At 33.6% G+C, this 144179-nt stretch overlaps 5 protein-coding genes across 5 annotated transcripts; 2 read left to right on the plus strand and 3 right to left on the minus strand.

Moving 5' to 3' along the window:
- The first annotated feature begins 15910 nt into the window (after positions 1 to 15910).
- On the plus strand, positions 15911 to 19528 carry LOC141486661 (uncharacterized). The gene is made up of 2 exons (XM_074185041.1): positions 15911 to 17859; positions 19232 to 19528. Exons 1-2 carry the CDS (start codon positions 16253 to 16255, stop codon positions 19278 to 19280), a joined length of 1656 nt encoding a protein of 551 aa, XP_074041142.1. The 5' UTR covers positions 15911 to 16252; the 3' UTR covers positions 19281 to 19528.
- Positions 19529 to 27157: 7629 nt separating this feature from the next.
- LOC111507807 (RAD50 interactor 1) lies at positions 27158 to 55339 on the minus strand. The gene is made up of 11 exons (XM_023163166.2): positions 55004 to 55339; positions 54782 to 54950; positions 53901 to 54136; positions 50390 to 50563; positions 49118 to 49405; positions 48951 to 49056; positions 45595 to 45820; positions 44029 to 44363; positions 43618 to 43847; positions 32015 to 32314; positions 27158 to 27489 (listed from the first exon to the last, which is right to left on the minus strand). Exons 2-11 carry the CDS (start codon positions 54917 to 54919, stop codon positions 27276 to 27278), a joined length of 2247 nt encoding a protein of 748 aa, XP_023018934.2. The 5' UTR covers positions 54920 to 54950; positions 55004 to 55339; the 3' UTR covers positions 27158 to 27275.
- A 6287-nt stretch (positions 55340 to 61626) lies between these two features.
- On the minus strand, positions 61627 to 87103 carry drk (growth factor receptor-bound protein 2 drk). Its single transcript, XM_023163165.2, has 5 exons — positions 86483 to 87103; positions 84491 to 84588; positions 80291 to 80410; positions 76585 to 76750; positions 61627 to 63092 (listed from the first exon to the last, which is right to left on the minus strand). The coding sequence occupies exons 1-5, from the start codon at positions 86558 to 86560 to the stop codon at positions 62919 to 62921; spliced, it is 636 nt and encodes a 211-aa protein (XP_023018933.1). The 5' UTR covers positions 86561 to 87103; the 3' UTR covers positions 61627 to 62918.
- Positions 87104 to 90787: 3684 nt separating this feature from the next.
- Positions 90788 to 111303, plus strand: LOC111507803 (dnaJ homolog subfamily C member 28). Its single transcript, XM_023163159.2, has 6 exons — positions 90788 to 90844; positions 90895 to 91026; positions 96730 to 96822; positions 99779 to 100005; positions 106261 to 106408; positions 110817 to 111303. The coding sequence occupies exons 1-6, from the start codon at positions 90788 to 90790 to the stop codon at positions 111231 to 111233; spliced, it is 1074 nt and encodes a 357-aa protein (XP_023018927.2). The 3' UTR covers positions 111234 to 111303.
- Positions 111304 to 118273: 6970 nt separating this feature from the next.
- On the minus strand, positions 118274 to 140154 carry Egm (acyl-CoA dehydrogenase family member enigma). Its single transcript, XM_023163158.2, has 8 exons — positions 139169 to 140154; positions 132919 to 133141; positions 132670 to 132866; positions 132184 to 132288; positions 131735 to 131920; positions 127538 to 127707; positions 119486 to 119622; positions 118274 to 118548 (listed from the first exon to the last, which is right to left on the minus strand). Exons 1-8 carry the CDS (start codon positions 139850 to 139852, stop codon positions 118325 to 118327), a joined length of 1926 nt encoding a protein of 641 aa, XP_023018926.2. The 5' UTR covers positions 139853 to 140154; the 3' UTR covers positions 118274 to 118324.
- Positions 140155 to 144179: the final 4025 nt, after the last annotated feature.

Consider the following 144179-nt stretch of genomic DNA (forward strand, 5'->3'; position numbering starts at 1 on the left):
ACTTCAAATACATACCCATACGGACTATCAGTACTCACATCCATCACATCAAGATTAAGAATTTCATTTGGTGTCAACCATGTAAATTCACTTGTTGGTAGAGGTTGTGACATACTGTGACCGTATAGATTTGTTGCATCTAAATATGTAATGAATGTGGAAGGTTCATTGGGATTATAATTCGGTAAAAATCTATTATTTGCTATATGTTTCCTCTCGCTACATTGACTAATTCCACCTCATATACCTTTTTGAAAAAGTGAATCATATCAATGTCAGTTAGTAATTCCAATTCAACATTAGTGAACTTCAACATGGCATCCCATGATAATCCAGGTGCAGTGTAATATTGTGCCGGATCTAAGTTATATATCTCTAAACTTGTGGTGCGGAAGTTTTCAAAAATATCACATAGTAGCAATACATCCGACTTCAAATACAAATCAGAGTATTCCCCCAAATTCTGACACTCGAATAAATTCCAAACATTTCTAGCCCTATCATAATCAGTTTCCGATATATGTTCACAATTGAGTGTGTCATAAAACTGATTTTTTGTCGGAAGTAATGGATAATTCAATTTGTCAATGTCATCAACAAAACTATATGGAAATACACCTTTCTGTCTCATCAAATTGAATTTCTCAATTTGTGAGAAATGTTTGTGCATCTCCAAACATTGATCGGAGGTCAAGTTTGCACCCAACTTCTCCAACGAATTAGTCATAAATTTATAACTATCGATAAATCTCATTTTGAGATAATTCTTCCTAACCACACCATCTTTATCGGTATAGCTGTGTGTAAAGAGATGCTTCGTGAAAGATATATATTTCTCTTTAGTTTGCGGGATAACATCAACTTTCTCTTTATTCCTATACAATTCTTTTATGAATAAATGATAATCATAACCACTTAAATTATGAAAAATGATAGGTATGAAGTTTGGTATTTTGAAATTTAAATTACATTTCGAGTGAGCGGCATGTGATCTTTTCTTTCCTGTGACATGACAATGATCTCTTACTTTGACTTCACCATCAGTAAATGCTTTATTACATATACCACAAGTTCTGGCTGCAACAAACTGTTCTTCTTCTTCGACAGTTTGTGTATCCATTGGTTTAGGGTTTCTGAGATGATTTTCATGTATCTCTTTCAAATCATCTTCAATGCTACTCACAAATTTCTGAGCTGCATCTACACCCCTATATGTAACAAATTTTGACAAATCATCATTATATGAACACTTTATCAAATAAGCAAATGAATATGGGGCATGTTTGAATGTTTTAATCGTGTATGAACTTCCAGGATTTGGCTCATTCACATGAATCGGTTTAAGCACTGATTCAAAATCAGCATACACTACAAATGGCACCCTCATTTGCCTCTCAACCATTCTACCATATTTATTGATCTTTAAATTAGTAGTTGGTGTTGTGGTACTAATGTGATTACAATCATACATATTATGACGTAAAAGCAATCTCTCATCAGAAAAATATATCAAACATCCGTCACAAAAATATTTTTTCTGTCTATGAGCTGATAGTTGATTAGAAACTAATCTTGAAAGATCTTTGATCCAACAATAGTGACCATTACCGGAGTCATCACTTATAAACAACAAATTGACATGTCTCCGGAGTCTTCTCTGTGAGTATCGCAATGGACCAATCACTTCATACTTCATTTTACCCTTCTCAAATGTACTCTCTAAACCGTAAACATTAATTGAAATATCATTCCTATCTTCGAATATTTCGATACTCTTATTATTAACTTTAACCGGAAAATCCATACCTGTGACATCTAAAACAGTGGAAAAATGTGGATATGACGTAAGTTCGGACACTCGACTATCTGCAGGATATAATGCTGATGTTATAGCCCAAGCAAAACAATATTGATCTTCATTACGAACATTCACAACAGCTTTCTTCCATTGAATACATTGAGGCAGCTTCACATATGAACGTCCTTCCAGTGGACTGTATTTATTAATGTTGACCTCGAGAAACAATATTTTTTCACAAGTCCAACCTGAATTATAAAAAAAAAATACTATTCAATCTTATTGAAATTTTTAAAAAATAAATACCTGAGTCACGATCCTGGAATTACATCACGGAATCCATCAAAAACAGCATTCAAATCTGAAGATTGGTCCACTATTTTATTTTGGGAATTAAATGACCCTCGAATCATCAGTCTGAAGAATATAATTCCCAAAAACTTCCATATTCACCTTGATGCTTTTATGGATCCTGATGGCTGATTCCAGTAATTCAATGACCTTCTGCCTAATCTCATTGAAAAATGACATGTAGTCACTGGTTACAATCGAACTCTCCACCCTGTATGTAGCAATGCGGCAATTGAATGCATTCGTTATAATTTGAACACCGTCAGACAATTGAACACATGCATTATTTTTATGACTCATGGTTCTTCGGTGAGAATTCACTTGGGTCATAGGAATTGTCACATTACAACAATTGCACGTATACATAGGTGTTGCATTATCCACTCTCACCCGTTTCACTGCAGGCCCTCCTTGGCAACTCTGGAGCTGATGCCGACGAAGATTATCACTACGAGTGAAAGATTTACCACAATCACAGGAATACATTTTATATAATAGTTCTCACTAACTCACTTGATGTAAACTGACATAGCCAACACTCGTACGTTTCTTAAATACACTCTGATAGGACCCGTCAAGACGTCATAGCCAACCCCACTTCTCAACTACATGCGCCAAGATTACCTCCCAACTGAATGCGATAACAGATGTCGATATACGAGCAAGCAGTGGTCGTTGCGGTCTCGGAGAGGGTAGACGTTAGGCAGACGGTCCTCGGCTGCCGTGGTGTCACCATCGATAGCGGGGCTAGAGCAATGCGTTACATCACAACCTTCATCGCTTCGGGAGAGGTGAGGGCAGACCGATGAATACGCATTACTCTGCCACACGTCGTGGAGTGAACATGTCGCTCTCTAGCCGTTGAACGGTTATTGCTGTGACGTCACTCCACTACTAACTTGGTGCCCTAACACCGATGGAGCATTTATTACTTGGAGGATCTTCGAAGTATGCAGACGTATGTTTGTACATAGACAAACAAGCACATGATGAAACCCTGTACCGTGCATTCTCCTACACACACACACACATAAACACACAAAATCTCATATGAAAAAAAAATCTGAATGATCCATGCACCAGACACTTCAAGGTCACAACGCCTTGACTTCACTGCACAACAAAAAAAGCAAATAACACATCATATTGGTGGGGGGAGGATTAGAACCGGGAAAAAAATTCTGAACGATCCATACACCACACCCTTCAAGGTCACATCACCTTGACTTCACCAAACAACAACCAATAAAAAAAGCAATTAATACGTCATAGTGGTGGGGGGATGCCGAGAATCAGCTGTAAACAACTACTTACCTCATATTATGGTTAAATGTCTATGTATTCAGGCAATTATTGAAAGTTCCGCCATTTTGTAGTAGTTGAAGATATTGACTTTATATTCTAGGGCTGTGAAGTATTCTTCAGGAGCTTCAAAAAAATGTGCCACAAGACCCCCCTTTCCATTTAACTTTTTTTTCAGATGGCGCCCAGTCGCCATTTCATAAGTTTTATCTGTCAAGTTCACTTCAAAAATAAAGTATTCATGCATTAATTTCATTATCCCAAAATTCAATTTTTTGAGTTAACCTGTTCAAAAAATAAAAGAGGAGGGGGACATTAAAGAAATGCACTGTATGTTTGCATGTAAGTATTATTGAATATACCTATGCATGTTTGTATCTATAACATGGATCAATAAATCCCGAGACTAACAATGAAAACAAAATTTTTTTTACAAAATTTTTTTTATTCATCAACATAATCTCCTTTTAGGGTGATACAATGGTTCCAACGCTTTTCCAATTTTTCAATACCATGTTTATAAAAAAATGTATCTTTCGCTTCAAAATAAGTTTCAGTTTCAGCGATGACCTCCTCATTTGAGCCAAATCTTTTTCCCTGGAGCATTTTTTTAAGATCAGCAAAGAGCCAGTAGTCACTGGGGGCTAAATCTGGTGAGTATGGGGGGTGGGGAAGCAGATCAAAGCCCAATTCGTTTAATTTTGCCATTGTTTTCATCGACCTGTGGCAAGGTGCATTGTCTTGGTGAAAAAGGATTTTTTTTCTCTGCATGTGCGGTCGTTTTTTTGCGATTTCCTCCTTCAAACGTACCAGTAAGTCAATATAATAATCACTGTTGATCGATTTACCTTTTTCGAGGTAGTCAATGAAAATCACGCCATGCGCATCCCAAAAAACTGACGCCATCACTTTGCCAGCTGACTGCTGCGTTTTCGGACGTTTCGGACGGCTTTCGCCAGCTGTGCGCCAGTCAGATGACTGCCGCTTTGACTCTGGAGTGTAGTGATGTATCCATGTTTCGTCCATGGTCACGTAACGACGCAAGAAATCTTTTTTGTTGCGAGTAAATAGCGATAAACAGCTTTCTGAATCATCGACTCGTTGCTGTTTTTGTTCCATCGAAAGCAATCGCGGTACCCACTTAGAAAAAACCTTTTTCATGCTCAATTTTTCATGAAGGATAGTAAATACACTTCCATATGATATCTGTGTCATCTCAGCAATCTCACGGAGCTTCACTTTACGATCTTTCATTACAATTTTTGTCACTTCACTCACATTTTCCGGTGTAACAGCTTCCACAGGTCTACCCGAGCGTTCTGCGTCATTTGTGTCGGTACGACCACGTTTAAACTCGGCAAACCACCGACAAATCGTTGCTTTTGATGGACAAGAGTCCGGGTAACATTTTTCAATCCATTCTTTCGCTTGCACGGTGTTTTTACCCATTAAAAAACAATGTTTTATCAGAACACGAAACTCGGTTTTTTCCATTTTTTAAACAAACTACAAAACGACTTTACTCTAACCTCGATAACTCAGCTGTTTCTGGTCCGATCGACTTAAAATTTCGACACGTTTCAAGCAAAGGTTAGTACTCTAGAAAGACGTGGTTACTGGTATACTAAGAGCGCCATCTCTGGGTTAGTCTCGGGACTTATTGATCCATGTAGTACTTATAAATGTGAAAGTCACTCACTTAACACTCATTCATCTCTGTTTTTTGTACCGGTAAGTCCTGAAATTTGGTATGTAGGTGCTTCTTAGGTCTTAGATGTGCACTAAGAAATTATTTTTAAATATTCTAACTGAGGCCCCCCCGTGAGGGTAGAAGGAGCTCGTTTACATATGAAAATTACTTTTTCATTACTGTTTCTCCGTACCATTGTATTTTCGGAGGCTGAAATTTTGTATGTAGGTTCGTTTTTTGTTGTAGATGTGCACCTTTAAAGTGTTAGGAATCACACGTTAAAAGGTAAGACCTCGTTAGTCCTTAGCTCGCACAAGTTTCTCGACTTCTGAGAGTTGTCGTTCGTATGGGGGCGACAGCTGATTAACGGAAAAACATTTTAAACAGACAGAATAAGAAATAATTTTTAAATATTCCAACTGAGGACTGACGAGTCCACTGGGGATAAAAGGGGCACGTTCACATATGAAAATTACCTTTTCATCACGGTTTCTCTGTACCGCTATATTTTCGGAGACTGAAATTTTGTTTGTAGGTTCGTTTTATGTTGTAGATGAGCAATAGTGAATGATTTTTAAATATTCCAACCGAGGCGCCAGCTGCGGGGAAAATGCGTATTTTGATTTGACTTATTGTTTTTATGTGTGATTTGTTAGTATGGAAAAGAAGCGAAAAATCGACAGTGAATGCAGAACGTTCCAAGAAAAATGGAACTTTCAGTATTTTGTGATTGAGTCCAGTAATAAGGAGCTATGTTTAATTTGTAATGAAACCATAGCTGTTCTCAAAGACTATAACATTAAACGACACTATGAATCGAAATATCTTCATAGTTACTCCAAGTACACAGGAAGTTTGCGGAAGGAAAACTTTGAAGCTTTGAAACGCGGACTCAAATCGCAGCAATCTTTGTTTACCAAAGCTAATGCTGAACAAGAGTCTGCAACTTTCGTGTGGCTCTTGAAATCGGAAAACGTGGCAAACCATTCACCGATGGAGAAATGATAAAAGAATGCTTGATTGCAGTAGCCGAAGAAATATGCCCTGAAAAGGTAAATTTATTTAAAAGTGTCAGTTTGTCAGCAAACACCGTGGCTCGGAGGGTGCAACGCAGAAAATATATCATCTCAACTATCTGACAAAAATGGACATCATAAGTGGTTTTCTCTAGCATTGGATGAGTCAACGGATGTGTCAGATACTGCTCAGGTGTTGATTTTTATTCGCGGAGTAGATAAAAGCTATGAAGTGTATGAAGAACTTCTTGATATTGATAGTATTCACGGCACGACAACTGGGGCAGATATTTTTAAGGGAGTTGAAAATGCCATTAATAAAAAGAACCTTCGATGGAGAAATTTGAAATCTATAACAACTGATGGAGGCAAAAATATGTATGGTAAAAATAAAGGAGTGGTTGCACTTGTGTCAAAGGCTGTAGAAAATGATTTTGGTTCAAAACCATTAGTCTTACATTGTATCATTCATCAACAGTCCTTGTGCAGAAAATGTTTGGATACCTATGTCTGAAGTTCTAAAACCAGTCATATCAGTTGTTAACTTCATCAGATCCACTGGGCTGAATCACCGACAATTCCGCGAGTTTATTCAACAGATTGAAGAAAATGATTTACCATATCATACTGCCGTACGCTGGCTTAGTTGCGGAAAAGTCCTTAAGAGCTTTTTTGAACTTCGAGCAGAGATCGATTTTTTTTTAAATGAGAAGCAGCGCCCTTTTGCCGATTTAGAAAATAGTGAATGGATGTGGAAGTTAGCCTTCTATGCCGATTTGACAAATCATATGAACGAACTGAATTTGAGATTGCAAGGAGAAAATCAGCTTCTCCCTGATTTATACACCAATATCAAATCCTTCAGGCAGAAAATAATACTATTTCAATCGCATTTACGTAAAAAATCTTGAAACATGTGAAATATTCAGCCACACTACTGAGACTGAATTTCCCGTCAATTTTGCAATCGAAACTTTCAGTGCTTTGAAGATAAATTTTCATACTCGTTTTTCAGATTTTGATGTCATTGCGAATGAAATTAAGCTTTTTCAAAATCCTTTTGATTCTGACATTTAAACCCTGGCTCCGGAAGTCCAAATGGAAATTATTGATTTACGGTGCAGTGATATGCTTAAGAACAAATATCAAAATTCATCTTTGTTGGAATTTTATAAGAGTCTTCCACTGGAACAATAATTTGCATAAATTTGCTCGTGGGTTGTTTTCTGTTTTTGGTACTACTTACTTGTGTGAGAAAACGTTTTCCAAGATGAAGTACACAAAGAATGTTTACAGATCTCAATTAACCGATGATCATCTTAAATCTCTTTTGATAATTGGTACAAGTAAAATTGATCCACAACTACAAAGTATTGTCGGTGGAAAATCACAATTACATAAATCTCATTAGTGTTTTTGTTTTACTGTGATTCATTTCAATTATTTGTTAGTTATTACTATGCTTAAACTAGTTAAGTTTTCTTTGTCATAATTTCTGTCGTTAAGTTTTTCCTTGCAAGTAAATAAAACCGAGTAATTATCATTCTGTGTTTTCTTCTTCAACTTATCATAGCAATAGTAACAACAATTAGGTAATCATTGGCTGTCGCGGACCAGATTGATGACAGTAAATCATTGGCTGTCGCGGGCCGGATTGATGACACTGGCGGGCCGGATTTGGCCCCCGCGGGCCGTAGTTTGGAGACCCCTGTTGTAGATGTTCAATGAGAAAGGATTTTTGAATATTATTAGCGCGCCAGCCGCGGAGAAAAAGATGCGTCCATTAAACAATATTATCTTTTCATCACTGTTTCTCCATGTCCTTAAATTTCCGGTGGGCGAATTTATATTTAGTATCAGCATTGCACCCATGCGGAACCGGGGCGGCTCGCTACGGCCCTAACAGCTTGGCTGATTTTAGCAAACGACGTGTCGTTAGATGCGTGAAAACCGTGCGAGGGGCATAAGCTATATCATTTTTATGAAAAATCAAAGTCAATTTTATATGGCAAAAAGATTATAGATTTATTGATGTATTGAGTTACGTTTTGAATAATAACTGAAAGGGTCTAGGTTGCTGTCCAGATTTGTTCATCACCTTGTCAATAAATTCCTTCTCAACTATTTTCCTGTGAACACTGAGCATGCACCAGGCCGCTTAGCCCATCGTCCACGTGCAGTTGTTATGTAACTCTGCAAGTCTGCACCATCATTTACCACAGTTGAATTTTGGGCAGCTGAATTTGAACGTGGCCGTAAGAGCTTGGGAGACGATGAACGTTCGAGACGTTCAAAAACTGCAACCACTGACAAAAATATCGCCAAATTTCACCAAATGATGCTAGACGACATCCGAATTGAGGTGATCGAGATAGCAGAGAGGTTATGAACATGTCAAAAAAACGTGTTTGTCATATATTAAATAAACATTTAGGCATGAGAAAGCTGACCACGCGTTGGGTACCGCATTTGCTCACTTAGAACAAAAACATGTTCGAATGAACATTTCCAACGCTCTGTTGGAGCAGTCCAGGCGCAATGAATCCGAGTTTTGGCGCCGATTAATTATTGTAGATGAAATTTGGATATACCATTATACGCCTGGAACAAAAATAGTTCAAACAGTGGACTGCAAAGAGGGTATTGCTCCAAAAAAGCAAAAACGGTTTTTTCGACTGGAAAAGTGATGACGACTGTTTTTTGAAATGGTCATGGAGTTATTTTAATCGATTATCTTCGAAAGGGAAAACTCATTACAGGAGTATACTGACAGAACTTGCGAATTGCAGAACTAGAACTTGAAAATTGCAAAGTGTGGCGGCACAAGAACTTTGAACAGTAAATAAGGTCCTATTTCAAACAGCACAGTGTTTATCTTTTTATGAATCACTTCGTTAAAATTAGCGGAAATATTCACGAGAGAACTTCCCGCAAAGTTCTACACTAAATCATGTATATCGGAAAGGGAAAGTGTATCCTGGTATTAATAATTAGTTTTCTTCATCTTGGTTGGCGAATCGCACGTCGAGAAGAATATTGAAGTTCTGGTTATTGGAAAAAGTGCTTGTTTTTATATTTATTCTACGTCAGAGGTACCAGGTTTACCTTTCATTTTAAGAAGACTACTACACAAGAGAACATTAACATAGCATACTCAGTAACTACTTGGGTAGACATATTCTTGAAAAAAACAAGTCAAATATGGACAAAGATAATGAATTCGGGATCTACAAACTGATATGTGGATCATCCCCAAAAATTTATATAGAAATGACTTCAAGAAATTTCAAAACGAGAATCTCCAATCATCAGAGAACAATCACGATTTCAACATGGCTCACAATACGAAAATGAAGGACAGAAATTAAACAAACTGGTTTCTGGAAATCATACTCCAACATTCAAAATTTTGTAAATGACTAACACGAAGTTATTCACTCATCATTATCAATAAATACCAGTTAATGCCTCATAAAATGTAAATAACTAACATATTTATGAATTACGTTTTCCTAGAAGAAATACTTATTGTAGGTATTTTGTTTTTTTTAATCTACATGTTTTGCCAGAATTAATCATCAATCTAATTAACATATTTATAAATTACCTGTTTCACCAGAATTAATCGTTTATCTAATCACTTTCTGTAATTGCCCCCTGTAAGAAAATTCTAATTTTCAAATAGGCATAAGACTTGAATATTCAATAATATTTATATTTCAGTAGTTGAAAAGTAAGGAATAATATAAAACGGACGTGTAATCGAATATTTCAAAGAACGCGTCAATTTTTATTTCTAATAAGGGGACTTACTCTGATATGGAAATCATACCCGAAACTTTACTTTTCTGCGGTCAGCAACTACCCCTCCCCTATTTTTTTCAATGGCATGGGGGGTCGAGTGATATCATTTGAAAGGTATTTTGTCCCTTTATTACCTCATTAATTTTTTTTCGAAATTGATTCATTCGTTATTGAGAAATTGAATGTTGAACATATTATTTTAGAAAAAACAGAATAAATTGTTCAAAATGACCTCCACCTAGTTCCATATTATAATAATGTCTACTCTCGAAAGCGTTCAGTACATTATTCAAGATGTCCGGAGTCAGTAATCGGCATTCCCGAACAATTCTCTGCCGCAGGTCTTCTAGATTTGTAGGCTGAGTAGAGTACACTTTCGACTTAAGTGTCCCCACAGAAAGAAGTCCATCGGTCTAAGATCAGGTGATCTAAGTGGCCACTCCACTCCATCAAAATGTGGAGGTGCACCATCCTGCTGGAATGTTATTTCATTTTCTACTAAATTGTAATCATTTTCCAAAATTTGTGTAAACATAGGATCTGGGCAGTCTTGTAAAAGATTTAAGTATGTGTCTCCATTGAGATTACCTTCAGTGAAGAATGGTCCAACAATATAATTAACAAGAATGCCGGTCCAGAAATTCAATTTTTATAGAATTTATGAATGTGTTTCCATTAACAAATGAGGATTCACATCGCTCCAGTAACGACAATTATGTTTAATTCCTGAACTAGCCTTATTTTGAAAGGATGGAATTTTTAGGCTTTCAAAATCCGAAAAACACTAGTAGCTGATACACCAGACGCTCTAGCTACTTGTCTGATAGATTGTCGATTATCTATTTATACATATCCTAAAACTGCAACTTCAACTCCGTAATTTCTGACAGGACGGGATACTTCATGTTTTCTGTTGTGAACAGAACCTGAAGTTCGAAACTTATTCATTAACTGTTCAACGTGGTGATGGCTCACGTTGTGGTCTGGATGATTCGTATTATAAATTCTTGCAGCAGCTTTAGCCCATTCATTATTTCGATAAAGGGTTGCAACAATTTCTATTCTTTTTTCTGTAGAATGAACAATGTTGGAACACAATGAACAAATATGACTGAATAATAATTCGTGAAGAAGTGATAGTGACCAACTATCTACTTTTTGTTCTGCGACAACTAGATTCAATAAAAACTACCAGTGCAGAAATAAACTTACAGTGTCATCCATTTCAAAACGTTTACTACTAATTAAATACATTCTACAAATCTAGAAGACCTGCGATAGAGAATTGTTCGGGAATGCCGATTTCTGACTACGGATATCTTCAATAATGTAAGACACTTTCGAAATTAGACTGTATTATTGTATAGAACTAGATGGAGGTCATTTTGAACACTTCATCCGTTGATTGTGTTGCCATTAATATTACTTTTGTTGATTTCCTCAATAAAATGAGCGACAGCGAATTTTCTGTTTTTTCTTAAATAAAATGTTCAACATTTCATTTCTCAATAACGAATAAACCAATTTCGAAAAACATTATAGAAGTAATAGACGGACAAAAGACCTTTCAAATGATGTATCACTCGACCCCCCATGCCATTGAAAAAAAAGCGGGGTAGTTGCTGACCGCAGAAGGTGCGAAGTTTCGGGTATGATTTTCATATCAGAATTATAGTCCCCCTAGAGATAATAATTGACGCGTTCTTTGAAATTTTCGATTACACGTCTGTTTCTGACTTACAGGGGGGTGAAGTTTTCGGTGGAACGTCCTGTATAATGCACAATTGAGATCCCATTTTCGCTAGAAGATATTCAATCAATATATTATTGCGATTTGAAATTTTTGTAATTTGACAATTTTAACCGAAATGCATTTTAAATGAAAAATATCATTTAACGTTCAATTTGTATCATAGATATTCACAATCTCCAATTTCGTACTACTTTTCACTGAGAGTTAATGCTAAAATTTATTGTTTATCAAAGATCGAAAACATTGTTTTATAAGAAGCAAGATGTCAAAGACAGACACTTTGTATATGCTTGCAAAATAAAATCCCTCCAGTATTTATTGAAACCGCCCTTTCCCAGTTTTCTTACTGAATAATTTCAATAGTGTACCAAGAAACATGCAATTTGCGAGCAGCTGCATGGTGGCCTGCTGATAAGGGCTGTTTATTATTAAATTACGGATTCACACATGCGACTCGCGCGACGTCCGATATCCATTTCCCATTTATTACAAATTGGGTTTGAATCGACTGGTGAATGTGGAGGCGTAAAAGGATTCACAGCCCTCGTTTATTCGAAGGAATAGGTTATAAAATAAATAGTCCTCTGTTTTTTTGTAGTCACTATGGAGTGAAAAAATTAGACGCTTATTTGATAGACCGTTTTAAGTAGATGATAATTATTTCAGATCTAGAAATTATCTCATGAAAGTTAATAATACAGAAGCAATAAAAATATTGAAATCATACCCAAGAGATATTTTTTGTCAGTCATGATTTTGATTGTTAAATACATAGGTACTTATTTTGATACGACTAATGGATTTTTTATACTTTCCTAAATGAAAAATATCATTTAATGTTCAATTTGTATTATAGATATTCACCAACCAATTTCCTGAAGTCTTTGAAGACTACTAGATATACCTACTCGTTAGGACAACAAGAGGATTTCTCCGAATTCTTGGGGTTCTTGTTGAATACTGTTCGTGAGCAAAAAAGAGGCAGAATCAATACTGCCACTCTGGAGATTCAATGATTCCGTACAGTCTATCTCGTCTTGTGTTTTTAAATATTTTGCTGGAAAAATCCTCACTTGTTTACTTTGTGACGTATGCGATTTTCTGGAACTTCAACTACCGTTTCCTAATATGATTGATAATCATCTGAAAATAGAATTTTTAACGTGTGATGATCAACTGTATTGCCAAACATGCGCCAAACTAACTGACTATTATAAGAAAACAAGTATATCTGAGGCACCAGTCAATTTAATAATAACACTGATAATCTTCAAACATGACTCAACCGCTGACGAAAGCACCAAACTCTTACAAAGGTTTGAAATAGATGAACACTTCAATCTAGCAGATCACTATTATAATCTTCATGCAGTCATTGTTCACTGTTGGTTCTGGCGTTGAATTTGGTCATTATTACGCATTGGTCAAATACGAAACGGACTGGTTCAAGTTTGACGTGTCACTAAGTGTTCTAACGATGTCTTGTATTTATTGGAGCCTCTGGAGACACCCAACATTTTGTTTTATAAAAGAGAGGACATTGGCAGATCAAGATCTTCAGATGTTGTGGTGCTGCAGGCAAATGCGACACTGGAATCAATGAAGTCGCCCCGGAGCGCCAATAAATTTTTGTTGTTTCCTGATTTCATGATTTGATTACCTACTTTCTTCTTCAAATAATAAAATGTATATTCATCTTTCCTAAATGTATTTTCACGCTTACCGTCGAGGCTGTATTAATATCTAGTTAGCCTTTTATAACTGCCTATAAATAAGTTGAAAAAAAAAGAAAAAAGTAATTGTGTACGAATCTGAATAACTACAAAAGTGCTATATTTAGTCATAGAAAAACCTTTCTCTCAGAGAAGTGACCGGATCGTCTGTTGCAAAATTAATTACATCTATACTATCGAGTGGAAAGTCGATTACAACATTTAATTTGTCTCTAAAGAAAGTTTTCCTCTGTGAAGGACTTCAAGCATTGTGGCAAACTTATTAGGCCAGTCATTTTTTGTATCGGGGGAAACTAATCCCAGAATGGATAGAAGGTTGCCGATAACTGTCCACAGTATGTACACAGTATGTATGGAGTTGTCTATCTACAAATATTCCAAACAGTTCTCATTTTCAATTATTTTGTTGATGAACTCATTCTCGGAGAAACTGGCATAATGTAACAACCTGCCAATTTTCCGAAAGGCATGTCTAATTATCGGTTAAAAATAATGTCTCTGACACACCGCAGTTTTAAATGAAACGTCAGAAATAATTTACAGATTGCTGTCAATAAACCATGAAAAATAATATAGGTTTGATACATGTTGATAGTAATGTAAGCACTTCAGGTTGCAGCCAAACAGTTCTTTACAAATCTTCAGTTATAGTCTTTCTCAAATGCTGAAGGCCTAGAATGATAACATCTCGTAAACGGTTGATTTTTGATATAGTAAATGTTTCATGAAAATGAGTCAAAATCATCTCAGAATTTCAAAACTATCCTATAATATATTATGTTCCATTAGAAAACACATACACACATATTATTATTTTTATTGTATTTATTACTAACTGCAAATTTGTCTTAAAATCTCCTCCGAATACTACACGACGCGCTCTACAAAGCTAATACGACATCGTGACCTGTTTCAGATTCAACATTATGAATGATTATTATGAAGACTATTGAAAGCACCTAAAGAAAGGGTCGAAATTAAAATCAAGTTAATTTGTCTTTTCATTTATATAGGTTAGTGGGAAAGTAGGGATTCAAATAACAGGGTGACAATCGAAAATACTTCAGAATACTACTTACTCACATATATAAACAATCGATCGCTTTAAAAACACTTCACTAACTTTCTTCGAAAGCTTCTGATAATTCCTCTTCCATATTCTCTGTTTCACTATCACTGTCGTCATTTAAATCAGTAATGAATTGAATTCCACCATTAATATGGAAGGGTCCAATCTGCATATAGTCTTTTTTAACTAAAATAACGTTTTTAATCTTTTTCTGCCAGTCTTCTTCTTCTTTAATTAGCTCTATTACCTTATTATCAAATTTTGGAAAATTATTTTTACGCCTGATGATTTCCCCAAATCAACTCGATGGGATTGAAAACAAAAAATAGGGTGGAAGTCTCGGTATGGTGTGTCCATACGTTTCAGCAATACACTCAAGGGAATACATATTTTCAAATGTTTTTGTCTGTAAAACTTGAAGTAGTTGGTTTTTGGTATAGTAATCTTCAAAATACGAATTGATATCCATTGAAAAACTTTGTATTTCATCTTTCCTCGAATTTTTGTTCGGTACTTTGATGAGCTGTCACGAATGATAGGAAGCATTGTTAAGAACTATTACACTATTCGCATCCAAATTTGGGATCAATGTGTTTTCAAACCATTTCTCAAAAATATTAGCTTTCATGTTCTTACGATAGTCATTATTGCAGTCCTCAATAGTCCTATATTTTTTTTCAATGATTTTATTAGATGAACATCCAAAGGTTTTGGTAATCCCGTATAACATCGCATCTTGCGTTCATAAGGTTTGTTTTTGACTATTTTACGTACAGTTGCTTGTACTAGTTTGTTTCCCTCGAAACCAAACTTGAGATGTAAGGAGATTCTTATATACATTGAGACATACTCTCTATGTTTCAATATTCAAATGCATCCGAATCTAATTCACTACCTAGTATATCTTTTTCGCATTGTTCACCATTGCTATTGGAATCACTACACTGGAAAAATTCTGCGTTGTTATCACACCCGTAATTACTATTAGTACTTGTCCAAGGACGCCACATTTTAAACAGATAACAAAAATTTTAAGTAATTATAACTGCACCAATATCGAATTTCAACACTCAAATCGCGATCAGTTCCTGAACTGAACATTGACAACACGACGGCTCACATTCTATTCGTCACCGTAACATGACTTCAAATTTAATTTTATGACTCTTCAGCCAATCATAAAACTCAGTTAGTAAAATTCATCCAATACGAGCCGCCAATTCTTCAATCCACGTGGACTGAAGAATTGGCGGCTGAAGTATTATTCACTAACATTCAATACATTTCAAATGAGTATTATAATAAATAATTTAATAATTTATAATAATACACATATTTCCATACATAAATTACTCAATCCATTTTGAATGCCAATTCATTTGTTTTTCATCAAATGATGTACAAAAACTAATTATAAAATTTATGAACATTTTTTTCCAAAAATCTCGCCCACATTTTCAATAGTGTAACGAAGTGTACATCAACTGCAGTAAATCTTACCTATATCTCATCCTCAAAATTGAATCAAACCACACACACTTTGGGACAAATTGATTTTAAACGAGCTGAAGCCTGACCAGCCGTGAAATTGAAATCTGAAGGAAGGTATAAATACGAAGTTCCCGAAGGATGAACTTCAGACAGTCGCGAAGTATTATCAAGTAACATTCTCTTTATAAACCGAATCAACCATACAAGCCATCAAATTTTACGAAAGATTTTTGTTTCTATCCAACATGATACAGTTTGAAAAAATAATTACCAGTAAGTCCGTTATACTACTTTTAATCTTTTCAACGACGACTTCGTATGGCTTCATAAAAAACGACCATCGTGTTACCTCTAGGAGATATAACATTCGTGAAAGTCGCAACTTACCCGACAGAAGACAACAGATTGAAAGAAATCTAAATATTCGAAACGGGCCCCACAAAATCGACGAAAAGGACAGGGTTTATGAAAATTTGTACGACAGGCGAAGTTTCAGAACAGGAACTCTAGAACGAAATGAATCAACCGAACGGCGTTCTACCCAATTCTCTATTGCTGATCGGAGAGAGGTGAGAAATGATTTTAGTCAAAGAAACGACAACAGAGTAAGCGTTAACAACAGGCAACGCTTCTCAAATTATAAACACCAAAGTGCAGAAAGCTCCAGGTATCACAACCTTTTTGATAATAGAAGATTCGTTAATAAAATTGAACTCAATCGTGAGAATCGAAAGCAGGTTCCTATGGATAGGAGAACGAATTATCAAAGTACAAAAAGAGAGTTTGAAAACCGTAGGCAATTTGGTGTTGATAGAACAAATGTTCGATCTGCCTCGTTCGAATACCAAAGAATAACTGTGCCAAATAAGGAAATTACTGAAATTCCTTCTGTATACAGAAGATTTAGGGTATGTTCGTCTAGAAGTGACTCCACTAGACAGATTCAACGAAATGCCCGAACAAATAATTATGAGAAAAAAACTGATTCTACTGTTAGGTTTTCGGTTGACAACGCGAGAAACTTCGAAAGGAAGGAAAGCCGAATTGTTTTGAGTAAGGATAGGTCAAATCAACAAGTCAGAAACGAACAGTTTAGATCGAATAGGAACCGGCACATGCCAGACTTCGAACAAAGACTAAATACCTTAACAAGTAGGTTACCTCACGAGTACCGCAGAGACACAGCTAGAAATCAACTTGACAGAGTCATGCCAGACTTCGAACAAAGACTAAATACCTTAACAAATAGGTTACCTCACGAGTACCGGAGAGACACAGTTAGAAATCAACTTGACAGAGTCATGCCAAACTTCGAACAAAGACTAAATACCTTAACAAATAGGTTACCTCACGAGTACCGGAGAGACACAGTTAGAAATCAACTTGACAGAGTCTCTTCCAGTAATATAAGAAATGAGCCGAGGACGAGGAACACTCGGCGTGATTTCCGACTGAATTCCAAGAAAGAAAACCATTTCAGAGAAGAGATATCTAGAGAAACAGAGAGACGAAATCAGAGAAACAGTTTCGGAAATTCAGAGAAAAGAACAGTTTCAATAAGATACAATTCTCCCGCACTGGAAGCAAGACGTCTTGAAACAACTACAAATGTTATACCACAAGCCCGCGTTTCAAATTCATATTCAGTGAGACATTTACCAGAAAAGCAATTTTCATTGGTATCCACAGAGCTTGAAGGAAAATCTGTTGATCTTCAAAATTCTCCAGAACGCTTCGAATATCTGAAACCTAACTTGGACATTAACTCGTGGGTAAATGCAGCACAAGTTATATTGGGCATTTATTTGCTAGGGCAAATATTTTTGAATTCGTCGACTAAAAGCAAACCAAGGTAAGGACTGTGCATTGAAAATATATCATTTTTCCTTTTATTTTATGTTTTTTCATAGTGAGACACAACTTAAGTTTCATAAACATTTTTATTACCATCCAAATGTTAACTACTTCTTATTTTGCATTTGGCGTTTTTTAAAATTTCTTCAGAAATACAAATTATATAAAAATTAAATGAAAGATTTCACTATAACATCAAAACAAAAATATATCCTTCTTACAGATAGTTACTATTTAATTCAGTTCCGACGAGAATTATAGTGTTCAATGTATAAGTTTGAAAATGTCCTTATAGGACGAAACTGCATTAACGTTAGTTACAAAAAAAAGTGGTAAAAACATAGAAAGTTTCGAATCTCTTTTTTTCATTATGACTTCCTACCACGTAGTAACGGTTACGTCCATCAATTTATTATAGTGTTTCTCTGAAAAATGTTTCTTTTAGGTACTTTGATTAGGTTGACAAAGTTTCGAGTGAAGTAGAAACTCCCAAACAGGTCTATTTACACTTCCAAAAAGTGCAGAAAGAACATTTTTTTCAGAAAATATCCTTGAAGCGATACTCAAAATCATTTTAAATATATTATTTTCTTCCAATTTGTGTCTGAAGGTTACTTCATTGCATGGATCTACACATCTTTGTATGAAATTACTTTTTTGAAATTTTCGCTTCCTTCCTTTCTTTGGAAGATTCCCACATATTTTTGTTTCAAGATGGAGAACTAGAAGATCAAAAACGTTATTTCCCAAATAATTTTTTATGTATTCCTAGATTTAATTTATAAGCCTTGAAAAGTCTTAATTTTTTAGCCCGCTTTTATTTCATTCAATTAAATACCCAACCAAGATTGAATTCACCAGAATTTCCAAATAATTTACATAGTTTGATAGGTAGGAGTCGTTATCATCTCCTGATGATGCTAACTTGGACATCGAAACGTGCTTCAAGAGTCAGTGTTTTTGTAGGAAAGGTGGTTTTTACCAAAATTTTAGAAAACTGAATATAATTTCTATTGAATGATTAACATATTTGAATTAATTTTCAGTGAAAAATGTTTAGTTTTTCACTTTCACATCATTATGGTTATGGGGTAGAATGATACTGTAGAAATGTTTATGAAATGTTTTTCATAAACGATATTATATAATCATAGTAAAACACCAGGGTCTTGGGCGGATCGAATAGTATATTGCCATATGGATAGTACTTATATATACTATTTCATAAATACATATTTATATTATCTAACTAATATTTCTGGAAATTAAATTTAAAAAAAACTGTTATTGAAAAAATTAAAACGAAAACTCGATTTGCTATAAACGGCATTCCAGTTCTACCTTTCAACTTAAACTGATTTGTTTTTCAGATTCAACATGTTGTCTACTGTAGGTGCCGTGAAAAACAAGATACATTAGGAAGTTGAGAATTAAAGTACTTTTTCCCCAAAATAAATCTTGATGACAACCGCTATTCCCTAAGGTAGCCTCTATTAGATTATAATGTTAATAGTAGTTAACTTTAAGTAATTGAAAGTAAACAAATGTAGGCAACTTCATCGATACAAAGTCTATCAAAATCTCGAAAAAGGAATATTTATGAACGAAGCACTTACTGTGTATTATTATATTGTAGTAGGTTTAAAAGAATAAATGTTATAAATCTAGTTTGTATCTCATTCATCTCTCTACAATAAAAGTCAGAATTACAAAAATTAAAATAATTGTAGTTATAAAAATTGAATATGTCATGCCAAAGCGGCATGAACCCATTCAGTCGAGATGGTCCGAGAGAAATTCACCAATACTATAGTAGGCCTTAGAAAGAAGCAATGTCTTAACTTTTTTAAATGCTACAGTGTTCATCTGTTTGAAATGGTCTGGTAACCGATTGAATAATTTCATTCCCATATATTTGGGAGAATGTTCGAATTTTATAGTTTTATGTTTAGGAATGCTCAACTCCTCTGCATATCTATAGTTGGGTAGCTATGATATAATGAGTTCTTAGTACAGTCTGTTATACATTCGCGAACATATGAAAGTATTTTAAAGATGTATATGCAGGGAAAGGTTAAAATTTGATGACTAATGAAAAATGTCTTGCATGATTCCCTCCAAGGGATGCCTAGTAATTTCCTAATAACTTTTTTTTGAGTAATGAAAACCCTATCTTTGTCAACACTGTTTCCCCATAGGATCACATTATAATTTAGATGGCTATAGACCAGACTGTAATATACATCTAAAATGGCGCGTAAAGGCATACAATTCTTAATTCTTGAGATTGCATAATACAACTGTGATATGGTCAGACCACTTCAAACAGTTGTCTACATGAACGCCAAGGAATTTTGTAGAGCTTGTGCATGCCAGTGCCATTCCATTGATTAGTAAGGCAAGCGATTGCTTTTTCAGATCGTTTTTTAAATTAAAATAGATATATTTTGTTTTGGTCAAGTTCACAATCAGATTGTTCATTTCACACCAATTTAAGAACAGTGATAATAATTCCTCTGTTTTTGATTTTAATTCCTCCTTACTCTCTGCTGATACAGCTAAAGACGTGTCATCTGTGAAAAGAGTGAGCATATTCATTACAGGTGAAATAAGTAGGCAGATCATTTACAAACAACAGAAATATCAGCGGACCTAACACAAAGCCTTGAGGAACTCCGGAACATATATCATGATAGTCTGATTTCATATCTTTAATCTTGACGAACATCCTACGATCTGTAAGAAAGTCAATGATCCATTCTAGGAAGTCCCCTCTAAATGCTAGATTATATAATTTGCTCTCGATGAATTTAAAATTTAAACAATCGAACGCACATGACAGATCGAAGAATACTCCTGCAACATGCTTACCATTATCTAAAGAAGCGTATATGATTTTTAAGAATCTGCAAGTAGCTGATTGAGTGGACTTGCCTTTGCAAAAACCATGTTGAGAATCGGACAGGATCTTAAACCTTGATAAAAATCTTAATATTATCTCACTCATAGTATAGTTTCATTCGTTTTCAACCAGACACAATTTAACTTTTTGAAATGGAACACCCTGTATTTTTTCATTTATATGAAATTTTTCAACATTTCACTACATTTTCATCAGAGGTATACTATACGAAAAACATATTTTATAAATCCAATTTGTAAAATATATACAATTTGTATAGATAAATTCTAATCCATAATTACTATGAAATCAAAATATACCTACTAAAATTCAAATTTTCGCGCGTATTTTAATTTTCGAACTTCTAGTTTTACTCGAACTAGCGTCAGTATATTTGGGAAATCGCGATTCTTCATCCAAAACACCGTTTCACAAAACTTCTAATCGAAAGCTATCACATAAAATTTGGACAACAGGGACAGGAAATTATTATGAATGACCTGCGTCAGAAATTTTGGATTTCAAGAATCGGGGTTGCTGTCCAAAAATACAGAAGTTCTTGCACCTTCTGCTAGAAAAGGAAAATACAACCCGGATACAATACCGGAGTGTCGACTTCAAAGTTTTGTGAGGTCATATACTATCACCGGGATAGACTACTTTGGTCCAATTTCTGTGAGAGTTGGCAGGAAACATGAAAAACGGTATGTAGTACTATTTACCTGTATGAGCGTACAAGCCATCTAGAAATGGCAAACTTATTAAATACAGACTCTGCTATCATGGAGATCAGAAGATTCATAAAACGACGTGTATGTTCGAGATAAATTCACTCGGATTATGGTGTGAACATGCATTCTGCCAATAGAGGATTGAGATAAGCTGCCAAAGACATGGACGAAACTGAAATTTTGGGGTTTTCCACCAGCATCTCTACATATGGGAGGAAGCTGGGAAAAACTATTGAGGTCGGTAAAAAATGTTCTGAGCATAATACTGAAAGAGAGACACCCTGAAGAAGTGCTTATTACTCTGATTGCGGAGAATATGACAAATTTCAAATGACCCTTTGAAGCCTTCAGCTAAATCATTTTTTATGCACTGTTCAAATGAAGCTGCACATGAGAAAACAGTGAAGAGTATATCAAGCCTTAACCGATATATTTTGGAGAAGATGGCAAAAGGAATATTTACTTAAAAATGAATTGATGGATGTAGCAATTACTACGTGGTAGAAAATCATAATGAAGAAAAGAGAATTGAAACTTTCTATGGACTATAGGACGAAACTGCCGTAACGTTAGTTATAAATAAAAGTGGATAAAAACATAGAAAGTTTCAATTCTCTTTTCTTCAATATTTACTTACACTGGAAAAACAAATGCAGTGATATGAGAAGGGGGACGACTTATCAGAGGACGATGTGGTACTCGTAATTAATAACATATTACAAAGAAATATGGCCACTTGGGAAATAGATGTTAAGATTAGAGTTGTGTTGTAATTCTGTAATAATGTTGATCAATTGATTAAATGTAATCGAAATAAAAAACAAAATCGAGAACCTATAAAAGGCCAGTTACGGAAATATGTAAATTGATCAATGGTACAAATTCTAAACAAAATTGGATTGAAGAATACGTCAAATGCAGTGATTTCATCACGAGGGGGGAATGTTGTTGCTTTTAGTTAATTTTTATAAGTATGTTTAAATAATTTTTCTGTTTATAAAAAAAGACGACTGTGACACGGTTGAGGTTATAAAATAAAAAATATTGTTACTTGAAAAGTTTGATTCCTGGTTTCTTTCGCTTTTAAATCAGAGGAATTGACAGTAGGACCAAACAAGCATGATAGGAATTCGTTTCATGAATCTCATCTGATGATCCTCATTACCTGAGGAAGCAATATATAAACATGCCTAAGGTAGATGCAAAATTCAGTTTTTGTTCTGTGTTTTTCTTTAGATTGAAATCTCCACAAATCACAATTTTGTCGAGGGGGTTCTATATACTGTTAAGACTATAATGACAGTTATTTTTCAATTATACAATGAATATGAGTACATGCTGAGCGAATTTGTTCTTTTTCTTTACAAATGCTCAGTTACACGAAATATATGGGCGTTTTTTCAATATGTGCTATTTTGTTTGAAGGTGGTTGACAATGTTACGTGGTGTATTTCATCAGTTCGGACTTCCATTGTCTAATATAATATAAATTGATTTGGAATCCGGAAATAAAAATTTTATTAAAATAAAAGACTGAAATTACAAAGAAATAACATACAAGCAACAACAAAAAAAAATGAAAAAATTGAAATATTAATAAAACTGGAAATTAAAAAATAGTATTAACAAAAAATGAAAAATAAAAATTAAAAGATTCAAAACCAAGTAACGTCACGACGTTTCGATTGTTAGTATCCAAAATCGTCTTCGGGTGATAACTGGATTTTTTCCTTCGAGATCTGACTATTTATAGGTCATTCGAGTGCTTTCACCTATCCCCTCTTTCCTCTCTCAGCTTCATTGATTTAAGCAGGAAATGACCGTTTGGCGGGAGTTGGTCGTTTTTCGCTTGATTGGAGGTTTCCATATGTTACGTATATCTACGCTAGCTTGACTAAATGCGTTGTTAGACAACATATACGCGGTTTCCTCTAAACCAGTGTTCCTCTTTGTGGATGATTTCAGCTTGAGCCCGCTTGATGTTATGTTGGTGAGTCCAAACATGCTCTGCTATTCCGGATTTGCTGGTTTCTCCTCGCTGTGTGTGTTTCTTGTGCTCAGCAATGCGAACTTTCAATGGCTCTTAGTTTCACCGATGTATGATTATCCGCAGTCGCAGGGTATTCGGTAAATGCAATTCTTGGAATCGCAGTCCACGTTTGGTGGCCTGGTTTTTGTGAGGCTAATAGGGATAGTGTTCCCAGATCTGAAGCAGGTCCTGATGTTATACTTGGACCTAATCCTTCTTATTCTTTCCGATAATCCTCTGATGTAGGGAAGTACAAGTACTGGTTGTGGCGGCTTCTCTTCCTTGTGAGGCTCTTGCTTGATGGTGGTTGGATTTCTGGTTCAGATATTGTCCTGTGTGAGTGGGTTTTCGATATACAGATGTGTCCCATTTAGTGTCGGTCCTCTTCACTAATATGTCTAAGAAAGGCAATTCGTTGTGGACTTCCTTCTCCATTGTGAAAGTGATGAAAGGTCTTACGTTGTTGATGTGCTTCAGGAAAGTGTCTAGTTCTGCTTTCCCATGGTTTCATATTATGCAGGTGTCGTCTACGTATCTCAACCATACTCAGGGCTTCTTCAATAGCCAGAGTTTCAAACCACTCCATATATATATTGGCTATAACCGGTGAAAATGGCGATCCCATTGGCAGTCCCTCATCTTGCGTAAAGAATTCGTCCTTCAGTTGGAAATAGCAGTTTCGTACACAGCATGCTAGTAATTCCATGATTACTTGTATCGGTAAGTTTGTTCTATCTTCGGATAGTTTCTTCTGTATGATTTGAAGTGCTTCTTCGACAGGAACGTTGGTGTAGAGGCTTTCCACGTCGAAACTGATTAGTTTGTCCTGCTCTTTGACTTCGATTTCCCCTAGAAGTTCAACGAAATGCCTTGAATTTTTCACAAAAGATGATGTTTTACCTTGCAATGGTTCAATTACTGGTAATAAAAATCTGGACAAGTTCTGAGAGGCTGAATCTCTGGAGCTAATTATCGGTCTGAGCGGAACATCCTTTTTGTGGATTTTGGGTAGCCCATACAAGTGAGGGGGCTGTGATGCGGTGTTAGCGGTTTCCGAAAAATAGACATGGTGTTTTTTCAAAGTCTGGTACACCTTCCTTTCAATTGATGCAGTAGGGTCTCTTACGATCTTCGTGTATTTTCCTTTTCAAAGCACCTCTTCGATCTTCTGTTCGTAGAGATCAGTATCCATCACAACAAGTAAGATCTTAATGGTGTTGTCCTGGTGATGGTGTTGGTGTAGCCCTGAACGGGCTACGTAAAGTCCGATCTGATGAAATACATGTGCTATTTTGTTTGATATACTTTTGAATATTCTGATGTACAATAATAAATGACCATTTGACAACCATTCAACCATGACAATTATATATCTAAAATATACAGCTAAAATACGAAAAATTCGCTTTTGGGCAATGAAAACAGTTGATGAATGTTCAAAACTAGTAAAACTAGTTTGAGATTTCTGAATTGATATGAGTAGCTATTCAGTTTGGACTGCAGCATCTGACAGTGATTACTCCATGTAAAACACTCATACATGCGGAGACCTAAGAACTTGACTCACAGTGTTTCTGACGATTGTGGAATCGAAGTGAATTTGTTTTCTCGAGGTTCAAATTTAAGTGATTAGCTCATCAGATTTATCTGAAATAATGATTGAAGTGTCACCAGCGTAAATAGTAAAACAGGACTGAACTAGTGATTTGTCCAAATCATTCATATATAAAATGAACAAAATCGGTCCTAAAACTGACCGTTGGGTAACTCCAATGGTGACCTTCTGTATCAAGGAATTTATGTCATCAAGAATAACGTCTTGGTCTTTCGAACTGAAGAAACTACACAGCCACCGGTGTATGATACCTCTTATTCCATATTTCTGGAACTTATTCATTAGAATGGTTAGATCGACACAGTCGAATGCCCTGCTGAGATCACAAAAGATCCTAACTGAACACTCACCCCAGTCCATCAAATCAATAACTTCTTTCATAATGAGAGTGTACAGCTGTTATTGTTGATCTTTTCGTTAGGAATCCATATTGATTTTGAGATAATATTCGATTCTTTTTGCAGAATGATAGTAATCGGTCAAGGAATGAGTATTCAAAAATCTTCAAGAAACTAGAAGGTACTGTAATGGGCCTATAATTCTTCACATGAGTTACCTTTTTTAAGAATTGGTACTACTTTGCCGGTTTTGAGCACATCTGGGAATGGACCTGTTGTTAAGGATAAATTAACAAACTATTTTCGTGAAAATGAGAAATGCCAAGAATTTTTTCAGAATGAAACCTCGTCATTTCCTGATGATAATCTATTTTTTAATTTTGTATGTAATATATTATATAACTGCATCTGAAAAGGAAACAAGAAATAGTGATTTCACCGTGTTACTGTAGTGTTCAAATATTTACTGAAATCAGAGTTACTCAAAGGTATATTGGATACAATATCATGGGGTATAGACTGAAAGTAGAGATAGAAAAGTTCCATAACATTTTTTGGGTCCTAAACGAAATTGTCTCAATTTTTTCTTTATATGAGCTTGTGTCTTTATTACTTAATGTGTTTGTTATCTGACATGCTGTTTTTGCTGGAAATTTGATTTTGATAAAATTGTTTTTTAGTTGAAATACAAAGTTTTTCTTGTTTTTGTTTGGAAAGTTTAAAGAATTCTTTCAAAGATGGATTACTAGATGTCAGCCGATGTAGATCTTTGAGGTTTCGACTGGACCTCATCAATCTATTTGAGACTCAGTTATTTTTTTTTATAATTTAAATAATTTTTTAGAGAGTTGATGATTTCGAAATGATAAGAGAATATTTCCTAGAAGTGAGCAAAAGAAGCGTCAACATCTCGAGAATAAGGAATGTCATTCCATTTCTCGTTTTTCATGTCACGACAAAAGTTTCCAATGGTATTTTCATTAAATGATCTTTTAGGTTTATGCTCACTGTGATTATAAGATTTTTGGCACTGGAATTGAAAGAAGATTGAATGATGGTTTGAGATGTCATTATCAACTATACAAGTAGTGAAGCTTTATAAACTAAGGTTACTTCGAAATTTCATTATAATTCGAGAGTTTGTCAATATGTCTATTATACAATGTTGTTGTAGGTAAACTTCTACACAAGAAAAATATTTTATATCAGTAACGTTATAGATATAAGGAAAGGGGAAAATTCAAGAAACATTGTTTATAGTAAGGTATAAAGTAATATATTCTTCATCACATTCCTGAATACTCTTAATATGTATAAAAATGCTTTTGAAATAAATTATGACATGTATTTATAAAAACATCTCATTTCATAGACTAAAAATGCCATCAGTCCTTGGTTACAATTCACCGTGAAAATTAATCATATTAAAACTGGTCTTATTTTTAATAGGCAGAATATGACTGAGAATATAAAATCTAGCCCATTTAAGATATTACAATGTAATGTAGTTGCAAAAGTGTTCCCATTTCCCTCAGAATCAAAGTAATTTTAGAGCTTGATTGCTTAGTTACTTGGAGATGTGGGGTATTTGATAATTAAAGTGAAAATGAACATTTTCACTCCAACTTTCAACACTCCGTATCTTTAAGTATAAGGAGTAGCACTCTGAAATAATTGGCACTACCTAAGAAACATATATTATGTAGAATTTGTATGGCAATAATTCATTATCGTAATCTCACAACTGATGGAATGATTGAAGAAAGACATTTTCATAATCTCTGGAATTAATTCAACTATTAATCTATCGAAACCCTATTTATGGTGATATCAGTTCTTTGGTTCAATATCCTCACAGCCATTTTTGGAGTGAAATAGCTAACTCCTATCTCCTTTAGAGCTTTACCTCTAGTATCTTCTACTCCAGTTGCTCCTTCCAAAGCCAAAATGGTTTCTCTTAGCAATAATGCACTACCTTTACTAAGATTTAATAGATTGCATGATTCGATGATCCTGTAATTTGAAGAAAAAATCTATGAAGATCTCGATGTTTTTTTCAATATTAAAGAAGTTTTTAGGAGGATGTATTCATGTTCTGTTGAGAGGCTGTTCTGCCCTGAGTCAAAACAATACAAAACACGAATCCAAAATATTTGGCCAACACATGTTTCACCCATTTCGGGTTTTCACCCTAATTTAGTAAAATATGCATTGTACCATGTACCATGATATAATAGACTGAATTTTTGTTTTTCAAATCCAATATTTTTTGCTGTTTCATCCATATATCTCAGGCGGCGACTTATCCATGAAATATTTGATTTTACCTTAATTAATAGCAGGATTTAACCTGTGGTGTTCGGTAGATGAAAGCATTACAAATATCATGTTAAGATAGTTTCCATTTTCAACCCTAAGAACATTTGATAGTTCGTTCACTGAGAACATTGTTGGAACATGGAAAAACATTCTCGGATCTAAAAAAAACGAGTTTTTAATGCTCTTTCGGCCCCTTAACAAAATTTGAGAGTTTAGTCTTCTTTACTCACAAAAACTGTGCAAAAATTAATTTTTTACGAAACATTGTGAATGTTTGTAAATAGCGAGAACAATGTATCATTAACTAAACTACATAACTAGTTAACTAAACTCCATAACTGCTTCGATATAAAAAAGGATTATTGTGAGATTTTCACTACACAACGATTCTATACTGAGTAACGGCATGTCTATACTGAGCAAAGGCATGTCTATACTGAGTATAGAAACGCTTGAAGAAACACGACACACGTGTTGCCCTTTTGCAAAGTAAACTGTGTATAATAAAGTGTTTCTTGAATACGTGTGAAGGATTTTCATCAAATATCGGCCGATTCCATCACATATTTTATTATTACAAAATTATCGGTCAGCTAATTACCAGTGTATACCAGTATAACATACTTTTTTGGCGCCATTTTGGGGGCGAAAAAATGAAAAATCGATTGTTCCATTTAGAAATTTTTTTTGATAAAAAAATTCATCCCTGGGATGCATTCAAAATGTCAATTTTAAAGATACAGTTTTCTCATTATTTGCAAATATTCACAATATCTCTAATGGTAAGAATTTGGCAGAATAAAAATATTTGAAATTTTCGCCTTTTTGAATTTCTATTTGCTAATATCTGATCGTTTTGATGAGATTCGGATTTGACATATCACAAAATGACCATTTCAAATAGTTCTACAAACCCTGGAATGTTGGTAATGCTAGCTAATAGGGATTGAAACAGCATAAAAAAAGGTTTTTCATTATATCCGAACATGTTTTCTATGTTTGAATAATGTTCCCAGTGTTGAATAAAATGAAAACTATTTCAAAATGTTATTTGTGATACTTTTATCTACTGCATCTCATAGGTTTAATCCTGCTGAGAATCATTTTAAAAACAAATAGACATTCACCTATTGTTAATATGCTTAATATGTTGAAATGGTTTTGTCTCACAAAGAATCTATCTTTCTTCTATTATTTTTGTTTACATGATGCTGAATGATTTAGCATCAACCTATTTCCAAAACTACTTGATTCTCCATAAAGATGTACATACCCACTTCACCAGAAACCGGAATAATTTATACACCCCTAGAACAAATTATAAAAGCACAATGAAATCTTTGTTTTTCAAATGATTCCATGATTTAACCAGTTGCCTGCTTCATTGAAAATAGTTCTTAATTACTACTCGATTCATGTATGAATATATATATGTAGTGCATGTGTGGGCAAATATAAATCTATGTTTGTTTTGTGAATATACTCACTATTAATTACTATGGAAATGTCAGTAATGTATAGTATCTTTTTTCAAAAATTGTACTACATATGCTTCCTATTTATGCTTAAATTGTTTTCAATTGAATTTGTATATTAGGTAAGGTATACAGAGTATTTCATATTCGATGGTCTATTGGACGTATCTAGAGAACAAAAAAAGATGAGAGTTTTAAATTTTGGTTACCAATGTAAATGGTTGTGATCTATCCTTCGAAAATATTTTCGTCACCGCAATGTTGCCACATCTACATGTAACATACATCAACTTGGAAATTTCAAATGGAACACCCTATATATTATATAATTTTTGAATTCTGCATCAAAATCCAAATTACTTTTGTTGAATATGTTCTATACTCATCTCTCATCGTTTTTAAAATATTATTTTATAATTTTTTTGGCGAAAACATGGTATTTTTAATATTTAATATCGCATGAATTACCTGATACATCGAACTCAACTTCTGGCAACATTGAGATAAGATATGGTGGTTCTTATTTCAGAATGGATTTCAAATCTTATTTTATACAGAGTGTCTCAAAAATACGTCTCAATTTGTATCTTCGATAAACGACCATAACTAAATTTTTCAAATGGAACACCCTGTATATTATTAAATTTTCTAATTCAGTCAACTAATGTGAACAACTTTTATCAACTATGTTCTATAGCTATCTCTGACCGTTTATGAGATATGAATTCTTCTATAATTTCAAATACAAAATTCGGGGAAAAATGTATTATTGAAGATATTGAATAATGAATAATGACTTTAAATTAGTTCAGAAAGGTTTAATGAAATACATGATTGAATTTTCATAGTGGGTGTATGACAAACATTACTATTTCGACACAAGAACGAACGCTTTTCAAAATTAAATTGATAACAAAAATAATTCTACACTAGAAAACAAGAGATAATATTGTGAAACTAGCTTTGCAATTATTTGACAATTGCAAAGCTAGTTGACAATTGTGTAAACATTGATGGATTGATGTTATTACGTGATCAGTCATCGTGGCTCTTCGGATTTCCGACGCCTTGATTTCCTCGAAGACACATCTAACCCGATCTTTCAGTTCCTGTTCCGTATTGATAGGTATTCTATATGCCTTTTCTTTGATTTTTCCCTAGAGGTGAAAATCTAGGGGAGTCAGATCCGGTGATCAAAATATTTTTCGGATTTCAACTTTTCTTCGTAAATGCAAATAGAAACTTTATCATCCATGAGCATACAAAAAACATTAAAACTGAATTTTTGTTGGAATCCCCGTTGCTCAGAAGTGATTATTTCGACAAATTAATATTCCCTCACGTGAAAATTGTGATTCATCAGTCCATATAATTTTTTTCAAAAAGTTTGGATCTTCGTTTGTCCATGTTAGTGCCTTTTCGCATAATTTTACCCGTTTTGGTGAATCATCTCTATGCAAAGCTTGCAGCCTAATTAATTTATAATCGTGCATATTATGTTTTTGTAAAATTCTCCATATAGAAATTCGAGATATTCCCAAATCAACCGCAGCACTAGATACTGATGCATGAGGATAAGCATAAAAATATCCTAATATGTTCATTTAATTGTCCATATCACCAGTCACCGGACTCTCTACTTCAATACGACAGTCGGACAGTTTATGCTTGAGTAAGTTATTGTATAGCGAAACGCGTGTCGCGGTTTTTGTAAAACCCTTTATAGTGAAAATCATACAACAAACTATATTAATTAGTTTTGAACAAGTTATTGTCAAATCTATTATTTTGTTTTTTAAATCAGACTCAGATCATGACACACCGTTATTCTTGCCGAAATTTGGTTGTGAAATTAAAAATTAATGTTTAAAACTCTTTTGATATCCGAGTAGATGATTGTAAATAGAAAAAGTTTCACCATAATATGTATTGAAGGAGTAAATTTTCCAAGGCCCGAGACCTACGCTGAAATTTTGAGAATGTGTATTATGCACTTGATTTTTGATTTTATTGGAAATATTATGCTTGTGTAGGAGCAATTTTTTTTAAAATAGTTCATATCTCATCTTAGAGATAGGTATAGGACATAGTTGATCAAAGTTGTTCACATTGGTTGGCTAAATTCAAAAATTGAATAATATACAGGGTGTTCCATTTGAAAAAAAATTAGTTATGGTCGTTTATCAAAGATACAAATTGAGATGTATTTTTTCAGACACTCTGTAACTTTTTTTCGCCAAAAAAAAGTTACAAAATAATTAATATTTTGAAAACGATGAGAGATAAGTATAGAACATGCTCAACAAAAGTGATTTGGATTTTGATGCAGAATTCAAAAATGATATAATATATAGAATGTTCCATTTGAAATTTCCAAGTTGATGTCTGTTACATGTAGATGTGGCAACATTGCGGTAATGAAAATATTTTCAAACGATAGATCACAACCATTTTCATCGGTAACCAAAATTTGAAACTCTTATCTTTTGTTGTTCTCTAGATACGTCTAATAGTCCATCGAATATGGAATACCCTGTATATGGTAATAGTTTCTCATGCTCTAACACACTTTATGTAGGAATCTTAAGGTTTTTGCAGATATTCTTTTGCTGTTTATTTTAGAATTTTTGCTTCATATTATAAAAAAACAACAAAGGTTGCCTTCATTTCATCTATAGCCTATCTCTCCATATTAATATCAGAAACACTTCTTAATGTACACTGTCTCTTACTGAAGGACTTACTGTGTGAAGTAATTATGTGGTCTCTCACTGAACTGGGAAAACAGAGGAATTAGATTCCTGGTGATGTCAAATTTGAATTGTAAAGCACCTCCTTCGCTGAACCTATTGTCAAGCACCAAATCATCAAACAAATATGTGTCTAGTTGTTTTGCAATTGAACGCCAGACGAATGTAAATAATTTACTTTGCAAACCCTTCTGCAGCTGATGGAGACGTTTTGATAAAATTTCGAACATCGGACATGCTGTGGGTGTTAGGGACAGACTACGAAACTCTTTCTCCAGCTTGATAGCTGACCACCTGAAAAATTAATAGCATGAAATTTTTAACGAACAAATTATTCAGTACCGTGATTTCCTAATTATGTACATATGAGAATAATTGATAAGAATCTAATCAGAAAACTGGCAGAGCAGAATTATAATTTTTGGTTTTCATACCCAACTTTTCTTTTATGACTGCGGTAGACATTATCAATGGTGATGAGGTAACGAATGAAGTGCTCTGGTTGTCCCCACAGCGGACACTACATTATTGGTGTCTGCTGTGGTGTCCGGTTTTATACTATCAACGGTCGGAATGCTTTGATTTCTATTGGTTGGATTAAACGATTTGATTTGTGTGCAATGGGGAATGTTCCTCAATTTGGGTTATTACAGCAAATGTAAGTTTGTACAAAATAAAGTTGAGTTTAATTCACGAGTTTTTCAAATTCACTTTGAAAAGTATTCAAATTGATGTTTATAATGTTGGGTTTTAATTTTTAAAAGGATTTGTTTCTAATTCACATATTGGCAACAGCGCCTATATCAAGTTGAAATAATTTATATGTACCTAGATATTCTACTTTAAAAAAGGAAAATTATCTTTATAAATCAACAATTAAGGCAAAATATAAATTATAGTTCAATACCACCTCCACAAGCCACACAAACAACAGTTGTTTTGTTATTTATTTATATAGAGGAAGATAGGTTAGGTGCACAAAATGTCATATGCCACAGAATGTCTCGGAACTCGGAACATAAGTAAACAGAACAGCACGGCTCTGAAATATGTCGTCTTTGTTTGTCTCATACAGGTAACAGATTCATTGTCCTTTATTAGCTATAACCGATGTTGCCAAATGGTGAAATAGAAACGAATCCCTTTAAATGTTATCTCATTCTTCTTTTTTAAGTATTTAAATAATTATTTAAAGAAAAATGTTGAAATGATAAGTTTAAAATGCGTTGTTTTAGAGTTCTTTTATGAAAAATACTTGATTTTCGTCAGGAGGAACATTCCCCATTTAAAACAGGTAGTCAGATTTAGTTTATGGTAATTCCCTCTTCAATCCAATTGAAATCTCCCGTGTTTTTGTATTCCATTCTGGATAAACACAACGAGAAACTTAAATTCAGGACAACAAAAACAATCAGAAATGTCTAAGGTCAGCTAAGGACCGCAAAGAGCCTTAATCAACAACGGGGATATGCTAGATCCCTTTTGGCTCTTTGAACATAAGAGAAATTGTCGCCTCAGTCAAACCAACAAGTCAACTGTAGCCAATTACGCACTGAAAGGAGGCACCTACCTACATTATCTGGTTCAATGAAACATAAATTCTTGACAAAACTCAGAATTACTTTCTGAAACAATATAGAGACATTTTCAATTGAAAGGAAGAGAAAATCAACATAAAATAAAATATGGTTATCTGTTCGAAATTGCATACAAATCAAGTCATTCAGTTCAACCAATAGAAACGAAACAACGCTCACCACCAATGGTATAAAAGCAGAGAAAGACACAAAAAAATGTCTGCTGTAAGGACATCCAGAGCACTTGTCGTAAATGTAATGTCAGACATATGATGGAATTGGCCGATACTTGATAAAAATCCATAACTAACGTATCCAAAAACACTTTTACAAAAAAGCCGTGTTTCGCCGTGCAATGGCAAACCGAGTTTGTAATGAATTAAATTACCTGAGCTTATTTCCCCGTTTCCACATTTAAAAAAATATTTAGTACCAGGGAGTTATTTTATTTTAATTGATCATTCAGTAAATTACCCAAAATCTTGAATCTATTATTAATAATAATAATAGCATTTATTACCCAACAGTTAAAAACCATTTATAGGGTTAACTAAGTATGTAAAAAAATTATATCGATCCTTATAATTACAAAGTTACAATTTGAGAAAATGAATGAATATTATAATATAATAAAATAAAATAGAAAAAAAAAACTATACCAGAAAACTAAAAATTCTTCATGAAATACTGAAATGCAGTGTCAACAATATATTCTAAGGAATCATAATTGATATCACACAAATTTAAAATTAAATTGAAATTATTGCAAATGCTAAAGATAGGTGACTTGAGATACAAATTAGTTCTGGCCAGTCGGCTGTAAAAAGTTTCTGTAATTTTAGTTCTGAAATGAAGCACACAGAAAGTTATAAAAGATAACACCTCCATAGCATCCACATTGTTGTGCAGTAATTTATACAGAAAAATTATTCCAGGAAGTTTTCTGCGTAATTCAAGACTTTCAATACTGAATGTTATGGTAAGAGATTCATATGGAATACCTCTATCAGGATAGATACCATAAGATTTGAAGTAAATAAACTTCAGGAAACGACGTTGAACTTTTTCAATTAATGTATTATAGCAATTGTAGAATGGAGACCATAGAACAGAGCCATATTCTAATTTTGACCTTACGTAGGCTACATAAAGAGTCAATAGAGCAGATATGTTTGAAAAAGATCTACAATTGCGAACTATGAAGCCATAAACTCTCAAAGCTTCATTTACTTTCGATCTAATATGGTTGGAAAAAGACCAATTTTGATCAAAATATACACCAAGATGTTTAATTGAGTTACTTCGTGACAGTGAAATGGTATCTACTCGATAATTGTACTCGATGACTGACATTTTTCTACTATAAGACACTACTTTACATTTGGATGCATTGAGACATAGTTTGTTTACTTCACACCAAGTCTGTATATTTTCTAACTGTCGTTGTAATATATTACAGTCTTCAACAGTTTCGGCAGGTAAATATATTTTCAAATCATCTGCAAAAAATAACTTATTACAATAGACATAATTACTGAGGTCATTAATAAATAATGAGAACAGAAGTGGTCCGAGATTCGACGTCTGAGGTACTCCAGATGACGGATTGTAATAAAAAGAATCATAGCCGTTATAAGATACAAACTGTTCGCGTTGAAGTAAGTAGGATTTAATGAAAAGTACTGCTGAATTATGGAAATCAAATTGGTGGAGTTTTTGTAAAAGGATCATGTGATCAAGTCGATCAAATGCTTTAGCAAAATCAGTATATATCACATCAACTTGACCACGATTATCTAAGACATCACTAATATTTTGGGTCAAAATCAAATTGGTGGAGTTTTTGTAAAAGGATCATGTGATCAAGTTGATCAAATGCTTTAGCAAAATCAGTATATATCACATCAACTTGACCACGATTATCTAAGACATCACTAATATTTTGGGTCAATACAATTAAATTTGTTATGGTGAATCTGTTTGACATAAATCCATGTTGTTGCGGAGATATGTTATTACGAACTGAGGAATGTACGCGATTGTAGATGACAATTTGGAGAAGTTTTGCAAAGTTCGATAGGATTGAGATAGGGCGATAATACCGAATATCAGATGGATCTCCAGACTTAAAAATGGGACAAACTCGTGATATCTTCCATAATTCAGGAAAATTATTATTTTTAACTGCAAGATTGAAAAGTGTCAGTAAGGGATGGACCATTACACCGATGCAATCTTTTACAAAAAAGGACGGTATCTTATCAGGACCAGAAGTGAACTCATTTTTTAGTTTACGTGCCGCAATCAAGATTTCCTCTTCACTGATGTTTTCAAAGTTTATATTATTATAAAAACAATTTGAATTTGATAATCATGAATGCAAAGTATTTTCATCAACTGCAGAGTGTGAATATGTAGTGTGAAAATATTTGCAAAACTATTTACAATTTCATCTGGAGAATCAATAGTGAAGCCATCATATTTCATCCTACCTGGAATACGGGAGGTTCTATTCTTGGAATGTACGTATGACCACAATGATTGAGGATTAGATACTACAGATTCTTGTATAGAATTTAAATAAATATCATATGCAGCTTTGATTTGGTTTTTGATGACAAGTCTAAGGTTCTTGAATTCATAATTGTACTGCATATTACCAGTTTTCTTGTACTTCTCGCGTAGTTTAGCTTTCTTTTTGATATTGCAAATAATCTCGGATGTATATCATTTGGGATATTTATGTTTGAACATTTTTAATATTATATATTATAATAATATTATATAAGACATCATAGAAATTATTAACAGCTAAATTCACATCATCACAATTCCGAAGGAAAGACCAGTTCGTGGAAAGTAGCGCATTATATAATGCAGAATAATTGGCTCGTTTGAAATTATAATTTTTTTTGGTTTGGGTTATCATTTGAGTTGTAACTAGTTTCGCTAATCAAAAAATTATTAAAATCAATAATTCAAGCTGGATGATGAGGCACATCTTCAGGAACCATTGGAGCTCTGTCTCTTGTCACCTCACATCTCATATTGGAAATGATCAGGTCCAAGAGCCTATTCGAGTCATTCAAGATATTATTCCATTGGTTCATATTCAACAAGTTGATCATATTATAGGGAGCGTGGGACTTGTTATCAAGAGCGGAGACACATACAAAGTTAGGAGCATTGAAGTCACCAATCAAAGCTACATTTTTGGTCTGCAAAGTTTTTAGCTGTTCTAATGATTCATAAAATAGTTCGTAAGTCTCTGTACTTACAGATGGTGAAATATAAATAACACACATAAAATGTAGTGTGCTTTAAAAAGCATCTACATATAAGCAAATCAATAATGGAAAAATTATTATCAAATAAATCTACATTTACTATTTCACTCTGAATACTGTTTTTTATAGCTAGTAAAACACCACCGCCACTTTCTCGAGATACAACATTTAATTTATGGTCTTTTCTGAACACTGTGAACCTTTCAGAAAAATATTCACTATTGGTTTCTAAACATTCTAGAAGATTGAGTTTCAAACATTTCTAAATGTAACACGTATTCATGATTGAACTCATGACTTTCTGCTAAAAGGTGGTTTGCAAATGTGGAATTGGTCTTGCTATTTATAAAACTACTTCTATTCTCTCTAATTCTTTGGGAAATGTTTGGCCAACATACAGTTTTGGGCAAGAGCCACAAGTCAGCTTATACAGGCTGATTCACGGTGGATGGCACATTAGACGTTTCTGGTGAACCAGACAACGGATCACTTTGAAAATTTAATGGAGGGCATATTCGGACATTCTCTAGCCAACTAAAATATTTTCGACAATGCGGTGTTGCCGCTTCTATTAGAAAGCAGTAGCAACTTTGATTTTTCAAATGGAACACTCTGTATATAATATTATTTTTGGAATCTCCAACAATTGCCCGACAACTTTTCTTGATATTTCCCTATACCTATCTGTTACCGTTTTCGAAATAAAAATTAATTTCAATTTTTTTCTTCGAAAATCATGACTTCTAAAAATGCCGATATCTTTTAGTTAAGAAGTACTATGATATCGAAATTTGGTTTGGAGTTAGGTGATACTTGGACACTTCCCACACGTCAGCCTAATCTCCGTTACTTCAATACAGGGTGGTAAAAAAATACAGTTTTTTCGTTTGCTTGAAAAAGTTGCTGAAATTTGATTATTTTAAATGGAACACCCTGTATATTATTGAAAATTCGGAAAGCTGCTGAAATTTGCTTTTTTTCTATGTATATCATACCTATACCTAAACTAGTCAAGTTTCGGACTTATGAACATTTATTTGTGAAAATGTCCCTTCAGAATGGTATTTCCATTCGGTATTTGGTAAGCAGGCCATGATTACTATTTGACAGTAGCGTTGTGACATTCTCCTAATAATATCGACATTTTCGTCACTTCAGAAGTTGCAAATACCTTCAAAACGATGGAATAAAACTATTCAAACGAAGTTCTTATGAATTTGTTTATTATTTTTGGACAGTGTGACAAAATTATCAGCAGAACATGTAGAAAGTTCAATGAAATGTATCCGAATCTACCGCCAATGAACTTCAAGAAATTTATACGAATTCAGAACAATTTCAATGCATTTGGATCAACTTTAAAAGCATCAAGAAACTTGCCTCGACCCGTAACTTTCGAAGACAACCAGATTAATGTCTTAGCATATTTTCACGCATTTCCCGAGTCATCGATAAGAAGTGCTGAAGAAGATTTGGGTATAAAATATTCATCGGTTCAAAGAATCTTGCGAAGACATAAAATGCATGATTATAAATTCACCAAAATTCAAGCAATGAAGCCTCAAGATCCTCAACAGAGAGTAGAATTTTGTGAAATGTTGTTGACACCAATTCAAGAAGATCCACTTTTTTTAAATAAAATTATTTGGACTGATGAATCGAAATTTTCGAGAGAAGGGATTTTCAATAGAAAAAATCGTCATTATTGGTCCAGTGAAAATCCTCACGTCACAAAAGAAGCCGGATTTCAAGAAAAATTTAGTTTTAATGTCTTCTGCATGTTGATGGACAACAAATTGAGGTACGTGATATACGAGGAGTCATTAACATCCAGAAGCTACCTGAATATTTTGGAGAATACTGTAGACAGTTTCGTGGATAATCTGCCACTCGAAGATTATCGAAACTGTTGGTACCAACTAGACGGAGCTCCTGCACATTGCACAAGAGAAGTGAGCGCAGAACTGGATAGACTATTTGACGATCGGTGGATGAGGCGCTTGGGACCATGGAATTGGCCAGCGAAATCACCCGATCTTAATCCATTAGATTTTTATTTGTGGGGAATGTTTAAAGAAAAAGTTTACAAAATACCCGTGCGTTCGAGAGATGAATTGTTAGAAAGGATTGCCCAAACATTTGAAGATTTGGATCCCAATGAAATCAGATCTGCCACCACGAAAGCAGTCAACACCCGCATTTTAAAGTGCTTGGAAGTGAACGGCCAGCGATTCGAACATATTTTGAAATATTCCACATGATTGTTTTACTTTTTTATAATTATTCATATCAATATTTCCAATTTCAAGTTTCTTGGTGCTTTTTTAAAGTTTATCCAAACATATTGAAATTGTTCTGAATTCGTATAAATTTCTTGAGGTTCATTGGCGGTAGATTCGGATACATTTCATTGAACTTTCTACATGTTCTGCTGATAATTTTGTCACACTGTCCAAAAATAATAAACAAATTCATAAGAACTTCGTTTGAATAGTTTTGTTCCATCGTTTTGAAGGTATTTGCAACTTCTGAAGTGACGAAAATGTTGATATTATTAGGAGAATGTCACAACGCTACTGTCAAATAGTAATCATGGCCTGCTTACCAAATACCGAATGGAAATACCATTCTGAAGGGACATTTTCACAAATAAATGTTCATAAGTCCGAAACTTGACTAGTTAGGTATAGGTATGATATACATAGAAAAAAAGCAAATTTCAGCAGCTTTCCGAATTTTCAATAATATACAGGGTGTTCCATTTAAAATAATCAAATTTCAGCAACTTTTTCAAGCAAACGAAAAAACTGTATTTTTTTACCACCCTGTATTGAAGTAACGGAGATTAGGCTGACGTGTGGGAAGTGTCCAAGTATCACCTAACTCCAAACCAAATTTCGATATCATAGTACTTCTTAACTAAAAGATATCGGCATTTTTAGAAGTCATGATTTTCGAAGAAAAAAATTGAAATTAATTTTTATTTCGAAAACGGTAACAGATAGGTATAGGGAAATATCAAGAAAAGTTGTCGGGCAATTGTTGGAGATTCCAAAAATAATATTATATACAGAGTGTTCCATTTGAAAAATCAAAGTTGCTACTGCTTTCTAATAGAAGCGGCAACACCGCATTGTCGAAAATATTTTAGTTGGCTAGAGAATGTCCGAATATGCCCTCCATTAAATTTTCAAAGTGATCCGTTGCCTGGTTCACCAGAAACGTCTAATGTGCCATCCACCGTGAATCAGCCTGTATACTATTTGGTGAAAATCTCGCAAAGTGTTTTCGAAACGTCAGACATAAAACCTGCAAACCACGGCCAACAAACCAGGAAAATAGCTTTGACAGAATAGTGGTCTGAAAAGTTTCCGACCTAACAAAGATACAAAACCTTTTTTTCATTTTTTTTTAATTTTTCAAAATAGTCTCTTTTTAAGCCTACACAGTTGTCCTAGCGATGATCCCATATCTTTAAGCCGTCCAAATAGTACTCGGCGTTTATATCTGCAAAATAATTGTTCGCGAAGGTGATTGCCTCTTCATTTGATAGAAATATCTGTTCTTCGAGCGCAATTTTTAGATGAGGGAACAAAAAGTTGCTTGGGGCTAGATCTGGCGACTACAGCAGATATTCAAGCAGTTCAAACCGTAACTCGTAGATTTTCGCAATGGCAACCGCTGAGGTTTGAGACAGTGCGTTGTCTTGGGGAAACAGGATTTTCTTTTTCTGCAAATGTGGCCGTTTTTCCGCATGTTCTGCCTTCAGCTTGTCAAGTAATGATGCGTAGTATGCTCCTTTTTGAAGATAATCGATTGAAATAACTCCATGACTATCCCAAAAAACAGTCGCTATCACTTTCCCAGCAAAAAAACAGTTTTTGCTTTTTTTGGAGCCGGTTTCCCTTTTGCAGTCCACTGTTTGGGCTGTATTTTTGTTTTGGGCGTATAATGATGTATCCAATATTCATCCACAGTGGTTAATCGGCGCCAACAGAGCGTTGGAAATGTTGATTTGAACACGTTTTTGACCTAACGTAGGCAGAATGCCAGTATAGATTCCGAAAAGGTAGAAACACTGAAATGGCGATACTAGATCATAACAACAAAATAACAACTTTTGAAAAACTAGAGTGTACAGAAATAACTTTTTGTGATCTAAGCAAAGCATTTGATTGTGTATCACATATAATTCTCTTCAATAAATTAAAACTATATAATTTTTCTGACAACAGTATACAGTTGATCAACTCATACTTGGAAAATCGATTTCAAACTGTAAAAGTGGGCAATTCTCTATCAACAACAAAAAAAAATACTACTGGTGTACCGCAAGGATCTATTTTGGGACCTCTATTATTCATAATTTTCATTTATGACCTACCATATCGGGAGAAACCGATATCATATATTTTATATGTAGACGATACTACAATCCAAACAAACGCTAAAACAGCATATTTTTTCTTGTATGAATCCATTATTTCTTATGGTATTGTCGCCTGGGGATATGCTACAGACTGTGATAGAATATTCCGACACCAACCGAAAGAAATTAGAATATTAGACAATATCGACTACAGAGATAAATGTCGAAATTCATTCATTACATTAAAAATACCAACCTTTCCTTCTCTCTATATCACGGAAAATTTAATATACTTGAAAATTAATCTATCTCAATATGAAAGTTTTGAAAATGTACACGACCACAACACTAGGCATAAAAATGATTTGAGTACAAACTACTGCCGCTTAAAAAGATGTCAAAATGGACCAAATTTTTGGGCTGTGAAACTTCACAAAAAATTACCACAAAAAATAAGATATGCTAATAAAAAACGCCTTCTTCAGCCCCAAAGGATTCCTGCACTGTGATATAAGTTCTTTAACCATATAGATATCTGTCGTTGTTTTATAATACCGAATTTTAAATTTTACTGCTTTGTTTTTAAATGTGCTCGTCGACATAACTTAGATATACTTATAAGATATAAATATGTTTTATTAAAAAACCTTTTTCTTTGAATTGTAAGCATCTATTGTTTATGTGAATATTATTAGATGCCTGACATATGCTAATTTTATTAATATATATGTATTGACTTGTGTAAATACTAATGAATGTATAAAACCCAATAAATTATCTATCTAAATGCGGCACCCAACGCGCGGACCGCTTTCTCATGCCTAAATATTGATGTAATATGTGACGTCTATTTGACATGTTTATAACCTCTGCGGTCGTCTAGTATCATTTGCTGAACTTTGGCGATATTTTCGTCAGTAGTTGCAGTTTTTGGACGTCAAAAATGTTCATATTCTCCCAAACTCTTACCGCCACGTTCAAATTCAGTTGCCCAAAAATTTCACTGTGGTAAATGATGCTGCAGACTCCTCATATACAAAATCCAACTCATCTTTGATTTGCGTAGGTATATTGCTTTTCAAAAACAAATATTTAATGACAGCTTGATACTCGAGTTTGTTCATAATAATTTATTGAACAAAATTACAATTTTGTTCAACTGGCTATCGACCGAAGTCCTTCCGCACGTGTAGTAAAATTGCTTTGAAATAACATGGCTTATTTTACAATAAAAAAAAAATTATATGGATATAAAAAAAAAGAAAATATTATTTGGATATAAAAATGAACAAACAAAACTATTTCATTGATAAAGTTGTGTTAATTTTTCTAACAGTGTTTCTGTTGGGTGTCGATGTCGTACTCTTGCATGGGGGTTTCTTGTCACAGCATACTTTCTAATGATTTCTACATTGTCATCTTTTCTAGCAAACTTCTGAGTAAGTGACGGTAGTCTGTCCTCGATAGGGATAATACCAGTGAGTTGGTGCAGCAGAGGGTTTGGAGGGTTGTGTTTGAGGTTATTGGAATGCCTTTATCTTGTTATTTTCCTTATAGCCGTTGTTTCAGATACTTTAAGTGTTTTCAAGGCCCTTTGTTTGATATTGAGAAACAGTGGGTGCGAGTATTCAATAAGTGGACGACAGATTAATTTATATATTCGGCTTGCTGTTGATATGTTTGCACCAGCTCTCGGGTTTGTCAAACTTGTGAAATATGCGGCTCTTGCAATCACTTTCTTTTTTTTGTTATTGACATGGCTGTTGAAATTTAGTCTGGAATCAAGCGTAACACCTAGGTAATCAACTGTCGATTTGGCATGTAAGATATGTTGGAAAACGTTGATTGTTGGAGAAGTTGCGGAATTTCGATGATTAAATATGATGAACTGAGACTTAGATGGGTTTGGCTGGAGCCTCCATTTATTGTTATTTGTTATCGTTGCAAGATGTTCCAAATTGTTAATAACTTTGTCTAGCTTTTAGAGCAGTGTCATCTGCATACTGGAGAATATATGCTTCATGCCTGAAGTGGTTGATATTCCCTTGTTGGTGATGATAAATATCAGAGCTGTATAAGTTATATAACAATGGTGAGAGCGGTGAACCCTGTGGAACTCCCTGTTCTGGGATAAATTCGTCTGAAAAACGAGTTTGCCCATTTTCATAAAAACACTCACATCAAATCACTCAAAAGACTGTTACATAATAACTGCGCGTCCAAAATGAGTGAAACTTTGGTAACAGTCATCAGATGAACAACGAAAATCACTAGCTTCTATCTTCATGTTGAGGTCGGAAACTTTTCAGACCACACAAGTATTATCAAAATGTGTTATTTGATAAGCAGTTTAGAAGTCTTTACCTTTCTCTTCGATAGCTTTTACTCCTACTTTTAACCTCAGCAATAACTGTTTCAGCTAACGTATGGAGAAGATCCTTTCTCATATGCCTATAGAGAGACAGGGTTTCTGCAAATACTGTGTCCGTGTCTACATCGGTAAAGGGACTCTCATCAAAATCAGCTAAAGTAGGACTAGGAGGGTGTTTCGCTGTCTCTAGTTGGCTTTTGTAGTAATACAAATTCAAATAATGCTGAAAAAAATATTAACTTTTTGCCTGATAGTTAACTAGCATGAAACCAGTATACTAGTATTTGTGCCCATTACAAAGAAAGGTAAGCAAAGAGAAAATTGATAAAAAAGTCTTGTAGTTTTTATCCTTACCCTTGTTTATAAAAAATAAATCAGGCAAATTTGTTTTAATAAATACTTACTAACATAGTTCCCCAATCAACTAAGACTTTTTCTATGTAGTAAATACTATTAGTGATACTTGGTATCTTAGATTCAATAATGCTTCCCTCTTCTGCATTAACTAGTTGCAATAATCTAACCCTGAAATCGTCCAATAGTTCCAGCTGCAGCTCTAAAAATTGCAGTCTATGACCTGGCTGAGATAAAGATTCATATCTTTCCGTTATAGTTTGCAACAAAGTTATGAAGGCATCAGCGCAGGTGGTTATCTTCAAATCTTCAACATCAGACGTGAGAGGTTCAAATGCATCTAAGGAATTTGGGGGAAGCATGGCATCCATTTTATCGATTGCATCTAAAAAAAATGATTCTCTATTTTTCGATTTGAATTTTTTATCCTTTCTATAGTGGATAGTCTAACTTAATATAATTATGTTTTCATTCTCCAAAGTTATTCTAGAAACTGTTAATTCTGCAAGTACTAGTTATTTGTTAATCCATTTGAATTTCTACCATATGAATTTGTGCAATGTGTGTGAAGCAAAATTTTAGATTCAAGTTTTATGGAAAAATATTTCCAATGAACTGACTGCAGAATGCAAAAAATAAGTCCTCCAATCCTGTTCAAAAATGCATCACAACTATAATAAGTCACCTTTGACTTATTTTTGAAGTGGAAGTATCCCTGAGTTCTTTAGGTGTGAACTGGGGAATGAAATCGTGCTTCACAGAAATACTGAAATCTGCATGAATACCAAATGTTTTGAAGATTGTATAGACTATAACTTGAAATTTGAAAACTATATATTGCAAATAAATAAAAAGTTGACTTCTGAGTGTTCCGCTGTTAGGCTGGTACCTAGTGAACTGAGATCCTCAGCTGCAAAAGCTGTTTATCATGCCTCGATAGAGTCCCATCTGAGATATGACATTCTAGTCTGAGGATTTGCAAACAAAAGCGTCATGTTTAAAAAATCTGTTTAAAATCTGTTTTTCCGTTAACCAGCTGTCGCACCCCTACGAACGACAACCCTCAGAAGTCGAAACTTGTGCGAGCCAAGGATTAACGAGGTCTTACCTTTAAACGTGTGATTCCTAACACATTCCTAACATCATTTACCTGATAACGTAAGAGATATAAATAATTATAAGGATTTTGAGAAGGCTGCTCAATTTATATTATATGAATAACCTTATTATGGTAAGGAGGAGTTCCACACCGATCATTTCAATTGAACAATTTGTGACATAATTGACCAATACTTGATGAAAATCTATAATTTACTAAGTAAAACTCAACAATTTGTAATATCCCTCAGTTCCACTTTCAAATTTCGACCTGTTAATTCAGAACTTATTGTATACATTTTCAACATTTTCATTTATTTATCTGCAATGTGTATTGTCCTTATACTTACACTACACTTTTACTAATACCTATCATATTTTTTAAGGACAAAACACAAGCAGTACAGGAAAATCCTTAAGGCGCTCTAAGAGCGGTACCTGTGCGAAAGTAGCGATTCACATTGGATTTGAATCGCTGGAAGTTAAATCCATTCGAAAAACGCTATCATTGTACTCACATTTTTTTTCCATGGCAATCCATTTAACAAACACTGGTGCCTGTGTGAGTACAGCTAGAATACTTGGCTGATTTGAAGGATACTCATATGTTTCTCTCAATTCTCTGTCAAAACCAAGCGCTTCATCAATTGAATGAGAAAATGTAAAATCATCAAACTGTAAATTAGGTAAATCAGAATGTAATTTTTCTACCGCCAGTTGTACAAGCCCTCTGATCAACTCTAACTGAAAAATAAAGAATTTGTATATTTTTTTTGCTCAATTCCATTGTGATTTCGAAAATTTCTCAAATGGAAATTAACAGGTGATTTTTTTTGTATTTCACCCGTATCTGAAATGATTTTATTGAGAAATACTGATTGCTGCACCCAATGTTTACAACATCTGAAGTTCCTTGAGGATCGCATATAGGCCTAATAATCTTCATTATGGTTATTAACGATGTGGCAGACATACACAGTTATCATTTAATGTTCAGGTGATCATAGGGTAGTTGACGAGTTTGTGATGCAGAATTATTACAGCTAGACTTGAGCAACTTATCTCGTTGGTGTGTTACTGAATAACATTCCCAAGAATTGTGAATCCTATTGAATATTCTCATGAAATCAAAAATATTAATGTGCCTCAGACCAATTACGTTAAGAACTTGGGAGTGTAGTTTAACATTAAGGTAACCTTTAAAGGTCATATTGATCACAACTGAGATTTGTTCCAACGATCTAAATAGAAGTTTTCTGTATTTACTATATTGTTCTTTGGTACGCTCAGTTTTAGAATGTAATCGTGGAATATGGGAGTCCTCTACATCAGACAGAAATTACGAGCAATGAGAAAGTGCAAAACAAGTTTCTGAGGTCATATGCATTTGACCTAGGGCATCAGAGGACTGACTATGAGTACACTGATATTCTACTCTTTTTGAATACACCTACTTCAAAGCAACTTGAAATTTTTGAATAAAACCATAAACGGTAACATTCCATGGTACTAGTTATCATTAAAATGATATTTAATATTTAATATAATCATATTATACAAAAGCACTGTAACAATAGGATTCTCAAAATCAATATACAATTTTTATACAATTTATACAATTGAAGATGATAACAATACAATAAATATGATAAATATGATATATATACATATATACACGTATATATACATACACATATATACCATACATTTTTACTAGGAAATATACTATACATATTATAGTTCAGCAAGTTAATCGAGGATTTGGTTAGCTATACTTATTTCTGATTACATTACTGAGTTTGGCACCTAAGTGATTGAACACTTGTATTGTGCAACTCTATTATATATGCGGATTTCAAATAAGTCTTGTAATAAAATGGCTTAGGAATAATATTAAAACATAATGAAAACTTCATAAGCGTATGTCAGCAATGAAGTGTAAATGTTGCATTAATTTATTTATTCAGTATTTTTAGAAAGGTGTAATAATTATGAAAAATATATTTTTTTGATAGAACACTGAATTTCTTGAATTTTTTTTTCTTTTATACTGGATGGAAGAAGGTTGAATGCTTTAGGTAAAGTATATATTAAACATCTATGAACAATATTTTTGTTGTAGTTGGGAATTCTTAAGTGATGGTTTGTAGTACTTCTGGTTGTATAGTTATGTGAAGGATAGTTCTGATATTGCTTGTATTTGTAGGCATATATACATAGGCTATGAAAATATAGAGATCTTATGTCACCAACGTCTTCATTATAAAGTAGTGTTGTCTGATAACGTTTTGTTTTCCTATATATTATTTTTAATATATAATTTTGAGTGACATTTAGTTTTTGTAGAGCATTTTTGTACATTCCTCCCCATACTAGAATACCATAACGAAAGAGTGATTCGGCCAGTGATTTGTAAATTAATAAAAGGAGATTTTTAGAGAGGATATCTCGTAGTTGATAAAATTTATATATAAGCTTCCTCACTTTATTTGTTAGATAGTCAATATGGTTACTCCATTTTAAGTTTTTATCTATTTAACCCCTAAGTACTTGATTTCTTTCAACTCTGTGATTTCCTCCTTGATGTTCTTAATTTTTATACTACTGAAGGAGGGTCTATTAACATCTGTTGTTGAGAATGCAATATAGTGTGTTTTCTTGACATTCAGGGATAATTGGTACTTATCCAACCAGTTTTTGGCAATTTCCATATCTCTTTGCAGAAAATCTTTTGTCTCAGTCCATGTATTGCCATTAAACAACATGACGGTATCATCCGCATACGATATTACTTTTGCATTTGTTGATGAAGATAAGAATGCGTTGATATATGTTAAAAAGAGAATAGGTCCAAGTACTGTGCCCTGAGGTACTCCTATTTTTATCGTTCTTGGATCACTTAAGGTGTCATTCAGTTTAACTATTTGTGTTCTATCTGAGAGATAACTGCGAAAGACATTCAATACTGTCCCTTGTACTCCATAACATTCCAGTATATGGAGGAGCTTTTCATGATTCACGGTATCAAATGCTTTCGCTAAGTCAAGAAACACTGCGATACATTTCTTATTAGCATCTAATTTTTCAGTTACTTCTGTTATGACCGAGCACATTGCATCAGTGGTAGACTTACCATTTCTAAATCCAAACTGCTGTCGGTGGATTATATCGTTTGAGTCTAGAAAGTGTATTAACCGATCTTTCAAACATTTTTCCAAAATTATTGATAACACTAATGGGTCTGTAGTTACATATATCAGTTTTATCCCCAGATTTATATATGGGTGATACAACTGATGATTTAAATTGCACTGGAACGATGTTTGTTTGGAATATGAGATTGAATATGAATCCATTTATTTGATTCATCCATGTTCTCTTTCAGAAGATAGAAGAAACATATCACCCTACTTTAAAGAAACTGCTGATTATTATCAATAATTAATCAATATTCATGTATTTTAGGATTTCTAGATGGTATTCAATTGTATTTTTTTTCTGACATTATTTTTACAATGATAGTATCTGTCCATTTTCCTATTATATATAAACGACATACCAATAAAGACTACCGAGGTTATTCTGATCATTTTGTAGACCTACTAGAAGCCGTTAAAGACTTTGTCGATGTGACAAAATATAAAATGTAGATCAATAACACTGGAGTTTTTTCCCAACACCAAACCGTTATTTTAACACCTCGACACCAAGTAATCATCTTCAAGAGGAAGATTAAACTAAACAATGTTATCCTTATTTATACCATAGATACATCTTCTAGGTACCTGTGTCTCGAGTGTCTTAAATTAATTTCACAATATGCCTTATATACTAGCCTTGAATAAATTTTACAATGTGTCCTTATGTAATTTACCTTGGCGTTGGTATAATGAAGTCCCAGCTTCTCTAGCACAGGTTGTATATACTTATCTACAAAATCTCTATGATCTCTTACCCAAGTCAAGATTTGTGTAAAATACCTTAAAAAGAGATGAACTTGAATAAATGTGTCGAATGAAATTGACATAACAGTGATATTACCATTCCGGCTTATCCAACCTATTGGTCTGTCTTGCTCCATAAAAATGGTAAATGAACCTCTTCCTCAAAGGTTGGACCAAAAAATGTATAGGTAAACATAAAGGAGGAAAGTCTGATAGTAATCCCGATGTTACAATCGGTGTGCTACTCTCACTTGGTAATTCTATTTGTAGCAAATATTCTGTTAATGTTTGTAGTTTCTGAATAAGATGTGGTAAGGGAATGACAAGGGAAAAATTCGCACTCACAAATGGCCACTTTATTGCAGCTAAAACCTCTCCAAAATCTCTAAAATAAAATCGTTGAGAACCATTAATATCTTCAGACGTAAAATTTAACTGGATCATTTGAGTGATTTATTTGTTAGGTTACTACAACATTTTTTATTCTTTGCTCAACATGTAGAAGAATAACATTGCATGTATGAAAGAACTATTGGATATTATGAAAAAACCTATATTATCTCAAGGAGTTTTTTTCAAGAACACATTAAGTTGTAAGAACAAATTTCACTGGTACTGTTGATTTGCTTGAGCTCAGTAATATACTTTTCTAATGTGTACTATGCATTGGAAGGCATACTCTCCATTCATAACAATGGTTTATTATTTCGAAAATGAAAATCTCTGGGACAAAATAAAGTTTGAAAGGAGAGATATATACCATGCAAAAAGACTATTAAAAAGAAATTTTGATGAAATATAAGAACTACCTTATTAGATTGATGAACTTTGTACTTAAAAATAATAATTACTTGAAAATGATCTAATGAACAGAAACCGATCGTAACAAATAATTAATGTACTATAAATTAGATAAAAGTTATTTTCTTTATTCTATATTTATAAGAATTACAACACATTTATTTTTTGAAACTGATGCCATCAGCAGAATCACTACATAAATTCAGAGTAGTGGCACCGGGGAAGGGGGCTTTCTAAACAAGAAAAGAATGTCAGGGGTGCAAACGCGTTAACCAAAAATAATATCAGTCATTCATTAATTTTTAGTCATGACTAAATAGATCATCCTACAGATTCAAAGAATAATTTTAACATCTGGTTATTTCTTCATATATATTTGTTTTTGTAAATTTAGTAATCTTAAGCTCTGCAGCAGGAATCACATTGTACCTATGACCTAAGACGCTATAGCAAAATCCTTATTAACATTTATTCAATTGAAAAAAAAAAATAATGCAGTCAAAAGAACCCTATAAAAATTAATAATACAGAGTGAAATTTTAAATTTATACACTATTGCAATACTTACTTAGCGAGTTTTTCTTTTAGAATATCATGCCAATAATGTATGTTTTCTTTTAAATGATCTTTCAAGTGGACACCGTCAAATTTTGTTAAGTTTCTACTTATTTCAGTTAAATTTGCAAAAAGTGTTGCACATTTTTCATCATCAGCTCTTCCTGCTTCTCTCTGTAGAGCTTCGCTGAAAATTGAAAACACGAAGCATTCTTTTATAGCAGCTAGAATGTATTAGGCGGGAGAAATTTATATTGCAGCAACCTGCTTGGTTAAAACACATCCCTATGAGCGTACACTGGTGCAAAGAATATCAATTTGAAGCCTCAACATACTGGCCTTGAACCGACTGTGGAAGGTACTAAAATCTTTAGTATGGAGCTATAAAGAGTATTAGAAACACAAATGGGAAAATCTTCACTAGGGTTACTTACTGGATACTGTCCATTTAGAGGACATCAGAACATATGGAGCTGTATACTGGAGACCTTAGCTACTGGCAGTTCAACAAAGAGACAGAAACATTTCGTCAACTTTAAGCAAGTGAGAGGCACCGAATCACAGGTCAGCAATTTATGTGCAATCCAAATAATTTTCGAAAGAATATCATGACAGACATTTAGTAAAGAACATGCACAAACTAGATAGATAGACGTATCTGATCATGTTATGAGTAAATTACATTTATGTGTTCTAAAACAAAAACTCATTAATACCGTTTATTGTATGATTTTCACTATAGTGAAAGTCATATATTAAACGGTATTAATGAGTTTTAACCCATTAACGCCTAGCGTTAAGGTATGGTCACAAGTGTTTAAGCTTCCTGTAAAGGGTGCTGCGACTCTATTTTTTGGCCAGGTGGAGAGATGGCGCTGTGAGTCTCTTAAAAATAGTTCAACGTGTTGATTAGTTCATAACAGGTATAGACGACATTTGTACTAGGTGTTTTTGCTATTGTGTAAAAGTGCTATGGAGACAACCTTTGTGTAAGTATATACTTCGAGTTTTTTTATAAAACCGTTTCTAACTTTATTAGCTAATGAAAATTAATATCAAATATTGTATTAAGTTATTTTTCCATCAAAAATTGAGTTATGTTATATTAGCTACAGATGTATACATCAGCCTGTTACTGTATGGTAACGCTAGGCAGTTACACTAGCGATTTTTTTCAAATTGTTTTTTTTTGTTATAGAAAGGGTTTCTCAGTTCAAGATGCCCTACAGATAGCTTATAGTGATAATATAGACGAAATATTTATTGAACCACCCGATCCGGACGTTTTGACAGACGTAGACTCAGGGGATGAAGATGGTAGTGGATTTATTGACAATTTATTTGGCAGACAACTTAGAGCTCAATGCGAAATAAAACTCCTGGACAACACCAGAGTTGGTGGGTGCAGTTCTGATGATGTGTCGCGAAGTTTTGGATCACTTCATGCTTCACCAAAACATAGGTCTCCTTCGTCATCACAAAACAAAGTACCTTCGATAACACAAATTACTGTTGATGTAGAGGATTTTGACTGGGTCCAAGGCGATTTGCAATCAAATCACCAAATTTTTCCAACATGTGACTTCAAGCCATATCAACATTTAAGTCCTGTGGAATTATTAGAATTGTTTATCGATGACGACATAATACAAATGATGATCGAGGAAACGTCTAGGTATGCCTTATTCAAAAACTTTCCCGATCCTAAAGTATCTGTAGAAGAAATGAAATGCTACATTGGCATACTTATTATTAGTGAGTATAATGATTTACCAGGAAAAAGGTTTTACTGGGACTCGAATAATGACATGAGAAATGAACTGGTTTACATGTCTATGTGCAGGGACCGATTTTTGCAAATTTCACGTTTTATTCATTTCGCTGATAATAATAAACCAGAGCTGTCTGAAAAAAGTGTGGAAAATGCGTCCACTAATGGACAAGATTAAGGAAAAATGTTTAGCTTATTTTGAGCCTGAAGAGCATCTATGTTATGACGAATCAATGATTCGATATTTTGGAAAACACAGCTGCAAGCAGTTTATCCGAGGTAAACCAGTTCGTTTCGGCTATAAAATGTGGTGTATGAATACGGCTTCTGGTTACCTCATCAACTTTGAAATGTATCAGGGAAATAACCCCCGCCGCTCTCCTGAATATGAATTATTATTCGGTAAAGCATCAGCGCCCATGGTGAAAATGCTAGAAGAAATAGAAAGAGTAAAAGGTTTCCAACCATAAAAACTCTATTTTGACAACTTATTTACAGGTGTAAAGCTCCTTAAATATTTACGAGATAAACGGTATCAAGGTACTGGAACTGTGCGTGAAAATAGATTGCCTAAGGGATGCTCTCTTACAGGAAAGAAGACCTTTAAGAAAAAACCGAGAGGTACTATCGAATCTATTCTTGATAAGGGAAATGGGATTTCATATGTTCACTGGGCTGATAATGTAGTTGTCACTTTGGCATCAACATGTTTTGGAGTACAACCAATGGGATCTGTGCGCCGATATTCAAGCGCCGAGAAAAAATTAGTTTAAATGCCTCAGCCATTTGTGATTGGAACTTATTATTCTTATATGGGTGGCGTTTGACCTTATGGATGAGAATATATCAAGATACCGCATTGGTATGAGGGGTAAAAAGTGGTGGTGGAGCATATTTACGTGGCTAATGGATGCATGTGTGCAGAATGCTTGGCAACTCCACAAGAAATCTGGAGGGACTCTTCCGCAACTGGAGTTTAGAAGGGAAATTGCGAAATATTATTTGAACTTTTTCGGAGATCCACCAAAAGGTCCTGGTAAAGTTTCCACATGTTCAAGCTCAGTTTCCTTGAACAGGGTATCGGATGATATGCGTTATGATAAAAGGGATCATTTGGTTATTCGAGTTCGACAAAACAAACGGCGACGTTGTGCCGAAAGGGCTGTTCCGCAGTGTGGAGAACAATGTGCAAAAAATGCGAAGTGGGTGTTTGTATTGATTGTTTTTCTATATTTCATAAGAAGTAGATGTTAGGCTAAAATAACAGTTTTTGTTTTTTACTTAAAATAAATGACACTTAATAATTGTTCGTATTTTTTCTTCAAGTATTATAAATAGGTAGTTAAACCGCCCAGTGTTACCATATGGTCACATCTAATTTTGGCTACAGTAATAAAAATAAAAATTGCTGTTAATTCCTTACATTGCATCCTGAAAACCTAAAAATACTTCAGTTTACTTGAAAATGGTTTAAAAATTTGTAGTAGAAATCAGACGAAAGATATTTTTTTATTCTATATTCGAAAATGGGAGCAAGAAACATTCGGTTAAATCATTTGGAACTCATTCCAAAAACAATTAAATTTTCCAAAATATCAAAAGTACTTCAAATTCAAGATAAATGAAAGTTTATCTATTCTGATGATTACAAATATATATACCTTGCATCACACAAACATACCTTGTAACATTAGATATAGTAACTACAAAATAAAATAGAAATTTTTCTCAAAATTACCCTACTATAGCTTACCTTAGGCCTTCAATATGTTGTAGGACTCTCATATATTGTAAAGTACATTGCAATCTGGTTAATTTGTCAAAGTATCTTTTAATATTTCTTCTAACTTCTTCAACAGCTTCCAAATCTTCCTTTATTAACAACATTATATCTTTAGATCTAGTTATGACATCTTCAGCTTTTTCAACAACTTTCTCAGCATCCTTAATTGTTTTACCAATTATACATTCAGTATTGGAAATTTCAATCTAAAATTGAAAGTTTACTAGCTTGTTTCACTTAAGGTATGTTCTATTCTGTTGTTGACAAAAACTCATACAACCACTAAATCATTTTTAATGAAGGTCACTAATTGAAATAGAAATTCAACTTTGAGAATTGCTCTTTTTTATGGTTTTTCATGAATATCTAGTTGAAATGAAAAAAAAAAGATAGCAAGTGCTCATGAATATGTTGATTTTAACTATTGAACCAGCAGTTGGATGATTTTCAATAGTATGGAACCAATTATGGGACAGGTTTCATTTGAAAGTATGGATCTTGATATTTATTAGAAGAATTGTTTAAAAATCAATATGGATTCAGGAGAGAAAAACAACATAACAATTTGTGAAATTTAAAAGAGCTGAAGATGGTGTTTATTCCTCAACATCTTGAAGGTGTTTACTAAAATATTGCATTGTTTGTTTTTTCTCTTTAATTTTACAATATATTATTTAATGACGAGATGTCCTAATCTATTAAATTATGCTTTTTTGTTACCCAGCTATTTCACTCCTATGAATGACAACTCTCAGAGGTCGAAACATGTGCGAGCTACGGATTCATGAGGTCTTATCTTTCACCGTGCGATTCCTATTAAGTAAATAGACTCAAATATTTTTGGTTCCTACCTGGTTCTGAATTGAATTTTTTTCTCTAAAAAAATCATTTCGTAACTTGGTACATTTTTGAATATCCAATAACTCATCTCCATATTTTTCGTTCAACTCTTCAATAACTTTTCGTTTAATCTCAGTTGAAAATAACATTTTTTTTGGTATAGTAGTGAGTTGGCATAACCTGTAATAGAATGAAAAATTAATGTGATAATATTTGTTACAATTAGTACGTACCACTCATTGGGACACCAAATTTTTCAATATTTTTTTTCTAGAAAATACTGAAAAAGCGACAACCTCCTAAAATATTTAGTTTGTACCTAATGACATTTATTTGAACCTTAAATTATTTGTGAGGTTAGAGCAGTGACGTCATAATGAATATGGATTGACCATTGAAAAGAGAACTTTGACTCCAACAACAAAAAAAGATGAAAAAATTCACGTCCTGGTATTTACGTCACTCTAACATTTAACGTCAGATATGTCACGATGTTTTACGTGTTGCATATTTCCATGTGAAAATTTTGGGGTTGGATTCGTCACATTCTGTAACGCAGTAATCAAGAAGTTGTATGATCAAAGAGTACACAACTACAGAGAGGCGAATGCATTGTCGGAACCTTTGATGTTCGTTGTACAAGATATACGTCACAGCACTGACAGAAATACTAGTTGATACACTGAGAAAAAAACCCAGGTAGTGATTCAAATGTGTACACTATGCACTACACTAAGAAAAATAATATTGTTAATTAATATCCGTTTTCGTTATGATAATAATATATTTTTGATAGACTGAATTGTTGACAAACTTTTACTATTGAATTTTGTAGGTATAATTTTTATTCAAATTCACTGATATTTCATCAGAAAACTTTCACTTTCATACAAAATCTTGATGTTTCCATTTATAGGATTCGAATCTCTGAATTATAACACGAAGAAAATAGATTCAGACACAAATATGCTTTGCTATCAGAATTGCTATGAATTTAGTTGAAATAGCCACAATTAATTGATGAACAAAATATCAAACAAATGAAATTGAATTGAACAAAAAACGTTTTTCGATTTGTTTTTCAATCAAGTACATATATCAGAGGAACTTAAGTATTATATGAAGTTTGATGAAATATAATATCTTTTATTTTGATTGGTAATACTCTGTAGCCATTCGTTTAGTGTATTCATTGCCAAGTAGTCTAGCCTCACTGTTGATAGGCTGAAAAACATTTAAATGATGCTTCACCACTTCATTAGTTACGAATAATAAAGTAGCTTATTATTTATAATATACTCATAAGGTGATTGTCGATCAACACTAAAAAATTAAGCTGAACTTCGTTAAAGATCGGCCGGTGGTCTAACGGTCTACGGCGTTGTTATATATCCAATTAGGCTATTTCATTGCTGGTTCGAACCTGAAACGTAACGAATTATGGGAATATAAGTGTATTATTATAGAAGGGTGTAGGAAAAAACAAAGGAAACCTGTAAATAATTGAAAAAAACCAACATGTTTCTTGTATAATTTGTTTATTCATTAAATTGAAACAAGGCCATCCAACAGGTAGAAATCCAACGGCAAGACGGCAATTTCTGAGATTACGTTGACAATAATATTTTGGCTTGTACCAATTACATATACAATTTTTATTTCAAGAATTTTGGCTTATATAATATCTGGTAGTATAATCGATTCACGGTAAACACCAGAATAATAATTTAATGTACTCTCTGAGGCACAGAACACTCAAAAGTTCAGTATCGAAGTTCCGATATTTTCATAAAAGCTACTTCTTTGCCAGAGTCCGACATAGCCCTTCAATATCCATTTTTCAGTGTAAAATAAAGCGATGAATGAATGCGGATTTTTTCATAACAAAATTTATTTGGAACTATCTTTGCCCAAAATATTATCAGGTAATTAAATGTTACCCTGTATATTAATATTTCATGAAATGAAAACATTTTCAGATAATTATGTTATTTATTGCAAAAATCTAAATTGAATGACAGTAATTTTTCGTACAACAAAAAACAACTTCTACTTGTAATTGACGGTAGAATAAATAATGAATTTCTAACTTTTAAATCAGTATTCCAAATAGATGGTCTAGCTAGTATTTCAGTAATAAAAGTCTCTGTGTTAATTTTTCGCGGCGAAAACAACTAAACTCGTTTGATCACTGCAGTATTCGCCGCGACTGCCGCTCGACTCCGTGGCTCTGATTCATGTATTTGTTTTACTCGCCGGTCGCGCCCCAAGTCGCCTACGCGGTTCGCTTGGTACATTTCGCCGGTCGCCGTGGCTTCATAAGTACATTGCTATGCGTTTGTTTCAGTCGCTTCGCCGTTCGCACCGCGCGAATATTCGCATCGGCGAGTGTCCCGTGGTCAGGCTGTTAAAGTGAATACGGTGGCTGACGCATGATTAGGGTGTTTTTGGCTAAAAAATAACGAACAAGCAATGAGGTGCATAATTGATGCAAAAGTCATGAATTGTCCACAATACCGGTTGTTTTCTTCGTATTGCTTCACGCAAGCGGCGCATAACTTCAAGAAAATACCTACTCCTTATTGACCGTACGACCATGAGGCAAAAACTCTTGATATACTACGCCATGGTACTTAAAGAAAACAGTGAGCAAAACTTTGACATTTCATCAAACTTGAAGTGCTTTTTTGGTCTTGGCTCTTCCATTGTCATAACCATATACCTATGATACGATCACCAGTTATGACCCTTTCAAGCAAATCTGGATCGCGTTTACGTCATGAGTATCGTGAGCGATACTCATGCGATGGTTTTTTGATATGGCACGAGCCAACTGATATGCCGATTTTCTCAGTCATTTCTCTAATAGTGATTCGACAATGGGACGTTCAGTGTGAGCGACGTCATTCACATCTTCTCAACTTTTTGTTGAAAAGCTTGTACAACTTGTAATCATTTTTCTCACTCAGAGTACAATCACCGTATGCCATTGTCATCATTTCAAGTGTATTTGAACACTTAATTCCATTTTTCACACAAAATTTCATGCAAATTAATTGATAAATTTTTTTCGATAACAGAAAATCGCCGAAAACGCAGAACACTTCTAACTTTAAACATATGTTCGAGACGAGTATAACAACATAAAAAAACAATCTCTAATCAAATGTAAATAATCCGCGAAATTTGAAAATTCAGGTTATTTTTTGAACAGACCTAGTAAGACTTGAAACCATGATGACTGTATTGAAGCTCAAACTATTGCTCCACGAAGCTGCTTACAAATTAGTGTAATGAAGCTTACTAAAGAATTTTTGAAAAATATCAATTTCTTGTTTGAAGGTGATTGACAATGTTTCGTGATGAATTTCACTAGTTCGGACTTCCATTGTCTATTATATAAAATGATTTGAAATCCCTGAAACAAGTAAAAAAGAATAATTAAAAAAGAATAGTTGAAAATAACAATTATATTAAGCAACAATAAACCTAAAATGAAATGATAGTAAAATAACCTACAAGTAAAAATATAATAATTGAATAAATAAAAATTAAAGGAATGCAAAAAGAAAATAATAAAAATAATAAAAATAAAAATAAAAAAGTGTAGAGATTCCAAGTCACGTTAGTTCACGACGTTTCGATTGTTGGTATCTACAATCGTCTTCGGGTGATGACTGGACTGATTCCTCCGAGAGATGACTATTTTATAGGTCGTTGAAATACTTTCACTTTCTCTACTTTCCATTTTCCGCTTCACTGATTCCGTGAGAGATGACCGATTTGGCGGGAGTTGGTCATTTCTCGTTTGATGATGGGTTTCCATATGTTTCGTATATCTACGCTGGCCTGGCTGAATACGTTGTTGGACAACATGTATGCGGCTTCCTTAAATTTTCTCCTGAACCAATGTTCCTCTCTGTGCAAGATCTCAGCTTGGGACCACTCGATGTTGTGTTGATGGGTCCAAACATGGTCTGCTATTCCTGATTTGCTGGTTTCTCCTCGCTGTGTGTGCTTCTTGTGCTCGGCAATGCGAATATTCAATGGCCTCTTAGTTTCACCAATATAGGATTTTCCGCACTCACAGGGTATCCGGTAAATGCAATTCTTGGAATCGCAGTCCGCGTTTGGGGGCCTGGTTTTCGTGAGGCTGCTACGGATAGTGTTACCGGATCTAAAACAGGTTCTAATGTTGTACTTGGAACCAATTCTTCTTATCCTCTCCGATAATCCTCTGATGTAGGGAAGTGAAAGCACTGGTTGTGACGGCTTCTCTTCCTTGCGAGGCTCCTGCTGTCTTTTGGCCAAAGTCTTTTCTACCATCGCTTTGGAGTATCCATTCCGCTGAAGATCACTTTTGATGATGTCTAGTTCCTTCTCGAGACCTTCCTTTGTATTACAAAGCCCAAAAGCACGGTCTAATAGAGTCTTGATGATTCCTCTTTTTGTCGATTGATGGTGGTTGGATTCGTGGTTCAGATACTGTCCCGTATGAGTGGGTTTTCGGTATACAGATGTTTCCCACTTAGTGTCGGTCCTCTTCACCAAAACGTCTAAGAATGGCAATTCATTGTGGATTTCCTTCTCCATTGTGAAAGTGATGGAAGGTCTCACGCTGTTGATGTGTTTCAGAAAGGCGTCTAGTTCAGTATTCCCATGGTTCCATATTATGAAGGTGTCGTCAACATATCTCAACCAGACTCGAGGTTTCTTGTGGGCTTCTTCAATGGCCAGAGTTTCAAACCACTCCATATATATGTTGGCTATGACTGGTGAAAGTGGCGATCCCATTGGCAGTCCCTCATCTTGTGTAAAGAATTCGTCCTTCAGTTGGAAATAACAGTTTCGTACACAGCATCCTAGTAATTCCATAATTACTTCTATAGGTAGATTCGTTCTCTCTTTCAGGTTCCCGTCTTCGGATAGCTTTCTCTGTATGATTTGGAGTGCTTCTTCGACCGGAACGTTGGTGTAAAGGCTTTCCACGTCGAAACTAATTAGTTGATCTTCCTGTGTGACTTCAATTGACCCTAGTAGTTCGGTTATTTCCAACTGAAGGACGAATTCTTTACACAAGATGAGGGACTGCCAATGGGATCGCCACTTTCACCAGTCATAGCCAACATATATATGGAGTGGTTTGAAACTCTGGCCATTGAAGAAGCCCACAAGAAACCTCGAGTCTGGTTGAGATATGTTGACGACACCTTCATAATATGGAACCATGGGAATACTGAACTAGACGCCTTTCTGAAACACATCAACAGCGTGAGACCTTCCATCACTTTCACAATGGAGAAGGAAATCCACAATGAATTGCCATTCTTAGACGTTTTGGTGAAGAGGACCGACACTAAGTGGGAAACATCTGTATACCGAAAACCCACTCATACGGGACAGTATCTGAACCACGAATCCAACCACCATCAATCGACAAAAAGAGGAATCATCAAGACTCTATTAGACCGTGCTTTTGGGCTTTGTAATACAAAGGAAGGTCTCGAGAAGGAACTAGACATCATCAAAAGTGATCTTCAGCGGAATGGATACTCCAAAGCGATGGTAGAAAAGACTTTGGCCAAAAGACAGCAGGAGCCTCGCAAGGAAGAGAAGCCGTCACAACCAGTGCTTTCACTTCCCTACATCAGAGGATTATCGGAGAGGATAAGAAGAATTGGTTCCAAGTACAACATTAGAACCTGTTTTAGATCCGGTAACACTATCCGTAGCAGCCTCACGAAAACCAGGCCCCCAAACGCGGACTGCGATTCCAAGAATTGCATTTACCGGATACCCTGTGAGTGCGGAAAATCCTATATTGGTGAAACTAAGAGGCCATTGAATATTCGCATTGCCGAGCACAAGAAGCACACACAGCGAGGAGAAACCAGCAAATCAGGAATAGCAGACCATGTTTGGACCCATCAACACAACATCGAGTGGTCCCAAGCTGAGATCTTGCACAGAGAGGAACATTGGTTCAGGAGAAAATTTAAGGAAGCCGCATACATGTTGTCCAACAACGTATTCAGCCAGGCCAGCGTAGATATACGAAACATATGGAAACCCATCATCAAACGAGAAATGACCAACTCCCGCCAAATCGGTCATCTCTCACGGAATCAGTGAAGCGGAAAATGGAAAGTAGAGAAAGTGAAAGTATTTCAACGACCTATAAAATAGTCATCTCTCGGAGGAATCAGTCCAGTCATCACCCGAAGACGATTGTAGATACCAACAATCGAAACGTCGTGAACTAACGTGACTTGGAATCTCTACACTTTTTTATTTTTATTTTTATTATTTTTATTATTTTCTTTTTGCATTCCTTTAATTTTTATTTATTCAATTATTATATTTTTACTTGTAGGTTATTTTACTATCATTTCATTTTAGGTTTATTGTTGCTTAATATAATTGTTATTTTCAACTATTCTTTTTTAATTATTCTTTTTTACTTGTTTCAGGGATTTCAAATCATTTTATATAATAGACAATGGAAGTCCGAACTAGTGAAATTTATCAATTTCTTCTTCTAGTGATTTATGTATTTGGTCAACTGTGATTTGATGGAAGGTGTGAGTAATATTTTACATGTAGTACCGAGTTGTTGCTTCTTATACGACTTGAATTTTATTTATAGTTTTGTAATGTTATCTCAAAACAATGAACTACCTTTTGACATGAGCCACTTGTACTATACATTACATTCAATTTAACAATAAAACCTCCAACCTAGGTTCTCCATAAAGGAGTCATTATTCCCACTGGAATAAACTTGTTCAAAATGCAAAAACACAAAAGAATTTGTTGCAATCCTCCTATAACCCCAGAATTTAATAAAACTTTCAAATATATTTGTATAACATATATTTACTAAATATGTTTCACTTACATCTTTCAGTAATAAACCTAAGTTAGTATTTACATGAAAAAAATAACTGACCAAGCTAGCTAATGCCAGAATATCTAAAAGAAAATATTCGATAGATCCAGCTTTGGCAGACTTTTTATATTATATACAAAAAATTGAAGATAATAAAATATGCATAATATATCAACTATGATAAACAATAATAATAATAATCTAGAGAAATTCTAAAATGGCATCTTGTGGAAAAAGAATAACTAAAACACAGAAAAAACAACAATTATCATATTTTTTCATTTTATAAGTTATATTAAGGTCTAAAAATTTGTTTTCCAAACCTATTTTTCGAAGTTCTCTTGTTTATATAAAGGTGTATATTTACTATTGTAAGAGCAAACTAAAAACTATAAATCTGGACACGTTTCTATTCAGCAAGGACTCAAAATTGCAATTATCATAATAGATATTATTTAATAGTATATATTGCATTCAAAATATTCGATATACTCATCAAAGAAATTGTAGAAGGAATATCAAATGTTTTTTCAATATACATAATCATTGGAAATATATTAAATAATAGTAGGAATAACTTAAATATATAGGTATAGGTAAATTATAGAGAAAGTAATAATGTAATATTGTTTCGAATTGGAAAAACAATAATACAATTACTCTGTTAATATGAGCGATTAACTTATAGGCTACATGACAAAGTCATTCTTGAAAGTTTTCTGAAATTTAAAAATTTCAGCAACACAAAAAATTGATTTATTATGGTATTGCATTACATGATTGATTGAGATACAATAATATTTGACACAAATAAGTTGAGATAAAAAAACATTCAAAAATGACCTGTCATAGTGCCTTTTAGGAAAAACTTCATCACAAAATATTTCAAATAAAAGAGGAAGGAATTTTGACAAAAAAAACATGCACATTTTGGGTGAATGCTTCATCTCAAAAAACCTACATCTATTTTTGTTTACACATGCACAAGTATATCAAATCAAAAAATAAGCTTCTCATCGAATATATCACTTTGCAGAAACTGTAAATTATTTATTAGTATTAATCTCAGACTCAATGTTAAGACTTTTTTTTATGAAAGGAAAAATTTTATTATATTAGTCTTGCACCAAAAACTCAATAAAATAAAATCACACTTTTTTTCTTCTTTTTTAAGGTAACTCGTTAAAATCAAATTCAGTAAAATTCGATACCTTCCAAAATATTGGCGAAATTTTAAAATTTTCATTGTATACTTCGATTTATGAATGATAAGGCGTAACATAAGTAGCAGGAAAGAGTCCCTTACGATGTCCTATTTCTCCTTGCCACCAATGTTGATCTGAACTGTCTGTTACAGTTATTACATCTCCTCTTTTGAACTCAAGCTCTCCCACTTCTTGAGGTGTGAAATCATATAGAGCTTGTACTAAACACTGAAACAGAAAAGTGAATAACTCAGGATATCATACGCAATGCACTATAGAGATTTTTCTTGGGGCCATTACTTTCTTCTATTTAGACAAATGGTCAGCCTACAGTATTATGAATCGCATGGAAAACTAAATCCCGTTAGAGGTACCTTTAATTCACACTTATTTCGACATGTGAGGATTACTTTTAGTAGTGAACAATAGTTTGTTGATATAAGGACCTAATGTCCTTATATAAGTAAAATTCTGTCTCAGAAGCAGTTCATCAGATCAAAAAAAGCTTCAAGGTTTCATTGGTTTATTTGTATCCGACACATTTGAGGAATTTTATTCAATGGCAATTTTCTATCCCTGAAATATCAAATATTTGCCTATAATACCTGTCAATTAAGAAATATTGTTATTGTGGTATTTACTTGTTTAAATAATTTAGTTGATACATATTCTTTTCAAGACTATTTACTGTGTACATGAAGAACTTTTAACAATCTTTGACAATTGATTATAATTTTGCTTTAATAAAGTTATCTGAAAGTACTTATTAATAGTCATTACAAATGACAATCTAATCGGAAATATTAAAGAACAAAGTAATACAAATCATGAAATTATGAAACAACAAAAATTAATTGGCGCTCCGGGGCGACATCGATTCCTGTGGAAATTGCACACATATGAAATGAATTGGCACATCTGTAGGTATAACAAGGATTCGTGGTAATAATATATTTTTCTTGGCTTCCGACAACATGCCTCATTTATTTTTTATTGACTTCAGTTGGAAATTATGCGGTGGCATGCCTGGCAAATTCAGAGTTCAAACACTCTGTTGGATAATTCAGAGTTTTGGTGGCATCACAAACTGTATCTACGCTCGACAGATAAACAATAATAGTGATCGAAAACTGTGAAGAGAGTGAGAGGAGGCTTATTGTGCGAGAGAGGCAGGAGACCGGCTTCGTAGTCATTCCTACTCCGTGCTGTTTACTGGATGAGAAGTGACACCGGTAGACGCCTGGCAGGAATAACCAATCAAAATGATTTATTTACTAAAATGGCAATTTAAAAAAAAGGGTTGGTGATGTGTAAAAATTCAGAGTAATATGTATTTTCAATGCCACATCATGAAAAAACAGAAAATTTTAAAAAAAGTTTGTGGTGGAGTACCTTTATCACTTAGGGGTATGAAAAATAGATTTAAACCTGTTCTCACTCACCGAATATATATATATATATATATATATATATATATATATATATATATATATATATATATATATATATATATTTTGATTGATGCAACTAATTTTCCTTTATTTTGAGTATTTCAATATTAAATACTACAAAAAGGATACTGAGGAGTGCCAGATGATGACAGTACTACCAACTGTCGAAAGCGCTCGCAGATAATAGAAGATATAAAGCTTCAAATCCTTTTTGTAGAATTTAATATTGAAATATATATATATATATATATATATATATATATATATATATATATATATATATATATATATAATATACAGGCTGATTCACGGTGGATGGCACATTAGACGTTTCTGGTGAACCAGACAACGGATCACTTTGAAAATTTAATGGAGGGCATATTCGGACATTCTCTAGCCAACTAAAATATTTTCGACAATGCGGTGATGCCGCTTCTATTAGAAAGCAGTAGCAACTTTGATTTTTCAAATATACCTAACTAGTCAAGTTTCGGACTTATGAACATTTATTTGTGAAAATGTCCCTTCAGAATGGTATTTCCATTCGGTATTTGGTAAGCAGGCCATGATTACTATTTGACAGTAGCGTTGTGACATTCTCCTAATAATATCGACATTTTCGTCACTTCAGAAGTTGCAAATACCTTCAAAACGATGGAACAAAACTATTCAAACGAAGTCCTTATGAATTTGTTTATTATTTTTGGACAGTGTGACAAAATTATCAGCAGAACATGTAGAAAGTTCAATAAAATGTATCCGAATCTACCGCCAATGAACTTCAAGAAATTTATACGAATTCAGAACAATTTCAATGCATTTGGATCAACTTTAAAAGCACCAAGAAACTTGCCTCGACCCGTAACTTTCGAAGACAACCAGATTAATGTCTTAGCATATTTTCACGCATTTCCCGATGAGTCATCGATAAGAAGTGCTGAAGAAGATTTGGGTATAAAATATTCATCGGTTCAAAGAATCTTGCGAAGACATAAAATGCATGATTATAAATTCACCAAAATTCAAGCAATGAAGCCTCAAGATCCTCAACAGAGAGTAGAATTTTGTGAAATGTTGTTGACACGCATTCAAGAAGATCCACTTTTTTTAAATAAAATTATTTGGACTGATGAATCGAAATTTTCGAGAGAAGGGATTTTCAATAGAAAAAATCGTCATTATTGGTCCAGTGAAAATCCTCACGTCACAAAAGAAGCCGGATTTCAAGAAAAATTTAGTTTTAATGTCTTCTGCATGTTGATGGACAACAAATTGAGGTACGTGATATACGAGGAGTCATTAACATCCAGAAGCTACCTGAATATTTTGGAGAATACTGTAGACAGTTTCGTGGATAATCTGCCACTCGAAGATTATCGAAACTGTTGGTACCAACTAGACGGAGCTCCTGCACATTGCACAAGAGAAGTGAGCGCAGAACTGGATAGACTATTTGACGATCGGTGGATGAGGCGCTTGGGACCATGGAATTGGCCAGAGAGATCACCCGATCTTAATCCATTAGATTTTTATTTGTGGGGAATGTTTAAAGAAAAAGTTTACAAAATACCCGTGCGTTCGAGAGATGAATTGTTAGAAAGGATTGCCCAAACATTTAAAGATTTGAATCCCAATGAAATCAGATCTGCCACCACGAAAGCAGTCAACACCCGCATTTTAAAGTGCTTGGAAGTGAACGGCCAGCGATTCGAACATATTTTGAAATATTCCACATGATTGTTTTACTTTTTTATATTTATTCATATCAATATTTCCAATTTCAAGTTTCTTGGTGCTTTTTTAAAGTTTATCCAAACATATTGAAATTGTTCTGAATTCGTATAAATTTCTTGAGGTTCATTGGCGGTAGATTCGGATACATTTCATTGAACTTTCTACATGTTCTGCTGATAATTTTGTCACACTGTCCAAAAATAATTAACAAATTCATAAGAACTTCGTTTGAATAGTTTTGTTCCATCGTTTTGAAGGTATTTGCAACTTCTGAAGTGACGAAAATGTCGATATTTTTAGGAGAATGTCACAACGCTACTGTCAAATAGTAATCATGGCCTGCTTACCAAATACCGAATGGAAATACCATTCTGAAGGGACATTTTCACAAATAAATGTTCATAAGTCCGAAACTTGACTAGTTAGGTATAGGTATGATATACATAGAAAGAAAGCAAATTTCAGCAGCTTTCCGAATTTTCAATAATATACAGAGTGTTCCATTTAAAATAATCAAATTTCAGCAACTTTTTCAAGCAAACGAAAAAACTGTATTTTTTTACCACCCTGTATTGAAGTAACGGAGATTAGGCTGACGTGTGGGAAGTGTCCAAGTATCACCTAACTCCAAACCAAATTTCGATATCATAGTACTTCTTAACTAAAAGATATCGGCATTTTTAGAAGTCATGATTTTCGAAGAAAAAAATTGAAATTAATTTTTATTTCGAAAACGGTAACAGATAGGTATAGGGAAATATCAAGAAAAGTTGTCGGGCAATTGTTGGAGATTCCAAAAATAATATTATATACAGAGTGTTCCATTTGTAAAAATTTGAAAAATCAAAGTTGCTACTGCTTTCTAATAGAAGCGGCATCATCGCATTGTCGAAAATATTTTAGTTAGCTAGAGAATGTCCGAATATGCCCTCCATTAAATTTTCAAAGTGATCCGTTGTCTGGTTCACCAGAAACGTCTAATGTGCCATCCACCGTGAATCAGCCTGTATATATATATATATATATATATATATATATATATATATATATATATATATATATATATATATATACATATATATATATATATATATATATATATATATATATATATATATATATATATATATATATATGATACATATATATCATATATATATATGATAAGTACTTTTTCATCATTCCCATATTGATTTCAATTTGTGACACCCAAGTCAACTACCGGTGGCTCTTAAATTGAAATCAATATGGGAATAATCAAAAAGTACTTATCTATTCATTTTTTGATTTTCACGGAATTATTTTCCAGCAGCTTGACTGCATTAACCTTTTCCGATGGCATTTCAGGTTAGCTTCCCAAATTTCTGCTACCGCAGTTGTCGGTTGATTGGTCAAACCACCAACACTGACATAAAAACTTGGCAAGTTGACTTGGGTGTCATACCAAGAGGTGGTTCCACTTATGTTTCGCTTGCGTTTACGCAGCTATTTTTATCAAGTACTTTCTTGGTTTTTTCTCATTTTGTCTTCAATCGAGGACCGCCTGCCCGGTGCTGACGATGCCCAATAGGCTGAAACAGCTGTCTACCGGTGGCTCTTAAATTGAAATCATCAATATGGGAATGATCAAAAAGTACTTATCTATTCATTTATATATATATATATATATATATATATATATATATATATATATATATATATATATATATATATATATACAGGGTCCTGCAACAGTGGCGCGGTGTTCCATATCTCTATATAGGAAGCAGATAGGAATCTAATTTTCTATAATATTATCTTATTGCTCGAGCTCGACAAAATAAAAATATTGGCGGTCACACAGGGTGTTCGATTTTTTCTGGGCGGATCCCAACTGTGTCTTTTTAAATGGCAACCTATATTTTTTATCGCTTTTTCGGTTTCTTCATAGAAAATAAAATAAACTTTATGTATATCTGCACTTCGAAAATATTGATGGTTTTCGAGATATCTAGCATGACAGGTTTTTTTTTCCAATATTCGTCACTCAGAATATTTGAAATTATAAAGTGGTGCCAAGTCCAGTTGAAATTTTTTTTTGGTCGAATATTCTACATTGGTAACTCTCTCAAACGATATATCTGAAATCGACCTGTGATATACAGGGTATGAAAAACCGCTTGCCAAATATTGTAGATGAAAATTTGCAAAATCTTCCTTATATTAAATGGAACACCCTGTATATTATTGATCCATAAGAAGCGCCAACGAAACCTCTACAAATTTCATTAAGTATTCCCTATGGCTAAGTTCAATAGTTTTTCTTAAATGAGCATTTCTTTCGAAAAATGGTCATTTTTTCAAAGCGAAATCCATTTGACGACTGATAAGAATATACAAAAAATACCCTTTCCTTAAAATATCGCCCATTCCTAAAATTACCTGTTGCTAGATAAACAAGTTGCGAATTACACCACAAAATGGATGTTTCTTCAATACTCGTTGCACTGATCTCTCACTTATATCCACTATTTCCCCAATTTGTCGTTGACTCCTACTAGGATCTTCTTCAACAGCAAGAAGAACTTGCAATTCATTATCTTCATTAGTAGCTGGCTTGATGCGCTCATGTTTGGAATAATTAATAGATCCAGTTTCAACGAATCGTCCCAAGACCTTTCGGAAAGATCTTTCATCTGGATGCCTTCTATCTGGATACCGTTGAGAATAAATTCTACTTGCCAATAAACAATTCCTGTCTGATTCACCTAATATGAAAATCATATCAATCAAATCACTTTTTGATAACAACATTCTGATGAAATTATACCGACAGTTCAACTTCACGATTGACTAAAAATTTCAATATTCATTTGCAGCCAAATATTTTGTTCTGTCATTTGCCAGACTACTTGATTTCCAATAAATATTTCATTCGCTGAAAGGTTGTTTTAGACCGAAAGAATATGTGGTGTAATTCGCAACTTGTTTATCTAGCAACAGGTAATTTTAGGAATGGGCGATATTTTAAGGAAAGGGTATTTTTTGTATATTCTTATCAGTCGTCAAATGGATTTCGCTTTGAAAAAATGACCATTTTTCGAAAGAAATTCTCATTTAAGAAAAACTATTGAACTTAGCCATAGGGAATACTTAATGAAATTTGTAGAGGTTTCGTTGGCGCTTCTTATGGATCAATAATATACAGGGTGTTCCATTTAATATAAGGAAGATTTTGCAAATTTTCATTTACAATATTTGGCAAGCGGTTTTTCATACCCTGTATATCACAGGTCGATTTCAGATATATCGTTTGAGAGAGTTACCAATGTAGAATATTCGACCAAAAAAAAATTTCAACTGGACTTGGCACCACTTTATAATTTCAAATATTCTGAGTGACGAATATTGGAAAAAAAAACCTGTCATGCTAGATATCTCGAAAACCATCAATATTTTCGAAGTGCAGATATACATAAAGTTTATTTTATTTTCTATGAAGAAACCGAAAAAGCGATAAAAAATATAGGTTGCCATTTAAAAAGACACAGTTGGGATCCGCCCAGAAAAAATCGAACACCCTGTGTGACCGCCAATATTTTTATTTTGTCGAGCTCGAGCAATAAGATAATATTATAGAAAATTAGATTCCTATCTGCTTCCTATATAGAGATATGGAACACCGCGCCACTGTTGCAGGACCCTGTATATATATATATATATATATATATATATATATATATATATATATATATATATATATATATATATATATATATTTTGAATGATGCAACTAATTTTCCTTTATTTTCAGTATTTCAATATTAAATTTCACAAAAAGGATTTGAAGCTTTATATCTTCTATTAATTATCTGCGAGCGCTTTCGACAGTTGGTAGTACTGTCATCTTCTAGGCACTCCTCAAACTGAACTTGTCATCCTGTCGTCTGCCTCTTTATACGGTCAAAGCGTCTCAACTCAGGTATTTCGGTACTTTAGGTAAATTTGCCTGTATTTGTACTGCATCAAGTACTCTTCTTTGTGTTAGATCTTCTCTAGGAATGTGTATGGTTTTGTTTAATATATTGAATGTGAGGTTTTGTTGTGTTTTTGATTTGTACTTGTTCCTCGATAAGTGATTTATGACTGTTAAATTTATGGATGTTCAAGTTTTCCCAAATGTCCATGCGGTTTCCCTTGTTGACTTGTTTTATGAGTTTTACGAGTTTTATGTTCTCTGGTGGGGGCAAATTATGTTTGTATTGTATGGCGTGTGTTGAGAGGTTTAATTTATATACTATTGGATTTATGTATGCCTTTTTGTGCTCATTGTACCTTTGGATTAGTTTCTTCTTGGTTTGGCCGATATAGAATTTGTTGCAGTTCGAGCATTGTATACTGTATATCCCGTTTTGGTCTTTGTCTTCTTCTTTTTCATAGTTGTTTATTTTTTGTGTTATTTTCGTGTTCGGCTTGAATGTGATGTTGATGTTCAGTGGTTTGAAGATATTTGTTAGTTTTTTGGTTTGGTGTCCTACGTACGTAAATGCTGTCCATCGTTGTGTTGTTTTGTCTGTTGGGGTGGCTTGATCCTTGTTCTGTATTTTTTGTTTGATCCTGTTTTCTAGTTTATCTATTGTCTTTTGGGTGTATACGTTTTCGTTCCCTATTTGGTATATGACTTTCCGTTCTTTGTTTCGGGCTTCATTGCTGAGTGGTATCCTTAACATTATATATATGAATGCGTTATAGGCAGCCATTTTGTGTGATGGTGGATGGTTTGAACTTGCGGGTATGGTGGAACTTGTTTGTGTAGGTTTCCTATATATTGCCATTTGAAATTGTGTTTTGTTGTGGTTATATCCTATGGTTATGTCCAGGTAGTTAAGTTTTGAGTTGTGTTCTTCCTCAATGCTGAAACATAGTTTTTGATGATTCCTCTCCTCCTGACTCATCTTCACATCTTTGTATACAGTTAATTTTTGAAATTGATGGCTTCCTTTCTTTCTTTGGAAGATTCCCATTTTTTTTGTATCAAGATGGAGAAGTAGAAAGCCAAAGATACCCTTACAATGTAAACCGATCTGTAACATTTTTAACATAAAGAAGGAAAGCATTATGACTCTTCCTTATCCTCACACTCTATATAAGGGTTCACTTATAACCTGTTTATAATATTATTATTAAGAAAGAAAGAAAGAAATTTTATTGATGCTTTACACTCTTCATGTTTACACAAGTCAGGTGGGAATATACTAGTAAAATAGGTAAGTCATGGTTATAATTACATCTACATAATATAAAAGGTTTAAACTTAAAGATAGTTATAAAATATTTATGCTCTACCTGTGTGTCACTGAAACATCGGCAAAGAAGAGACCACATCATCAGACAGGAATTCTTCAATGCTATAATACGCTTTTTTGATAAGTAGTTTTTTTATTATTTGTAGGAAACTTTTAGTAGGGTTACAGCGTATAGCTTCAGGAATTTTATTGAAGAATATTGGATCATAATAATTGTTATAATTTCTGATTTTAGACAACCTATGATACTGTAGAACTAAATTATTTTTTTGTCGGGTATTATGTAAATGAGTAGTGGATATATAGTCATAAGTTTTTATATTGATTTTTATAAACTTAATGCATTCATAAATGTATAGTGACGGTATAGTCAAGATACCAAATTTATTAAATTTTTCTCTAATATCCCCCTATAAGTAAGAGAGAGCATATATCGAATAGCTCGTCTCTGGATGCCAAAAATTCTTTCAGTATGTGTCGAGTGTCCCCAACAGAGAAATGCATACAGAACTAGTGACTGAAATAAAGCATAGTAAGCCTTTAATAGTACTTTATTGCTAACAATTTTGGCCAAGTTTTTTAGGAGATAAGTTATCCTTCATAATTTTTTCGCTAAATAATCAACATGAGATTTCCATGTTAAAGATGAGTCAAACTCCAAGAAATTTCACATTTGAATTCAACTCCATGTCATGATTTCTAATAGAGAAAACAATATAGTCAGTTTTTGAGTCATTTAAGCGAAGCCTGTTACAATTAAACCGATCATCAACCTTCAACTGTGCTTCTATGATTTTTTCCTTTAAATTAGTTATGGAGAGATTTGTTTCAATCGATGTTGTATCATCAGCAAAGAGGATCACCACCGCAGGTAAGTCATTGATGTAAATTAAGAACAGTAGCGGGCCCAGTACCGAGCCCTGAGGAACCCCATATTCTACCGATGATAAATTGGAACATTGCTTATTGAAGTATGTAATTTGATTTCTGTCAGATAGCTAGGAAGTTATAAGCCCTAAAAGTTTATCATCAATTTCATATAGATTTAGCTTTTATAAGATGATATCATGAGAGACACAATCAAAGGTCTTTGACAGGTCACATAACAGGCATACAACAAATTTCTTGTTATCAAAACCATAATTTACAGTATCCACAAGTTTACTTGTTGCGAGAGTTGTAGATTTATTATTTCGAAAGCCAAACTGGGAAGTTGTGAAATTTTTTTTGCTCAAGATGATTATTAATTTTTGACTTCAGTATTTTCTCATAAATTTTTGATAATATAGGGGTAATGAAATTGGTCTGTGATTGGCCATATCATTTCGATCACTTTTTTTAAACACAGGCACAACTTTTGAAATTTTAAGGCAATTTGGATAAATACCAGATTGTATACTTTTATTTAGCAATTTACATAAAGGAGATATTATTTGATTTTTTACTGATTTCAAGATATTCACATTTAGTTCATAAACATCCTTACTTTTATTGCTCTTCATATTATTTATGGCATCTCTGATTTCATTTGGAGATACCTCAGTAATTAACTTTGTGACATTTTTAGTGACATCTTTATGTATGTGAGAAATAATTTTTTTTTTTTGACTAAATGGCAAATTTGACATGATAGATTTGGGAACATTTATGAAGTAATCATTGAAAGTATATGCTGTTATCTGATTATCTGTCACGTTAACATTCTGATTTGATCTATTAAAGTTTGCGTTTATCAGCTTCCAAGATGTTTTCGAGATATTATTTGAATTTTCAATAAGACTATTATTATAATTTAATTTCGATTGTTTCAGTGTCCTACGATAGTTTGGTTTAAATTTTTTTTAATGATTTAAAAATTTAAATTTTTTATAGTGATTTAAGTAGATTCATATGGTCTCGCATATTTCTTAATGTATCATTAAACCAGGGTTTAATGATGCTTCTGTAGGGTTTTAGTTTTTTTTCTGGAAAGAATCTGTACATTGCTTCTTGTAATAGTTTAATGAATATTTCAAATTGACATTCGAGAGGTAACATATTGTTATCAACAAAACTCCAGTCTGTGTGATCAATTATATCGAAAAATTTATTTAGTCCTATTACTGTAATTGGACAGCTGATATTTTGTTTGTTATTTTGTTCCTTTATACCGTGTTGATTTGATAATTTACAACTAAAAATAATAGCTTTGTTGTATTAATGGTGAATACATCTGCATGTATAGTTGATTTTTCACCTAATTTCTGTTAAACCCTTTTAGATATCCGTTATTTCCTGTATTCATCAGATACACTCTCACTTTTGAATATTTAACAAACATGAAATAGCTGTAAGTTGATTGTGATATACCATTTCCCAGCCACAACAGATAAGAATGAACGTGTTGACCTTCATTAATTAGTTATCATCTTGTCAACTTCCCTGAAATACTTGAAACAATATGAGATATTTCACGGGTTAACAATACACAAAAAATCTTAGTCTTGAATCAAAAATATATATTCTTGGATGCAGAAACAACTTAGGGAAGATACTAAAATTAAACTCCACAATATGTATTATGTATATATATGTATGTATATATATATATATATATATATATATATATATATATATATATATATATATATATATATATATATATATATATATATATATATACAGTGTCACCATTAAAGTGCGCACCATATGGGAAACTTTTTTTTCGAAAAAAAAAATTACTTGAAAAAGTTGTGTCTACGGCAATTTTATATCCATATGCCAAATTTTATGCAACTAGGATAAAGTTAACGTTTTGCTTATTTTTGACAGATATCCCCTTTATTTTAAAAAACAAGTTCGATTAACTATCATCAACTCATGTATGCATAACAAACTCATCATGGAGTTCAACTTTTCTGATACATTGAAACTTTGCACCAGTCATGTTAAAATTTTTATAGCAAATTTTTAATTTCTCTCTAAAAATTTCCGTATAAGTAAAAATTTATCAGAAAAAAACTTCATAATGAGTTTGTTATGTATACATGAATACGGTAAAATAGATTAACAAGGTCTCTCAGTCTCTCTCCCTGTTAATCTATTTTACCGTACATTTCTCCAGTCGCTAAGATTATCCACTTTATATATATGTATATGTATGTATATATATATATATATATATATATATATATATATATATATATATATATATATAATGTAGGTTTTCACGGATGGTAGAATATGATGTGTTGTTTTTTCCGGGTGTTCATCCGTTGTGTACTATTCGATAGTCGACGTTTCGCCATCATCTCAGATGGCATTATCAAGACGAGTTACTGCTTCGCTTCGAGAGGTGTAACACCTCTCGAAGCGAGGTGATATGTACACATATATCATAAATGAAATACCTACCTATTTTATTCGTATCACACTGTTATTATTGTCTATATATATTTTAAGTTATTGACATACCATATGTACATACTGTACCTCAGTGGCAAATAAATAAATAAAAAAAAAAATGTGGACGATAGTTTGAACCCTATGGCCGGACGATCAATTTTCATGGGGTATCGTCCAACCCGCACAACGAATTGCACGTCAAAATGTAAACCTCGCTATTCAGTGCAGGAATCTTCACAGAAAATTTCCTGCATATGCAATTGGCAATACAACTGAAAGAGTCGACCTTGAATGGTCCCCATTTTATGACAAACACAAGATTGCTGTTGAAAAAGTATAAAACAAATTCTTGAGATTTTGTGTTGACATCTTAGAAATTCTTAATTTAAATTGATAAACATTTTAAATCCAATACGGAAAATATACCACATGCTTCACCCCAATTAATATCATGGATTGCCTAGCTTTCCGTTTCGAATAATTTTGGGACTTTATTCATTTGTTTTGATTTTGTATATATTACTGACTTATCACCTTTTGGTTCGGTGACTTATGAGCTCCTGGATGAAAAAGGAAAATCTTTTGGAATGTGGCATGTACAAGAACTTGAACTCGCTTATTTGTCCTCGGAAGACACAAAGAAAATATAAAAGATCAAACTGTCCTCAGAGAAAAGGTGGGGAGTGACAGTTCAATTTCATCATTTTCATATTTTTTTTTCAATTGGAATTCCTATGGCTGTGATTGATTTAACTAACAATATAAATGTTTTTACAAATTATCGCCACAATAGCAGAGTTGTCTCTTCTTGACATGAAACTGTAATCTTATGAGAAAGAATAATGTATAGAAGAATTTCTAGAGGTACACCTAGGTAAGCTAAGTTTCCATGTAAATAAAATTTCATATTTATATTCTCTCAAATATTACGTTGTGCGACATTCACGTATGTTAAAAATTTTTTTTTCTGTTAACCAGCTATGGTACCCCTATGAAAAACTCTCAGAAATCAAAACTTGTGCGAGCTAAGGACTAACCATGTCTTATCTTTTAACGTGTGATTCCTAACACTGGTTGGACGATAGCAAGTGAAAATCGAGCGTTCAGCCTGGGGCTTGAACCATCGACTCACACATCGGCCGATTGACTGAGTGAACAAAGCACCCACGTCAAACCGCCCGGCTATCGACCTCATTTCTGAAGAAAATATGTTTCAATTCTACCACAAATCTTTGGAGTGCAAACATATTGAAAAAAAGTGATTTCCCTGTAATTCAACGTTCATTTGAAATGGGGCTTCTTTCAGTTTAAATCTGGAAGAAATTTCTATACATGATTAACATATATTTTAAAAAAGTTTATTTCAAAGTTGATTTCTTCCTATCTTTGAATGTTTTTCAAAGTATATAGATGAAGAAGTAAAAAGCCAAAAAGCTTTTTTCTAACTCTGTTTTAGCGGTTCACAGTAATAATACCATTATATGACATAAAAAAATCAGAAATGAAATACCAACTTCATAAACCATATTTGAAGAATCTTCTTCCATTTTCAGAACCCATTATTAAATTCCCCATCATTCTCAAATGATTATTAATAATAAACTAATAAAATTTTCATATAATTAATATTAATTGCATAAACTACACCTCACGATTTGATCCTCACAAACTTTATTTGAAAAATATATATGATATTCTTTTCAAATAAAGTTTGTGGAGATGAAATAGTAGTTTATGAAATTACTATGGATCTCCATCAAGTAACGGCTGAATCAATCAGAAAATTATTAATGACCCAATAAAATAAGAGGCGATTTTGGACTGCACGAAAAATACAAATGAATAAAAAATTACTTATTTACTTACTTCTTCAGCAACCATATCTCTCAACTTGACATCTTGTGATCGAGAAACAGTTGCCGTTCTATGGTATTCTACCAATTCATTTAGAGATCCAAATTTAACCACCCATAAAAAGAATTTTCCTGCAGCATCACGTAAAACTTTAAAATGTTGAACCCCATCAGAACACCTGAAATGATAATTAAACATGTCAACTCAATGCATCAAAAGTTGAAAGAATAAAAAAATGTTGCATGATTGGGCAATAAAAAAAATTCAATATATTTTTATTCACTAATCACGAATATACCTTCAATGGTCAAAAATCTTTTAAAAAATCACTTATGGACTCATGTTTGACAATAAAACTCCTAAAATGTCAACTTTTGTCAAATTATAATAAGGTAGTTTAGACGTTATGAGGAAACAAAGGAATAAACCTACATAAATTTTTTTTTAAGCACAAGCACTACAGGAAAATCCTTAGGACACTCTATGAGCGGTGCATTTGTGAAACTGGCGATTCACATTGGATTTGAATCGCTGTAGATTAAATCCATTTGGAAAAACGTTATCAAGAAGTTTTTTCCATATGAACGCCATTCTCCAAATGAAAGAGTTCTTGAAAAGTGAAGTTCGAGGTATACTGAGTTGAACCTCAAAACGATGAGCAGCCACAGTCCGCCGCGTATTTCTGATATGTACCGCTCTTGATGGAATCAAAAGTGTTAAGTCACTAGAACACTTTCCATGAAAGTATCTATAGAGACAAATGTCCAAACTTTCTTTGATGTTCCAGATTATCGAGCTTGCAAGTGATGTTTGCATCTCCAATCAAATGGATGGCTCTTTTCTGGGTGGAATTCAACAGCTTCAGGAATGCTTATGGGCGGAGCTCCATACATGAGAACAATACTCCAAAGAAGGTCTGATCTGAGCTTTATAATGCATCAAAAGTTGATGAGGTGTGTACATACCGGTCAAAATTACAACCCTGCTTTTGCTTCACCGTAACCAGGTCAAGAAGGCGTTATTTCACATGGTTTAGTTATGAAATTAAGCTTTGAAAATAATGATATCCATTTTCGACCTTTAAAAATCAACTTGATGATTTTCATTTTCAGTTACTGTGTTTTTGACAACAAATATTCTTGTGGTGGTACTGTCGTTTGAGATGTTGGCTCAGAAAAATTTTTTGGGAGAATAGGTTTTGTATTTCAAGACGATATCTGAAATAGTGCCTAAATATTATGCTTCATATTTACTTTTTAGATATTTCAAATATTCGAAGGGCTGTATTTCTGAACGTATATTTTGTTTTGACATTTTTCATCAAAGAAAGTGTTTTTTTAATATTGTGATATGCGATTAAATTGAACAAAAACCTGACTGAAATCTATGATAACATGCTCAAATAACATTTTACTGTGATATTTTCACTGAACAGTAACGTGTTTCACTAAGCACTATAAATAATTTAGTTTAATATTAAACCCACCTGAATAAGCTTTCATATAGTTGGTATTGAATTTTATAAACTGTTTGGTGAAAATTTCACATGTCACTTATATACGAGGTCTATTCAAAAAATAAGGTGAATTTTCATTTTTCTCGAAAATATTTCTTTATTCATCAATTTCTATTTTGTCTCCTTCAAAGTAGTCCCTATCAGATATAATACACTTGTACTAGCGTTTTTTCCAATCTGCAGAGCAGTTCTGATATGAACTTTTTGGTATGTCCTTGAGCTCTCTAAGCAATTCGGTTTTTGTCTCCTCAATCGTCGCAAAATGACTTCCTTTCATGGGTCTCTTCAGTCTTGAGAACAGGAAAAAGTCGTAGAAGGAGAAAATCTGGTGAATACAGTAGCTGAGTCATAATTACAGTGTTGTTTTTGACCAAAAACTTACGAACAAGCAGTGACGAGTGAGCAGGTGGATTATCGTGATGCAAAAGCCACGAGGTTCGCAAGAAGGGCTTAACTTCAAGATAATACTTCTTATTGACCGTACAACCACGTGGCAAGAACTTCTGATGCACTAAGCCACTGTAATCGAAGAAAACAGTTAAAAAAAAACTCGGCATCTGATAGAACTTGGCGTGCTTTATTTATTCTTGGCTCTCCTGGGCTCTTTCACTGAACTTTAGTTTTGATGTCATAACCATATACCCATGATTCGTCACCAGTTATGGTCCTTTTAAGCAAATCTCTATCGCCGTTGACCACTTAATTCCTATGTTTAAACAAAATTTGATGCAAACTCTTTGATTCATCTTTTTCGAGAGCAGAAAATCGTCGAACATGCAAAACACTTCAAATTTTTATGCCTCTCACCAACACACTTAACATGCTAAAAAAATAAATAAATCGCTAAGGGAATGTACGCGGCCCGCGAAATTTCAACATTCACCTTATTTTTTAACAGACCTCGTAGTTCGAATGTGAAAAATCTCCCCTTCTAACTTTTGAACGAGGCAATATATTACAGTAGGACAAAATCTACGTATAAAGGGCATCAACTATTATTAGTACTTTTTGGTAAAAATGACGAAAGTGTTACATCACTCGTCGTCCTAAGGACAATACCAAATGGAAAGGGGGTCCTTGTATTTCGATTCTCTATACGAATTTTTCATTTTTGAAAACTGAATTAGCCGTTCCTGATTAATAAGCAATTTTATATACGTTTTTTCAGAAATCTGCAAACAAAAAATAAATATCACAATTAAAAAAAACACATTCAAGCATCACTCCAAATTATTTCAATAAATATTGACCATTCACTTTCTGACAATAATGAAAGTTTTCTTTACAATTTCATTTCTTATATTATGAAGTGTTCCTGGGATAATTTTGTTGCAAGCATCTCTTTTACAATCCATAAATGATAATAATAATAATAATAACTTTATTCGTCTTTTCGATCATATACATGATATAAAACATGTCATAAATAAAAATATGAAAATTATATAAAACAATAATAACGGTCCACAGTATAACATAGATCTGACACTTGAAACATGAACTGCGGATGTGTTTCGTACACTTAAAAATCATATACCTTTGAAAAAAATTAAGTTTTCAATTGATGTTAAGTCTCAACAAGATATGGTACCTGCTCATTACAACAGGCTGGTTTGAAAATGGCTAGATTACAATTACCCAAACTGGTAGATAGACAGCCGGCTAGATCATCTGACACAACAACATTCATTCATTCAATTTCAGAATTCATGAATAGAAAAAGAGAGGCTCACATCGAAATTATCCTAGGAACATTTCATAATATAGGAGTGAATTTGTAATTACTGCATTATTGCTAGAAGTAAATGAATATTTCGAACATTAATTTGAATTAACTGGAGTGAGTTTTGAATACATTATTTCATGAAATTATGATATTTATCATTTGAAGCCTTTCCTTCTCCATTTGAAAAAAAAGTGGGTGGTGATGTAACATTAATGTCTTTGACAAAATGGTTAAGGCTTTTGAAGCCCAGGTTTTTCAGTGTCACTATTTTTTAGGTTTGAAAAATAGTGAGACTACTAATGTCTTTCCCACCAAAATTACTAAAAATAATGCCTTTTTATGTAAATTTTTTCAACCTTGAAACATCTTGATCTATTCAAACGTTAGGAGACGGAAGAATTTTTACATCTTTACCCTATATGTTGAATATTGTGATTTAACTATTTGTAATTATTGTATCAAAATGAGACTCTTACTTGACTGATAATGAAAAATCTCCAGGACTGGTCTCACTAATCCTAATTAAAAAGGCCCCTTCATGTTTATTCAACAAAAGTTTCTCAGCATCAGCTCTCGTTATTCGGCCGTAATACCAGCTGGAAATGAAATTAAAATAATATCTCCTGAACAAATTGAATTCAGTTATTAACAGAAATTTGTATTCATGTCAGATAAAGTGAAAAGTGGTTAAAGATTGATAACATGAATTGGAATTGATAACATGAAAACCACAACAGGATGAGTGAACTTCCATATACTTATTCAATGAAATTATATTCCGAAACATACAAGATTTTCATAACAGTTCCGTGAATTACAAGTTTTTTAAATGTTTACTCCAATTTTCAGGAGAAAAATTCTCATGAATACCTATCAGAATATTGTTACATTTTAAATGTACTAGTGTAATATTTCAACTAATGACATTTTGTTTTCAATTCAGGATAAAATCAATTTTTGCAACATTGGGTAAACATTATTCATTTGGAAGGACCTCTTAATGTGGCAAATGAAAAAAAATTGAAAAATTGTCAATTGACCATCAATCTGTCAATTCAAGGATATCCTATGGTTCAGGGGACCAGAAATTTCAGTCCTTTCATAATGGATGTATTCTTAACATGTCAGAAAATAAGAATCAGTAATAACTTTTCGAGCTATGCACCAGTCATGACACCTTTCTGTAAGCCATACTGATTCACTTGACTCAGAAGTATCATATGGTTCTTTATTAAAATCAGTGTCAACAAGACTTTTACATAACGATGTATGCAGATAACACCATTGTTACAGTCATAAGACATGTTACAGCCATAAGACAAACAATAGACAAACTAGTCGTCAAAGTTAATAGGTTTATTATATATATATATATATGTATATATATATATATATATATATATATATATATATATATGTATATATATATATATATATATATATATATATATATATATATATATATATATATATATATATATATATATATATATATATATATATATATACAGGGTCCTGCAACAGTGGCGCGGTGTTCCATATCTCTATATAGGAAGCAGATAGGAATCTAATTTTCTATAATATTACCTTATTGCTCGAGCTCGACAAAATAAAAATATTGGCGGTCACACAGGGTGTTCGATTTTTTCTGGGCGGATCCCAACTGTGTCTTTTTAAATGGCAACCTATATTTTTTATCGCTTTTTCGGTTTCTTCATAGAAAATAAAATAAACTTTATGTATATCTGCACTTCGAAAATATTGACGGTTTTCGAGATATCTAGCATGACAGGTTTTTTTTTCCAATATTCGTCACTCAGAATATTTGAAATTATAAAGTGGTGCCAAGTCCAGTTGAAATTTTTTTTTGGTCGAATATTCTACATTGGTAACTCTCTCAAACGATATATCTAAAATCGACCTGTGATATACAGGGTATGAAAAACCGCTTGCCAAATATTGTAAATGAAAATTTGCAAAATCTTCCTTAGATTAAATGGAACACCCTGTATATTATTGATCCATAAGAAGCGCCAACGAAACCTCTACAAATTTCATTAAGTATTCCCTATGGCTAAGTTCAATAGTTTTTCTTAAATGAGCATTTCTTTCGAAAAATGGTCATTTTTTCAAAGCGAAATCCATTTGACGACTGATAAAAATATACGAAAGATATCTTGTTTCAATTTTGTACATTAGAAGGTGTCCAAACAAATATTTTTTAACGAAATAAATGTATGTACCTATCACTTTTTGCTAAATGGAAAATTATTTTTTCATTGGATGCAGAATTTCACTCATAAATCGTGCAAAATCAAACCAAACAAGTTAAAAGAAAGAAACATTATAAATAACTATTTTTTTCATGTTATTATATTCATTCAGAGCTCGAGTTCTAGATATTCAAATTTGTCAACTGGCAAATTACAAAACTACAAAAGGGAGAGTTTAATTAAAGTTGATAATGAAACTTTTATAAAATATGTTCAACATGTCTTCCATTTTCTTGAATGCAGAGCTGAAGTCTATGTTTGAAAGACTGTTCTACCCTGCGCAAGACAGCTGGTGTAATGCTGCGAAAAGCATTCGTTATCCTAAGTTGCATATTTTCGGGAGAAGTTGGTGGCTCAACGTAAACCATATTTTTTATGTATCCCCATAAGAAAAAATCTAGTTTCGTCAAATCTGGTGATCTAGCGGGCCACCGTACAGGCCCATTCCGTCCTATCCATTTATTGGGAAATACTTCATTTAGATGATCTCTCACTTCTGCCGAATAGTGAGCAGGTGCACCATCATGTTGTAACCACATTCTATTGCGGAGGTCAAGAGGAATATCATCTAACAAACCTGGTAAATCATTTCGTAAGAAATTGAGATACATTGCACCATTCATATGTCCCTCAAAAAAGTATGGACCAATTACATATTCTCCAATGATGCCTCCCCAGACATTTATCGACCACCTATGTTGATAATCCACCTGTCTCAATAAGTGAGGATTTTCTGTCGCATAATAATGGTAATTATGTCGATTTACAAATCCATTTTTATGGAATGTCGATTCATCCGACCATAAAATATTATTGAAAAAATATTCGTTTCGACGAATTTTGTTCATGGCCCAATTGCAAAATCTCACTCTTTTCTCGAAATCAGCATACAGTAGTTCTTGATGTAACTGAACGTGGTATGGATGCAAGCGATGTTTCTTCAATACTCGTTGCACTGATCTCTCACTTATATCCACTATTTCCCCAATTTGTCGTTGACTCCTACTAGGATCTTCTTCAACAGCAAGAAGAACTTGCAATTCATTATCTTCATTAGTAGCTGGCTTGATGCGCTCATGTTTGGAATAATTAATAGATCCAGTTTCAACGAATCGTCCCAAGACCTTTCGGAAAGATCTTTCATCTGGATGCCTTCTATCTGGATACCGTTGAGAATAAATTCTACTTGCCAATAAACAATTCCTGTCTGATTCACCTAATATGAAAATCATATCAATCAAATCACTTTTTGATAACAACATTCTGATGAAATTATACCGACAGTTCAACTTCACGATTGACTAAAAATTTCAATATTCATTTGCAGCCAAATATTTTGTTCTGTCATTTGCCAGACTACTTGATTTCCAATAAATATTTCATTCGCTGAAAGGTTGTTTTAGACCGAAAGAATATGGCACAAATTCCGAGATTTTTGAAATTATTGTAACTATTCAAGAACGTCCATTTTGTGGTGTAATTCGCAACTTGTTTATCTAGCAACAGGTAATTTTAGGAATGGGCGATATTTTAAGGAAAGGGTATTTTTTGTATATTCTTATCAGTCGTCAAATGGATTTCGCTTTGAAAAAATGGCCATTTTTAGAAAGAAATGCTCATTTAAGAAAAACTATTGAACTTAGCCATAGGGAATACTTGATGAAATTTGTAGAGGTTTCGTTGGCGCTTCTTATGGATCAATAATATACAGGGTGTTCCATTTAATATAAGGAAGATTTTGCAAATTTTCATTTACAATATTTGGCAAGCGGTTTTTCATACCCTGTATATCACAGGTCGATTTCAGATATATCGTTTGAGAGAGTTACCAATGTAGAATATTCGACCAAAAAAAAATTTCAACTGGACTTGGCACCACTTTATAATTTCAAATATTCTGAGTGACAAATATTGGAAAAAAAAACCTGTCATGCTAGATATCTCGAAAACCATCAATATTTCGAAGTGCAGATATACATAAAGTTTATTTTATTTTCTATGAAGAAACCGAAAAAGCGATAAAAAATATAGGTTGCCATTTAAAAAGACACAGTTGGGATCCGCCCAGAAAAAATCGAACACCCTGTGTGACCGCCAATATTTTTATTTTGTCGAGCTCGAGCAATAAGGTAATATTATAGAAAATTAGATTCCTATCTGCTTCCTATATAGAGATATGGAACACCGCGCCACTGTTGCAGGACCCTGTATATATACATATATATATATATATATATATATATATATATATATATATATATATATATATATATATATATATATATATATATATATATATGAAAAACTTCTGAATAAAAATTGTTGAAACTCCAATATCTGTTATATTTGATGCAATATTAGTAGTAGTGGAATCTGAATTTTCTATATAAATGACATACTTACTCATGTGGTTTCATTTCAATATAATTACTTGGAATTAGACCTTCTCTTCCATCCAATTCAGCCCTATACCAATTCATATCATCTTCCATATTCAAAATCTGAAAGTTATTCAATTATTAGGTTCAATAAATGCTTTTCATGTTTATGCACAAACATGTTTTTTCAATTCAAAAATAAAATAATCATACCTATGTAATGAAATTGTTTCAAATCATCAGCTGATTGATTGCAACAGAAACAATGTATGATTGCCTCATAGTGCTTTATATTTCCTCATTGGAACATCAAAATTAAACCACAAAGGAGTTTGAAGAAGAATAAACCTCAAGTGTGAATAGTAGAAGAACAACTGAAGAGAACAACAAAACAGTGACTAAATAATTTATGCACACTCGATTAGCAAGTAGCAAGTTCCAATTGCAGGAATCTGGTTTTGGGGTGCAGTTTGGTAGCAGGCAAGAGTATAGGACTGGCTTAGGATCTGTGCCCAAAATTAAAGATTTTCAGTGCCCTGGTATCTTGACTTTTTCTAGAAATGATCCAAATCAAGAAAAATCCAAAAAGTATGAACAAGATATTGGAAATCTGAGTAATATTTAAAATCATTTACAAAGCATTGATCAATTTCCTATAAAGTGTGGACTGTTAAAAAAATAAGGTGAATGTTAAAATTTCGTGAGCTATATTCATTCGATTAGCGTCTCAGACATTCGTTGACAGTCTTAGCTGTAGCATTTCTAGTTTGTTGGGGACAGACATGAAAGTTAGACGTATATTGTGTGTTCAGCAAGTTTCTGCAATCGAAAAAAATTGATAAAAGAATTTGCATAAAATTTTGTGTAAAAAATGAAATTAATTGCTCAAAAACACTTGAAATGTTGAAAGTGGAAAATGGTGATTGTACTGAGTCAGAAAAATTTTTTACAAGTGGTACAAGCTTTTCACAGAAGATCGAAAAGATGTGAATGACGACGCTCGCCCCGGCACATCAACAACTGATAAAATCTTGAGAAAGTGAAAAAACTATTATGGAGAATCATCGGATCACTGTTAAAAAAGTTGTTAATGATGTCAGTATATCAGTTGGCTCATGCCATGCAATTTTGGGCATGGAGTATGTGGTAACAAAGTTCATTTTGAAAGGGTCATAACTGGTGATGAATTATGGGTAAATGGTTATAACATTGAAACCAAAGTCCAATCTTCCCAAAGGAAGACCCCAGGAGCGCCAAGACCAAAAAATGCAAGCCAAGTTCGACGAAATGTCAAGATTTTGCTCACTTTTTTCTTCGACTACTGTGGAGTAGTGCATCAGGGATTCTTGCCACATGGTTGTACGGTCAATAAGGAGTATTATCTTAAAGTAATGAACCGCTTGCGAGAAGCAATACGAAGAAAACTCTGATATGGTGGAAAAACAATTCATGGCTTCTGCATCACGATAATGCACCTGCTCATTCTTCATTGCTTGTTCGTAATTTTTTTGACAAAAACAACACTGTAATCATGTCTCAGCTACCATATTCACCAGATTTGGCCTCCTGCTATGATTGAGGAGATAGAAACCGAATTGCTGAGAGAGCTCAAGGACATACAAAAAAGTGCATATGAGGATAGGAAAAACGCTGGCACATGTGTGCTATATCTGAGAGGAACTACTTTGATGGGGACAATATAAACATTGATGAATAAATAATCATTTTTTGAGAAGGTAAGACAGTATTTCAGTAACTGAACAAATACCAAAAAGAAAAATTTTGTTGGATTCCTACTTCTCCAAAAAATCAATCTCTAAAAATAATTTCCTTTTCAATAGAAATATAAAACCTTTGATATATCAAAGTGGAACGGTAATGTTAGTAATTTATTTTTTTAAATATAGGTTCAGTTTTCGGACTGTTTTATTTCCAAATGAAAAAATCTAGCATTTTTTCCGGTCAAGAAAGCATAACAGTACATACACCTACTAATTTTGTTTTGAAATCAACTTACTTTTAAAACTTGCGATTTTCTAAAACTGAGTTCATCATCGGCGGTGGCATTGAATTCGTGTTTGGCAACGGCCTCCATAATTGCTATTTCAAAGTCTTATCACAAAAAATTTTCAACAGAAATTATTGAAAAATTTTGGCCCCACGAATTAATTTCAACAAAACAAAAGAATATTCACTCCACTTGTATCTCTTCGGCAGTTTCTACAAGATTTCATATTAACAATATAATGACTATTGGAATGTCAGTTTTTGGTTTGTCTCCAAATATTTGTCTTTCGAAAGTAAAATGAACACTCCCCTTCTTTTAGTGAAATTCAACACTGGCAGAAAATAATTGCAGTAATGGCGGAATGTGTACTCTGTCTGCAGTTTATCTACGAAGGATGCTTCTTCTTATCTAAAAATTCCACAGAACAATAATAGCCTGGCGAAACTAAACTATTCACCGCCCACTCCCCATAACTTCAGTAAGATTTTTCAGAAGAATGAACAAAGTTACCGGCGACTATTAACTTGAAGATATATTAGGAATTTCAGAATAAAAATAAAACTAGAAATTCCTGCTCTCCAATAAGAAACTGAAAATAGGTAGGTACATCTATTGGAGAAATGTAGTATTGTATTGACATTACTGAGAATTGATTGTAGTGACAGTTGACATGTTGAGAAGGACATTTTTTCAAGTGTTAAATACTCTAACCGTGCGTTCCACTAGGCACTCACAACAATCACGCTCACGACCGCAGTTCTTCCCGTTCCACTTGCTTGCGAGTGTACTGTCGTAAACTCAAGTTGAATTGATAATGGACGTTTTGGGCGTTCATGTAACATTACAAATGGTGAAGTTGAAAAAATGATGTTGAAGTTTTAATGAGGTTACGTAAACCTTAACAATAAGTTTCAATAATTGCAAGCTCACTTCATATATAATTAAAAAAATATAGATACAGTATTGGAGTTTCAAAGTAATCAAAATGTCTTATATGGCAATTGGAGATTTGTAGATGCGTCGCAATAGTGCTCCAGAAACTAGTTCACCTATTTCATTCAGATGGAGAGTGGAATGCAACTTTACAAAATTATAATCGTGAAAACTGAAAATTTAGGCCGCGTATTATTGATTATGGGAATATATTTTATCGTTATTTAGATGAAGAATTCAAAAGTCATTTCAGGTACATGATTTTCTATCACATATTACACTGTAAATTTTGAAAATGCCATGTCTAATTGCACACTTAGATTATACTCTAAATTTATTCTACTTTTGATTTTGCTTCATTTTGGGTAAGTAATTATTCCATTGATTACTTATGAAATTGAATAATGGAATAACTTGAGAAATCAGAAATGAATTACGAATGACGTCCACTTCGACCCACCTCTTCATCTAAAATAAAATAATATACCGCTCCTTTATTGGAACGTTCCAATCGCGAAATCTCATAGAGTATTCGTAGTAATAAATTCAGATGGCGATAGTGTTCCAAAGTACCATTCTTGAATACTAAAATTTAAATAGCATTATCTAAAACCAGGATGCATAGAAACCCTGGTGTTTTCACAGATCCGCTTTTATTTTGTCAAAAACTCTCGATTAGAGAAATGAGATTGACCCCACTTTTTACACATGTTGATAATTGGTGCAAGAATCAAAATGTATCGTGCGTATTTTGTTCATATCTTTAATGTATCGATCATAATGTAAGGAAAGATTCTCAAATGATATTGAATCACATATTTCCAAATGTGAACAAAATATTTTACATGGTGATTATCTATGTGCATCTTGTTTATACCTTACAACATAGTTTTAGCTGGCAACTTTTCTAGTTAAACTGCCACGTGAAAGAAACCTATGTTCCGTCTTTTCTATTTCTACTCCTCATTATCATAAGTATAGAGAGTACCACGTACAATTCGAAAACTTTTTTGAAAATCGTTTTCTACTTCATGAGTCCTTTGAATCTATATTCTCCATGATCACTATAGAATTAAGTCAATCAATAGAATTAAAAAATATTATTAACAAAAAATGAAAAATAAAAATTAAAAGATTCCAAACCAAGTTACATCACGACGTTGCGATTGTTAGTATCCACAATAGTCTTCGGGTGATACCTGGACTTATTTCTCCGAGATCTGACTATTTATAGGTCATTTTAATTTTAATTTTTCATTTTTTGTTAATAATATTTTTTCATTTTCAGATTTTATTATTATTTGACTTTTTTATTTTATGGTTGTTGCTTGGATGTTATTTCATTGTAATTTTAGTTTTTTGTTCAATAAAATTGTTATTTTCGGATAATCTTATTATTTTTTTCAGGGATTTCAAATGAATTTATATTATATTAGACAATGGAAGTCCAAACTGATGAAATTGGTACTAACTTATTAGTTCAAAGCAACGGCGTTTCATATATAAACATCAAACTTATGAAATAACAAGCGATTATGTGACGTTTTTGAACCTCACCCCACCAATCGAATTTGACCTTGAATGGCGTCACACGACTTCGAGATATGTGCACGTCATATGGCATTGAAGATCGTAAACGACCTTGAGCTATAAGCACGTCATATGGCCTATTTCTACCTTCACTTCTAACCTCATCAGAAGTGAGTGGGCCTATGGCTTTGAAACACGAGGAGTCACTGCCAGACCTCTCAATATCTCATTTTTTGATGACACTGTCGGAATTCAAGGACGCATACTAAAAGGGTATGGTACTTCCACCGACTACTTCGTCTCAAATTAGTTCAGATGATGAGTACTAGAACCCCTAGAAAAGGAGCAGTGTGTGAAGAAGTTAAGAAGGCGACGAGGAAGGCCAAGAAGTCCAAGTCTGTAAGAATGCCAATCCACCACCCAGGAGGTGGTGTTCCTATTGCAAGAAATGCAAATTATAGAATTAATTATAAAAACAGTACAAACATTCTGAGTGTTCATTTCGAATATAAGCCCAAATATCCACTAAATGTTTAAATCGGTTGTACTTTTTATATGTTGAAAAATAAAAGACTGAAGTAATTATCAAAGAGTATGATTCAAGAAACCTTAACCTATCTCGCAACAAAAATATAATAGTTAATTAAATGAAGATAATTTTTATATCTGAAAATAGAGTGTAAGTAATGATTAATGACCATTGTATTATTGAAAAAAAAATCTTCGACACAACAAACCAACAAAACTGTTGAAATTTCGGGATATTTCAGTGCAAGGAACGCCTAATCTGAAAGAACATCGGAAAATATAAAATGCTTGTTTTTCAGGATATTTCAGCTTAATTTCGGTAAATTAAGATGTGGAATATCATTTCCTACATGTTAGCTTAATCTTTTGCAAGATCAATTAAAATTCGTTTATTTTTAGTAGGGAAAAAGTGCAGTTTATCAGAAAATTGCTTTTTTAGTTATCTGGATAGAGAAATCGAGTTTTCTTCAAAGAAGCGTCGAATTTTTCAGTAGCTTCCGTTTGACACCTCGATCGCGGATCTACCTTTCGTGTTTCAGGAGTTTTTGCAATTTTAAAGGTAAAAATATAACATTTTTCGGATAGAACGCGAATCTATACTCATAGATTTTCTTCATGAGAATTTTTTTCTTATGGCGTCGACTATTATAGGAAACCGAAGAAAAATCGAGGAAAAGTCGAAGTTGAAATTTTTTTACAAATTGGCGAAAGAAATGTAATTTTGGTCGAAAATCCATTACTCTCATTTCGAGACATCATGCATAAAGGGCGAGGAAGGGATATAGCGTCTACCTGAGTTCGAATACCAGAGCGTGACAAGAACCACCACTGCAGGAACCACAACGTAATTGCTGGGTCCATCGACATAACCTTAAACCGCTAGGACTGGCAGTTCTGTCACAGCATAATTGTTACATGCTGTGGTTCCGTGGTCTGGCAGCCAACTTCACTATTTACCGATTGGTATTTGACTGATGACTGGTTGACGCATATTATTTCATATTGTTGTGTTATGTAATATGAAAGATAACTATGATCGTATGATCTATCTCTTATTTTATTTCGATCTTTCAAATTAAATTTGTGTAAGTTGTATTTAAATATATGATACAGAAACGGAAGGTAACTGTCAAATACCATCAGCAATCTCAAGTGTTGAGTGTTAGCTATTATATGTTCAGTGTAAGGATTAAATTCCCTTATAATCACACAATGCATGATTTCCTCATGAAAATCAGCTGATTTTACATAATATATATTTTATATACAGAAAATACTATGTGAACCATGGCATTAAACATATTTATAAAAAATTCTAAAAATATGGTGAGAAGGAATGCTGCTTATTTTGGTTTTTTTTCGAAGAAAGTGGATTATAAGGTAGTATTTTGTTTTTTCAACCATTCATTTAAAACAAATTATACTTTTAGAAATGCTTCCAAATTCTTGGAATTGATGAAACGAGTGATCAAGAACAAATCAGGTCTGCTTACCTCAGTCTTGTTAAAAGATATCATCCAGATAGTGGCACTGATGAAGCCAGTGCCAAGAAATTCCAAGAGGTATGTTAATTCAATTATAAAACACTTTGGGACAACACTTTGTTTGTCACTATGATTTAATGTATATATAAATGTAAACATATATCAATGTAAATACATAAAATTTAAATGATATAAACTTAAAATTATCATCCTGGTTATCTCTTGAATTCTGTTGCTTCACTTTTTTTAAAGTATTCAGTGAAATTTTAATAATGTCACAGTTAAGACCGTTGGCTTCCATAGTTAGTATGGTGATTTGGGACAGTAGAAACATATTGTTCCTAGTTGAACGAACAGGTATTTGGAATTATACTTCATGTAATAGGTCATTACAATTAATGTCACCTGATTTAATTTTATAAAAGTTAATGATATCATTATTTGTTCTACAAAAAGAAAGGGTGGGAAGATTCACCAAATCAAGTATATCCGAACAATCATATTCTCCAACTGTGAGAAGATGAGAAACGTTGGGACTGGGTGAAAGAAAATAAAGAATGTTTCAGTTGTTGCTTTTTGAAAGCAAGAAAAAATGTGATGTTGATGGCTGCCTTCACAAACATCATCCTTTTTTACATAAGGAACCTGAAACAGTACTAGAAAACTACAAAGAGCAAATTTGCCATCATTTCCTCAGGATGAAGTTGTCTAAGGTTTCATTAAGAATAACTCTTGAAGAATTAAATGGCCCCAAAGGTAAAATCAACACTTATGCTTGTTTTAATGAAGGTTCAACGGTAACCATAGTTGACGCTGTATTGGCTGAGAAAATAGGTGCTACTGGACCAACAGAAATATGAAACTCAGTTGAACAAATTATATGACCTGTAAGGTACTCCACTGGAAGATCAGTTTGAAGATAAGAGGAAATAATAAAGATGCTAAGTACGATTTGGATCCATAACTTATCTCTTCCTGTACAATCAATTGACTCTCTCTGTATCTGTAGATTAGGGAGGGTGAGTGTAGGCCCACAGCACTTAGGCCACATGTGACCCATTGTACATCCTCCTGAGGAGTAATCCTCCTAGATCATCGTCCATCCTGTCCTTTCCAGGAAGGTGGACAGGTCACCGGTAGACATCTCCTTTATAGGCCAAGACTCGCCGAACACACACTCTCTTATTGACAATAACTCTGGGCACTTGCACAGGACATGCCTGACAGTCTCATCTTCCTGTTCACACATCCTGCATAGAGATGTGTTCATTAGCCCCATATTATGGAGGTGTTTCCTTGGTTGACAGTGGCCAGTCAGAAATCCTACTATTAGGGGTAGATTTTTCCTGGTCACCGCCAAATATTTCTTCGGCGCCAGCTTCCCAGGGTCGCCCAAGGTGATCCTGGCAAGATTACATCCTTTGATTCCATCCCATATCTTTTAGGATTGAGCATGGGTGTAACATTTGACTAGTTCTGCCATTGTCAAAGTCATCAGGCCGTAGGTGCCACTGGGTCCTAAAATTCTTAGTTCAGCCGCTTCCTTGGCTAAAGAGTTGGCAATGCGATTACCTTCACTCCTGTCGTGTCCTGTCCTGTCCTGTTATTATCTACCGAGGCTTTGGCTAAATCTAATACTAGCCCTGAGGTTATACGTTGTCTGTTCAAGGCTAATAGGGCTTGTTTGCTATTAGTGCAGACAGTGTTTTTGCCAGAAATTCCTTTCTTGGTTATTTCTTTTGTGGCGATTGAGATACCAGCCAGTTCTGTTTGGACCACGCTGGTATTTCTTCCCATTCCCCACTTAATACCTAGGCTTAGTGATCTGGAGTACACTCCATACCCTGAGCCTTCTTTGGTTTTTGAGCCGTCTGTATAAATCCGTATTGAATTTGTATCATCTGACTCTATGTTCTGCTTAATTTGTATTTTGTAGGGTTTATTAAACACAAACCTGGGTTCAATTGCATCGCTTGTTGCCTGCAGCAGAGGTTGCGCAGTAAGCGCTTCACTCCATAGGCCCAGCCTCATTTGACCCATTCCTACTTCGCAGTTTACACCAGCCGTACGCAATCGTAACATGGCCATTAACGCAACCTCCTTATCATACAGGTCCATAGGGGTGAGACCTGTAATTAATTCCATTGCCGCGGTTGGTGTTGTCCTCATGGCTCCTGTGATGTTTAAACAAGGCAGTCGCTGTATTTGATATAATTTTTGGATGGCTGTTGGTTGTAGAACTTTCGGTCCCCAAGCAATGGCTCCGTACGTTAACATAGGTCTTATTATTGCAGTGTAGATCCAGGTGACCACACGGGATGAAAGACCCCATGCGCGTCCCACTGTTCTCCGACATTGCTCATAAGCCACGTATGCTCTTTTTGCTCTACTCTGTAGATGTTAGCTTCCTATCGAGGATAGTACTAAGGTATTTTACCTCTTCAGAGAAGTTTAGTTTGCTTTTGAAGATTTCGGGAGGTTTTAAGCCCGTTTAACTTCTTTTCCTGGTGAAAAGGACCATCTCAGTCTTCTTGGGATTGATCGACAGTGACTGTTCCTTACACCGTGCTTCTATTAATTTGAGCCCATCCTTCGCTCTATCGCACAGTGTGTTCACAATTGACTCTAAAAGTCTATCTAAGAAATGCACTGTGTAAAATCATAAATTCTTATTGGACAGGACCACATTGATCTCATCACAAAGGAGGAAAAAACTAACCTAGGTTATTTAGATCGATGTTGGGAATGGAAATAACATAAAACAGTATTTTGGACGAGTAGATAAATAATTTTCCCTTTTTATAAGACGATTTGGACCAAGTTGAAAAAATTTTTCAAAATTGAAAAGTATTATAAACCATTACAACATTCATATGACATCAGAGCCTCTATAATTTTGGAGAAGACGACAAAAAGGATAGATTCAAACAGATGTGAAACTGGACTTTTATGGAAAAATGATAATGTAACTATACACCAAATAATAAATGTACTGCCCTGTGCCGAATAAAATCAATAGATGAAAAGATGGACAGAAATTGAGATTTTGGTCTAGAATACGAAAATAAAATGAGTGAATATTTAAAAAAGAGTATGCTTGTATAAATGGCCGTCCCAGAATGACCAAAAATCTCTGGATATATCAGAAGCGAAGAAAAATTTTGTGGCTGTCACCAAGAAATCAATTCAGATCTAAAACAGGCTTTACCAGAAGTGAAAAGATATTCATCATGGTAGAAATTACTTTGAGCAACAGCTTGGATGTTGAGATATGTCTATGAATCATCAAACAATGCAGAAACCGCAGAAACAATTTGGCTGAAATTTGTTCAGATCGAAGATTTTTCCGAAGAAATCAATTCACTATGAAACGGAAGTCAGCTGTAAGAAGTTCTTGGAGCCACTGTCAGTGGTGCAAAAATAAAAGAGCTCAGCCTGTAGTTCCAGAAATGGCCCCCTTACTCAGTTCTCGTTTAATTTCTTTTGTCAAACTTTTTATCATAGTAGGTATGGACCAATGATGTTAATTGGTTGCCGAAAAGAAAAGAATTATGGAGTACTTTCCACCTGCATGATCACTCGTGCGGTTCATCTGAAAGTTGTCCAATCATTAAGTACCGACTCAGCTATAATGGCAATAAGAAGGCTCATCGGACAAAGAGGGTGCCCTAAAAAATAATGTCTGACAATGAGACAAATTTAAGAGGTGCCGATATAGAACTGAGAAGGTCTCTTTTGATCATAATAAAATCTCTTCTGAACTGATTACCTTTAATATAGAGTTTAAACTTTGTTTCCTCCCTCTGCTCCACTCATGAGAGGCCGTTGGGAAAGACTCATCAAATCAATAAAAACAACTCTACGTGGGGTTTTGAAGTAGACGATACCACGAGAAGTTCTTCACACATTGCTTGTAGAAGCTAAACATATTGTGAACAGTCGTCCTCTCATCCATGTATCATTGGATCATTCAGATGTTGAAGCTTTAATATCTACCAAATCATTTTTTATTGGGTACTCCAAGTGTAGTTCAAGTTGTAGAAAAGTTTGAAGAAGGAAACAGTGGCGAAAATCTCAATTGAAGAAAAGAGAAATGAAACTTTCTATGTTATTACTACTTTTATTTGTAACTAACGTTACTGTAGTTTTGTCCTATACGGACATTTTCAAACTTATACAATAAACTAATATAGTCTACATCCATCAAAATCTCCATCGCTCACTGATCATTTCTGGTGCCATTGAATCAAATAAATTTGCTGGTAATAACCAGGAAAACGAAATGGTGCATATCACCCACAAAAAAAATCAAGGTTGGAGACATAGTGATAATAGTAGACATCAATTCCTAAAAAACACTTGGTACAAAGGTGTAGTAACTGCAACATATTATCCAGGTGCAGATGCCAATGTGCAAGTGGTCGATGTAAAAACAAATATTGCTACATACAGAAGACCTATTACCAAACTTTGTCTTCTAGATGTTTATAAACAAACAGTGTTCTTGCAGAAGTTAAATTTAAAACGTTTGTCTTTGTTAATCTTGTTTATTTAATTTTATAGTATGTTTGTGACAATTTTCCTGTAAAACAATTGAGGGTGTAAAATTATCTTCTCACTTTTATATCAAACAAAACCAAAGTCTTGGCCAAGTTGAAAGTGAAACCAATTCAGACACACTATGACTCTATCATTATACAAAAAAGTTGTGAATTTCTGAAAATAGGAAGGGAGTAAGAAATTTCCTAATTGTTTTGTATAATAATGATGAAACTTTTTAATCTTTGAAAATAGTTTATATTGAAGTTGATTACTTTTTCCTTTCTTTCAAAGTTTCCCACATTTTTTGTATAATGATGTTACAGTAAAAAGTTTTTGAATTTCTTTGTCTTCTAGATGTTGATAAACATAAAGAATAGTGATTAATAAGATTTCATCACTGGGAGGTAGTCTTATTGCCGAAGTTAAGTTTAAAACGTTTGTCTTTGTTAATCTTGTTTATTTAAATTTATAGTATGTTTGTGACAACTTTCCTGTTTGTCCCTGTATTAAAAACAATTGAGGGTGTAATATGTAAATGAGAAAAAGTTGTTGATGGTGCGAAAATTATCTTCTCACTTTTATATCAAACAAAAACAAAGTCTTGACCAAGTTGAAAGTAAAACCAAGTCAGACACACTATGACTCCATTATACAAAAAAGTTGAAATTTTCTGAAAATAGGAAGGATGTAAGAAATTTCCCGCTTGTTTTGTATAATGATGGAGAAATAGTTTATATTGAAGCTGATTATTTTTTTCCTTTCTTTCAAAGTTTGACACATTTTTTGTATAATGATGTAAAAGTATAAAGTTTTTGAATTACTTGTTCTTAAAAACACTTCCTATTCTACCAGTCTTATAGGAAAATTTCATGGCCAGTTTTTCATATCTGGTAGGCCAAAGTGAATTCAAGGTATTATAAAAAATACTAATAATACTTGATAGGATTTTAATTTTTTTGTCATTTTCCGTAATTAATGAAAAAAAAATTTTGATGAAAACTTTTCTGTTAATTTTTTTTAGACACAAAAAATTGAAATTCTATATTTTTAATCATTTAGGGCAACACAAAAATCGTAGAATTCAAAGCACCAAAAGTTTTTGTCAATAAATTCTCAGATGATTTATACAATATTTATTTAATTGTCAGTGTTCAGACTTGGGTTTGTGTACGTATATAGGGTTATAATTTAAGGTAATACATTATCTTCTTTTAGAATTTTCATCAACTTGTTTTACAGATTGATTGTGCTTTTCGAAATCTAATGAACAAAAAATCAAGGGATCGAATGGATGCAGAAGAAGGAGTTATTATTGATCACCCAGATATAAAGGTTTGCAAATTTGAAAGTAGATTAATGCACCCGTCTCAAATCATAAATCACAGTCCAAGTAGCAAGCGAATATTCAAGACATATTCTTTAAATATTCAAACAATAATTTAGAAGTTATCTGTTTGAATCATATATATCATTTAAATATGAATTTTGAATCATTAATAACTTTTGAATGAGTGTAAATCAATGGAAAAAACGTATTGGACTAGCACTGTAATAATGAGTTCATTTGGAAAATGGAAAACGTTTTGGGAAAGAAAGGTTTTGGCCGTTCAAGTATTACGTAAGCAAATTTATTACAATTATTTACCCCCCCCCTCATCCCCATTGTCAGCAAATGTAAGCAAAGCTCTTACCCCCTCTCACATGCTTATGTAAACATTGTTATATGCATTTTTCAAACACAGACAATGTGTGGGTTGTCATATGTGTAAAAAATTGAATAACTACTGCTGACGTAATCACCATCTAGACCCCCCCGCCCCCCATGTCGCCTAAATAAGCAAAGCAAAAAATGTTTTAATATATTTTGAAGATTGTTGATATTGACTAATACTATTGAGGAACATGATAATACACTTAGAAAAGTAATCAATAGAGAAAGACTCCTCAATGTTGAATTCAACAAAAATAAAGTACACTTCAGACAAACAGATGTAAAATACTTGGGAAATGTATTCAATAAAGGAATGAGAATCAGCTATGAAAAACTTGAAAACCTCCCGAAATCTTCATAAGCAAACTAAACTTCTCTGAAGAGGTGAAATACCTTGGTACTATCCTTGACAGGAAGCTAACATGGAACTCTCAACTACAGAGTAGAGCAAAAAGAGCATATGTGGTTTATGAGCAACGTCGGAGGACAGTGGGACGCGCATGGGGTCTTTCACACTGTGTGGTCACCTGGATCTACACTGCAATAATAAGCCCTATGTTAACGTACGGAGCCATTGCATGGGGACCGAAAGTTTTACAAGCAACGGCCATCCAAAAATTATATCAAATACAGCGACTGCCTTGTTTAAAAATCACAGGAGCCATGAGAACAACACCAACCGCCGCAATGGAATTAATTACAGGTCTTACCCCTATGGACCTGTATGTTAAGGAGGTTGCGTTAATGGCCATGTTACGATTGCGTACGGCTGGTGTAAACCTTGAAGTAGGAATGGGTCAAATGAGGCTGGGCCTATGGCGAGAAGCGCATACTGTGCAACCTCTGATGCAGGCAACCAGTGATACAATTGAACCCAGGTTTGTGTTTAATATAACAAATAAAATAGAACTCAGAGTCAGATGCTACAAATGCAATACGCATATATACAGACGGCTGAAAAATCAAAGAAGGCTCAGGATGTGGAGTGTACTCCAGATCACTAAGCCTAATGATTAAGTGGGGAATGGGAAAAAATACCAGCGTGGTCCAAACAGAACTGGCTGGTATCTCAATCCCCACAAAAGAAATAACCAGGAAAGGAATTTCTGGCGAAATTATACAATTTGCACTGACAGCAGACAAGCCCTATTAGCCTTGAATAGACAACGTGTAACCTCAGGGCTAGTTTTAGTGTCACCAAGATTTAGCCAAAGACTCGGTCGATAATAACATTATCCTGAGGTGGGTTAAAGGCCACGACAGGAGTAAAGGTAATCGCATTGCCGACTCTTTAGCCAAGGAAGCGGCTGGACTAAGAATTTTAGGACCCAGTGACACCTACGGCCTGATGACTTCGACAATTGCGGAACTAGCCAAATGTTACACCCATGCTAAATCCATAACGAGATGGGTGGAATAAAAGGATGCAATCTTGCCAGGATCATCTTGGGCGCCCCTGGGAAGCTGGCGCCGAAAAAATATCTGGCGATGGCCAGGAAAAATCTATGCTTAACAGTAGGATTTCTGACTGGCCACTGTCAACTAAGGAAACATCTCCATAATATGGGGCTAGTGCGCTAGTGGACACACCTCTATGCAGGATGTGTGAACAGGAAGATGAGACTGGAGATGGACGATGACCTAGGAGGACAACTCATCGGGAGGATGTACGATGGTCACATATGGCCTAAGATACAGAACTCTACAGATACAGAACTTGGAGCAGTGAAAGACTTGGAAGCATCCAAAACGAAAAAAAACATTTACGTTTATTACGATCAGTTAACTATTTGAAAAACTACACTTCTAATTTTTTCCAGGTCTCATGTCCTTCACAAAGATTGTTGAAAAAGGATGTGATCTTTCAATGGCTCACAATTTATGTGATTGCCCTGGAAAACGAAAAGTCACGTTGAAAATTGGTTCAATCAAAAACATGAAAAGTTCATCTGCCTCATTTTCATAATTTTTTTCTAAATACTCAAAACGGCCATTCATGAGTGTTATCTGAAAACATATTTTTATTGTTCTTGTGTATATCAATGAAATTTTTAAGTGTTACCATTTTCGAGATAGGTTCGTGATATCAGCTGTATACAAATAACATATAGGAATTCTGGAAGTGGTTACTATGAAAGAGTTTTATAGATAGGTCGAATATCTTTATATATTCTGAAGGTCATTTGTACTTATTTATTTGTACAATGACGTCCTTATGGAACAAACTTTCTGAGATGGTTTTTCCAAATGAATATAATTATAGATATTCAAATCTAAATAAAACTCAGAAGCACCGCTCTCAGAGCATTCTGAGGATGTTTGCAGTGCTTGTGCATCTCCATAAAAATAATCTTATAACATATTTGAATGAAAATATAGGTTTCAAGTTGTAAGAATTCGTCTTGGCCACATTTGTTTCAGCTAAAAACTCATGACTTGTACATGAAGGTTCATCTTGAAAATTAACAATCCAAAACTTCTTTTGACTCACTACTTACGACTTTTATTTGGTGCATGAATCCGTCTTGAATGTAGCTTGCTGACCCCAAGTTTATGCTCAGTTAATTTGATTTCTAGCACACTGCCCCACAACATCGACAGTATTTGAGCTATGATGGAGTAGGATCTGGAAATCATTTTCAGAGACAAAAACAATACTACAAAGTTCGAGCAATGAAAGCTGCTGAAAATGTGTATGATCATCGTATATCCAAAGCAGTGGCAGATGAAAAGTCACTGTTTGATAAAAATAAAATTTATGAGAGTTGGGAAAAAGTCCCATTGAATCACAAAATCAAAACAAAGTAAGCCAGATAAATTGACAAGGAAGGTAATATCAATTTTTTTAAAATAAAAATATAATTTTATTATCCCTTTCTTCTCTCCCTATGTGTGAAAGTCAAGGCCATATGCAGAAATTACAGTTACCGAACGTCGGCAGATTCTTTGTATAGCATGGGCGGCGTTATATACTTTTTTTGTTAAAAATTAATTTTATTTTTCATAAACCCACACGGATTTTTTTCATTAGTAGTAAAGAGAAATGTAGTAGTAAGAGTAATTTAAGAAATGCATTGCATTCACTACCAGTCTCTATTGCATAATGATATCGGGTTCGAGTGTGTTAGCATTTTTTCTTATTTTCGCGACAGTGACTAGAATTGAATTACTATGGCCTAAGGCTGATGAATCTAACTTAAAGTGTATTGGTAGAATTTACCGAAAAAAATACACGGGTAAAATAGTGGATCAATCTAATTATGCATATTACATATTATTCTGAACAAGTTTCTCTCTCTCTATCTCACTATCTCTCTTGTTGAGACTGCCAATCTTCTCAATTTCGATTGACTCCCTTATGATGCTGTATACTTGCGATCTGTTTGCAGATTTTGAAGTCACTGTTGTGACCTATATCAAGGTGGTGCTTGTATAAAGCTGAGTTTGTTTGTTGCGAAGTGAGAGTTTGTGTTCCTCTAATCTGACTGATATTCACATATTCGTTTGGCCGACGTATTCTCCGCTGCGATCTCCACATGCAATCTTATATATACCTTGGTTCTCGTAGGTTTATATGTTGTTTTCATTCTGTGTAATTTTGAATTCATCCTTTTTTATTTGTAACTCCTCTGACATAAGGCAGCATGGCTTTTAGTTTTCTTGTGTTTGTTTTTTCATTGCTTTCCTTTTCTCTTTGGTGTATTACATTGTGCATTGTATGATGTATGTATGCTGTATGTCTTTCATTATTTGTTTCTTTGTGTCTTCGTATGTTGGTGTTCAGATCTGGATATAATGGTATTGGCTACCGCTTGTATTAGTGCTGGATGGTGATATGGCGCTGCCTTCAGGCATCTGTTAATATGTATTGGATTCCTGTAGACTGAGCTGAATTCCTCCAAAGGATTTTCTCCTAACTAGTACATCCAAGAAAGGCAACTCATTGTTTTTTTCTATCTCTAAGGTAAACTGAATTTTCTCATGGATTAAGTACAGGTATGTCTAGACGGTCAAGTTCGTCATGTACATGAGGCCAAATGATGAAAATGTCTTCGACATATTTCAGTCATGATTTGGGTTTCTTTTTTTTTGGGATGTTCTGCGAGTTATATGGGTTATAAAAGATCCACAAACGAAACACATCTCTAAGACCCATCGTCAGCATACTGCAACCACAACACAACATTTGCAATCCTATATTAAGAACTCAAAGCTTTTCATCAGCCTCATAGAAAACGTCACATTGGAAACTGAAGATTTATGTGCCAGTTTGGACATAATATCCTTTTACTCTAACTTACATGTAAATAATATGTTCAAATCAAGCTTAGAAACGGTGAAAAACTAAATTTTATTGCGTAAATTGACAAAATGAAATTGACAAAACGAATTTCAAAACTGACACCTAACTGACGAAGACATGAAGGAACAAGAAAGGAAAGACAAATATCATCAAATACCTCCAGAAATGCTCCAAAATGCCAGGAAATCTTTGGATTCTAACTTATATTCTTGAATGATAGTTGATGGAGAAGAGTTCGAGTATCTGTTGTGAATTAACGTAGTTTGAAATTATGCATGGTTTTCCATTTTGTGGGTTGATACAATGTAAATGTTTCAACAGTTGCTTTTTCATGTGTGTTTGCGTAAAAAAATGTTCTGACAAAAATTGAAAAAGGTGCCTGATATATATGACTAGTTATTGCCCGCGGCTTCGCCTGCGTAGAATTTGGTAGTTGTAGTACTAATTAGTAGGTACTATATTGCTGTATCGCTTCTGTTCCAGTATTTTGACAGAATCAGAATCAATGAACTTGGCGTGCGCAGCGTTATAGAACAGTGCTTTCAAAAAAATTTATCTACAGCGCCATCTAGTGGCGAGTTACAGAAAAATTGATAGCCTAACAACCTTCTCTATGAAAAATTACTTATACATGTCAAGTTTCATCACGATCGGTTGAGCGATGTAGAAGTTTATCACTTACCAAACAACCAATTAACATCCATTTTTATATATTAGATAACCTGATTACACTGTGTGTCAATCTGCCTACTACAAAATAAACAATACAATATAATGAAAAGCTGAACATTTTGAGGCATTATCAAAACCTGTAATTATGAAAATAAATAACATTATAAACGGCAGGGAATGTGGCAAAAAAGGACGACAACTTGGCAAAGACAATTTCACTGCCATATACTGTCTGTCCAAATAAGCAGGGTCAGCATGAGAGAATCGAAAACTGTAATAGATACAAAGTCGGTTATATCAGGAGAAACAGCCCATTCTAGAGCTTATTCAAATGACGTTTTGAATAAGCTTTAGATAAATTTTCCTAGTTTGAGCAGTAATCATTTTAACTGGACAAAAAAACATTTTCTCTGGAACAAGATGATGCTCATAGTTGGATCATATTTACATATTCAGAGCAGCACACCGACAACTTCATGATTGATACACGTGCCGAGGTGTTAAAAATAACTGTTTGGTGTTGGGATAAAACAACAGTAATATTCATCCTTTGAAAGGTTTTCAATTCATCCCTGCAGCTTTGAAGCAAAACCTTTACTAAGTTTTGCCTCTGTATTTCCAGGTCTTTTCATTCTCTGTACTTCTCATGTTTTGTGATCTGGTCCTGAACTATTGATTTTCATATCCTTTATAGTCACGCCCTGCCGGGTAAGGTGTCACCCGTGGAGGTTAGAGTTCTCCTAAATCCGTAACCTTGAAGATACCGGGTACCCTCTCGCCATAGAAAGATTTGTCACGGTAACACGGGGTTTTGTCCTAATGGACCTCGTTTCCCTAGCTACTCGTGGAAACATTTATGGGACATGAAGTAAGAATCCGATACTTTTCCTATATATATAGGATATAATACAAGCACTATAGGAGAATCCTTAAGGCGCTCTTTGAGTGGTGCCTGTGCGAAAATAGCGATTCACGTTGGATTTAGAAAAACGTTCTCAGGAAGTTTATTCCACATACACACAATTCTCCAAATGAAAGAGTTCTTAAGCAGTGAAGTTCGTGGTGTACTGAGTTGAACCTCAAAACGATGAGCAGCCACATCCGTCGCGTATTTCTGATATGTCCGCTCTTGGCCTACAGAGGATATGAACGTTGACTAAATGATCACAACTGTTTTCCTTGTAATATCGAATCAAAAGAAAGAGTTTCCCAGTTCTCTAACGGGGTGCAAACGAGGAGCGATTTGTTGGACATAAGTCAGTTTGTTCAAATATCACAAAATAAGCCAGATGGATCAGTGAGTAGGCATCATTCAGAAACCGTAAAGCTGGAAGTAGGCGTTCCTCAAGGTAGTGTACTATCTTCAGTACTGTTCATTGCTGACTTAGTGGAATATCTACCGGAATACAATATAACGTAGTATGCAGATGATTCAGCTTTTTTAGTAGACCGCGAAGGCATTCTGACTAACGAGGACGACTGCAATCTGTTACTAGGGAAACTTGGAGAATGGTTCTCTGCCAAAAAAACAGAATAAGTAATCTTTCATACTAGACAAAGGACTACAAACTATCAAATATTTTTGAAACTTGACGATGTACACTTAAACCGAAACATTTCTGTGAAATTTCTAGGATTGACTTTAGAAGAAACAATCAGCTGGCATGACCATATATATATATATATATATATATATATATATGACAAAAAAAAATCTAAAACGTATCAAATTTGGTGTATTCGTAACCATATCGATAAGAACTGCCTGAGAGATTTTTATTTTGCAGAAACTCAGTCAAATTTAATGTATGGCATAATGCTATGGGGAGCAATGCCGGCAGCACAAGGTCTTATTTTATCACAAAAACGAGCAATACGAGCTATAATGAAAACGTCAAACAGACTCTCCTGTAGACCTGTATTTACAGAGTTGAATAACCTGCCATTAGTCTGCTTGTATTTACTGGAGGTGGTATGTAATATCTATAGAACCAGAAATACACTTCCGAGATATAATGATGTACACCCATATCAATCTAGAGCTAGCAGCAATATCTATCCCAGACTTGACAATATTGATCTGGTGTCAAAGGGACCAATTTCCATGGGTATAAAGGCTTACAATAAGTTGCCAGTAAATATTAGAAATGAGACCACACTATCCAGATTCCGAAGCGCCATGAAAAAATATTTACAAATTAATTTGTTTGACAACGTCACTGAGTATTTTAATTTAAAGCAATAGCGAATTAGTATATGTTTTTATATATTTGTGATTGTACATATTGATTGTAAAACTATAGATTTCTTTTTTTAGGATAAGAACTTCTTTTTTGTTCATTGTGATTGACATGATCTATACCCAATAGGGTCTCGGAATGAATTTTTTTTTTTTAAATATGTGTGTACATGTTTGTAAATATATGTATATATGTAAATATATACATATGTATGTTTATTTGACTACGGCAAGCAAAATTGACACATTTTTTATCCATTTTTTAATTAGCATTTTATATATCTATATGTACCTATACCTTTGTATATGCAAATATTAATTTTTATTCAAGCTTTGATTCCATAATTTTATTCATAAGTGACGTACTGTTTTTTGTAAATAATCATTGACCTACCATATATACGCTATGTATCACAAATGGTGAATAAATATTATTATTATTATTATTATTATAGGATTGATTGATTGATTGACTCATTGCCTCCTTAAGAAAAGGATATCTTGTAGTAATCTGCATGAGTGAATCTAGCATATCGTCAGGAATAACTAACTTACAGTGCCCTCATATGGGAAGGTTGCTGAGGTCACTAAGGTGGGAATGACAACCGAAATATCAAAAAATTAATAGAAGTCTCTTCAGTGTGCTATTATGAGTACCAAAGAGAACATTCCAGAAGATGATTCACAGATACGAATCTATAGCTGCACATTTCGATCTGAATGGCTGAAGGTTATCTGTGAGATTCAGGAGAGCATCCCCTGCTTGGTGGGTTCAGTTAGTACCGTGCAGTCATTAGAGGGCATTTCCTACTTGACGAAAGTAGTACTAGACTGACCACTGATCAGTTCCTCACTAGATTGAGAAAAATTTATCATCGTCTGTTAACCTTGAGCAGATACAAAGCACATGCTCTGTATCTGCCGCGAACCATATCAGGTTTCCAAAGTTTGGCAAAGTCTCACTTTTGCTAGCTGGCTTGAAAGACCACTCACCAAATGAAGTAATCGACTTTGTTTGTTTGGTGAGTGAATTTGTTTGGTCGAGTTTGAATAAGTGTGAGCCACAATCAACCCTCGCGGGTTGCAATCGGTGGTTGACTAGAGCTACCTGCCTACCTCTCACAGTTGGTTCAGGGCACATATAAGGTGCCGAGGAGTTCTTATGATGATGTTTTTATACTTATTTTCTGTTCATAATTTGAGTAAAAAAAGTTCTAGGATAGTAAATGGTAAGTGTTAAGGCATTTGAATTTATGACAATCATGACTGTTTACATGTATAATTTATATTATCATAAATAAGTATATGACATTATTGTCGAACTTATATTTTATTCGGCTCTTAATATTTGAACTCGATGTGTGTTTTCTGGTTATTGTAACTGGGTACCAAACCACACGATTAATCTGACGGTTATAAGTATGGATGAATAATAGTCAGTTGTTTCATGGCGGCACTCCTATAAGCCGGAGGAATTATTGACATCAATTTGTTCAATTTTTATTGCTTTCCGATTTTTTTATGAAATGAACGTCAGGCAGATACTGATTGACTTCAGCTCACCATCTTTATTTTCTTTCTTCCTATTTCATCATTGATCCAAATATCGGATCCTTCAGAATTCAACCTCATACATTTGGCAAGTTCTTTGAAGAGCCTTATCCCATTACCATAATTTATTTTCATTCTTCTTGCAGTTCTACAATTAATCTAAAATATGTCATAATTTTATTACTTTGTCATTAGTATTGGTGCTACATAACATGTTTATTATGCTCAAACCCAATTTGTCAAATCCGAGGAGTAATCACATTCGACATTTAATTGATGTTTCTTCTTTTACAGGCATGGATTTGACCGCTTAGTTGAAGATCTAATTCAGGAGTCGATATCAAAGGGTGAATTCAATAACTTGAAGAATAGTGGCAAACCACTTCCATCACACCAAAACAGAAACCCATATGTCGACTTCGTAACTCATAAAATAAATGAGGTGAGTTGGTAATGAGTTTTTGTAATGAAATTGAACAAGTTTATTTTCGTTATAGGTAAAATATTACAATTAAGTATATGCACATTGATTGGTAGTGCATGCAGTAGGTAGACACATAATTTATTCACGTATGCACTAGGGTGGCCCATCTTATGCTGCCACCCCTAAAAAAAGGTTCCATTTGATGAAAAAACATCCCTACTGAAATTTCATTTTGAAAACGTGTTTTATAATCCTTAACAACTCTGAGTAAAAATTGCTTTTGCTCTTAATCCTTAGTTAATATTTTGTTATACTCATCAATTATTTTGATACCCCTCTCAGCTGTGTCATTATCTACTTTCTTTCCACTCTGCGTAAAGTTTTTTCAGTTTTTCAAAACAGTTGTTTTCTTTTCGAATTGGTGTGCGAGCTTTGTCCCAAAAAACAGAAACTTCTTTAATAGTTAGCGCGATACTTTCACTTAAACTTAGTTTCACTTCACGCATGTTAAAAAATAAAACATCCAAAACTTGTTTCTTAGAAGGCAATTTAGTATCAACAATTTGGGTTGTATAATATCCAATTAAGTACAGGACACTATTTTTCCGTAAACTTCGAGTCTTATAACAGAATAGAGTAGAATATTTATTTCGCACAAGGGACAAATTACAAAATTTGTATAGTACAAGTCAAAAGGAATAGTGTACATTTTCATCCCATTACATCGGGAAGTGATTTGTTAATAACATTAAAAAGATTACGAACAACATATAACATATTGCTAGAGACAGTTATCTCTTGAAAGTGCCACATCTTCTAAACCATATGGTTCAGCTGTAATGAGTAATTTGTGTTTAAATACATTGTGCACTTTAATATGCAACATTTGTTTTTAAATTTCATAAAGAAAATACACAAACAAACTAGGAAGGTCTGTTGCATACTAATATAAGTATGAAATTATTATATAGGGTGGTGACTGGCTTACCACCTGTAAATAAACAAAAATTCCCAGAAAAAAACTACCTGTAAAGGCTCTGGTATATTTTTATTCTTAGAAGTGAGCAATTGAGAAATAAATATTTTAATCCACACCTCGATAGCTAATGAAATGAGGTTTATCAATATAATATTGTATATACCTGCCTGCCTACGGCACGTTTTCCTCTTGTCGGATTGAGTTGAATTTTTGGTGGTTTCATCTTTTAATATAACACAACATTTTCACAGGGTGGCCCAGTAAAAAACTTCAAAAATTTTTTTTTCACTCTTATACAGATGAGCCACCCTAGTATGCACACACACACACACACACACTACCACAAATGATGGTTTTTATGATGTTCCCTCAGGTGGTTCGAAGAGTTAATTACATAGCCTTTTTACCAATGTACAAACTGTCAACTGAAAATATCTTTTTTTTTTCAATCAATCAATCAATTTATTCATTGTAAATGAAACATTACAACGTCGTTATTTCCTTAGTATTAAAATTAAAATTAAAATACATATACACAGAGATGCACAGATCAAAATAAAATAAATAAATATATACAAAATTATCATACACATGTAAACCTACAAGAGATGTAGTACATGTATTATTCATTTATAAAATCTTCTATTGAATAGAAACATTTTTCTATTAGGACATTTTTCAGCCAGATGGAGAATTCATTCGAGTGTTTCTTTTTTGCAAAGTCTGGAATTTTATTATATAATTTTGCGCCCCAATAATCGCATCCTTGCTGTGTTTTCTTCAATCGATGAAGAGGAACTTGCAGTAAATCTTTATTTCTGGTATCATAAGAATGATTGAGTACATTTTTTGAGAACATCTCTGGATTTGCGTGAACATATTTTAGACAACTATATATATATATGCACTGGGAATGGTGAGGATTCTTTGTTGACGAAAAGCCTCTTTGCAGCTATCTCTATATGCAAGTCCGCATAGAATTCTGATGGCTTTTTTTGCTGAACAAATATTTTGTTTGAATCAGAACTTGTGCCCCACAAAAGGATTCCTTAAGTTGCTATGCTGTGAAAGTTTGAAAAATAGGTTATTTTAGCCGCTTGATGTGTTGAAATTGTTTTCATTCTCCTTATACAATATATTGCTGAATTAAGCTTCTTACTCATTTTGCTTATTTGTACCTTCCAATTTAGTTTTGAGTCCAGATGTATTCCAAGGAATTTTAGTGATTTTTCCTCTGTATTGTTTTTGCTTGAAATCATTAGCCTTTGAGTTTTTTCTTTGTTTAGCAGGAGTATATTTGCCGTAAACCAAGTATCTGCTTCGGCTAGAACTTGCTCTGTCTGTTGTCTTATGTCACCTTCATCTTTGCCTTTAACTAGAAAAGTTGTATCATCTGCATATGCACTTGATGCATAAACCTTGATATTTTCGAGAAGATCGTTTGTGTAGATGATAAACAGAATTGGCCCTAAAATAGAACCTTGAGGCACTCCTTGAGTTACCGGAATTGTCTGAGATAGTGAATTTTTCCACCATGTCGATTGAAAACGATTTGACAGGTATGACTTGAGCAGTTTATACGAAATTCCTCTTACTCCATAATATGATAATTTCTCTAACAGTATTTAATGGTCAACAGTATCGAAAGCTTTACTCAAGTCACAGCTTAATATCTGGGAGTCCTCTTGATTATCAATGGCATCTATGATTTTTTGAATAATCTCTATCATTGCTGTCATTGTAGATTTTCCTTGCTGATATCCATGCTGAGAGCTGTTGAAAAATGCTGAACTGTCAAAGAACTGGACTAATCTCTTTTTGATTACCATTTCGAAAATCTTTGATATTACTGGTAGAATTGAAATGGGTCTAAAGTTATTCGGAATATCTTTCCCTTTTTTAAAAACTGGTATAACTTTTGTATGCTTTAGTTCATCTGGAAACACCCCTTCGTTTATGCATTTATTGATTATTAATGCAATAGGTTGCGCTATTACATCACCTAAGTCCTTCAAAATTGTGGTTGAAATTCCAAATATATCTTCAGTTCGTTTACGTTTAATTTTATTTAAAATTTGTTTAATTTCTTTTTCATCCGCTTCAGAAAAATAGATTGATCAGACATTATCTATATTATTATTTCTCAGCATTTCAATAGAGGGAACATTGATTTTTCCTATTTTACTTGCTGTTTCTGATCCTACCATTGCAAAATAGTCGTTTAACTCATCAGCCATGAGTTTAGATTTGTTGATTTTTGTAATATTCGGTGCTGTTTCAGACTTAATAATATTCCATATTGCTTAAGTTTTGTCGACAGCCTGTGCAATGTACTCTTCATTATACCTCTTTTTTGTTTCTATTATGTTTCTATTATAATCGTGTTTGTACTGAACATAAGCTCTATCTGATGCTTCATCTGATCTTACTTTCCTTATTGTGTCTAAGGCATCCAATCTATTTTTCATCTTTTTCAGTTCTTCAGTGTACCATTTTGACGATTTTGTTCTTCTTTTATTTGTCTTTTCTTTTATAGGAAAACATGATTCATATATTGTCAGAAATGCATCATGGTAGCATGTGTAGGCTGTACAGGGATCAAGATTTTCAAGTAATGTTGTCCAATCCAATTCTGATAATTTCTTTTTGCATTTTTCAATGTTTTTAATATTTATGTTTCTCGCTGTCACCATGTGATTTTTTATTCTTTCATCTTTTTGAAACAAATTTAGTATTTGTCCCATATGATCTGACATATGTAAATTTACTGTTTGAGAGTTCGTTTCAGAAATTGTGTTTGTGAATATGTTATCGATGCAGCTTTGAGATCTATATGTTACACGTGATGGTTCTACAGTTGTTTTATGTAATCCATAGGATGACAGCAGATCCTCCACAGAACAGCATGTGTTACTTTCAGTCATGAAATCGATGTTAAAATCTCCCGCTAAATAAATATTTTCCATATTATTCGTTCCTGTTATAAATTGCAAGACTGAGTCCAGCTGTTCTAAAAATATATCGATTTCTCCTTGTGGCGATCTGTAGAGTGCCAGAATTATTCCATATTTTGTTATAACTCCAACGATTTCAATCTGCATTTCAATTGAAAAACCTGCCACCTCTTTCATTTCTCTGTACTCCATATTGTTTCTGAGAAGTATCATTACCCCCCCATGTATGTGATGTGTTCTAGAGTAGTAAGTCCCCACAATGAAATTTTCAATAACTAAGGTATCTATTTGCCATTGATTTAGCCAGTGCTCTGTCGATACTGCAATTTTTATTTCCTCTTGTTGATTTAGATATGCAGTCATTTGATCAATTTTATTATTTAAACATTGTATATCTCTAAAGCTCCAGATGAATGTTATGAAGTATAGTTGCCCTTTATACTGTTATCATTTCAAATTTCTGATATCAATATATGATAAAACAATATTTCAGGTACTTATTGAAAACGGATTCACACCAGAATATATATCCCTTCAGAAAGAAATCAAAGAAATGGCCAGCCAGCTTCGACAGGATCTTTTGACAGAGCGTAAACATTTTGGACCGTATCCTCTAAGTGTCGAGGAGAATATTGCTTGGAGTGAAAAAGTTTACCAGTATAAAAATATAACAAAAGAAATAAATAAAAAAATTGCAAAATTTAATTTAGTTGTTCCAGTAATTAATAAACAGATGTTGAATGTGTGCCTTGAAAATGAAGCACAAAAAGTTGTGGTTAATGGGAAAAGCTGTGAGGACATTTTAAGTTTTAATAATGATTCTTCAAAAAATTCACTAGCTACAGATAAAGAGAATAGTAACACAGTTAATATTTTTGGTATAATATATTATTTTCTCAAAGGAAAATAAAATGTGATATTTTTTGATAATATATGCTGGATTTCCAAATTTAACAAGTCAATAAATTGATTAATACCATTGATGTCTTCAGAATCATTTATTGTAACAACTACACATTTTACATTACATTTCATTTTCCATCAACTTCCATCCAGCACATAATATTGAAGAAGACACATTCAGTTATGTTTTATTGGTAGCTAAAACTGAAGGATTTCAGATACCAATGTATATATAATTGCTCATTTTCTTATATTTTCAACTTGATCATGTTTGTTTTCTTAAAATTTATATGTTTTCTTTATTCACATCATATTTTCTCATTTCATAGTCCTTAGAGATATGTAATATTGGACTTGGTACAGCTAATTACTATTTACTGAAAATATACAAGTAATTAGCAATGTCGCTGATTTCATCGCATCATAACATGAAACGTCAATGCCTATTAGTCTAGCGGCGATCGACAACCTCATAATTGAGGATTTCATAAGTGCAGAAATACATTTCCATCTTGCTGGCTGTTATTACTACTACTGGTATATTGAGGTCTGACAAACAACTACACAATCCCTCGGGTCATGGTTTATTTTAATGTAGATTTTGGGTTTTCCAAAGTTCACTCTTGCACACAGTCAACACAAAAGTTTGATTCCCACCACGATCTTTACTTTTATACCTGGAGAACTATGCTTATTTTTTGGAAGAGGCTACTAGAAAACCATGAGATTATGTTTGTTTCTAATTATGGCAGTTTGATAACAATGAAACATTAACCTAATAAGGTGTCCTATAACCTGGCAAGAATCATTCACTCTATTTCAAGATTTGATAAAGATGAACATCAGGGGGAACGATAGTTCCCCCTGATTGATAAAATATATAAAAAAAATTGAAAAAATCACTGTGCTGAATGGGCGTTTGCAGCTGAGAATTTCCCGATTCTCAATAAATCACAAAAGTATATCGAGGGAACTGAAAGGGATGCTGAGAAAATAACTCTAGCAAAACAGCTCAGTGATAGCCAACTTCTTCATGGAGAAGAAGGCAATCGACGCTTTCGATTTCAAACCAACCTTTTGTCTACGATACGTGGAAGACAACTTCGTTATCTGGAGACATGGGAGGGACAGACTGAACCCATTTCTAGACCACATAAATGCTCAACACCCTAGCATCAAGTTTACCGTGGAGACTGAACAGGAACAACGAATAGCTTTCCTAGATGTACGGTACACTAGATGAAGTGTACCGAAAACCGACACATACAGACAGATATCTGCATGCACTTTCAAACCACCATCCGAGTCAAAAGGGGGGTATTATCAACGCCCTGACAGAACGTGTCCGTATAGATTATGTGAACCGGAACACCTACAAGAAGAATTGGAGCATCTTCAAGTGGCTTTAAGATTGAATGGATACAGTGTAAACTAGATCAACAAGGCCATGAAACTGAAGACTTCTACAAGTCAAAATATAGAGGAAACTCAAACGGATGCACGTGCATTTCTACCGTACATCCCTAGGGTTACAGACAGAATCTGAAAAATCTTAAGGAAGCATAACATAAAAACATTGTTCAAGCCCACCAGGAGAATACTACAAAGCCTGAGATCTGCGAAATACAAAAAAGATCTACTATCAGCTGCGGGGATATATCGTATACCATGCACCTGCGGAAAAGTTTATATCGGTACCACAGTCGGCTTGTATGGGAAGCCATAGAAATCCATAAACATACGGAAAACTACAACCGAAAAGAAGAGGCGATAACGCTTAACCGGACTTGGAATCCCATACTGAAAGATGCTGAGGTGGCAACAGTGCAATGCAATGTAACGTCATCAATAGGTAATAACACATCGGCCAATAGCAACGCATCAATAAGAAAGACAGGCTACTTGATTGAACATAAATACAACTTACGAACTAGAAATCACTAGTCATCGGTAAACCATCAAGATGAATAAACCTCTGAAGAAGCTAGCTACTCGTGCTGACGAAACGTTAGAATACAGTTCCAAACCACGACGGTCTTCGAACCCGAATGAAGATCGTAACAATGAAAATCTCGGCCGCGAAAGCCTATTTCAATTCATTGTTATTGTTGTAAAGAAATTGGGGATATCAAGAACAATTATTCTAGTGCTAAAACAAATAAACACACTTCGAAACTGCCAACTGTTTTAAGTGCAGTGTTTCTGAGTGGACAGCATTTTAGTAGAATGGATTGGTATATAGCAGTATATGGAGTTATTGCTCACATAGCTAGTAAAAACTAGTTAACAGAAACCTTAAATCCAAGGACTAAACGAAATTGTGCTTGCTAATGGATCGAAATAATCTGGAATTTGAACATAACGATTTTACATAATGAAAAAATGTATTTCTTGGAAACAGTGTATCTTCGAAAATGATTTGGTTGCAGAATTTTAAACAGAAATGGCCAATTAATGGAACAGCCAAACTGGTTAATAATATGTACAGATTACACACAGAAATAGCAAAGGAGTGTCTGAAAACTGCAGGAACTGTTGAGTCATGAAATATTATTGGCATTGGAGACTAGGACATATCAATGAAAAGGGCCTGAAGAAAATGACCAATGGTGCTGTTGAAGGAATGAAATGCAGAGAGTGAATCAACATAAACAAACAAAATTAGGAAACTAATGAAGGCAAGTAGACTATACCATTTTCAAAGAAAGGATCTACTACAAGTAACATACCAGAAATGTGCATTGTGGTCCAATGGAGGTCAAATCATTCGGAACTACTAGATGTTTCATCCTTTTCAAGGATGGTTATAGCAAAATGGCACTATTTTTTAGAAACAAAAGACGAGGTATTTGAATGCTATGAGCAGTTTAAAAGTCTAGTAGAGAACTAATTGGAAAAAAGATAAAAATTCTATTAAGTGATAATGGTGGAGAGTTCTGTGGAACAGCATTTGAAGAATTTTTGAAGCAAGCTGGCATATTACATCAAACATTAAACATTCGAGTATACACCAGAACTATGTTTATTATTTGATGCAAAGTTTAAGAAAAGAGTCTGATAAGAAGTATTTAACATGTCAATTTATTTACTTAATAGAAGTATTGCTTCAGGACTCGAAAATAAAACCTCATTCGTAGTATAGTTCAATAAAACACTTGACATTAGTAATCTAAGAATTTTTGGAAGTGAAGTTATAGTACATAGTCCAGAAGCAAACAAAATAAAATGGGATGGAAAATAAAAAATGATGACTTCAGTAGAGGAAAGAAATGTTTTATTTTTCTATTTCTTGATCTTTATACAAAAGATGGTTGGAATCTTCTGAAGAAATTAATCTCTCCTAAAAATATACCCCTTTAAAATTTAAACAGAGTTACTATCAGCAGAGATGTAATCATTATGAGAAAAACCGAAAGTGAAGTGAAAATACCAGTAAGTACGAGTCAGGAAATAGCAAGTTCAGTGGGGGATACCACAGTAAACTAACAATCTGTAGAAGATGTTAGGAACTCTGAGTTAAGAGGGCAAGACATATATTATGCTTCTTGCACTTTCTGTTGAATTAAGGCTAGATATTCATCATTTAGATGTTGAAACAGCATTTTTAAATAGGTATTTAAAAGGAACTGTGTATATTGCGATAAAATAAAAGGAAAAATGTAAAAGCAAGTTAAACTTACATTTACATCAGAGATGCAATTTTTATGAAAACTGTATAGTTATGATTAGGTTATTTCTAGACTTATATCAGATTGCAGAAAATCATGCAAATTCATGTGCACACAGAACTTTGATAATTTGATTTTTTACCACATTAAAGTCTATATTTATTTTAAAGATCATTCAATAAATCAATTTCAATGTCTTGGTTATCAACGCCTGTATATTATGGATTTATCCATAATAAACATTTTCACTTGGTGTCAACCACCATGTGTAGCTATAGCTGCCTATGTGGTGATGTTAGATGATGCCTGGGAATGCTAGGTCTTCTATATAATATATTATTGGATTACACTGTTCATGAAACAGGTGTTGCCAATATTTCTCAACACATTAAGCCCAAGGGTTTTGACTGAGGAATGCATCACTGATTTATTTGTGTTGTAGCTGTTGGTGATACGTTCGCCACCGCTGTTTTCATTCCAGTAATCATGTATGCAATGATTCTTCCCATGATTGGACCAACGGAATGAGTAATTTGAAGTTATTCTTGTGGTGCTATCATTACTACTTTGTGACAGAATTCTAAGGCCATAACAAATTTGGCTTAGGTCTTTCTGAAAATTTCTATGTGATAGTTCGTACCGGGACCTCTGACCTAAAACGAATCTATTGAAAACACTTTTCCAACATTAGAAGAAAAATTACAGTCCACGCGTGTTTCGCTAACCAAGTTAGCGTCCTCAGGAGACAACTATGACAACATTTTACTAGTATGTTAGTGTTTTTACATGCTTGTGGCCTAACTACTATGCTATAAACTACCTGTTTAATACCTTTAATTTGTTATGTATTTCATCTGTTAGTGACTATCTCTAATATTTATCTGTTTTTATTTAGAATTATTATGTATAGAATTTAATGAAAAATAACATTATTTCAAGTCGAAAAATTATAAAATTCTGTTAAAAGAATTCAACATGTCTGATGCTAAAGGAGTTGAAGCACCTATGAAAATAAAGTTGGATTTGAGAAAAGGAACTAGTGGGTGGTGCTAGAGCTCAATTTCCCCACCAAGAGCAGATTGGTATTCTCATGCACTTATCTGTTTTATCTAGGTCATATATCTTTTACTGTAAGTTTTTTTAGTCATTTCATTAATTCTTAAGATCAAAGTCACTTAATCTGGTTCTGAAAGTTGAATATTTGCCTACAGATATTTTCACTAAAAGTTTTTTCAGGGAAATATAAATTGTAAAAATTGCTAGGCATTATGATTCCATAAATTTCATTTTTACTAATAAGTGGGGTGTTAGTATCGGAAAAATTAAAACTATGTATACAGACTGCCATCTATCCAACATTGCACTTGTCTATCTTTTGCCCATTTGTCAAGATGTTAAATAAAGGTTTAGACTTGTGCTGAATCTGAAAGAAAGCGCACGTGTTTTATTTTACTCTGCTTGTCGGTTGGGTTTGCATGAGTGGTTCATTCTACAGTTACTGCCCGACGGACGGTCTCTTATCATTGTGTATCATCCAACCCGTGCTAAGAATCACACGTTAAATTCTTAGCTCGCATAATTTTTGACTTCAGTGAATCTACAATGTGATTCCTAATTGCGGTGAAAAAACTTAAGGGTGTGTTCGGGAGCTGATTTTGAGAATGAAATGTTTCCAAGATACAGAGTGTTACATTTTTGAATTTATATTTGAATATTCCATATTCGAAATTTTGTAATCTTATTTTCAGTAATAAAAAGTTCATTTAGCCTTGATTAGATAAACATTGTTGAGTCCTGCGGAGGCTCGGGACACAGTTTTGTCAACATTATTCACCAAAAAATGTACGCTACTGATTTTTTGTAATATTTAATTTTGTGTTGGATAAAATTGAAAATGAAACTTTTTCATCCTTTGATTTGTTTTAGTAGTATGCCTTGTTTTGTAGAAAAACAAATAACAAGAGCAAATAAAGACAACTAGTGTGGTATGCACTAAAAAGCAATTGTTTACTATGTTTGCCGTTTGTTATACGATTTTACATACGATCAAGGGAGATGTTTATACTGACAAAAAAGAATTTGAAGTAATAAACTTAATGTCGAATATAATCGTTACAATAATATAAAATAAATTTATTTATAAGTAAACAATAGTTAATGATGCAGTAATTAACCGCCATCATACCATTTTTTAACAAAAAAATACAAGGGCTTTTCTAAATTTTGTCAGATTTAGACATTTTTAGAATCGCATATAAAAGAGCCTACGCACCTGGGTCCATCCAACGGACACGTCTTGCACAGCTGCTATGTTGTATCCTCTTCTATCGCACGAACGCTCTAACTTTCTTTCTCTCGCACATATTGCTCCAATTTGAAATTTTAACGCATGACAATACTATTTCATGACCGATTTTTTGCAGTCCAGCCCATACCATTATATTTGATATTGAATAATCTAAAGATATGTGATGGAATTGGCCGATCCATAACGTATTCAAGAAACACTTTGCGAGATTATCACTAAACAGCTTTACTAAAACGAAACATGTGTTTTCCTATACAATAGCTTCGTCAGGCGTGTCTATACTGAGGTTATACCATTACTTTTGACTTGAGTCTAAGCCTAATAACTGTCCGAAAAACCTATTAAATGTAAAATAGAAAGTAATATTTTGTGGTTTATCATATCAAATGCCTTTAAATAATCTAAGAGGATGAGAACAGTTGTTTTTCCTGCATCATAATTTCATGAACAATGTGTATCAACAGAACTTACGTCACCAGAAACTTTCATCTACTCTCGAAAAAAAAAAACGACTCAAGGTTACGAATAATATATATCTTGATAAAAACGAACAAGTTAGCAGAAGTTATTAGAATAGTTCAACACAAAAAAAAATCTTTTGAAAATAAATTTGAGAAAAGAAAATGGCAGATAATGATATGTGGAATGTAAACTTGGCTTTATCTATACCGCATGAGAAGATATATCACTGTTGATGTACACAGGGAGAAGTACTGGTCCCAACACTCTTCTTTGGAATACATCCGTTGAAATTTTCAGAAACGTGACACTTCACCAAGAATAACCTTCCGTATCCTGCTTGATAACAATTAGGTTTTTCCAAAAGTGTTGTTTGTTTAGTTCCAAGACCAACATAATATAGACGTTTTTGTAAAAGATTAGATATGATGTCAAAAGCCTCAATGAGGTTTATAAAGACTGCTAATCATTTATAATAACTTTATGCTTTGTCAACTAGGATTCTGTTTTTTGAAAAACCTCGACTGGTTGATATTGTTTGAAGAGTAGCAATTAATCACAAAAAATAGGAGCAATAAAACTTGTCATACTTCAATTATAATAAAACAACAATTTTGAAAACATTTTTATCAACTATTATTTACAATAAATAATGATATTAATTTAAAAGTTCCGAGATAGAGGGTGTTTCGGAAAGTACTCTTTGAATTTGAATGCTCTTTTTGATAAAACTCTATAGTTTTCATCGTTGGTATGGTATGTACCCAAATAAATCAGCTTCACATTTTCTTTTACACGTGCCACAGCATAATTACAAAATGTATTAGCAATCATCATTTCATAGTCTCCATGTTGAAGTCCGATACAGTATGATCTAGAAGCCCTACCTGAAAAAAAAAAGGAACGAACCCAGTGAAACCAATGTTCTAGAATACAATTTTGAATTTCAAAACAATGTTTGTGTTCAATATTTGAAATGTTTTTTTTTGAAAAGATGAATGAAAAGTGAGATACATTTCCAAATATAATTATCATACACTGATATTCACGAAATGGGCTTATTTAAAATATATTTAACTTTTTCATAGTTTGAAAAAAGAAACAACATTGAATCCATTTGAAAAATATAATTTTTGTCAATATCTAATAACTTTGGGGGTTCATAACTTGTGATAATTTGGGAAGGAAGTTATTGGAATAAGTTTTGAGACTGAAGATTTTGAATTAACATTTGTGCGAAAGTGTTTTATATTGTTTCTTGGTGAAAGAGTATGATTAAAAATAACCAGATGAGTTCGGATGAGTTAGTTAAAATGAAAATATCAAAAAATTAGAAAACTAAAAATCAAGGAAGCAATGAATATAAGAATTGAAAAAAATGTAAGAACGCTAAATTATGAAGGAAACAAATTATTGACATTATTACATTTTTAGAATTACTATGCTCATTGCTTTTTTTCATTTTTTGAAAATTATTTATGTTTTAAATCATCGGAATATTTCGGTCGGTATTTCCAATAATTTCAACATTCACTTTATATTTTCTTTTTGTTCTTCAACAGGTTTGAATTTTTTTTTAAGTTTAGGTATACAAAATATATCTCTACAACCTTATTCAACAGTTCAAAAGCAAATATGTATGAAAGTAAGTATTTGGTGATTAATTATTTACTAACCACTTGTATTTGAGTCCATATTTGAGAGTACCACCTATTGGCAAAATATTTTAGAAAATTTCAATTAATCACAAGTATTTAATGAAGAATTCAAATATTATGGGTTATTGAAATTCTTGGTCGTCAGAGACACTCATAAGTAACTCACCAAGACAAGCTGTCATGCCATAAATATCTATTATAACTTCTGCTAGTCTCCTCAGCTCCATATGTTGATTAACAATTTCGGGACCATGCCTTGCCAGAAGAACCTCAACTGCAAACTCCAATCTTTTAACACAATACCTGAGAAGAAATATACGATGGTTATTAAACGATATATGTATACAATTTTTTTCATATTTCTCACAAAAATAATAAACGGGATTTCAACATTTACTCTCTGAAAAGTATTCACATGGATCAAGCATAATATCTTTATAGAACCATTGACAGTAACATAAAACATTATCTGTAAATTTGTCATATGTGTGCCTTATGAAATAAAAAAACTTTGAGGAAATAACTTTCGTGACTGTAAAAATACTCTCTTTCTAGACACATATCAATGGGACGTTCGTATTATTGACGCCAAATATTCAGAGAAAAAGCAGTTACTACAAAAATTATAATTTTATTTCTTGTACCTCGGTACCAGGGTGGTCCTAGAAGTACCCAGCCTGACCTAGAGATGGCGGTAGTTGTTTAAAAAATATTACTGCATTAGAAACACAATCTATAAAGCATATGTTTCAAGTTTGAAGACGCTGAAAAATGAGAAAATTGGTCATCATCATGGATTCTTCTCTGGGTGAGTGCTCCTTCGTTTACAACAGTGAACGTACGAGCTGCCAAGATGAGCAACGCTTGAAAAAGCTGTGTGCAAGATGGGTGCCGCGTTTGCTCACACTCGAGCAAAAACAGTTCCGTTAAGATGTTTCAATTGAATGATTAGCGACGTTTCACAGCAATAAAGAATTCTTGCACACATGGGTGTCCATCACTTTACACCCGAGACAAAAGACCAATCAAAACAGTGGACTCAAAAGGGAGAAGCAGCTTCAAAGAAGGCGAAAACCGTTTCATCTGCAGGCAAGGTCACGACATCGGTTTTTTGGGATGCGCATGGGATAATTCTCATTTCAATCAATCAACCAATCAATCGTGCTCTTCAATATTTAGAAACACAAGATTTCAAAATGTACGAAATGATTAGTCAATGCCGAGATAATAAAAAATCCATAGAAGTAATTGATTGAAAACTTTTTAGAAATACTTAAAATCCAAAAATAATTGAAAAAGCAGGGACATCAACTTGTAATAAAACCAGAAGATGTAATAGCATAGCTACGGCTATGCTATTGTTATCTTGTTGAAATTACCGATAAAACGTAACTGGAAGTCTTGCGGCTCATATTCACACTTTTTGCTTGGAGCGAGGAAACATGTATTTTTGACGGAAATGACATTATGTTAGCAAAACATAAAGAAAGAAATAAAATAGTTCCTGGAAGTGCTAGGAAATCATGTCTCGAAAATGACAATCTTTGTTTTTTTATCTAGAGCTATGGCACCAGTATGAAAAATCCTACATATTTTTTTAAACTGGCTCGTGGAGCTCAAGTTTCAGATACATGTATTTAAACTCTGTGTGGCAGCAAATACAATCTACTTAATTAAAATCAGGATTCATTTTATAATAACGGGGGAACCCAAGCGGGGATTTCGGGATTTACTAAAGCGTGGCAGATTAATATACAGGGGGATACCTTGTACCCGGTTAAGTACCTCCACCAAATATGAGCCCCATATATAAGGCCGCCTGTGAGGGATAAAGGATCAGATTAGTAAAAAAAATTGATCATCAGAAATTCTCGAGCGCGTCAGATTAAGGTAGGGTGAGTTAATTACCTGCTAAAAAGTGTATATTCCAGTAATCTGACAATTTGATAGTGACGTAAAGAAAGGGGAGGGAAGTTGTAAAAAAATAACGTCATTTCGACATTCTCGAGCGCAGCATTTTTTTTTATTTTGAAGGAAATAATTCAAGGATAACGAAAAATATATAATCTGACGATTTCCGCAAGCCGAAATAACAAAAATTCGTCGATAAAGTTTAATGCGTGCAGCTGTGTGATACCTATATTTCCCTCTCCGAGTTTCTATTTCTCTATTCTCTATTCACTTTTTCTCTATCTATATTACTCTCTCACTCCGTCCCCACTCTGAATTCTGTTGCCATGACGCCATCACAGCTCATCACAGAGATTCGTTCGTGATGAAGATGATGATTAATTAATCAATTAATTGATGGATGTAGCCATTACTAGGTGATAGGAAATCATAATGAAGAAAAGAGAAATGAAACTTTCTATGTTTTTACCACTTTTATTTGTAACTAACGTTACTGCAGTTTTGTTCTATAAGGACATATATATATATATATTGTATAAGTTTGAAAATGTCCTTATAGGAGTCAACTGCAGTAACGTTAGTTACAAATAAAAGTGGTAAAAACATAGAAAGTTTAATTTCTCTTTTCTTCAATAATCAATCAATTGATTATAACAAATTCATTTTTTTGAGCATTTTTTTAAACTTATTTTCTTATAAATACAAGTATTCTACTTAAAAAACATACACTTATTTATTTGCATGCTATTTCCTGAGCTTTTCAATAAATTAAGTACTTACAATGAATTAAAAAAAAATATTGTTTTTGTCAGATTAAGCGAATCCCTCTAGATAATCGTCAGATTATGAGACAGCATGTCTAAAACATAAATATGAACCATATATATCTTAATCTGACGCGCTTGAGTATTTCAAAATGGCGAATTTTTTTGCACATTATAATAATGGCCGCGAGTTTGCGTCAGATCGAAATCGTCAGATTATTGAATGTAGTAATCTGGCAGCTTGATCTTGGATTATTAAGTTAACCAACGAGATCAGGAGTATTGGAGGATTGTTATCCTTCAGCTTATTCTCTAATGATTTATCTGTGTTCATTTTCAAGATTGTGTAAGGTTATATAAAACCCTGAGAATTGTAAGAACAAATTGACCGACGTTTCCGGGTTTATTAGCCGTGATCTGCAATTCTGCAGGAATCCGCGGGTTACCAACCGCGGTTGCAGAGGAAATCCACATTAAGACAACGAGGATCCTGACACGAGCAAAAATACCTAGACCCAACACGACACGTACAGAAAGAGCGGCCTTGAGATATCTTAATAATAATGATGGGAATATCTTGATCTCATGTGCTGACAAAGAAAATACCACTGTTGTGATGAACGAGCACGACTATGGAAAAAAGATAGTTGATCTACTTGACCCCAACACATACAACGTGCTCAAGGGAGATCCGACTAACCACGTCTTGAGAAAGATTAACCAACTAATTTGTGGATCATCTATTAACCACGATGAGAAAAGATACATTACCACCTCGTTTATATGGGCTACTGAAAATTCACAAGCCGCATGTCCCACTAAGGCCGATCATCAGTGCCATAGGGTCTCTGACACATAGCCAAGTACTTATCGAGTCTGCTACAGCCAGTGGTGGGAAAAACAAACTCATTCATCAGAGACTCAGCTCACTTTATTCAGAAGATTCGCGATTTGAAATTGAATTCTCTTGAACACTGCAATATACTTTCAGTGAGATGAAAAATTTTATGAGCAGAAAGACGGAGTTGCAATCTGAAGACCACTAAGTCCACTGATTTCCAAACTCTACATGGAACTATTAGAACGATGAGCTCTAGAATATTCACCGGTCCAACCCTCCTGCTGGCTACGATATGTTGATAATACCTTCGTGGTTTGAAGTCAAGGGAAAGAGGAAGTGGCAACATTTCTGGGACATTTGTGAATTCTTGAAATCCGAAAGTCCAGTTCCACTGTTGCCGTATCGCCTGTTGTCTTCTCTAACTGTTCTATTTCCCCGGTAAATAATTATTTATGTAACCGCAGTCAAAGTGTAACTTTAGACACTTTCAAGTTCTTTCTCTCCACCATAGTTGTACCACAGGGATCTATTTTAGGTTTTTTGCTTTTCAGTTTATACATCTATGATTTTCATACTTTCATCCGTAAAACAATTTACGAGAAGTAAAACCGGCGACTACCATGATGAAATGAATTCAAATTTTACACAATGATTAAGAGATGATTTAATCTAAAATGGTCCAAAAATGCATTTAAGTTAAGAATAACTACAATGTTCAGGTTGATCCTAGTCCAATCTTTGATCCTCGCCAATGCTTTGAAAGCTGAACTATATGCATTAATTAAAAAGCATAATCCAGCTTATAAAATATGAATTGTTGATACACTTCTAGCCTGTCAACCACTACTGCCTACCACTATACCATTCGAAGCTGAACCCAATAGAAAAAAATATGGGCACTAGTAAAGAATGAAGTAGCACTCCTTAATGCCTCATTCAAACTCACATTTTTCCAGTTTGTATCTAAAAGTTACTTCTTTTCATGATCTACGCATCTTTGCAAAGATAAATTGGTTAAGGCTTTCGCGGCCGAGATTTTCAGTGCCACTATCTTCAATTGGGTTTGAAGACCGCCGTAGTTTCGCTAGCACGAATGGCTGGCTTTTTCAGAGGTTTATTCATCTTGATGCGTTGCTATTGGCCAAAGTGTTATTACCTGTTAATGACGTAACATTGCATTGCGCTGTTGCCACTTTATCATTTTCTAGTATATGATTCCAAATCCGGTTAAGCGTTACCGCCTCCTCTTTTCTGTTGTAGTTTTCCGTATGTTTGTGAATTTCTATGGCTTCCCGTATAATTTCTATGGTATCCATGATCGGGGGCAAGTAGTTTCACATGAAACTGAAGACCTCCACAAGTCAAAATAGGGAGAATCTCAAACGGTTGCACGTGCATTTCTACCGTACATATCTAGTGTTACAGACAGAATCGGAAAAACCTTAAGGGAGCATAAAATAAAAACAGTGTTCAAGCCCACTAGGAAAATACAACAAAGCCTTAGATCCGCGAAAGACAAAAGAGATCCACTATTAGCTACGGGGGTATATCGTATACCATGAATCTTTGGAAAAGTTTATATCGGTACCACTAAAAAACCCATGGGTACAAGGCTGAGTTAACATTGGAGAAACTATAGATTAGGCCAAATAGACAAATCGGCAGTAGCGGAACACACGCTTTTGTTTTTCTTCTAATGACATAAACTTCCGCTTCCTTTGTACATTACTTGGACCTGCTACGGCATCCATCTTTATACTATAAAAATAATAAAATTCAATGACATTATTCGGCTATTTGTCAGTTGTTTACTTACCTCAAAAACTATTTTAAAGTTGATGTATATTGAAAAACACTTTATTGTGAGATTTTTACTAGAACAGATTAACAAATCCGCAACACGTGTTTCGCTGCACAGTAGCTTTTTCAAGTGTGTTCACTAACAAACTGAATTCTACATACATTGTGATTTATATATACTTTTGAAATATTACTATCTACCTAGAAACTAATATTCTAGGAACTAATTAACGAGAGTTATACCTGAGTTTAACGAACATTTATACCTGAGTTTAATGACTAGGTCATTAATTATCTCACAATAAAGTGTGAATGTGATGAAAATCTATGATAATGTATTTTGAAAAACAAGTATCGGCCAACACTATCTTATATTTCAAAGTTAATAAATACAAAAGTCTAGATAACACTAGATACTCGTTAGGACAACAAGAGGATTGTTCCGAATTCTTATGGTTCTTGTTGAATACTCTTCGTGAGCAAAACAATAGCAAAATCAATACTCCTGACCGCTCTGGATGAATGATTCCGTACAGCCCATCTCGTCTTGTGTTTGTAAATCTTTTGCTGGAAAAATCCTCACTTGTTTACTTTAGGGTTAATATTCAAGAAGTACCGAAAACTTATGTGAATTTCTGGAACTTCATCTAGCTTTTCCTAATATTACTAATAACCAGTCCGAGCAAAGCTTATTGTTAAATCATCTAAAAATGGAATTTTTAACAGGTGATGATCGACTGTATTGTCAAACGTGCGCCAAACTAACTGACTGTTATAAGGAAACAAGTATAGCTGAGGCACCAGTCAATCTAATAATAACACTGATGATTTTCAAACAAGACTCAACCTCTAACGGAAGCAAGAAACTCTTTGGAAGGTTCGAAATAGATAAACATTTCAACCTAGCAGACCACTATTATAATATTCATGCAGTCATTGTTCACTGTGGTTCTGGCGTTGAATTTGGTCATTATTACGGCTTGGTCAAACAGACTGGTTTAAGTTTGACGATAGTCGTGTCATGAAGTGTTCTGGCGATGCATTGAATTTATTGGAGCCTCTGAAGACACCCTACATTTTGTTTTATAAGAGAGAGAACATTGTTAGATCAAGATCTTCAGATGATGTGGTGCTGCAGGTTTTTCCTGCAGCTGAAAAAGCAAATGCGCCACTGAAATCAATGAAGTCGCCCCGGTGCGCCAATTAATTTTTATTGTTGTTTTTATTTTACTTTTATCGTTGTTTAAATACAATAAATTATTAATATTTGAAATATTTAATAAATACAAAATAAAGTCACCTTTACAAGAAACAGAACACACTACGCCTATGCAGATAAGGACGCTTGATAATGAAGAAACCGAATGACTAGTTATGGCATTTTAAGGACGCAAATATAATAGACCTGCGAAGTGTTGATGAGTTTACCGATGTTTCAAAGTATTTAACGAACTGGTTCACTTAGTCGCAGAAGCTATCTTGTTACGGGGGGCAAATTTTATGGAATCATCTTACTTTTCAATTAATATATATTACTGGAGTTTTTTTCCCCAACACCAAATCGTTATTTTCAATACCTCGACACGCGTTTCGATCACCAAATGATCATCTTCAAAGAGGAAGATTAAAACTGATCACTTGGTGATCGAAACACGTGTCGAGGTGTTAAAAATAACGATTTGGTGTTGGGGAAAAAAACTCCAGTAATATCCATTACTACACCAAAGGTTCCAAACAGTGCATCATAATTACTTTTCAATTATTTACAATGGCGATGCATAGAGAATAAAAATGACCCCGGTAAAAATTTAGTTCTAACATTTAACATTGTTGCCGTTAGCTCTCAGTTCAATTTGTATATGAGTTACCTTCAATTGAAAATTGTCGGACTATACCTGAGTCTACATAAATACAACCTACGAACTAGAGTTCACTAGTCATCGGTGAATCATCAAGATGAATAAACCTCTGAAAAAGCCAGCCATTCTGCAAAGATTTTTTTTTGAAATTAATTGCTTTCTTTCTTTCTTTGGAAGACTCCCATTTTTTTTTGTATGGAGATGGATAAGTAGAAAGTCAAAACATTTCTTCCCCAAAACCTATGAGTAAATTCGCAATCTGTGCCTTTATGAGTCACAGCCGGTAAGAAAATCAACAAACTCTAGAGATTAAAAGTTTTTCATTTTTTAATTGAGTGGCAAATATAACTTCATATATATATATATATATATATATATATATATATATATATATATATATATATATATATATATATATATTCTTATTACCAAGTCAGTTTAAGAAATCATAAATAAATGTAAAGTTAGAATATTTCATATGTGTTTATATGTGTTTACTTTTCTTGTTTTATCCCTTGATTTTCAGGTTTTCAATATGTTTGAAACTTGTCCATAGAAAAGACTACTTCCGAAAACTTTTTAATTTTCTTAAAATGTGACTTCAGAAATTCAAAATCAGTGCTTCTTTTAAAAACTGCAAAAACTTCTTTAAAACTCCAGTGTTGCATATTATGAAAGGGTATTAAAAATAGAAACTAGGACATGAGCAACTGCAGATCGATATTAGTGTTCTTTATAGAGTATCATAATAGGAAAACACAAAAATTAGTCACTTTAAAAAATTTAAACTTTATATATTCCTCAGTCTAAATGAAAAAATGTACACATGGGCCAAGTTTCATCAAAATCTAAAGCAGCAAGGGTTGATAGGTGTGCTGATTTGATACAGAATGATCTTTCACAATAAGTGAACTTTTGATTTTTTTTTATTTTATTAAATGGCAAATGGTATTCTAACAAAATTTTAAAAGGAACATATTTTGACAAATACTTCATACTTTTGGTAATATATACGAGTAAAGAATTGAAAGCTATGTACTTACTCCAAATTCTGAGAAGAACTCATTGTTGAAGGATGTAAATATTCTCCTAATTTCAAGTCAAGTTTGGGATCGTCATTCACATTTCTTCGATCAGACCACATTTTTGCTAAAGTGAATCCAGCATAAAAAAGAGGATTTCGAATTTTACCAATTCTTTCATTCAGAGTAACCTGAAATTGATATTTATTTTAGTTATATTACAGTTAGTAGTGCACTTATATACCAATAGTTTTGGTTATGCAAAATATAATATATTACAGAAAAATCTTAGCAGTCATTTAAAGGAATATCAACATAACTGCATATCCGAAAATTTCGGATATGCAGTTGGTTACCTCGTTCACAGGCAGATGGGGCGACGACAAACCTGTTATTTGTTGTATGCTTCAGCTTAGTTCGAGGAATGATACTCTGAAGGAATTCCATTTTCAATTATCGGAAATCATCGACTTTACTACCTTGCACTTCCAAACAGCCCGAAACCTGCCTGCAAGTGTGTTTCAATAATTGAAAATCTATTGCGGTAGTTGTATTGCCAACAGCATATGCAGGAATAACTTCAGTGGAGTATCCTGCACTGACACCTGTCGGATATAATCCAACGCCCTTAGTGTTATTAGCCATGGGAGTAGTTATTTTCTGATATGTGTCTGTCCTTTAACCTACAGTGTAGGGAGTTGAGACTGGCTTGAACGAATTGTTCTTTTAGATGACCTACATACATCTGTAATGACATTTCATTCAGTTATCAGTCATTCACAGTGACTTTTTACATTTACAACGTTGGTGTAATCATTAACCCATAGGACTGATTCTTAGGAGAGTTTATTCATTTATTTAAAATATCATTTTACAAAACGAGTTTTCGACTGATGGAAACAGTTCACAAGGTTCACAGTTTACTAATGAAATATACCTGCCTCTTAAAGGTAGGATGTTTAATAACTAAATATGTGAACCCACGATTATGCACTATGTACAATTCTAGTAAGAGGGCTATGGATCGTGGCTGTTTGAGACCTCACATAGAAAGGTCCCTTTGTGGTCCCTATGTAGTTAACCTACTCTGATGAGAAATTTCTCTAAGAATATTCAGTGTATCAAAATATATCATTGATTTATCTACCCAAAGGCATCACCAGAATGATGTTGGTCTGGACCAACCAACGTTACATCAAGAGGACCAAAGTTGAGAACATCTAGAAGATGATCTAAATATATCATCGATTTATCTCCCCAAAGGCATTCAGAATCACATTCTCGTACTTCAGCAAATTACCTACTCGTCTCAGTTAATCTTTCCATTACAAATCCTTGTTGTTGTTCTAGTATCAAGTTTTTACACTCCCACGGACGTATTTGTAATCAGCAAATGAAGTAACTTGGGGATCCAAGACCGATTGTTACAAGAATTGTAGACAGGCACTTTACAAGCATTTGCATTGAAATTAGCTAATGATGATGTGGCAATTTCCTCCAAATCGCATATTTTCATTTTGGATTGAATGCAACTCAATGTCTTTTTTGACATTAGCTACCGATGAATAACAGTGTTAGCGAAACATGTCTAGAACAGAAAATATGTTTGGGAAAATTGTTTAACTATTATCATGGATAATGGATTTTTGTTATATTTGTTTGGAGCCGAAGGGGTGTATGGGCATCGGTTTAAAATTATGTATCATTCAGTTGACATTGTGTTTCAATGTTATGCAAATCAACATCGGAAACTCAATAGTGGAGTCGAGGTTTTTAATCAAGTGAGCAATTTAATTTGGTGGCTTATCTACATTTACCTATAAAGTGAACTCAAATTTCTAAATATTGTTGAGTTAGTGGAATGGAAAGCATCTGTTAGATTACACATCTAACAAATATAGTGAAATTTCATTGTATAGTCGAAGTAAACGATATTGTGCACTCTTAAAGTTTGCGGCACTCTAAAAGGCCAAAAAAACCAATACATAGAAATGAACTGGTAGCGAAATAGTCCTCGTGGACTGTAGACTTGGCGGTTCGTATTGGATAATTTTTACTAATCGAGTTGTATGATTGGCTGAAGAGTCATTAAATTTGAAGTCATGTTAGAAATCGGGAAATTCGGGGATGGTTATCGCCGTCGTGTTCAATTCAGGAACTGATCGTAATTTGAGTGTTGAAATTCGACATTGGTGCAGTTATAATTACTTGAAATTTTGTTATCTGTTTAAAATGTGGCACTCTTGGACAAGTACTAATAGTAATAACGAGTGTGATAACAACGAAGACTTTTCCAGGGTAGTGATTCCAATAGCGATGGTGAACAATGCGAAAAAGAGATACCAATGAATAAGATTCGGATGCATTTGAATATTGAAACACAGGACTGCAATGTTGACTATCATAGGAAAATGGAAGCTAATATTTTCGAGAGATGGTTTGAAAACATATTGATCTTGAATTTGGATTTGAATAGTGTAATAGTTCTTGACAACGCTTCCTTCGTGACAGCTCATCAAAGTACTGAATAAAAATTCGAGGAAAGATATAATACAAAGTTTTTTAATGGATAACAATTTGTATTTTTAAGATTACTATACCAAAAACCAACTACTTGAAGTTTTACAGACAAAAACATTTGAAAAAGTGTACGACTTGAGAGTATTGCTGAAAAGTATGGACACACTATACTGAGACTTCCCCTTATTTTTGTGTTTTCAATCCCATCAAGTTGATTTGGGGAAAATTGAAACAAAGCATCAGCAGTAAAAATAATTTTCCAAAATTTGATGAGAAGGTAATAGTGCTAATTAAAGAAGAAGTATCTAATATTACCGAAGAAGATTGACAGAAAAGGATCAAAAAGTAATTTTAGTTGAAAAAGACTATATGGAGATTTGACACTTCCAAATTATTGGTGGAAATAAATTCATTATTGATTTGAATGACGACAGTGATAGTGAAACAGAAAGTATGAAAAAGGAATTATCAGAAGCTTTAGAAGTTAGTGAAGTGTTTTTGAAGCGATTAATTTTATATATATGTGAGTAAGTAGTATTCAGAAGTATTCTCAACTAACGAAATTAGTTAGCTTGTTAGTTAGTTGTAAAAATTCTATACTTCACTCATTTTGAGTCAGTAGCGAGGTATGGAATCATATCTCAGAGAAGCAACAGTAATAATGAAAAAATAGCTGTTATTCACGAAAAGGCTATCAAAATGATAAATAATTTGAGGTTTAATAAATCATGTAGATCTTTTTTCAAGAATAACGGAATAATGACTATATTCTCTTTATACTTATGAAAACTTATGTTTCTTTAAAAAAAACAGACATCTATTCTTCAACACCCCTCAACATACCTACTGAACAAGAATAAATGACTTCATGCTGCCTATAGACAAGTTGATTGTTATGAATTGCAATGCTAACCAGTCGTATGAGTTATCTGAATAAATAATAATAACGTGTACAGATATAAAATTAAAAATACAAACTCTGTGCACTTAGAGGCACAATATACAATTTACATGGATAATATAATATACCTATAATAGTCAAAACCTAAAATAATCTGTTATTTATGTAACAGCATCGTTATTAAAATCTTCCTAAAATGTTACACATGTATAGGGTCATAAGTTATCATCTATATACTTTATATCATCCAATAAAGGCTTTCCTTTAATTTATATCATTTTATATAGACATGTGGCATGTTGAATAAAACTTCATAATCAATCATGACACCTCACTCGACTACTTCCGTCTATCTTTCATTTACTCAAATGTAGTAGAACAATAATCTAGAACTATGTACTATTTTGTATCTTTCGATGTCACGTGATGTGTCATACATAAAAACCAATAAGGCTTGGCATGGCAGTATTTTACCATCTATGTAATTATAACATAACCACTGTAACTGTTGATTCTGAAGTTTATTGAAGTACTCTTTTGAATTTGATTGTCATTTGGAGGTCCCTATAGGCTGTAATCCCAACATAACAATAACTGAAAATACACCTCACTACAAGGCAATGAAGTTGTTTAACAAATTGCCTGATTGAATTAATGACTTGAAAATCATAACTGAATCTTAAAAAGAAATAAAAAAAAAAGTAAAAGAATCAGAATAATACTTGGGGATTATTTGAACCAAGCTGAATAGAATTGGACGAGTGTATTATTTTTCTCTTGGTTTTTCGTTCACTTACCCCTGCATATTGAAGTCCTAATAAAGAAGTGATAATCTTCAAATTATCACTACTTTCATGCAATATTGATAAAAGAAGAGTTTCCTTGTGAAGGATATTAGCCCAGTGTGTTTCAGAAGCAGCTAATGTTCCAATGAGATCCAAGCATGTTAGTGAAGTTTTCATTGTATTCTCTGTGGCAAATATCTGAAACCAGAAGCCTTTTAATTAATGGATTTTTTATGATAAAACAATTGAACTCAAAAAATTGGTAAATCGTCAAAAAATATGACAATGAAAATGTTTAATTGTAACAGTACTGAAAAATGTACTCGTCATCATTAATAAATATTTGATATTTGTACTTTATATTAAATATAAACAATTTTTAACGTATTTTAGGACAGCATAATATTCATGAAAAATGTATCCACTCAGAAATACGGTTCAGGTGAAATTATTCAACAAACCTTAGCAATTGCACACTCCATTTCACAATCTTGATTCTCATAATTGTCAATGAGTCCTGCAGTCAAATAAGAGATACTTTCCATAGCGTAGAGTGAAGTAGTCACCTGAAAAAATAATATTATTGGACATAGTGTAAAACGAACTTTAACTAACTATAACAAAAATCATAAAATTAGTAATTATAATATTATGAGTAACTTCAATAATTATTTTTTTCATTACTTTTACATTCCATATTTCAATATTGCCAAAATTTGTGGCAATTCTGACATTAATAATAATAATAATAAATGTCTTTATAACAAATTAATAAAAAATAAATCATATTTGGTTTATGCAGTTAGGGCGAGATTCAGTTTATATGTAATACTGAGTATTGTATAATATGAAAAATGATTCAACAGTTAACAAACATCTGCTCTTCCATTTAAACCCACATTGTCAGACAAATGTGTTTGAAATACTTAAGAATGTCAAGAACTTACCTGGCCAATTTTTTCTTGAACTGCATCTGTTTTGTGAAGTAAATTCTTTTCATCTGACTTCTCAAGTATATCTTTGATCATATTATTTAAAAGTTTTCTCGTCACAGTACAACAAATGGAACTTATACTCAATCTATATTCGTTAATGAGAGAAGGTAGCAATTCCTGGGCTTTATTCACTTCACCAATAACATTTTCTGAAAATATATACCTGTTGAATAGTTACACTCTTTTACTCACCAGGCATACCAACTGGAACAGGGGTATCAGTAAAAGTGATATCAGTTGCTTCTATCCCAGCAGTTTGGTGATTGCTTCCAACCGAAACTCCCTGAAAGTCTTTCTCAACAACGAATGCACTCAATCTTGTTTCCTCAAAAGTGTCTCGTTTTACAACATCAGTTATTGCAAACACTATCAATATGTCTGCAGAAACTCCATTAATGACCCAGGTTTTGTGACCATTCAAAATCTAAAATGAAATAGTTCAATCCATTTGAAGATTTGACAATGTAATGATAAGATGAAAAATATGGAATTGAGAATATGCTGTATTGTTGAACTCCCAAGGCTGATAAACACAAAAACAGATGATATGGTGTCAGATCATTAGAATTATGTTACCTATACTGAAATTCTCAAAACTAACACAACCGTCAACGACGTCTGCCCACGTTCTAGCGCTTTATTGCTTAGACCGCGCCTCTACACCCGCGCATCGTCCGTCATCGTCTTATAGTAGACGCGACGCGTAATGGCTTGCTGCGTTGCGTCAAGTTATTCTTATCGCGATAACTTTTAAATGATTCGTACATGATGATTACTTAGTGTGAAAGACAAAGTTTATCTATATTAAATACTTAAACCGATCATTGTATCATTTTTATAAGAATTTGACAGATACTCCATCTGATACAAAAAAAGGGATGAGAGAATCTTCCAAAGAAAGGAAGGAAGTAATCAATTTGAAACTCTATACATGAATGTGTAGATCATGCAAAGAAGTAACTTTCAGTCACAAACTGAAAGAAAGTCCTCCTGAAACAGCTACTTTCATAGAAACATTGAATTACACGAAAGAAAATAAATATAAATAAAAAATAAATCATATTTTGTTTATGCAGTTAGGGCGAGATTCAGTTTGAATGTAATACTGAGTATTGTACAATATGAAATATGTTTGAAATACTTAAGAATGTCAAGAACTTACCTGGCCAATTTTTTCTTGAACTGCATCTGTTTTGTGAAGTAAATTCTTTTCATCTGACTTCTCAAGTATATCTTTGATCATATTATTTAAAAGTTTTCTCGTCACAGTACAACAAATGTATAGAATTTCAAATTGATTACTTTTTTCCTTTCTTTGGAAGATTCTCTCATCCCTTTTTTTGTATCAGATGGAATAGTAGAAAGCCAAAAACTTTCTTTACCAAAAAAATTAATCACTCCTAAAAATATAACCCCTTCAATTCAAATAAGATTCCTCTTGGCTGGGATTAAATCAAATAGGTGAATGAATGTCATTACGATGTCATCGATGACATAACCAGATCAAGCTTATTCCGTGACATTCAAAATCGTAATTCATGAATGGAGTGTGTGTATTTTCTATAATGTTATCCAATCCAATTTGGTACTGAAGAGCCTTAGGGCAAGTGTCTTAAGGCGAAACATTGGTGTATACCAGTGAGGGTGACAGTGTTCTATGTGAGTACAATTTATTACCATTCATTCAAAGTAGAACGCATGTGAATGATATCTGATTCTTATTCCACAACAAATGTTTGAAATACCATCTGAGTAGAGAAAAGTATCTTCTGTATAATTCAGTGTTCATATAGAAGTATTTGTTTCGAAAGAATTATTTTCTTTCGTGTAATTCAATGTTTATATGAAAGTAGCTGTTTCAGGAGGATTTTCTTTCAGTTTGTGAGAAAGTTACTTCTTTGCATGATCTACACATTCATGTATAGAGTTTCAAATTGATTACTTTCTTCGGAAGATTCTCTCATCCCCTTTTTTGTATCAGATGGAGTAGTAGAAAGCCAAAAACTTTCTTTCCCAAAAAATTAATCACTCCTAAAAATATAACCCCTTCAATTCAAATTTGACAGATATTCTGAAATGTGCATTGTAAAAAAACTATCCAATTCAATTGTATTAATGGCTCAGTATTTTGCATATAGTGGCTTCCACATAAGAGGTAGATATGTGCTATCGCGGATTTTTATTAAGAACTATTCAAGATATACAATCTTACGGTACATTATCTGCATGTAACTCCAACGGTATAGGCAGCGCACGCCAAGAGAGCTCTCAGGGGGCAAGAATTTTTCCGACTTATATTAGTATAGATAGATTTGAAATGAAGGGACATAGCGGTTGCGGTGGTACAGGTCGGCGGCGCGTGCCTACAAATAGCGCGTCAATAGCCGCGCTTATATGTATATTTAATATTATCTTATATCAGATATATAATATAAGATATTAAATATTAATATTAAATACATTATTATATATCTTATATATATTAAATATACATATATTATATATATATATTTAATACCACCATTGCACCCTTTCGGAGCCAAAGCAATGCTGATACTAATTTTGTAGATATGTGACAACGAGTTGATATTCAGATTTATTTTTATTTCATATTATTCATATTGATATCTGGCAACACCAAGTTCAACAGCAAAACATATCAAAAACTTTTCTTGTACACGTTCAATTGGAAAGTAATTGCGTGATATGGAGTCCTCTATATCAGGCAGATAGATCTAGGATTAAGAAAGTACAAAACACACTTCTGAGATCATGTGCATTTAAGCTCGGATATCAGATTATGAGTACTTTGATATTTTGCTACTTTTAGAGCACTGTCGAGCTGAAATTGATTTAAGACTTCTTCATTAAGTTATAAATGATGATATGAACTGTCCATGTGTGACACAACTGATTGACTTTAATGTAAATTCAAGAAGAACCCAATTGTCGAAGTTGTTTAAAGTTCCTAACCATTCTACTAGCTATGGCTTAAATGAATCCAATTACTAGAATACTTGAGCTAGCAAATAACAATAGCATCTTTATTGATTTATTCAATTCATCCTCATATATTTATAAAAATAAGGTTGCAAGTATTGACCTACAATGAGAAACTGCTGATTATTATCAATTATTAATTGATATTTAATATTCTTGATATTCTATATTATTGTTCAATTGTTTATTCTTCTCTCACCCTTTTTATATGTTTATTGAAGAATGGGCAAGTCCGTATATAAATAATTTGCTTAACTAAGCAGTCATATTGTGAAGATTGGACAACAGAACAAACAAACAATATTCTACACATGTGAGCAGAAAATTATTTTAATGGTCTCGCACCTAAAATGTTTGCATATCCTGAAGGTGAATTCAAAAATTTCGAAATATTTGACTTCGATATCATTTATGTTTGGCAAATGGTATATATTATCTATACACATAACGAACATTGTCCAAATGTCAACCAGAGATCAAACAGGAACGTATCCTGGTGGAATGAATATCTGGCACAGCACTTAAAACTAGAAAAATCTTTAAAAGGACAAGGAACTCACCTTTCTGGGATCAATACAAAATATTACTAACTGAAGACAACAAAGCCTCGAGAAAATCTAAGAGAGACTCATAAAGAGGGCAATACGAAGAGGTGGAACTGACCCAAGTATGCGACAAACTCTATAAGATACTTTCCAAGAGATCTCTGATCTCAATAAATAATCTAAAAACCAACAGTAAGGAGTACACAAAAACAGGAGAAGAGACTAAAAGAAAGCTTCTCAGGGTGGACTTCCCCGGGTCAGAGATAACAAATCTAATTCCGGAGTCCTGGATATATTCAGAACTGGAGGCCACTAAAAAGGCATTCATTCTGTTCTAGTGGCAAAAAAGTTGTAGAGCAATGAGCAATGAACTCATTCCAACCTCATAAGTCGCTGAGACCAGATAGCATTTACCCATTAATGCTGCAAAAACGATCATATATTTCACTTAAGAAGTTGTATGTAATTCTTAGGGCACTATTGGTTCTGGAATACATACAAAAAACATAGGGGATGAGTAGAACCACCCTCATTCCAAAGCCTGGGAAAACCGGATATGACATGGCCACGGCCTTGAGACCTAATCAGTCTCATGTCTTTTGCGTCAAAGACATTAGAAAAACTACTTGAGAGGGATATCAGAGACATAGCACTGTCTACCAGACCACTGCATCAAGGCCAATAACCTTACAGATAAAGTACTAATGTCATCATTTCAATCCATATGCATCACCTTCTGGAGTTATATGACCTCTACTTTTTCATTGTTTGTTAATGATTTAGTTGACGATTGAGATACTAGAATGTTGCTATATGTGAATTGAAACTTAGTCTATCGATATAGCACTCAACTAATTGTAAGCAACTTTAAAATAACCTGAGTGTGGTACATAGTTGATGCTTGGCTAATAATTTATAATGTATCTAAATGTGAAACTGTAACATATTCAAAAAAAATCTTTGCATCAAAGACATTAGAAAAACTACTTGATAGGGATATCAGGGACAACTCTGTCTACCAGAACACTGCATCAACGTCAATCACCTTAAAGATAAAGTATGTCATCATTTCAATCCCTATGAATCATCTTCTGGAGTTCCTTGAGGCTCCATTATACGGCCTTTACTTTTTCATTGTTTGTTAATGATTTAGTTGACGATTAAGATACTAGAATGTTGCTATATGCAGATGACTTAAAACTGAGGCTATTGATATAACACTCAACTGATTGTAAGCAACTTTAAAATAACCTGAGTGTGGTACATAGTTGATGCTTGGCTAATAATTTATTACTCAACATATCTAAATGTAAAATTGTAACATATTCCAAAAAAATCTTTGAATTCTCATATAATCTGAATGGAACTGCTTTATTACAAGATACTTGCATGAAAGATCTGGTAGTTGTCTTTGATTCTGAACTGAGTTTTCTTCAGCACATTCATCTTGAACTTCCAGAGGCATCTACAATGTATGGTTTTATGGTGCACAATTGCAGAAATTTTACTAAATTGTTGCTTTGAAGAATTTATATCTTTTTAGTTATATAAGTTAGAATATTGTTCTACCATATGGAGTCCTCACTATGCTTCATACATTATTAGGATCGAAAACATACAGAAAAAGTTCTCAAATATTTAATTTTAGAGCTGATGGTATATATCCTCAGTAAAAAACAGATTACCAGTTGATGATAGACAGATCCTACTTTGAGAACTTGGGGTTTGGAATATGCTTAGGGTCTATTTCATGCCTCCCTCCATAAATTGGTTTATAATTTTCTTGACTATCCCTATTAAGGTACTACAATTTGCAGGCATAAACAATTCAACTTTTCATGGTTCCCGAACAAGAACAAATGTCCTTATGAAATTACTAATAAGCATAATATGTATAATTTTAACAAAATTTGTAACTCTTGTAATTTATTCTGATAAAGCTTGAAGCAAATTAAATATGTAATGTGAAATCTGCAATATTTCACTTGCTTTTTTTATCCACTGTACTTGTAGTTATATATTTTTGTAGTAGATTTTTTTTTAAATTTTGTTATTCTGTAAGGGGGTTGTACAATATGTTGGGCAATAAATGCTATTATTATCATTATTATGTTGACGGCTTCAAGTCGGGCCACAGAAGAAGCAGAATATGCTTAAAATAACAAGAAAGTGCGGCACACTTGAATCAATCATCCAGCTGTCATGGAGATGAATTGTGTGCTGCTGATGAATAGACAGTAGTGGTTCATATAGCAGTAGGATGTCCTGAGAGAAAGTTTTTTCCTACTGTTATGGAACTGTTTTATAAATGAATTACTACGACTCCTGAACCACAATGGAAATAAAGTACTAGGCTACATAGATGTCCGAGTCATTCTAGTCCAGGGCAAATATAATAATATAATTAAGGGACACATTCAGCAGGTCCTGAATACTAAAACCGCATGGACTAATGAAAAAGGGCTCTACATATACTCAATGAACTCGACCACAGTAGTATTTACCAAGAGAATAAAAACAGAGGTCCTAAGACCTAAGATAAAATAATGGACTGTAAATACGGCTGTGAATATAAGGTTGAACTAATTTTCGAGGAGAGATAGATATTGAACGGGATTGTGATTTCCTACCTCAATATGGAAATCCAGGAGGGGGCACAAATTCACAATTTTCGAGCAAGCTGCAGCTATTACCTGAATAAATGGCTTACGTCTCCCAGAGATGTTATTCATATTGCCTGGGATATGTAACGCAGTCAAGGTGTTCAATAAGTTGAATGTGTATTACTTTTATTTGGTCTTTATTATTGTGTGATATTTACTGAAAATTGAATAATATTATTACTTATTGTATATACATTACTTTCTAATCTGTGAATCAACTTTTGTATCATTTATATTACTTACCCAAAGTTTTCCATCTTGAGATAGTTCTGCTTTTGTTTGAAAATTACTAATATCCATTACTGCGGCTTCAGATATACAGAAAGCTGTTAGGCTCTCACCTTTCATGGCAGGAACAAGATATTCCTTTTTCAGATAATCACTACCATATTTCACTAAACTTTGCACGCCTAACTGTTCATTATTAACTATACTGAATGCTAAAGAATGTTCTGATAATGCCTCCAAGAATGCTAAACTCTCAGTAATATTGCACTCCATTCCGTCCATGATTTGGAGAGCTTGCAAACCTATAGCTTTGTGGTCATACAGATTTTGTCTGAAGTTCTTCTGCAAGGAATTACAATTCATCATATGATTCTGTTTCATCAATTTTTTCACTGATGAAACATTTTTCTCCAAATTATGAACTTCATCTTTTTCCAGCTGGGGATAAGTCAAAATATCTGTATCAAATACTCCCAGCAGTAAGTTTTTGACAAATGGCGATTTTTGAGGCTTTTTTTTGCGTGCCTTTTTGTTGATATTAGTTAATGTCTCAAAATCTTTCAGTTGATTATCAAACCGCTCTTGAGGATTTTGAACAACTGGTTGAGATGTAGCATAAGAGTTAAATAATAATTTTGAAGGAAAGTAACTAGATTTCAGTGTTCTAGTATTACGAATAAAAAATGTTGAAGACATCATTGTCTTAAAATTCAAAATGATATACAATTATTTATTAATGTAGATAACCTAACAATTACACATGATAATATCTCTCCTCAGAATCACAAATTCAGGAGCATAAACACTTCTACTTCTACCAGTCAGCATTTGACGATTGACGGCTTGTCAATTGAATTTGAAAATAATTAGTATGATGATTCCAATACCGGTAGTGAGGAACAGTAAGATAAAAAAGACAATGTAAAATATTTTTGGTTTTCTAAAATACCTTGTGCGATTATCACCGTGTGAACCACTTACAGTTTCTACATCTCGCATAATGCTATTAATAATAATATCAACAGAAAAATTTAGATTTCTATACACTGGTGAATGCTGAAATGCGCTTTTGTTTCAAAAGTTGATGTAGATGTAGACCAAGTAGTGTAGTGTAGTTCTGACGTACCAACTTGTTCTCTTTGTTGTCAATATTTCAATTAATTTTAGAAGTTAATCGATCCTTAATGAATGATGTCACCATTCTCTATTTTCTTGAAAACAAATAAGTGAGGTTATCGCAAACAAGAAACGTGAGTTAATCCTTTCACTGCCCAAAGCAAGTATACTCGCCAACGGGTTCATGAATTTCATGAATCCAGTTCTGGCTGCAAAATTCAAGGTGTTAAGGCGAGTTCATATTAGAACGATTGCGATAATATTTTTGCGGTTCCGCAAATTTGTCCTAATTGTCAAAATACCTAGTCTGTTCATGTTAAAGCGGGCAATATCTAGGGATTTTAGTGTTGAATTTTAAATTTTATTACATGAACCTGAATGATGACATACGACTCATACGAATTACTACTTTCAAAACCAGACCCCATCATATCAGAAAATAGGACTAACACTTTTCTCAAGTTTTGTTTAATAGTAGCGTGTCTTCAAACCACTTATCTTAAGTGCAGGAGCGAGGGGTTCTTTTGCAAAATGAGTCTTCTTTAACGAAGGGCCAACCAAATTCAATAATTTATTGAATAATGAGAGAGTCAGCCTGCAATAGTTGAGATATTTCTCTGGATCACTGATTCTCATTTCAGTCACAAGGTTGTGAAATTCTCCATATTTCCTTCTGTTTTTGAAAATATTTCTCACACAATAAAGGCGGGGGTTTCTCAATGAAACTTTATATATACGGTAAAGTTGATATAATTTGAACAACCTAACACATTACACATTCGTCCATTTCGGATTCAATTTCGATTTATGGGCTTAAAAAACGAGAGTCAAATGAAATAGCAATGTAATCTCATTGTATGTTGACGTATAAAATTTTGCGGAAATCGCAAAAAAGTTCAATTTTTTCAACTTTTTTACGATAAACACGACGCCATTTTATATCGCACTTTTTATGCGATGTTCGTTCCAACATGAACTAGCATTTACAGAGCTTGATTCTTTTTTTTCCCAGATTTAATGGGAATATCGGATTTAGTTTTTATGTAGCAATATCAGGGCCGTAGCGAAAAGAAAAACTAGGGGTGGGAGGGAATCCAAATTTTCCCAAGTCCACCAGCAAAATTTACCAAGTTTCGAGAAAATGAAAGCCGAGGGATTAATTACTACTATGATATATAAATTTTCTTACTTAGCTATCCAAAGATTGCCTGAATGCTGATGCCCGTTAGGGTATGCACAAACAAAAATAAATTTTGGTGACTATAAAAATAATAATGGGAATTATTCTACTTTGGAACAAGGTCCACCATATCCCCCATGTATAGGAATATTCAATTCAAATGAAAGGAAACAACACTTAAATAATATTGTGCTTATTGTTTTCGACTATTATTTTTTCTGTCTTCACGGCCCGAAATTTCCCAACTTTTCCAAGTCGAAAAAACAGCGAAAAGTTGGGAATTTTGTAAAATTGTCACTTCAAAATTTGTGGACTGTTCAGGACTGTTCTCTTACTTGGAGAAGTTGAACTTTTTTGAAGTTTTCAAATAACTCAGAATTTCAAAGTATGGGATCTCCAAGTTATGCATGTTGGGAAATCCCAAGTTTCTCCTGGTTCTTGCCCTTTTCTTATTACCTCTCCTTTTTTCTTTTCTGTCATTTTAATTTTTTTTCATTTTGTTACTATTTTTTTTTCTATCTTCACAGCCAAAAATTTCCCAACTTTTTCCCAAGTCAAAAAAGCAGGTGGGGAGGCTCTCCCCATCCCCCCATGGCGATGGCCCTGAGCAATATATTTCAGAGAATATTAATATTCAAGAAAGTAGAAACCTTTTGATTTCGGCTAAAGAAAACAAATCAAAGCCAACCAGAAGATATGTGTTGTTTGCGCCAAACATAACAAAGGAGCCAAATCGCACTAGATGTGTTCTACTTCAATGTAACACTCTGTGTAGTACTATGTTTCAAATACTAACATACCAAAACATTTTTTTAATTATACCTATAAACTGGTGGGATGAATGTTCAGCTTGATAAAAAAATATTTTCAGAATTACTGAGGAATACCTTTTTGGCCTATGCTGCTCCAGACGACTCTATTCGCTAACACTAATAATTGCTAGTGAGCTAGCCACGGTTCTTGGACCATGCGCAGTGAAAGGGCCAACGTTCGTTCACATATTATGATTGTGTCAAATTTGAAAAATTATCTTTGCTGGTAATTATTAGATTCAATCTGTTGTTTCCTATTTGATAATTTATTAAGCACTGGGTGGAATGAGGCGACATTGTTTCTAGTTTGGGTGTTCCAAAAGTGATGATCCAAGTAGGTATAACGTTACATATGGTAGGTAATAAAGTAAGAATAATGAAGAAAAGAGAAATTAAACTTTCTATGTTTTTACCACTTTCATTTGTAACTAACGGTACTGTAGTTTCGTCCTATACGGACCTAACGTTAGTACCTAACGTTAGTTACAAATAAAAGTGGTAAAACACATAGAAAGTTTAATTTCTCTTTTCTTCATTATGATTTCCTACCACGTAGTAACGGCTACATCCATCAATTTATTGAAAGTAGGAATAATTTGTAAAATATTCCAGAAACAATATGAACCATGAACCAACTAACAATAGATGTAAAAAGAAATAATTTCAATTTTAATGACAGGGTAATTTACGTTCATAATCAACATATAAAAAAAGGTAAGTATAATTTCTCAAAAATCAAACGTAATTCCAGTATCAACTATTGGCTAAACTATATGTGATGTTAATAGCTGCGTTTTGTTCTCACTGACCTTAACTATTCCGGATTGAGACATTCCCGCCAAAACTTATACGTTGTTTCTAGTCGACATATTTTGATCTAGCAGAGAGGGCGAATAACTTGTGACAGGACAAACATATCTCAAAATAAATTGATGTGGACAAGTCACACCTAACAAAACAGGGCTCACATATGTAATATGACTTGTGAAATATTTTGATTTCAGTCCAAAAGGTAAACAGAAAAGCTAATGTGTTTACTCTTCATTATATAGATATTTCCATTCCAATATTCTCATAAAAATACAATTCATTTATACCTACATACAAAAACGGAAAACCATGGATTTGATAATATACACCGTTGATGATTCTAGAGATTTTTATTGATTCATAAAATTAATTTAAAGAATTTGGTTAACTTTCACGAGTTGGCATACATAACCTAAAGTAATATTACATGCCATTGATCACAATTCACATCATCATGTTGTAGAATACGCAACATTGCACTGTCACAAAAACAGCAACCATGAAATGAATCTCTCCAAAGAGAACGACAACCACCAGGATTTTCTCAGACTCGCCCAGCAACAATTTGCCAATCACACATATTTTTTCACCGATGGATCAAAAGATGAACGCGGTAATGTTGGCATTGGAGTTTTTTCACACAACCTAAACCATTCTGGACGATTACCCTCTTTCTTTTCAATATGCTCAGCTGAAATAACAGCCATCCAAGAAGCAATACAATATATTGTGGACAACGATCTCAAACACGCAGTTATTTTTAGCGACTCAAAAAGCGCCCTGGCAAAAATCTCCTGGTCAACTATATCGGCAAACAGTGATTACCTTTCATTACGTACAAGACAACTGATATACAGAGCCGTCGCAAAGGAATTTAGCATACATTTGGCATGGATTCCTAGTCATTCCAACATCAAGGGTAATGATATAGCCGATACTTTAGCCAATATTGGAAGAAATCATCCACTCTCTAATCACCCTCAAGCAGACTATAGAGAGTTTCAAGCATTATTGAAACATAATATTTGGATAGACTGGACCAATCAATATAGCGAGGACGGACAATTCAAAGCCAAACTTTACTTTACTCACATTAGTGCTTACACTC

The sequence above is a fragment of the Leptinotarsa decemlineata genome, unplaced genomic scaffold, assembly GCF_025532065.1.
Source record: "Leptinotarsa decemlineata unplaced genomic scaffold, Ldec_3_MD MMD2_P_RNA_scaffold_2, whole genome shotgun sequence".
NCBI lineage: Eukaryota > Metazoa > Arthropoda > Insecta > Coleoptera > Chrysomelidae > Leptinotarsa > Leptinotarsa decemlineata.

Coding starts and splice junctions, on each gene's coding strand:
- LOC141486661 (XM_074185041.1), top strand. CDS start 16,253: ATGATACAGTTTGAAAAAATAATTACCAGTAAGTCCGTTATACTACTT. Junction 17,860..19,231: donor TCGACTAAAAGCAAACCAAG/GTAAGGACTGTG, acceptor TTTGTTTTTCAG/ATTCAACATGTTGTCTACTG.
- LOC111507807 (XM_023163166.2), bottom strand. CDS start 54,919: ATGTTATTTTCAACTGAGATTAAACGAAAAGTTATTGAAGAGTTGAAC. Junction 44,364..45,594: donor GATTGCCATGGAAAAAAAAT/GTGAGTACAATG, acceptor CATTTTTTTTAG/ATGCAATCGATAAAATGGAT. Junction 27,490..32,014: donor CCACATAATTACTTCACACA/GTAAGTCCTTCA, acceptor TTCAAATTACAG/GATCATCGAATCATGCAATC.
- drk (XM_023163165.2), bottom strand. CDS start 86,560: ATGGAGGCCGTTGCCAAACACGAATTCAATGCCACCGCCGATGATGAA. Junction 84,589..86,482: donor GAAAATCGCAAGTTTTAAAA/GTAAGTTGATTT, acceptor AATAACTTTCAG/ATTTTGAATATGGAAGATGA. Junction 80,411..84,490: donor ATTGAAATGAAACCACATGA/GTAAGTATGTCA, acceptor TTTCATTTCCAG/CTGGTATTACGGCCGAATAA.
- LOC111507803 (XM_023163159.2), top strand. CDS start 90,788: ATGGTGAGAAGGAATGCTGCTTATTTTGGTTTTTTTTCGAAGAAAGTG. Junction 96,823..99,778: donor TTGATCACCCAGATATAAAG/GTTTGCAAATTT, acceptor TTTGATTTCTAG/CACACTGCCCCACAACATCG. Junction 106,409..110,816: donor TAACTCATAAAATAAATGAG/GTGAGTTGGTAA, acceptor ACAATATTTCAG/GTACTTATTGAAAACGGATT.
- Egm (XM_023163158.2), bottom strand. CDS start 139,852: ATGATGTCTTCAACATTTTTTATTCGTAATACTAGAACACTGAAATCT. Junction 133,142..139,168: donor CTCAAGATGGAAAACTTTGG/GTAAGTAATATA, acceptor ATTTCATTTTAG/ATTTTGAATGGTCACAAAAC. Junction 132,867..132,918: donor TGATACCCCTGTTCCAGTTG/GTATGCCTGGTG, acceptor ATATATTTTCAG/AAAATGTTATTGGTGAAGTG.